Below are 144179 nucleotides of genomic sequence, written 5' to 3'. Positions count from 1 at the left end.
TTAAATCGTAGGTCCCTTAGAAAGTAGTTTCTTCAAAATGCACCAAGTGGAGGTCTTTTAAAGGGTTTTTCTCTTAACGCTCAGGCTATATTAAAGAGCAGCTCCCTAAAGCACAGCTCCGTCTAAGGCATTACTCAAATAAGCAGTTTTCAAAAGGACAGTGCTTACAATGACTTCTTCCCAAAATTACAGTTACTAAAATCTGCTGTTTTGGTAATCTAGATCACGATTCACAAAAAGGCCAGACATCACCCTTAGTTGCATCGTACCTATTCACACCGCTCTTAGTTGCATCGTACCTATTGACATCATACCTATTCACACCACCCTTAGTTGCATCGTACCTATTGACATCGTACCTATTGACATCATACCTATTCACACCACCCTTAGTTGCATCGTACCTATTGACATCACTCTTAGATGCTTCTTTCCTATTCACACCTTATGACTCTTAGGAGCTTTCTCCTTAGTGTTATTCTAAATTATGACATTCCCCTTCTTCAAATCGAAATTAGTTATAAAGCAAATAGTTACTTCCTACTTACAAGTTAGTTACATCTTACCTAGTGACATCATAGCTAGTGACGTTCACCCAAATTACAGCCCTCTTTTGGCATCATTTCTAAAAACATCTCGTTTAATGATATCCGGATAGTGATATCGTAATAAGTGGCATCTTGCCTCCACCTTAGTAGCGACATCTTCGTTAGTTACATGGTACATAGCGACATCCTGTTTAGTGACAACGTACCTACTTAAATTCCCCTTAGTGACCTAATAACCAGCGACACCCAACTTATTGGTAATATTAATTAGCTTGTTGGTTCTACTACAGCTACTTCATCAATTCAACAAAGCTATTATATTTTATGGTTAGTTAGTTAGTGCAAAGATCGAGGTGTCTTCGAAATCAAATTTTCCGAGATGTAAATAGAACGGTACAATTAAGTACCACCCGGTAAATTCAAACGTGCTTCACAATGTCACCTATCCTAATTTCCTAAATTGCCTTCGCTTCGTCAAAGTAACTATTAAGTGTGAAAAAAATATTTTAAATTGGAACCATATTAAAATTGCTTTTTCGGGTACTAAGAAATCCACTTAGGATTAATATTAGTTTTGTTTGTTGAAACCTTTTTAGCGGAGGCAGAGTTCTGATAACCCTAATTAATAGTTTAAAAATCCCAAACATGAGCCAAATATTGACTAAAACATTATTTGTTAAATTTGCGGAGAAAGTTCTGAGAGACTGGTATTATACATTCACTGTGTTTTACCTTAAGTTTTAAAATAATCATAAAATTATTTATATATAAATTTCATAATTATAATAAAAGTTTCTTAATAATAATAAGTTTCAACGTACTCCGCACAGAGGAGTTTCGAACCTACACTTTCAGATAGAAGGATGAATTTTCCACATTTCGGTGATCGATCAAGGCTTAGCTAAAACAAATTATTGCATGATGGCGCCACTTTATTTTTTATTGATAGAGCTAAATCAGTGACGTTAAAATATGTGTACGTGATAGCGGTATCGCCACCTGGTTTCCTATTTCAACCTCGCCTGAAAATCATACATTTTTTCTCCTTAGTGTGATTAAATCGTTGTGATGTTAAATATTCTATTTGTCCAACTCTAAATACAAAAATTGATTCGACTAGTCTTTTCTCAGGATATAAGAGCGTCTTATGAACATTCCCTATGGTCAACACTCTGCCTGCCGTGTTTTAAATTTCGGTCAGCGAAACTAATTGATAATTATTTGTAAAGCGGCCCGCGTTGAACTATTTGACATTTTGAATTCCAATTTCGAAATGTAGCGCGTATTATGTTTGTTCTTATTGTCTTCGAGAAAACAACAGCATCGTAACCTTGAATTTTCGCTCTTGATAATTAAAAAAAAATCTTATTTCTCGCCCTGTTTTTTAAGCTTATGCATCGTTAATTCGTCATTCATCATTTGTTTCGCGTCGTCTGCTACTCTTTAAGTTACTATGTTAATTGAAGTGAAGAGAAGCACATTGTGAAAAACTAAATGAAAAGAGACTTAAAACGGTTTTAAAATTCACAATATATTTATTTAAAAATCCAACGTTTCGGAGGAACTGTTCCTCCTTCTTCAGCTGGATTTTTACAAGGAGGAACAGTTCCTCCGAAACGTTGGATTTTTAAATAAATATATTGTGAATTTTAAAACCGTTTTAAGTCTCTTTTCATTTACTATGTTAATGTTATATTCGCGGTATAGTACCGTACGCGAAACATTTATCGTTCGTTGGAGGAACAAGGATTTTCACAATTGCCTTCTTCATCCCGAAAAGGAAGAATGGTGATGAAAATCCTACTTAAGAAACAATTTAAATTTTTTAGCTCGTGGCCTGAGGAATATTTCGAATTTGGACCTTGAGCCGAAATGGTTGGCCACCTCTGGGCCCAGCCCCAAAGTTTCGCTGACGTTATTCAAATTAATTTTTCTGATATCACTAATATACACGCCTTCCATAAATTTTGTTTTAAAATAAATTATAATAATTTTATAATAGTTTTAAGTTTTCGGTTCTTAGCATTTGAAAACGCGGATAATGGTTTTCCACCCCATCCTAAACATAAACTTAATAATGAGAGCGCATGGTTACAAAAACCCCAGAATAGTTCGGAATTGGTATACAGCTCTGAAAATTTATATACAGGTGCCTTGAACTATACTCTCAACTACGTAAGTTTTATTTTTCAAAAAAAAACTACTGGAAAAAGTTTGTAAGCAAAATACCCGCTTGTTACCAAGGGCGCGCGCATCTTCGTTTGTTGGTGTTTTGAAACTAAAATATTCTACATTGCACAACATCTTCGCAACTTATCGAATTAAAAATGGTATATCACGTGTAGCTCGGGTGGTATAGGTGGTGAACTATTTTATGGTTATACGTGTCATAGTACTAAGGTTTTAAGGTTTTATTGTTGCCGTCTTCGACACCCTTTTGTAACAGGGCGGCTCACAAAGAGCACAGCAAAAACAAATTTAACAAGTTGGCAATCCAAAATATACCTTTCCTCGGAAGAATTGTCGCTAGCGGTATTAATTTTTCGAGATTACTTTTAAAGATATATCTCCGCAATTCTGAGTTATTTACTAAAATCCCGCCCAGTATAAAATTTTAATTATAATCCAAATAATTGAGACGAAACAACCGAGTATAATTTATTCAGAATATTATAAATTAAGTAGTTACAACAGCGAGTTAGACGTACTAAAACAATGCACAATTGAATTTGACCCTATTTACGGTACAAGATTATCAGTTAAATATAACACGAAGCCAATTTTAATGAAATAAATATCTACAGAGGGTATTTGTATTTTTCTCGCTTACGAAATACTTGCCGCATCTTTAATTTCAAATTAAACATCTTAATCAGTCGAGAAAACGTTTAAAATAAATAACGAAGTAATGACGACCCAGTTAAAAACCAGACCAACATAAGTGTAAGCGCACCATGTATACAACTCGATAAAAATATACGACTGAAAAAACGAAATAAAATACAAATAAAACGAAAGATATTTAAAATTAAAAAAACTGATCCTAATAAAACGTAAAAATACCCTCCACATCAAGCACATTCGAAATACGCAGAAGTAACATTATACTATATCCAGTTTAAAATATTAGAGTAACAAAAAATAAAAATAACGAATAAAAAAATACACAATAACAACCCAATCAATCAGACTTCAGAAACAAAACTCATAGAAAAATATTATAACGCAGTCAAGCAATCAGACTTCAGAATCAAAATAATTCATAGAAAAATATCATAACGCAGTCAAGCAATAAATTAGTTAAAATATTTAGAAATCAAGCAATAGAAAATATAATATCAAGAAGCGCAACACCTTACCATTCACAAGTACGATTTTTCACGTTATTATAATGAAACCGGATAAGCTTTTGGGCATGACTTATGCTTTGAAAGGTTCCTCTAAGAATGGACGATTTTGCGGGAAAAGGAAATAAACTTAAAAAATAGTAGATACAAATATAAGACAGAAAAAACCAACAATACCAAAGATTAGACAAAAAAGAACGTAATCGGAATCAGTTAAAAAACACAACAAAAAAGCGTATCCGAAACAAGATTTCACCTTTAAAATTGCATACGTAAAAAATGTAGACTTTAAAAACCATTAATATACTCTTCCGATAAGCTGAGTTTATAATTTTCATAAAATAGTAACATGTATCGGTGGTTCTGTGGTAGAACAATCGCCTGTCACGCAGGAGGGCTCGGGTTCGAAACCTGGGCGGCGCTTTCGTTTTTAATCAACAGAGAATACGCTACATTATAATTACTTCGATGCAATAATTTAAATGGAACACGAAATTTCGTTCCATTTAGTAACAACCAAAATTTAATACTCTGTTAATTTGTAATAAACGCTTCCGATAAAGCTGAGGGTCTAATTTTCGATTAAGGGTAATAAGTGTCGGTAAACAGGAGGTCTCGGGTTCAAATCCCGCCTGATGCGATCGCAAATTGATACTAAGACGAATACCGTAAACAATTGGTGGAAACCCTGCCATTTGGACGTTGAGACGTTTATTGTAACCCTCGGCACTCGGTCCGTCCCAAAAAGTCAATAAGAAGAAGTCGGAGAGCAAAGACGCATATGCAAATTCAACACTCACAACCGCCATTACACAAACTCAACATTCACAACCGCCATAACAAAGAAACTCAACATTCCTACACTACACATAAACATTGCAACAAATTCCCATTACAACTGAGCTGAAACCGAAACGACGGCGAGTGTTAACGAAAAAAACCACTAAACCGCACCCTACGCAACCGCAACTTTTCCCGTTAACGCTCACCGTCGGACGGTGGTTTTGCCAACATTTAACAACAATTTCACGACTTTTGGACTTTGCCCCCGGTAACGCGTTTTGGACTTTGCCCCCGGTAACGCGTTCGCACAAACACACAGACACACAGACACACAGACACACAGACAGACACACACACAGACAGACACACATACAGACACGATGATTGTAAAACCCCTCCTAGGGGACTTTGTCCCCTCGGAGAGGTAAAAATACATGAAAGAGTATCATTAAAACATATTTGGTAAAAGTACAAAGGTCAACGAGGTTAAGTGCAAATGATGGGAAAGCTGATAGACCTTATATCCGCAAAATTATTTAGTAGGGAAATATAATGCAAAATAATAATCAAGTATAAAAATTAAGTATAATTATGGAATATAATAATGATGAGATGAAATAATAATGAGATGAAATACAATGCAATAATTGTAGGCAAGGAGATATCGAGTACAAAAACTAGTCAAATACTGAAATGCAACCGAATTAATCTCAAATATCACAGAATCAATCGCAGTATCACAGGGTGAAATGCAATATTACAGTTATTTGCTACATTACAGAGCAAATCTTAGTATCACCGGGTTAAATGCAATATTAAATATATTTACCATATCACAGAGGTAATCTTAATATCCCAGAGTAACCCGCAATATCACATAAATTAATTGCAGTATCAAAGAAATATTCGCAGTATCATAGAAACAATCGCAAAATCACAGATATTTTTTATAACAAGTTCGTATAGCCCCTTATGACAAGGTCATTTACAATTTGAGGGATTACTTTTGTAGTCGAAACTCTTTCTTTTTGGATTGCCAGAAGGTGAGAATTTCTATTATCACACCAGGTTCCCAACCGACCATTGGATTTAGCCCTAATAGGTCCTGCAGTGGCGTAGAAATGTTCTTTACTCTCTATTCTCTGAAGTCGTCTTTATATGTTCCCGGACATTCTAGTAGTACATGTCGTGTATCTTCCACACTAGCTACACACAAGCGACACTGAGGGGAGAAACCCACTAACTCAGACTCTCTAGCACTGGTCAGGAGATAGCCTGTCCTTGCTTGAAAGAGAAGACCTCCGTTCCATGTCCCTATGTAACAGTCTTCATACTTTGGCTTAGTTTTGTTTCTATAAAAACAGAGACTCTTTTTCTTTTTGACTTCGGCTATCCATTTGGCCTCAGCGTGGGTATTTGCCTCACTGGTAACCATTTTTGCCCAGTCTTTATAAGTAGTGTTTTTAGCTCTCTCCGTCTTAACGCCATACTCTCTATCCAATTGGGCAATTCTCTTGGTCCAAGCTGTATTATAACCATTCATACGGATATATTCAATGATCATTCTGGGTAGGCTTGTAGTAGGTAAAAATTTCAGTCGTCCCAGATAACATAACTTGCTACGTGCTTCTCTCTGGACCATTAGAGACCATCCTAACTCCCCCTGAACGGCCACCTTTGCTGCGAAGAGACCTGCATTTATGGCATTTTTGCCCACCTCGTATTGCGTCCTTTCCAATACCTCAAGGGTCTGTGACGAAAAGCTTAAAACCTCATTTAAAAAGGTGAATTCTGGGATAGCTGTAGATTTCCACAACAAGCGGCCAACTGAATATGAATTATATGACCCGTTAGCAAGGTTTCTTACTGCCCACCGTAGCTTATTGCACCGTTGGAGTACTAATGATTCCATGTCCAACAGATAATGCCCGGAAGAGGTAAATGTAACCCCTAAATATTTGACTAATGCCATGGGAGCTTGTTGGAGGGTCAGTGTAGTAGATGTCTCTCCGCCATTCAGTGTCATACGAACCGATTTTTCAGCACTAAATGATAGACCAGATTTTTTTGAATATGCTGTACATACATTTAACATCTTTTGCATATTGCGTTCAGTATTTGCAAACAGCGCGATATCATCTGCAAAACCTAATATGGAACTACATCGATATTTTTTTTTCACTTGACGATCTTACCTTTTCCTTATAGGGAAAAATGGTAAATCGCGTGTATCTCGGGTGGCAAAGGTGGTAAAGTTATGAATTTTATTTATGGTGATACGTGTCATAGTACTACTTAAAACTTGATATGGATCAACATCGATTTATTTTTTTAATTTACTTTTTTCTTAAATTTCTAGGTTTTTAAAAAATATTTCCAGAGTGTTATCGTCTACTGAATAAATAACAAAAACTTCAAATGCAACTGAAATGGTCTACGTTTATTAATTCAATATGATTTTTTTTAAATAAAACAATTACAATAATTTTAAATTTATAATTATAAAACATAAATATTAAAATAATGAAATAATTCTTTTGCATTAAGGGAAACTGCATTACTTGAAAATATTATACGGGTAAGACCTAGAATGTGAAATGTTCTTAACTATTAAAATGTCCTTCACACGCGCACACAATGGTTCATTTGAGGTTAGCCTTCGTGCATTTGCCGGTGGTGCAGTTAAATGTTTTGGAGTTGCATTTAACTAAATATGATAAAGTCGATGCCTCAGGCATCGTTGACCAAATTGCCTGCCATTTGTTTTCAGGGCTCAAAGACCAACCCCATTCTTTGGGATCAGCAAAGTCCGGTCTGGGTGATAAATCCCGCAAGTCGGAACGATGTGGTATAGACACGAAATCGTTTCCTATTGTTGCGTACACTATCTTTTCATCTATAATGTCTGGTTCAAGTACACTTCTCGAAAGATATTCAAAAAGTTGCGATTTGTTTTCATCAACGCTTAGAAAACTATTACCACCCAAGCTACACCCGATTTACCATTTTGCCCAATAGAGAAAAAGGTAAAATCGTAAAAAAACGTTAAGTAAAAAAAATTATCACTATGTGGTTCCATATCAGGTTTTGAGTAGTACTATGACACGTATCACCATAGTATAGTAATAAACCAATTCGCATATTTCATAAAGGGAAACAAACCTTTAGAAACCGTCATCGAGTATAAAATTTTAATTTCGTATTTCTACACTAGATGACACCAGCGTGGATATTTTGGCACAAAATTTTGAAAAAAAATTAAGTTATTATATCTATTATTTAATTTAAGTGCTATTTCAAGCTGAAAGTTTATATAAAATATTTCAGAAAATATAGTTATACAAAATTTCAGCTTTTAAATAACCACAATTTAAATTAGACTTTCGCGGGTTTTATCAGTTTTGTTATTTCGGATTGTAAACTGATGGTACCATCTAGTAACAAGTAGTTTATTAAAAATTTACACACAATGGCGGTACTCCTGTAAAATTGTCTTCTCCGTTCTTATATGCGTATTGGTGTATTCCGAAAAATTTGTCACCAGATATAACCTCTGTACGTTTGCAACGAAAGAAAGACCAAATTTCTACCCAGGCAAACGGGCGCTAATGTGGAAGACCCTAACAGAGAAAACCCTGTTTCTGGCTACGGAACTGTACACGTGACGTTATAGAAAAGATAACCGAAGAGTTTGAAGGCAGGCTGGACGAATGGTACGATCCGTGTTCTCAATTCTCGGACGATGGATATAGGTATCCCGATCGGCAAAAGGTGCGCGTCACGGGCGAAGCGAAAAAAGGGAAGATTTTCCATCCGACACCGCGAATATATAAGAAGCGGAGCACCAGCCAGCCAGAGCGAAACGCATCCCCGGGATTGTTTTGGAAAGAAAGAAGATGGGACAGTAGAGAGAAATGGACGCTTGGTTGAGCGTAAGAAAGCTAAAGGAACATTCGCTTCTTCCGAAGGAAAGGGTTCGGCCCCTCCAGCAGCCAGCGCAACAAAGCTTCCTCTACCATCCTCTACCATTAATCGCTGCTCAACTGCTTGGAATTTGAGGAGCTTAGGCAACTTTTCTCCAAGAAAAACAAAAATATAGAGAAACCCTACACTTTTCTTCCCTTACATATAGAGAGAGAGAGTATCTATACGACGCATTCTTTTTAACCTCGATACGCTTTTCTCGCGGACAAGAAAGAAAGGAAGTTTTTTCGACAAGAATCCGATCGAGCCAATCAAAATCGATAAAAATCAAGATCTTTTCTTTTTCGACTGATCTACGGAAAAGCGACGGTTGGTACATGGCGGGACTTAAGAATTGGATTCCATTATGTTAATGGCGAGTGTATCTTCGGAAATTGCCTCGTCCGATATGACCTACTTCCTGGAAGTGTCTTCAATTTCGCTGTCTAGTTCCAGAGTCAATATGAACGTTAGGTTAAAGAGATACGAGTAGTACGCGACAAACAAATTGAATCGTATAATTCGTCATTTTATTAAATTACGCTTAAGATCGATAAGTATTAAAAAATTAGTCAGTTCAAAAAGTAATTATCTTGTTTCATCCAAAGAGCAATATAATAAAGCGAACGATTATTTGACTTTTCGCCTGAACGACTTTGAATCTAAGTATCGCGTGCCGCTCCAAAGACCGTAACACGACAGTAGGGAGGATACCGCAACTCGGCGGTACGACAAATTTATTTCTGATAGAATCACCGTCTATTTCAAATAATACACCGGGTAAAAACGCGACTACATTTACCACCACCACGGTCTAGAGTAATTAGATACCACACAGAAAAAACTACGTTTCGAATCTAAACGGTTTCCTAAACGCCAAAATGCAACGGTTTTTTAAACACATCTGAAACCTAAACATGTTTAAGCCAACACTGTTAAATAAATAAACATGTTTAAAGTCAATATGTTGTAGTTTTAAACGTGTTAAGAACCCCTTAGGTTGAGGCTAAAAACATGTTTAAAATCGTGGTGTTTACATTGTATAAATGCTTACGTTTTTAAATGGTGTTGACGATTTAAACATGTTAAGTTTTATGTGTTTAGGTTACAAAAGAAATTTAATTATTTTTTTCTATTTTAAGGTATTAGTCCTCCGTAGATGTATGCAGCTCAGGATATTGCGGAGCACTACTTTTAATGCGTTTAGCTTTCATTACCATTTATAATTTCTCAGACACTAAGTTTGATTAAAAATATTTTAATTCAACTAAATAATATCACACTTTCATAACAAAATAGTCTTTTGAGAAGTTGCCATTAAATATAGTTTAAAAGTAACTCAGTCTGTGTACTCCTCTCAAACATTATCATGTGAGAGAAATTGAAAGCTCAAATTTCTATTATTTGATATTGTTCTAATTTCACTCACATCATGTTAGAGAGCTGTAATGACAGAAGGACAAGGCTTAAGAATTTATTCTCAATTATAGGAGACTAAGAGAGTTGGCTTTCATTACACATTTAACTTATGACGTTCGTGGGAATTGTTAATTAACCATCTTATAATATGATTAAATAACAAAATTTATACTAACAATAAAGTAGAGCTTCGAAGTCCAGAAGGCCACACCAACAGTCTCTTCTGCCAAGCTCGGTTGAAGTAAAATGGCACCTGTGACGAGACTTAGCTGGCGCGTAAATACGAAACGGTTCCGCCTAAACGTTTTGTTTAAAACCTAAGCAGTGTGTTTAGAAAAACGTTTACTTCCCGAAAACGTTCGCGAAATAAACACTTCCTAAGGCGTCGCAACGCGTAAGAAGTGTTTAAAATTTTGGCGTTTCTTTTAACAACACAAAGACGTTTAGGATTTGAACATCATTTTTTCCCGTTTAGGAAAAACACATGTTTAGATGTGAGAAATGTGTTTAAAAGCTAAGCGTTGTTTTTTCTGTGGTAGTTTTTAAGCGGTATTATTTAAATTTTCTACGATAAATGATAAAAACTGAAAAACACTGGCAATGTGAACTGGGTGGTTGACGCGCTGGGCGGAATGAACTATAGATCCAACGCCGTTAATAATCGATACGCTCTATATTTGGGCCTATCAATAAAGCCTCGCGAAAGCGATAAAAAGAATATACGGGGAAAAAATCGTAGCGCGGGAGACAAGCCGACGAAGCGTAGCTTTTAAATAGGTTATTCCGCTGGGTAATTTAATATCGCCTTACGAGACATTATAACCCCAAGGATTAATCACGAGAGACGGTAACAGTGTTCCCGGGCCATCTTTTTAATATTCTCCTTTTTCGGCGTTCGAGTCACGGAGACGCGCGAGTTAAGAGCTAATCATTAATATTTACTCGCCCGACGAGAAGAACAAGAGATCGTGGCAGCCAAAAAAACATCGAAATAATAGCCTTTTGGCCCACGAGCTCTCCCATGTAAAACCTCACAGACCTTTCTTCTTGATTAAACTTTTACTTCTTTTGGTCTAAAGATTAATTTATATAACAGCGCTTTAGCTCTATTGAGATTGAACGCCAAGTTTATATTTACGCGGTCTCGAAGAGATAATAAACCGTGTTCATTTGCGTTATTTTATTTACAAAAGGAGGATAAAAATCAGATTACTGATAACGGAAAAGTAATTAAAATTAAAATATGCCGTTTGGAGCTTACGTTAACAATAAAAGTAATAATATATTTAAAGAAGCATTAAGTACAAAAAGATGCAGTGCTAAATCGCTGCCTGACTTTTACGTCTATGCAACTAATAATATTTTACGATTCATTTATCCATTTGTGCTTAATAATTAAGGCATAAAAATGAATAGTAATTGATGTAGCAAACGCTTGGAAATCAACACCAGGCAACGAAAATTAATAATTGTTAGATAAATAAGAAATCTCGGCTCGCGTTGCATTGTAGTCGTATAATTCATCGTGGTTCCATAAATTTCGACAAGTTGAACAAATAATATCAGCGAAGGAAAACTGGTATCCGAATTTTTTTTTAAATGGACTGCCTTTGAAAAGTTTGATTCTAAACGAAAGAGCTGAACTCGGCAAAACGAAGGAACCTTTGAAACAACGATAAAACTATTTGAACTCCCGGACTGCGGAGCTAAACTTCAATGCCGCTGGATCCATTTTCCTATTTTTAGGCTTACGCCGAGGAGGGACTTCTCTCTTTTTGGAAAACTAATGATCCGAAGTTTCACCGTTTTGTTAAGATATTCCCCGACTGAAACTCCGTAGCGTAAAGATTTACAAATTTTAATTTTGTCACTGCCACCAGTTACTGGAGCGCCGCGCGTAAGATCCGAAGTTGCGAGTGGCGATCGTCTCCGGGTGGAAACTGCAAACGCATCTTTAGAAGACAGATGAGATAGAGGCAAAAATTTCAGAAACAATATTTCTAAATTTAAAGACTCTCTCCTCGTATACATGACGTAGTTTTTCCTTCTATTAAAGTTACGCGTACGCAATTTATGGTAAAAGCGTTTCCGAAATAGCCACCGAAACGGCGAAGAGAATAGCGATTTAAAGACGGCTAGATTCCCTCCGTTTCGTTTGATGATTTACATCGCAATCCGCAGTATTTAAAGGAGTCAATTTTAGGTTGTATTTTATTGTTAACTTTTTAAAAAGTACTTTGCAAAACAGTCGACGAACGTTCTCGAAATTCAGCTTTTCAGACAGTTGGGGAATTCTATTCGGATACAATATTACGAAATGTGTCGTCTCGGGTAAAATTAAACCGAAGGGGATCGCTCGTAAATTAAGAGCCGTTACCCTTTTCCCCAGTGGAAAATTCACTGTCCAACGAATTCACGCCGTTCGATATACCAAAAGTCTATAATAATAAGTGTGTCCATTAGTCAAAATCACTACTGAAAGTTACGTTTGAAAAAATTTAAAAATTACGTCATACTCGCAAGTAAAATACCTAATGGAAGACAAAGTTACCAAGCGGTTGCTCTACCTGGAACATAGTAAGGAAAAACCCATTTTGGTGCAGAGGTATCCTGGGGCCCGGGGCAAACTTACTAGCGGGCCCCTTCGATTTGCACCCCCCCCCCTTGAGCCCTGAAAACTTTATCTTGATTTGCACCCCCCCACTTGAGCTTCTTCGACGGGCCCTAAGCTACGGGCCCTCCTCGTAAGCCCCCCTGCCCCCTCTGCACGGCCCTGCTATTACCGCTAACCTCTATAAATATTTATGGAAAATCGAATCCGAAGACCTCGAGGGAAATCCCCTCTAGCCAGCGGGGAGCGAACTTGCGGAAGGAGTTTTCACTCAGTGTGACAAGTGGGAGGTGAAAGTGCTAACCACTCCGCCTCCCCACCTTGGGGATATTGCAAAAGAGCAGTAGGCTATTTAACCATGGTCCTACCCCTCACCATGACGACATGGCAAAGTCACTTGGTTAGTCCACCAAAAATGTGGTCGTTCCAGAAATGGTCCTCAGTAAAACACGCGGAAGATAGTCAACTTACTCACTTACGCGAACCATTATTATAAACGTATGGTCATAATGACATAAGGGTTAAGGCGAGCTAAGTTGCGATGACGCCTGTCTTTATAGTTTGGCATAGTGGTGGTGGAGAAGATACGTGTCGTAATATAGAGGTATCTTAGACGTTGCGAGAGTAAGCTTTATAATAATTATAGCATCCAGCTCTATCAGCAAATTGAAAATCCCCGGTCAAGGCAACTGCAGCCATAGCAGCATCGCGTCTTTGGCTTTAACGAGAGGTCAATTAAGCGGGAGAAGTATCTATAGCCAGACCCGCACGTTTGACACCGTTGCCAATATTGATTCTCCTACGCCGAAATGTCTGAGTCAAGTTCTGGTACCGGTTTAATTAATACGGAAGATGAGCGAGTTAGTTTACGTCTGCAAACTAATGATATACAGAGACATAAACCAATCCAACCAGTTGACCAAAAGTGAAAGCTAAAATAACAAATTAATCGTGGTAGAAAGCCGCTTTTTTTAAAATAACTGTACAAGAGTGTACTTTTAAAAAATCCTACGCAAACACGAAAGTGTAAGCGAGAAATAATTATTATACTTGAGGGACGCACTACCCCGAAGGTATCATTGGCGTTGTAGTTTAGATTTTAAAGTTCGCCAAGTTATAATAGGCGCCTAAAACTTAATTAAGGGATAAAGCCTAACAAAAGGCCACGAAGAAACGCCCATCGCTAATGAAGAGGAATTGTTTACAGGTCACGCAATCACGCCACTGGCCTACTCATAGCGACGCTCGCCTTAACCTCTGCCAGCCAAGATTTCCATTCCTTTGAAGCGCTCTAATTATTATCAAGAAGGCGGTCACTCGACTAAAAATTTTCTACAATAACGTTTGGAAGACGCGTCGGCTTACGACGTAAGATGATTATAATCTAAACGCTCTTCCGGCTTGGCGCCTACGATGAGTACCTAGCTGGGATCCTATTCCGGAATCCGCCCCTTTTAATGGTCTCAAACTTGGCCGACTAGGCTCGTCGGCTCCGTCGCTATCTAAACTCCGGATCTATTCGGGAAAACTTTAAAATGATCCCTCCGTAATATCATCGGAGTCTTTGGCCTCGCTTAAAAGAGCAATTCAGCGGGGACGCATTTTAGTAACGGCCCCGCGGATAGGCAAGGTCCGAGCGAGCTATAGCGCCCGCGGAACGTTACAGCCGACCTCGTAACTCAGCATCCTCGGAATCAGAGCCCGTAGCTATATTACGAGTCCCGGCTTAAAGCTAGCCGCCAACTGACACTCCGAAACGTCTACGTTATCCCTTCCGCGAGGTTTCTCTTCCTTTACGAGCGAAAAACGGGGAACCGTGGCCGAGTCGCTTCACCCGCCGTTTCCCAGGTAATACGAAACTCGTAAACTTTACGCCTCTCCACGCCTACTCTTCAAATGTAAGATGACTGAAAGACGTACGAAAGCGCCAAACATCCTGTCAACGAGGCTAGGTATATATATCAGCGCGTAGAAGACACTTTATAGCTGAACTATTATAGGGATAAATAGAGGAACTAGCTCGTCTGACGCCAGCGCCGCGCGTTCGTTCGTTATGGATCGGTGCCGAGAATCTTCGATTAAAATGGGGCCGTCTCTTCGCGGTTTCTTCGGGAGCCATTAGCCAAGGAAGAGGCTCCAACTGGCACTCGCGGTAGAAATGGCGCGGTCATCGTTCATAAGTGGGAAAAATTACTCGAGAGCGGAGGAGAGAGAGAGAGAGAGGGAGATTTCCAGCTAATCGACACGCCAAAAGACGGCCAGGATTGCCGCGGAGGTATCTATTAAAAGAATCCTGACAACTATCTTCGACCTCCCGCTCTCGGCGCACTTGACGTAAGAGGGAAAGCTTTCGGTAAAAAATGAGGCGAAGGAAGGACGCTTAATTTGGACCCGGACTGAGAACGAGAGAGGAACGCCAACTCGATCAATTCTTCCCATTTAGTCACACGACCTCTTCAAGTGCGATCATTTTCTTTTTAGCGCTTTTGATTAAAGACTACGACAGCTGAATTTTTATACGCCGGACCAAAGGCGCTCTCGGTTTTTCAGTCTCGATCCACTCTTTGGCACACGCCGCTCGGATGAAGATGGAAGAGAATACGACAAGCTTTAACAGAGATGAAGAGAGGAAAGATCTAATAAATGAAATCAAAAAATATCATTTCAACGTGGCGTGTTCAAAGTTCTGATTTGTGATGGATTTAAAACCGTCGGGTCATCAGTGACGAATCTTAAGAATAAAACGAAATAAATTTACAGAATGCACCGTTATTATTTTAAATTTATGGAATGCATCTTACCACTGTTCCTAATATTTTGAATTGTTGGAACGCACTGTACCGCTCTTCTCAATATTTTAAATTTACGGAATGCACCGTACCACTGTTCTTAGTATTTTAAATTTACGGAATGCAATGTACCACGGTTAATTCTTAATATATTAAATTTACGGAATTAACTGTACCACGGTTCTTAATATATTAAATTTATGGAATGCACTGTACCACGGTTCTTAATATATGAAATTTATGGAATGCACCGTACCACAGTTCTTAATATTTTAAATTTAATTAATGCACAGTACCACTGTTTTCAGTATTTTAAATTTATGGAATGCACCTTCCCACTGTTTTCAATATTTTAAATTTATGGAATGCACCTTACTAGCTCTTCTTAATATTTTAAATTTAATTAATGCACTGTACCAGCTCTTCTTAATATTATAAATTTAATTACTGCACCGCACCAGCTCTTCTTAATATTTTAAATTAATGGAATGCACCGTATTACTTTTCTACTTTAAAAAATATGAAAATGGCAGTTGATGCCAATACGAGCCAGTCCTAGATGCGAATATTCGTCGTAGAAAGAGATAATCAAATTGCCCCAACTTCAGTAGTTTTACAGTGGCTTTCGAGCAAGCAGATACCAATTATAACAATACGACTTTCACCCAAACTAAAGAGTCGCGTCGAGTGAGTGTGAATTATAATGAAGACGCGTAATTATAAGCGAGTCGTTTCCGTTCCTTCAACTTACATTCCCTGGCTAACTCACTTTCGGACGGACTTTGGAGAGCCGATCTTAATAAGGTTTTCAAAGCCGAGAATTCCAAATGGTGGATAGCTTTCCGAAATGATTACATTGTGTCATTTACATTCGCCGCGCCGTCCGGAACAACGGAAAGACATTCCTGAATGTTCCGGATACCAATTACAAGATTCTAAAAGCCATAATCTAGAAAACGTTCAAAATCTTAAAGTTCAACGACGCCTGAAATTAAAAAGGCTTTAATTCGCTCTATCTCGCGCGCCATGCCGCGGACGAAGCGCGAATGAGAGAATGAAGAAAGGAATTAAAGATTTCCGCGGAGAAAAGCCAAAGCCCGCGCTGTTAGCTGCCCCCCTTTTAAATAAATATTATCTTTCCATCAACCCCCGAGCTTTCTTCCATTAATAAATCTTGCGAGAACAAACGCGCTTACTTCTGGCGCGTGAATCATTAAGACGAATACGGCACGTCCCTGAACATTTTAGCCCGCTCGTGGCTATATAGCAACCTCGGCTTAAATCACTAATACGTATAGCCGACGGAGGGAGTTGGCAAACCATTAAAATCGCACGATGAAAAAATGAGGTAAAGGAAATGAGGGCGGACCGCGTTTTTAATGTTCTTCCTTCGCTCTCTTTTAATGAAAACGACGGCTTAAGAGGCGTAAATTAAAGCGTGCGCTACGTTTTCATACGCCACTAAATCTGAATGGTTTACGCTCACTGGGGACGCGGTTAGCGGACGCTGAATACGAACGCTAACAACATTTTACTTACATCCGCAAAAATATTCCAGGTGGTTTCATTTCGGTTTCCACTTTTTTTTTAAGTTGACAGTGTAAAATTGAAAAATAAATCTAAAATTAGAGAAAAAGCTATTAAAAACGAAATAAAATAATAATAATAATGAAGAATTAACGAAACATTTTAAATGTACTTCGTTTATTTGATTTTTGCTGTTGGGATTTTAAGAAAATAGAATAAATTACTTAATTACTATTTAAAATAAATATAAAGCATGAACTGGTGGTAGTTTTAAGAGCTTTACCGAGGTGTTGGCGAAACGTTCCTTTAAAGTAAATCTAGCTTGATTATAGCCAGAAAGATAATATACTAGAAAACAGATTCGTATATGAACTATTTTAGGTGCTTTTAGTGTTTAGCTGATAATGCATTTTCCTACTGCAGAGAGAAATTCGTTAAAATGATTTAAAGTACATTTACTATTCTAAGCTTATTATATCTAGAAATAATATAAAATAGATCTGTCGGACACACGGATTATTTTTAGGTGACATTAATGTTTAACTGATAATGGTTTGTCCTACTGCAGTGAGAAATTCATTAAAACTAAATTAAATACATTTACTATTCTAAACTTATTATATCTAGAAAGAACATATAATAGATATGTAGAAAAAATTGATTATTTTTAAGTGCCATTAATGTTTAGCTGATAATGGTTTGTCCTACTGCAGTGAGAAATTCGTTAATAATAAATTAAATACATTTACTATTCTAAGCTTATTATATCTAGAAATAACAGAAAATAGATATGTAGAAAAAATTGATTATTTTTAAGTGCCATTAAAGGGAATATAACCTCAGGTATTTGGTGTGGAACACCAACGTTTGCAGCTCTGACCGCTCTTGCCTTTGACTTTAGAAATGTTTGGCGCCACTATAGAGCGTAATTTGAAAAATTGAAGGGGTCTTCCATAAAGATTGCTTTGCAGGTTATATTCCCTTTAATGTTTAGCTGATAATGGTTTGTCCTACTGCAGTGAGAAATTCGTTAAAAATAAATTAAATACATTTACTATTCTAAGCTTATTATATCTAGAAATAACATAAAATAGATATGTAGAAAAAAATTATTATTTTTAAGTGCCAATAATGTTTAGCTGATAATGGTTTGTCCTACTGCAGTTTGAAATTCGATAAAAATAAATTAAATACATTTACTATTCTAAGCTTATTATATCTAGAAAGAACATAAAATAGATATGTAGAAAAATTTATTATTTTTAAGTGTCATTAATGTTAAGCTGATAATGGTTTGTCCTACTGCAGTGAGAAATTCGTTAAAAATAAATTAAATACATTTACTATTCTAAGCTTATTATATCTAGAAAGAACATAAAATAGATATGTAGAAAAAAAATTATTTTTAAGTGCCATTAATGTTTAGCTGATAATGGTTTGTCCTACTGCAGTGAGAAATTCATTAAAACTAAATTAAAGTACATATACTATTCTAAGCTTTTTTACCTAGAAATAATTTAAAATAGATCTGTCGGACACACGGATTATTTTTAGGTGCCATTAATGTTTAGCTGATAATGGCTGGTCCCACTACAGTGATAAGCCCGCGAAAATTAAATGATTCCATTAAAAATCTAGATCTACAAAATCTGTAGTGAAGTCTGAAAAAACCGTTAATATACTTTAGAGACGTGCACGTTCGGGGAGTTGAGATACTTTCACGGAAAAAAGAAAAGAAATGATCGGAAGTTTTATAGTGGGCGGATTCGAGGTTCTTCCTACTCATATCCATTAGCGCGCTGATGAAGCCAACATTAAGGGAAGCCCTAGCGGCGAAATACTCCTCCCCATCACCTAGCTGCTCGCTTTTTATAGCTCCAATTTGGAAAAAGAGCCGTTTCGATTTGCCCAAAACGAACGATTCTACGACCAAAGCTCGAGGCTAGCTGTTTCTCGCAAACCCTTATCCCTTCTAGCTCGATGGTAACCAACTGCAACTTGTAAGTTACGGAACTTTGGGGAACGGCTAGCTTCAAAATTCGCGACTGCGATGCTATAGGTAAGACCTAATGGTCAAATAATTATTATCGCTTTGATAACGGTGGTCTGACCGCGGAAAGACTTCTAATAGAACAGTTCGATTATCCCGATTAAACCATACAGGTTACTGAAAGAACCCTAAGGTTAAAAAGATTCCGAGATATATCTGTCGAAATTCAGATTTTCCTTAAAGATATATTATATCGATTTGACTTTTCGATATTTATATAGAAAACGTCTGGAAATTGATATCTATGCAAAATTGCCGCGTTTTGTTCAGCGGTGACATCTTGCGACGTGAATTTAAGATGAGATTTAAAATCTAAGCGAAATAAGCAAAAATCCGCTTTCATAAGTCTAAAGCGTCGCTGATTTTCTAAAGACGCGTCCCGACCCAAGAAATTGAATTCATTGATCAGCGCGCGATCTATGGTGAACCGAATTTTAAGCAAAATTCGGTCAATATTAGCGTAGATGTTCTTATATTTCCATATTTTTACATTTCGCTCTGCAAGCTCACAGATTGGTATCTAGTAACGCAATCAGAATTAACAAAGGGGCATGAAATACCATCTGAGTAAACGGCATTAGGTTTAACCAGAAGTATATAAATGAAACAAGAAGTGTACTACTTAACTTAATTTTTAGCCTTCCCTGTGCATTCCCTGAAATTTTTGAAGCAGACGGTAAAAATAGAGGTCACCAATGAGAATAGAGGTCACCAATGAGAATAGAGGTCACCAATGAGAATAGAGGTCACCAATGAGAATAGAGGTCACCAATGAGAATAGAGGTCACCAATGAGAATAGAGGTCACCAATGAGAATAGAGGTCACCAATGAGAATAGAGGTCACCAATGAGAATAGAGGTCACCAATGAGAATAGAGGTCACCAATGAGAATAGAGGTCACCAATGAGAATAGAGGTCACCAATGAGAATAGAGGTCACCAATGAGAATAGAGGTCACCAATGAGAATAGAGGTCACCAATGAGAATAGAGGTCACCAATGAGAATAGAGGTTAGAAAATGTTGTATTCCGAGGTCAGTAAACACGTATAATGACGTCACATGATACGAGTTTTCATGGTTTTCGGGTTTTAAACATTTTGTATTAATTTTAAAAGTCGTGTTACTTAATTTTAATTGCGATTTATATTTTAAAGATTTTTATTGTCATGGTGTTTTATTTTGAATTGAATTTTACCCGGTATTAAGTGTGTTTTCGAAGTAATCTCTAAATCGAGATCTAAGACTTGGTGGTACCGTGAACCGGTTGAAACTAGTTGTTAGTTATCATGCAAATTATGTACAATTTTAATTCTGCCATTAAACCTCGACGATTAAAAATGACACGTAAAAAATCCAATTAGCGATGCTATTTCTTTCGCCCGTTTTAATTTTTAATTTTCAATCGCCACCTTGCTCGCAATCCAATAAACTGTAAGGGCCACTTCTGTTTCACCGCAATCAAGGATCCCAAAATCTCCCCAAATGAGTATTCTTCTAACCATTTATTCGAAACGCAAGGAAAGTTCGTTTGTTCCCCCTTCTCAGCCTTGTGACTATCTTTCAGTGAAAAATATCTTTCACCTAGCAGATTGATTAAATCTTCTAACTTATTTTCAGCCTTTAACTTAGTTATTAAACCACGACAAAGACCATCGACATCACTTGTAAAAAATTCATCATTATAAATCTTCAGAAAATGTGGGGCCTAATTTAAGTTTGCCAACCAAATTTCCCTAATAATATACATAAAAATATTACTATTAATTTCATATCTTGACAAAATAACTATAAATAAGAAAAAATAACCTTCATACACCTTTTTCCAAGTTCTACAACATATCTCCAAGGCCAGGGGCGTAGGAACCGGGAGGGGCAGGGGGGGGCAATGCCCCTCCCTAGAATATTGCTGGGAGGGGCAACTTATGTTATTGCCCCATCCAACCTTTGGTCAGTTGAAATCTTCAAAAGAGTCAAATTATCATTTTAAAAGCATATACAGTTTATAAAACCTCAACTGTGTTTAAATTTCAGTCTTTTCCCGTCAATTTACATAGTTATGACAAGTACACATGCATTCGGAGAAGCTACATTCCATTTAAAATTAAAAACCATTCTCCAGACCACTTTTCTTTTATCTTTGCCCCCTCCAACTTCTAGAACGTTCCTACGCCCCTGTCCAAGGCCTACTACGACTTTTTTAAATTCCGGGGGTCTGCTAAAATAAAACGATCCACCGACCAATCGTCTTTCGTCAGAGGATTTTATTTTTGGCTCATCACCACTACTTTTCTTATATGCCTAGTTAAGTGGCCGGTAAAGCCACGTGATCGTTGTAGCCACGTTATCGAAATATTTCCATCCGCGGGAAAAGGGGAGGGCAAACGAAAATTTTAAATAGTACACTTCTTGTTTCATTTATGTACTTCTGGTTTAACTAAAGACTTACGACCAAAGTAACGTTTTTAAAAAAGAAAGTAGTCGAAAATTAAAATTTGAAACCTTTTTCCAAGATTAAAAAACGTGGCGTTTGATCTGACGAACTCGGTGGAACAGGGGCAATTTTACATAAAGGCACCCTTAGGACTTGCCCCACTCAAAGGGTAGCGTGCAAACGTATCACTGTAACATTTTGTATTAGTCCTCAAAGGCGTGCAAAGTAAGCTTCAAAATCACAATGTGCCTAGGGCCCTCAAGTGGTATAAACGCGCCCATGTATTGGAATCTATTTTAAACTCAATAATATTGACACGAAATAATGTCATTGAATCCGATCCAATCACATTCAACCGAAAATGTCCAGACACTTTTTCAAAATATAGTACAATGGAGGGTTTCGGTTAAGTTGAGTTGGGTTAGCCCTTCCAGTCTTGCCAATGGTGGTATTTTTGACGGGAGTCCTAAGGACTAGTGGGGGAGTGAAATGGGGGAGTTAATAGTTTACGATATTGTGAAAATTTCTAAAATGTTTTAAAAATTGTGGATCCAGATGACCCTCGACTGTTCTTTGAATGATTTATTTCGAGGGTTCCAGCATTTATTTTGAGAGTCAGTGATCCCCGGGCCGGACTGTTCCTAATTGCAAGTCTGACCCCTTCTATGTTTGTCGATTAAATTTTTATAATACATGATATTTATTGGGCCAAGGTTTTAATAGTTATATTTAATTAAATATGGTGAAATTATATGTGCAGGAAAAAGATTTGATTTGACGGAAGCATTTGAGTTAAATACGATTCGGGCGAATGGGACAGGAGCTTTACAACAACGTTTGCATCTATCAGTTTCGCATGATTTTTGCTAGTATGTATTTTGCAGCGACAGATTTTAAAAGAATATTTTTATAAACAAACAATATTCTTAGCATTATATTTAGGGCTGGTCGAATATCATTGTTTTAGTATTGGTCAAATATGAAATATTTCGGATTTTGAATACCAACAGTCAAATCGAATTTCGAAAATGACAAAATAATTCGACCAAATACCGCGAGGTTTGAAAATTTTAACCAAATATAAAATTTTAATGTGGTGGAGATTCTATCAACCAAGGGCAGTAAATTAAGAGGACAGGTTTTCGATACCCTTCCGCAGTGTATTTTATTTCTCCCTGCGTATCAATCAGCTCGAGAGACTCCGAGGGAGTCTTGCAAGGTCGTTTGTACCACGTGTTCTTAAAATTTCAAAATCTCAATCTAATGCGGTTGATATAGTTACGTAATTTTTGCGCTTTATATTTTAGTAATTTTTAATTTTGGTTTTTTAATTCAATAAAAACTATCAACTGATATTTAGTATATCATATTTAATCTATAAAAACGTGAAAAAATGCCTTTTGGCGTAAAAATGTACTTCGTGTTTATCTTTTTTCTTTTTTCGAACAGTATCGTCCACTCTTAGCGATACTTGTTTTTTTCAAATAACCTTGGACGACTCCCTTAGTGTGATTGGTTTACGGGGGCTAAAAACTAGGCTTTGTACCGATCCTCTAAAATCTACTATCCATGTATCAACTAAGAAAACGTGTTATCCAAAAGTCGCTTGATGACTTAGGCCTAGGGTGGTGCCTTGGGTATTAGCCTAGCTGATTATTATTTTTATTTTTTATTATTTAAAAATGTTGTTAAAAATATATCACATAATCGATAAAACATGTCGATTTTTTTTAATAAATAAAATCGTAAGGTTCCCTAAGCTAAGAGCACACACCCGTTACTAAGTGGTATTAATTTTTAACCAGCACCACCTAGTGGCTACGCCCTCAACTACATAATTCTGAAAAGTATTTCGCTAAATGCATTATGAATGCGCACAAGCCGTGTGTAAACGTGTTTACATCAAATTTCAATTGATTTGTGTGTATTGGTTTCACGTACAGTGTAGCGATACCACCATGTCGTACATAACTATTTACCAGTTAGGTTTATAAACTTCAACGATATCTAGTTCGACGCTACATTTACCGGCCTCGGTATCCCAATATATAATTTTTTTTTAATCTGAGGCCAAGAAGTTAATAAATAATAATTTTTCCATTTAAGTGGTTTTCCCGATTTTAGAAAAACGATTCATGACATTTCGCTCCACAATTACTTACATAAATGATTATGCAATAATTTTAGTTCATATTTTCAAATATAAATTTTAAACGATAATTAATGTTGTTAAACAATGTGATGGTTTTGACCCCGAGTAAACCTTTGCAATGGTTTTCACTCCCTATATCGGAGTTCGGCTTTCTGCTTTGGGCTAATCAATCTCCGTATTCGGTGTACTTTGACTTCACTAAAATGATTAGGGATTAGAATTACAAACGTCTTTATTCAGTGTGTAGGAGGAAGTGGTTAGTGGCTTGGTTTGCGTTTGAATGTAAATCACGTATCCTCAAGTCTTTCGTCCCTATTTCTAATGTTTTTGAAAAATTCCTTGGATAATTGGGAATTGCTGTGTTTATGCCTGTCTATTGATTACACTTTTGTTACCTTATTTTCTGAGAGAAAAAGGAATTTTGACAACTTGTCATCTATTGAAACCACTAACCAGGGACGTATTAGCCATTAGGCTAAGTAGGGATGTACGTAGGGCGCCATTTTTATAGGGGCGCCAAAACTCTGATAAAGCCCCACCGTACTAATTGGCTTGCCCCTACTCAAATTAACGCTGACAAGGTTTGGGGAAACTAAAATATATTTATTCATTATAAACCGATACGCCCCTCCTTAGCTGACGAATGCCAAGGGGCACCAAATTTTATGTGCCTAAAGGCGCCGAAAGGGTTAATCCGCCCCGGCCACTACCTAGTCAAACTCATTTCTTGGATATAAAAGAGTAGCATAGTTCAAATTGCAACCCAATTTAGAATAATAATTCAATTTCATCATTATTTAAGTTGGATTAGAGTTATGCGTGCTTTATTTCGGTACAACCTGTACCCAAATTTTCTAAAAATAACCTAAGAATTGTAAAGCCCGCATTTGCATTCGCATATGTATGGCTTTGTCCCTAACAGCCTTTCCCTTTCCTTCGGAAAGTTATCTCGTTGTTTTGGGCCATCGCTGCTGGGGGAGGTAGGGATGACTCATCCTCGTTCGCGTCTTCCACCTTTGGAATTTTCCGAAAGTGGCGACCTCTGACCCGAAAGGCTAAGAGCGGGGTATAGTTACCGGTGACGCTTACTATTGCACCACAGTGAGTCCGCAAAGATTTCTTGGCGGACTTTCTTCTCCAGCAGTCCAGCCTATTTGGTTGGAGACCGGTAGCGGCATCCGAGGGGACCACTATATAAGGGACACCGGGACCCTGGACGCTATCTCTTTGGTTCCTCAGTGCGAGGTAGCGGGTCAAATCTTTACTATTATCTCTTCTAGAGAAATTAACTTAACTTCCATGCCTTTTAACAATTTGTAAATATATGTTATTATAACTATAAAGAGTATTTTACCGTTCAATTTTCGTACATGGTTTAAACATAAGCCAACAATTTCCAGGCTTTAGAGAATACACCAAATCTATTTTGTAATTGTTTCTATAGACAATCTCTTAAAAAATCAATATAATACACTAAAGCTATTTCGTAGTTGTTTCTATAGAAAATCAATAGAATACCTTAAGAAACATGGGTAATTTTTAATTAGGTATTCGAATTGGTTTAGAATATCTTTAGAGCATTTGATATAGATTCTATATAAGTGTCTATAGAATTAATTTTGAACAATTTAATTTTTTATAGAAAGCCTTTAGGAAGCTTTACTGGTTTTCAATAGAATACCTTTAAAGATTTTCTTTAGAAGGTTTTACAGATTTTCTTTAGAAGGTTTTACAGATTTTCTTTAGAAGGTTTTACAGATTATCTTTAGAAGGTTTTACAGATTTTCTTTAGAAGGTTTTACAGATTTTCTTTAGAAGGTTTTACAGATTTTCTTTAGAAGGTTTTACAGATTATCTTTAGAAGGTTTTACAGATTATCTTTAGAAGGTTTTACAGATTATCTTTAGTAGGTTTTACAGATTATCTTTAGTAGGTTTTACAGATTTTCTTTAGAAGGTTTTACAGATTTTCTTTAGAAGGTTTTACAGATTTTCTTTAGAAGGTTTTACAGATTTTCTTTAGAAGGTTTTACAGATTTTCTTTAGAAGGTTTTACAGATTATCTTTAGAAGGTTTTACAGATTATCTTTAGAAGGTTTTACAGATTATCTTTAGAAGGTTTTACAGATTATCTTTAGAAGGTTTTACAGATTATCTTTAGAAGGTTTTACAGATTTTCTTTAGAAGGTTTTACAGATTTTCTTTAGAAGGTTTTACAGATTATCTTTAGAAGGTTTTACAGATTATCTTTAGAAGGTTTTACAGATTTTCTTTAGAAGGTTTTACAGATTGTTTTAGAAGTTTTATAAACTTTCTTTAGAGGTTTTACAGATTTTCTTTAGAAGGTTTTACAGATTTTCTTTATAAAGACTTACAGATTTTATAAAGAAGGTTTTACATATTTTCTTTAGAAGTTTTATAGATTATCTTTAGAAGGTTTTGCAGATTTTCTTTAGGAGATTTAACAGATTTTCTTTATTAATTTTATAAATTATCTAAAGAAGGTTTTTAAGATTTTCTTAAGAAAGTTTAATTTTTTTTCCAATGTTGCGTGTTTGAAATACATTTGGTTACATTGTTGTAACCGCTATCTTTATACTCGTATATTAACTATACGGCCGGGATTAGTCTGCGAACAGCTACCACACATTAATCTTGGCCGAAAGGCCGAAAAGCGGGTTCTTTGTCGTGACACAAATATTTTAAGAACGGACTTATAGTATCAAAACATTAGCAAGCAAAAGCTTTCCTCAATTTAGTCGAAACTGGTCAGCTCAGAGCAAAGTATATGTCCAAGAAACCTCATTTGCCGAATGAATTTTTTTTTACGAAAGAGCCAAGGCTTACTGAAAATCGAAAGGCTTTCCAAAAGAAAATTGAGGCTAGCTCTGGATAGCAAAATAATGAGGAATTATGGAAGAATTGCCGATATAAAAACCTGGAACGTGATCTCCGAGTGTACAATGGAGACCCGAAAACCGGAGACTCAATAGTTCAGTGGAGACTGGTACCCAGATATCAAATCTTATTCCACAGTATTATCAAATCTGCCATTGGAAACTTGGAGACAATAACTTTAAGTGAATTCTTGGCCTAGATATCAGACGAGAAGTCTGTAGACAAGTTATTTCAGTTTCGTTTGTAGGTGAAGTGGAGACCTGGAGAAAATACTTTCAGTGAAGATCAGGAGACCAGATATTTTATGGAGACTAGTAATCTCGGATCTAGATCTTTAAGTTAAGAGATCTTTATACCATTTCTTTAAGTTATGTCCTGGTAATAGAGAGCATAAATGGAGAACTATAGACCATATTTTTAAATTGAGACGTGGAATGATCTTTCAGTGGAGACCCAGAGAGCAAATATTCTACTGGAGACCCGGAGACCAGATCATTAAATTAAGACATCAATTCCTTTAAAAGGAGATCCGAAGTGCAGACTTTTCAATGGTGACATATTATTAAAATTCTTAAGTGGAGACCTGGACAGCAGACCTTTCAGTAGAGACCTTGAAATCAGATTTCCCATCGGGGTCCTTGAGACTAAATCTGGATGTGGAGACATGGAAACTATATCTTTAAATGGAGAGTTGGAGAGCAGATCTTTTAGTGTAGTCGAGGATAACAAATCTTCTAGTGGAGACTACAATATTGGTCTAAATTAAATCAGTTTATATACATCAAAACCTAAACATTCATTTAAAGGAACAATTTTACTGCGTAGCTATACAAATCTCATTTGGTGAAAGGAGTTTTCTCTAATTCTTTGCTTTCTCATTTCCATAAAAACTTGTTGAGGTTAAAGGCAATAAGCCTATATTTAAAGGTGGGTAAGAATATCGACCCACTCAGCGAAATTTGAATTAATATGAAAATGAGATTTCTTGTCTTGCGTAGTCTCAAAATCTTATTGGTCTTTCATATAAATTCAAATTTTGCTGGTTGGGTCGTAATTTTGGTATATGCCTATTAGCGCACTTCCCAAAATCGTGGTTTCCCAAAAGCGCAGTTCTCAAAAACGCAGTGTCCCAAAAGCGAGGTTTACAAAAGCGCAGTTCCCAAAAGCGCGGTTTCCCGAAAGGTTACGTTAGGTTAGGTTAGGTGCTTTCAACCCAGTTGTTGACATAGGGTTTACAAAAAATCAAATTTGTATAGAGGTTTTGACGTTTTGTAACATATTAAATAAGTATAGTATAGTCGGGAAACCGAGCCTTCGGGAAACCGCGCCTTCGGGAAACCGCGCTTTCGGGAACTGCGCTTTTGGGACACTGCGCTATTGCGAACTGTGCAAATGGGAAACCGCGTAAATGTGAACTGCGCAAATGGGCATAAACCGTAATTTTTATCCACATCTTTAATATATAGTGAGTGTAGGGAGCTGTTGGCTCACGTAGCATGATGGGCTTGCCACCACCCTCCTACGCTGTTTACACCACAGTCTAAATAGCTAGGTTATAATTTATGTAAAAATTTTATAATTAAATTTTAATTTTCTATTTAGAAACATCTTAAGGGTTTTCTTTCATAATGATTATAAAATACTCTAAAAGTTTTATAGCCATAGCTTTTGTTCAACTCTAAAGGATTAGGGCTATTTACGATTTCTATATAGATAATGTTTGTATGGTTAATATATTGAAGCCCTTCGTTGTAGGTCTTTCTTTAGAAATACTCTAAAGGTTATAGTCTCTAGAGATTTCTATAGAACTCTATAGGATTCTGTAAAATGAAAAGACATTTTTGTATGCGATATCTATAGACACCCTTTAGACTGACGATTGTTAAAACGTTTTTTTTTAGAAATATCTACAGAGCCTCTATAGACTTCTATGGAGTTCTTCAGAATTTCTTAAAAAAGTTTGGTTTGGGAATGATGTGATGGAAATAGTAACTTCAATGATTTCGCCTTGACCTGGGAACTTCTGGCGAAGAAAATCAGTGAACCGGATATTAGAAAGTTGTCATTGCCCTAACTTTAGGGACGAGACAAAAAATTTACACTAGAAAGAGATATAACCATGGAGAAAAGATAAGGAGAGTCAACTCGAGGTATGTAAGGTGATTTTTGAATTACGGCATTAAAGCCTTTCATCCGATTTTCGTAGCGCGTTTTGAAATTAACAAAATTTATTTATTTATTTCATTGTTTTTCAAAGTACTTCTTCTATGAAGAAATGCTGCCATTTCAGCTGAAACCATTTTATTTCCAAAACCATGTTTCGGTATAACACCCAAATTACACTACAAAACACCCTATATAAATTGATCTATGGCTAAATTATCGGATGAATCGAGCGTTGGTAATCGCGCTTCCAAAATCCATTACTTACACGCAGATGCGAAAACAAAATGGACTTCGAATCTTATATGCAAACTAAATGGAACCGGCCATAGCTAAAGACAAGATCAATCGACTAGGAGGTCTAAGCTTGCTGTCACAGAATGATTTACGACGATTGTCTTTTAAACCGAAACTAAGTTCTAGCAACTAGAAGTAGTAAATAAAAAATGGAGTTGTCACGAGCAGTTTATTATTTTTAAATAGTTATTCTAGTGGTTACATAGAAGTTTTCAGAAAAATTAATTTTCCATACTGGGTTTGATAGCTCTGCCGGGTGGATCTGGGGAAGTGTTCAGTTTCCTTGAACCAGCGCAATGGAAAAACTGACATATTAAGTTCTAGGGAAAGTGTGAATTTACCATAAACGTGAAACACAAAGTAACTAGTTCACACCCTGAATTATTAGTTAATATTCTTTGAAACCATCGTAAGAAAAGCACACGATAAAAAGAGTTATAACAAATTGCAAATGTACACACCTCCGAGAGAAGTGACTGATAGAATTACTACGATGGATTTGGGTTTATTTTGAAGTCTTATATACCACGTTTATTCATTCATCAATTGTTCTAATAATTATTGATCGAACCACAGATTACTTTCGTCTTAAAATCCAATACCTTGCCGTTTGCTTCTAATCTTTCCATTCGTTTGAGCGTTTGAGTTTTCCTTGAATTAGTCAACATAACCAGCTAATTAATACCTTTAAAATGTCGAAATAATAAGTAAATAAAAACATTGTTTATATTTGGTGGTTAGTATCAACTGAACTGGTAAACGAGGCACGAAACATTTATCCAAAGCGAAAACGAGGTTAACCGTTGAGTGCAGCGAAAAAAACGTGACTTCATATCTTTATTGAAATCGTCAAGTGGGAAGATGAGTTCAGAAAACTATACATTCGTTTCGTTCGCGTTCTCCTTAACAACGGAAAGTAATACAAAACACCGGATATAATCGTGTACAAACTTAACTACATTCCACCCTTCAACCGAACTAGTCGGTGATGTTAGTTCACGCTCTAATTTACGGAGGGGGTCATGAACGGCGTAAAAGAAACAAAAGAAAATAGCAGCGTAAAAATTTTACCGGGAGCACGCCCATCATTTATTTTCGCCGAAATTAAGTAATGCGTAGATGGCGGCGTAGAAGGGACGCCTTTGGGTCCTCGCTTAATGTTTCCACCGATTATTAGCCTCTCTCTCTCTCTCTCTCTCTATATATATATATATATATATATATATATATATATATATATACACACACACACACACACACACACACACACACACACACACACACACGTCAAATTAATCTTAATGCAGCTTGGCTTACACGGGCCGCAACGTCCGCCAGAGTCTAATTCGGACGCTGTTTAGTTGGTCTCGTAATAAACTCTCAGTTGGCGAACGCATTAAGACTACGCATCAGAGTTGCCAGGTATAAATTATGTCCCGCAACCAAAAGGGGAATTAAACTAGCCCACAAAACCGCCTATGGTTAAAAAGGGTTCTTCAAAAAGTAGCCCGTTTTCCAGCAATATTTTAACGAAATAGATTTTATAGGAAAGCGAATTTTTGATCAAATTCATACTAAACAGGGTGTTTCTAAAGGTTATGCAAAAAAATAAGGATTTGTAGGGGGTGAGTTGAGAAGTATGCTTGTTTTTCCCATTTTCCTACGATGAGTTAAAAGAGCGCCAGAGAGCTTCAAAGTGTGGCCTACTAGCCCCTGGAAGTACGCTGCAACAAGCGCAAAACCAAGCAGCAGGAAAATGCGAACATTAAGGTTTGGGTTCGTGTGATAGGTAAAACATGACTTTGTAAACAAATCGAGGTAACCAGCGTAAAAAAGTAAACTTAAACAGTATTTAAAGTTCCTGCTGCTTGGTTTTACGCTTGTTGCAGCCTACTTCCTGTGGCTAGTAGGCCACATTTTGGCGCTCTTTTAACTCATCGTACGAAAATGAGAAAATACAGGCAAACTTCTCAACTCATCCCGAGCAACTCCTTAAAATTTTTGCATAACATTTTAAACACCCTGTATGTAACCTATATTAAAACCCTAAGAAGTACTTTCCAACATAATTATATTTTTCTCCAATTATTAAACATTGTTATTCGTGTTTATGTCTTCTCAGTGTACAGCCGAAAATACGAAATCCGCCCAATCCTTTTCTCCTCCAAAGCGCTTTGAAAAGAAGCCCAAACGAGTGAGAAAATCGTCCAACTGGCAACTCTGCTACGCATTCCGATTGGTGCCGGATATAACGGAAAGGAGCGTATATTGAAAACACGTAATCGAAATGAAAGAATAAGCTAAAATATAAAGAGGGCGTCTGGAACGGAATAGATAGGCAGTCGCGGCGTTGAGTAACTGAAATATAAGGGGAGGAATTAGGCGCGGTCCAGTGCAATCCCATATACGGCCGTAAAAGAGGAAAAGTGCGCAATTTGTAAAAGCGGCAAATATAAAATTGTTCGTGTCGGAGGAAGCGGCGACGAGAAGCCAATACCGCCGCCGGACCCGTAAAAATCTCTTGGCCGGGTAAATGCCTTTTACTTATATACATTACACAAGCTAATCTCGTAAAGAGAAGAACCGTGGATAGAGACTATATTCCCGGGGTTACTCTCTCCGATTACACCGTGAAGAACTAACCTCGCAGCGCGGCGAAAACCTGCCAACGTAGTGACTCTGCGGGGAGGATAATCCGCGCTCGAGTGTCCGGTGGCGAACATTAGAGCGAGCTGGCAACTCCCTATCTTTTGGGGAAGTTAAGTCGGGCCGGATCTCTGGCGTGAAAGAAAGGATTAATTTTGAGCGCAGCAGCTCCGGGGATGAAATATGTAACACGCGGCCGAGATAATCCTCAGTCCCGAGTCAGTTTCCGCAGGCCGGAAGTTATGCCACCAGCGGAAGTAGAGAGAAAGAGGAAATGAAAAATCGAACTGCAGGCTCTCTGCGCGCGCTACCGGGCGTAGGAGGAGTTGTAAGCGGCGACAGGCCCCGCTAAGCGACTTGAGGAAAAAGGAATCGGAAATTTATCCCGCCATCCTCCCGTTTCCCCCTCCCAGTCAGCCTTGATTCTCTTCGAAAGGGCCTTCTCTGCCGAGCAAAAATCTTTACTATTTTTATTCCAATCCAACACCCCCCCCCCTCCCCACGCTGGTATAAATGCGCGTCGTATGTCCGTGGGAAAAAGGGGAAATAAAAATATATGGCGGAAGAGAATTTATTTATTTCTCTCACCGCCGATCCTCGGTTGTCCGATGAATGTAGCAGAATTACAAGATGCTCTCACGTCAGAGTAAACACAATCACGAGCCTAATATTATTTTTCCTGGTAAGCCCAAAAAATATATCTCGGTCTTCCACTTGGTAAGGCGGCTTTTTCATTTCGAGCAAAAGGACGAGCGTTGACGCAAATAAATTGTAATAGGCCTAGCAACGTTTTTTAAAATTGACCCCTGTCGTCGCGGTGCTTTTACCCTGGTAAAAAACTGTCTTTAGGTCTAACGGAGGTTTTAAAAGTTGGACCTTGCCGCCCTGACTTTTACCCCGTGTGAAACTTAGCTTATAAGGGCATAGTCAACGGTGCAGCCCGACATTTAGAGTGGGGCAAAGGCTGTGGAAGGCTCGTAAAATTTATGGCCTGAAGGAAACCCAGTAAAACTCAGCTTATAAGGGAGTAGTCAGTGGTGCATTCGAATATTTAGAATGGCCTTAAGGAAACCCGAGTTTTGACCCTGGAAATATACCCAAGAGAACCTCATTTGTTCCAGGGTTGGAAAGAAATACCCAGACTGGTTAAACAACCTCGGTTTAAACCATAGTTAAAGGCACTTTTTTTATTAAAAAAATATTGAGAAATGAAGTAGAAATATTGAACATTTTAAATACTATTTATTTCAAATAAAAAATGCAGAATATAATATTCTTTATTTTTTATTCCAAAGCGAAACTAAAACTTAACCTTACGCCGCCATGTTAGGGTATAAAAGCAGGTACATAAGCCTGTTATACCTCACAATGTAAAGGCACTGTCACGCTCAAAAACGTAATTTTGAAATGGGTCAATTTGAGCATTTTCGAAGTAATGAGGTCTAGATATAAGCAATTTGGACGCTTTTTTTATTAGAGGTTTTAACCGGATTAAGCCAATGGTTACAACCATACTGGATTTTTCAATTTAAAAAAGCAGGTTTTTTTCCCAACCCTGATTGGTTCAAACCCAGCCCCATTTGCTGCAGGGCCCCCAGAAATTTGTGCCATCTATTGCCTCTCTCTCACTCTCTCGCGGCGAGCTTGTAATCAGTGATAATCGAATCGAGAACCAACCAAACACTAAAACTCCGGTACTTACCACTAGACTACCCTAATGTTGTACACTATAGCAAATGAACACTTCACCAAAACGACCTTATCAACTACCATCCAGGAAATTAGAGCATGTACACATGACCAGCATAATATATTAAATTTAACACCGAGAAAAACTTTAACGTAGAAAAGACTTGAAAAAATAAAACTAGGGGCGTACGATTTCTATTTATAATGAAGCTTCATTTCACTTCGAACTTGAGAGAGGAAGGGTGGGCTAAAACCCGAAAATACCATCTGGAAAGCATTAACCCGGCCGGGAATGAAAAGCGTAAGCGAAAGCGGCAGGGTGTTCCCATTTGTTTTTCGAAAAATGTTCAACGCGGGCGTCTTAACAAAAAGCAAATGAGCTCGTTAAATTTAACGGCGACTGAAAATTGAGATCACCGCCGCGGATTAAAATTGGCTGGCCAGTCTTCTTGTATTACTATTTTAGCATATACAACCTATAACCGGGCCCGAAGTACACTATCATTGAAACGCCTGATGGCGAAAGCGTCCTTTTCTAAGATTGTTTCTTTATTTCCGTGAAAGGGTGGCCGCCATGATCCCGCCGATAGAGCAAACAGCCCGAGTCGCGCGTCTCGAATGCTTCCCAACTTTTCGACATAGTTTTAGGTAATGGCGTGTCGTTTGAACTTTAACGACAGTTCCGTAGCCGTTTTAAGCTTCTCCGGTTTCAAACTTCACCATTACTTCCGAAACTAACTATAGTGGAGCCAAGATTTTTACTCTTTACCGCGAAAGAACCGTGTCAGTAAGACCTTTATTCGCGCGTAGTAGAAGTTGCGGTATATTTACATCAGCCTTGATAAATAGAGATATTTCCGATTAGCGCGCGTAAAGAAAAATCCATTATGACGCGAGCTAGTGGAAACCAAGCTTTAGAGGCGGAGAATTTCAATTTGAATTACTTTTTGTCAGAAAACGGTGGTCCTCGTTTATACAGATTTAATAGTCGTTTCAAAAGTCGTTGTCATATATGAAAATTATTGAAAAAATATTATCTTAGAAACGATCTATATCTGTCAACTGCAATAATTGTTTATTTTTAAAGCTTAAAAATATGCTTGAAAATTAACTTTTTTGTCTTATATTATTCATATGAATGATTGTGAATAATACTTAATAAATTATTATGAATTATCCGCCAGTTTTATTTTGTCCATGGAAAATTAATATTAGTTGTTTAATTTCGTTGTTAATAAAATCAGAAGTATCTTACGAGTGAAACGTCCATCTATAGGAAATAAAAATGAAATATGTACCTTCTCAGAAACTCCAATGAGAGATATATTCCTAAGAAAATGTGGATACGCATCACGTAACGCCGGATAATATACAATCTTCTTCTACACGGAACTCTATATTTGTACCCGGAAATAACTTTAGAAAATGTAGGGTTGAAATGGCGCGCGAGTAGGGTCAATATTATTACATTTCCAACTTGTTGAAAGTGAGCTTAGAAGACGCATTTCGATCCTCTCTCCTTTGCAGAAAGGAACGAAAAGTTCTCTCTACCGTTTGAATGATAAAAGGCAAAAATATAATGTTACAAACGTTTTACAATAGGTATTTCAAGATAAAAGCGGGTTTCCCGTTACCGATGCGCGGGCCATTCTCTCCGAGAATTCTCGCATCGATCGAAGCGGCATTTCGGGATTGGAGCCCCGGACATAAGAGGAGAGCTTGAAGAAGAAAAAACCTAAAGAAAGAAGAGCCGGATCCGGAGGAAGAGGGAGGAGAGGAAGTTGAGCTAAATCCGTACAAAAGCGTACGGTAATTGCCGTTGTCACTCGCTTGCACCTGCTTTATAAGGACCAACCATTACTTTGATGGAAAACGGTTCAAGTTGTTTATCGTTAACAATGCATAAGCTGGCCGCGGTCCCGAGACAGATTGGCCCTAACTGCTGCGAATCGATTATTTTTGCCCAAGAAGAACTTTATAAGCCCACATCGAGAGACAACGACTAACAAATTAATTTGTCAACTCCATCCTCGGCCCACCACGGAACGAAATGCAAAAATGCTTTTTCGGTTTTACGGATTAGACTTTCGAGATAAGTTCAAGAAGATAATGCTCGGGGCCACGTCAGGATCATAAGTAACACGGAGGTCCAGGACAATCCAGAAGGAAACGCAACCGCTATCCATTAAGAATACTTGTTGCGAAGATAATATGATATACGGTGAACATCTTTTGTCCCAATCTCTTGGTGACCACCCACATTCGTGACCACCCGGTAAGGTAGTTAGGGAAGTACGGAGAATTTTCATGGGCTATTAAAAGACAAGAGATTTAAAACTATTTAACAAATTATATTCGGTTTTTAAACCCTTATTATGGATCTTGGAATACATTAACAAACTTGAATAAAGCTTGTAATTACGATATCAAGAATGTATTTAGGTGAACCGAGAATATGAAGACGCCAGCATAGACTCAATTTTAATTATCCACGGAAGATATTCTCCACGTATACACGTAGAGGCCTGCGCCGATCTGATATGGGTCGGCGGCGGCGGCTTACGTCGGCAATTAGGTCTACGGTGGCGGCGTCTTCGGCGTGGCCAAAATGACCGACGGCGGCGGCGTACGCCGGCGTTTGCATAAATTTTAGAGCTATTTTTTGTATCGACAGTTTAAAAAACACGCGACCAGAAGGGCAAGGGCAAATACCAACTCGTACTAGTCCTTCCATGGACTAATTAATGTACTTCACACAAGGACGCCCCGTTTCCGAATATTTGCTTCGGGCGATTGTTAAATGTGCGCTCTGGCGGCGGAGTTAGGAAATAACGGAAAACTAGGGTCAACCTGGGAAGAAGGAAAGGGGGGGGGGGGACATATCGATAAACCAAGCAACATTTAAATTTAAAGGGAATTAAAATGTGGATAAGCCTTGGTTATATTAGCGACTCTCTCTATAGCTAAGATAGCAATGCTGGAATCTATTGACGCTAAGTGAAAATGCTATTATCTGCGTCGACCGAAATCCGAAAACCAAAATTTTACATTCGACGTCGTGTTCAAATGTCGTTATTTTCGCGTAAATGAAAACCAAGCTTAATATACCAAAAAAAAGTGTATAAAGAAAAAAAAAGAAACGGCCGCGTGCCGATTTTCGAACAATCAGCGGCGGCGTGATCGGCGCGTTCAAAATTATCGGCGGTGGCGGCGTTTAGCGGCGGCGCAAGCCTCTATATACACGGGGGAGTGCCGGTTTTCACACAAAAAGCCTAAGAGATTTGTGTGTACTAACAATTTGATCACGTACCACGTAGCCACCACCGATGCCGCAGCCGAATCTTACATGTATCTTCATCAATTAGGTCTAAAAGGATCAATGATATGTCACTTGACAGAAAATATCAGATCCTCAATAGCTCAATTTTCATTTTGGTGTTAGGGAGCCCACAAGTTTGTCATTTGCCCATTTTAGTGATTTTTGGCGATTTTAAACTTAAAGCGTTGGTTGCACAAAAAATCGATAGTGATAAAAACGAATGAATGCGGGGTTGTTTTGAAGCCCAGGATGTTCTCTTTGGTATGGAAATTCGCCGAAAAACTCGATTTCCACCATTTCGACTTCTTTTTATAATAATTCAAAGACCACTTAACCGATTTTGAAGAAATTTTCTGTACTTGCTATAAAATGTTTGCTCTTTCTAATGAATCATTAATTAGCCATAGCTAAAATTTCGTGCAACCAACACTTCAAAAACTACATACATTTTTAAATTAAGACCGACTTGGTTGAAGATTACATTTTTAGTTAGTACTGATCATTTCTGATTGACGTTTTCGGTCGCATTAAGAAATTTTAATTTAAAGTGAGATTTCTCGCCAATATGTACTATTGTGATATTTGAATTTCGTACCACTAATTGATAAAGGTGCCATCTAACTCCAAAAAACCTTCGGCTTGGGTAAAAATTATTTCTAAAACCAGTTAAATCGAAAAATGTTGGTTTGTCTTAAAATTTATTTAAATTAACGTGTTTGCGTTTCGCTACCTTATTTCCAAAACCATATGTCCTCATTGGGTTTATCAAGTTAATGTACAAGATAATTGAAAATTTGTTCAAACTTAATTTTAATATTTTAAATTTATTTAATACATCGAGGGGCTTGTGTGTACTTAAAAGTCCGTTAAATATTTTTTAAACCCTTTTACTAACGATATCAAGGATGTATTCTGGTTAATAAAGAATATGAAGCATCAAGTAAAGACCCAGATTTCTTTATTCCCGGAAGATATTATCCACCTACACGGGGGAGAGCCGGTTTTTAAACTTTAATAATCTGGTATACATTAACAAACTTATAAAGCTTTTACTAACGATATCAAAAGTGTATTTAGGTTAACAGAGAATATAAATCCTCCAGTACAGACTCGGTTTTAATGATTCCCAGGAAGATATTTTCCGCTTACAAGAAGAGAGAAAGCCCGCGATCGTATCAAAGCGGTTTCCAGAGAGATTACACGAGGACAGGTGGAGGGTGTGGTTTTTCTTTCGGGAACCACGAAGCCCACATTTACTCCGGACGTATATGTCAACCTCGCCTTGGTAAAAAATAAATGGACCAGTGTTTGTACCAATTGGAAGTAAGGGCTAAGTAACGAGTGACTTGTAAGCCCTGGATCTTTAAAGTAAATACTCAAACGGTTTCGTTAAAAAAATTAAATTATTTTAAAGCTTGGACTCAAATATTAGCTTTGTCGATTTAACGACTAATAGAGAAGGCAATTTTACGTTGAAAGCATCGTTTATACGATCGATGGGTATCACTAAACATGTTTGTGGAAACGTTTCATCTAATATTATCAGACGAAAGAGCCTAAAAGACGCTGGCCAAAATGAAATACTATAGAAAAAGTTTTTATTTTGGTAATAACTTCAGGAAGCGCGGTCAATATAGGAGCTTTTAGCGTTTTGAGACAGGTCCTGGAAGCCAATCTCTCTGCTTCGTCTTTTTACTTCTCTTCGACCATCCATTTTCCACTTCTCTTAAAAGAAGCCTGTGGGACTCTTTTTGATACGGCGAAGCTTTGCACATGAAACTTTCATGAATCCATTAATGACAAACGCTAAGAGAAACTCCGTAACGCTTTTTTTCAGCCTTCTGCTGCGCTTTATCTACCATCAACAGATTCTTATCAAATGAGAAGATTTGGTCCAGAAGTTAAGACGCGGGCTTTCACTCGAACGACAGAATAAATCATCAAATAACAAAAAATTACTGCGTTTTATGACAAAGAACGAAAAATTCTAGAGGATTTCCGAAAAACGTGGACATAAGGCAGTGGTGTCGAAGTAGGGGTGACGTCATGACCGGGAATTGTTGACTGTATAGGATTTAAGTTGAATAGTAGCGCGGGACTTTTTCAATCTCGAGATGTATTAGATATACAGGACGCGGCTTCCCGAAGTCCCTTGGTCAATTTTAATCTATCCCGCAGACTCGCGGAAATTCTCAAGATGAAAATAAAATGACTATTTCCTGATTCTTCTCTTTGGTGCACTTACTGAATGAACTTGGAAGATAGGCTTCCTCCAAAATCGCGTATAAGAAGTGGCGAAATTTGGAACATGGTTTTAAGAACACTGCGATACCTTAATTTCAAAACCAGGTACCTCGACTTAAGCGAATTTCGACTAATTTGTATTTTTAGAAAGTTTATAGAACTAAAAAAAGTAAAAAATGCCGATAAAGTTTAAAAATCATCAATTTGTAACCATTTTATTAAGCATTATGAAATACTATTTTATTATTTTTTACTGAAATTTAATTTTTTGATACCTGGTTTTGAAAAACAGGTTTCTGGTAATTAATTGAACCGAGGGGTCGGACACTTGCCATTATTTTGTACGGGATTTCGGGATTTCGTAGAGATTTTATCATTACTTTTTGAAGTGATTTTGGGATTTCAATGTTAATTTACCATAGAGAGAGATAAAAGATTTTGCGATTTTAGACAAAGTGTACGGGATTTTGGTAAATGTCCGACCCCTCGAATTGAACGATAGCTAAATCTGCGTAGAAAATAACTAAATTAAATTTGGCAATTTTCAAAAACTAATCATAAAAATTCCAGTGAAAGAAAAACGAAGAAAATAATCGTCGGGTGGGTCGCTTCACCCAGAGCACCGGTGTGCTACCACTTGAACACTTCTACAGGCTAGATAGACCTACTGGTCTATTTTTCAGAAAACCAAGTAATGGTATTTTTTCCTAAATTTCAGAGTTATTAATTGATAACTCTTTTAAATTTACCGCTACTAAAAATAATTTTGGCGAATGGAAAAGCGATATTATTGAGAGAATCTTTAAAAAATTAAAACTATTTTTAAGTAAAATTTCAGAGTTGCTATTTTAAAACTCTTTTAAATTTATCGCTACTAACGTTTAAGAAAAATAAAATTGGCGAATGAAAAAGCGATATTTTCGAGAAAAATCCTTTAGAAAATTAAAACAATTTGTAAGGCAAATTTAACCGTTGATTTTTTAAAACTCTTTTAAATTTACCGCTACTAACGCAAATGAAAAAGCGATTTTATCGAGAAAAACACATATATTTTTAACTCGTAATTCCGCACAGTTTAATAATCAGAATTAATGCATAATAATCCCATTTCCAATAATAAAACATTTCTGACGAAGAAAATAAAATCTATAGCTGGGAAATAAAAAAGAATCCCTGGGGTTCGGATTCTTATTTTTCATCAGAGCATTCGGACAAAAACCGTGAAACGGGCAAGAACGACGCGAAAAGTATATGTAAGAGGGAGAGAGCGGCGAGGGGACGTTCCAATATCATTTTCTATTGAATCTCTAAGCTGACTTAAACCTTCTCGAGCCTTTTCTCTCTCTCTCACCGACCAGAGAAGAAAAAGAAAGCTTCTTCCTTCCATTTCCTTCAACTAGACCCACCAGATACAACTCCGTAACGTCTACGTAACGTTTTTATAAGACTACCACGACCCAAAGTGACGACGTCCGACGCGAAAGGAGGTAATCTACGTCCGAGAATTACGGCGCACGGGTAGACTTTTCGTACAGACAGGTAACACGGTAACAGAAAAACTTGGGAATCGAAGAGAAAAAAATCCTCGAGAAACGGGATGTGTGGGGGTGGAGTGGGGCTGGAGATTTTCTTGGTGGACAGGGATGAAAAAGGGGCGAAACGCGGCGGGGGTATAAAAAAGAGAGGAAGAAAAGAACGGGAGAAGTAGTCTGCTCGGAAAGAAACCATCGATCAGTAGAAAGGCAAGAAAACACGCGTTTAGCGACCGCGCGCGAAGACAACACGTGGTGGGACGTGCTCGACCGGGAGTTCCAAAGATTTCTCAGCGAGCGCTGCCGTGCAGCCAGCCACCGGCGTCCGCGCAGGCGCGTCCGAACCTCTACCGATCAGACTGCCAGAAGAAACCCTTTTTCCGAGCTGAACGTGCCCCCCCCCCCCCCTCCGGGTTTTCTCTTCTCTCAGATAAGGAAGGAATGGAAGTGAGCGCGCATTCCTGACGATGCCAGAGCTGGTGTTCGGCCAGGCAGAACTCGGCTGCCGAACGCGGCAGTAGTGAGGAGAAGCCTCTCTTGCCCGGCTGCAGCGAAAACAGCGCCGAGAGCTCCTTTTTAGAGAGGCAGATCGTTTTCTGCCCTTTTACGCGGTGTAAAAACCTCGTGCATTTATCTCATAGCCCCCTTTTTGGCGATCTCGTTTACCCCATCCTACGCGGGACCACGTTCCGAGAGCTTGTTTTTCTAAGTACGCGATATTTTACAGTACATACGCGTTCGTAGATAACAAAAATTTAACCTTTTCTATCAACTCGTAGCGAATCGTATTCCACGGGTTTTTGCTGTGTTGTCGGTCCAATGGATACGGAAACCTTTCTTATGGGATGTTTCTTATTAACTTTAAACGCAGGTAAGATATCGGCTTTGATGTTGCCCTATTAATATTTACATTTTTGCTTTATGTGGGAAATAATTTAACTGGGACTTCTAAAAGCGTTTGGTATTAAGCAAGGTAGTCAAATTTGTCTTTAGTAATTGCGCCTTATTAGACAAATTATGATTTTTCATATTGGGAATACGCAAAATATATAAAAGTTTGTAGTAATTGTCAATTTCCAGAAACGGAGCGGTTATCCTCTGTAATGTATTCCCTTTAGCGAGTTCGAGGCAGTCTACCGTAATACACTTTACATTCTCCGACACTTGAGTCTGCACCCGCTAATCTTATCATCCGAATTTGCAAAGCATTAAAGCCCATTTATAATTTAATTTAGCGTAGCCCGTTTGAATTATTGTCTATGTAAAGAAGGGCTCTATAGAGAAAGAGCTTTTAAGAAGAAAGCCAAGTTACCAAGTTTCGAGAACCACGATTACGTTATTCCGGAAAAGACAAAAAATAAACCCTCTACAAATACAATTACGAAAAAAAAAGTACGACAAGGCTATTAAAAAGACTATACTAAATTGCACTCCGTACGATCGTTTCATTTCGAGAAAGTTAGCCTAGCGTAACAAAAAAAGTTAAACCAAAGTAAGAATCCAGAATGGAAGAAAGTAAACTTGAGAAAAGGGGGTTTCTGTTGAGTCGGTTCCCTCCGTCTCGCCTTTTTATTGCCTACATTGTTTCAAACGTGTACGGGCAATTCTTTTAAGTAAACTCAGGACCACTATATACCAAGGGCCGTGTCTCTTACCCCGAGCTAAATTACTTGAACTTGCCATAAAATTTCGCTTTACGCGACTAAACCCAGACGATCCTCGCGACTTAGGCTCGTCAGAAACTAAACTTTAAGCCCTAAAAACTTGAGAAACGTTAGGGAGCGACGGTGCGCGCGGAGCCCTCGCGATGTACGACTCGCTCAAAACTTAACCCAATTACGAAGAAATTTCTATTTTGAAAAATAAAAAAGGGGTACAATTACAAGAGGGTTCGCGCCTGTGAAGGTCGCAGCTGGGAAATACGAAGACAACCCCTGGAGGAATTTTCCGCAAACTCAACCAATTTATAAAATCATGTATTATGTATGAAAGTTTAGAGAGTTACGTTACACATTAGGTTCATTATGAAAATTAGTTTGGGAGGCCGGAGGGGGGGGGGGGGTGACTCCCTGAATAGATATAAAACGTGCGTGTCCTAAATATAGAGAGAAACTCTTCACCGAAACAAATATGATTTCACTTTTGAATAATTAACGAAGAAATACTTCCATAGGAGGGGAAAGTCTCGAAACAGTATATTCGGCTATCTTGGGACATGATCGTTGGGCTAAAGCTACTTTAGATTTATCGTCATATGGTAATCTCAGAATGGAAGCGTAGTAAATCTCCATGAAATTGTTAGAGATAAATGTTAGTATGTGGTACAAAATAACTAGAGCGAGTCAAACATACTCTCATTGTTATATCATCCTTCGCAACCATTGTTAATAAAGGGTTCAGTGCTTTGGTTCAAAAAGGTAGCCGTTAAGTAACTCAAATCAAATCAAATTCAATTAAAAAATTTTATTTAAAATTTTAAGATTTCCAATTGTTGTTTCCACGTTATAATATTGTATTAGTATGTGATTGATATAATATTTTAAGTAACCTGTTGGGGTCCAAAAGGTGTCTTTGTTCTACCTTTTGCAGTGATCTTTAAACCATAACCGCAATTACTTTTACCATGAATGTATTCAATTCAACCAGAACTATATCATTACCCTTTCTACCATCTGGGACTAAGATGGGCGGTGCCTTTCTACGTTTTACGTCATCACTTCAGCCAATCAGGAGATAGCTTTTGCTTTTGATTCGATCCTCAAAATGTTTCCGGAATTGCGCCTATTAACCGTCTAAGAAAATTACTCGTAGTTCTTAGAAAAATATCGCTATTACTACAAAACAAGTTGATTATTATAAATAAAATTATTTGCAGTTATTATGTCAAAAGATGCCTATTAAAATTTTCGGAATAAATTTTCCGCTAAGCCTCAGTTATGTACACTAGCCAAGTTTCATTAAAATTATATTGAAATGGCGGCCCGAGACCAACGTCATAATAACGAAGCCCCTCCCATCCTAGCGACAGAGGGAGATAACCTAATACAGTTGGATATTCATGGTTGAAGTTAATACATATACATGTTAGACTGGAAAACGTTTTTTGAGGATTGCGCTGGAACACCCCTCTAGTCCTTAGATAAAGTAGGTTGTAGAATAAATTTTGATATAACGAATCATATTTTATTAACAATTGTGTAAAGACTAACAGTTCCTTAAACAGAGACCTTGGACCTGGCATCGAAACGCTTCTATGATAAAATTAAAATTAAAATTTAGACCCCTGATGATGGTAGGATGTTCTACCGAAACTATTCGGGCCGTGTAAATAATATTTTAAATAAATCTTGTGCACTAGAAAAATTCGTTGTTTATTTTTTCGTTTAACTAGTAAATTTTGCGCAAGTTGCTAAATCGTAATTTTAATCATAAATTTAGTTAATTTTTTACCATTTGAGATTTCGAATGTTTAGCTGTTGTTTTCAATGCTCTTTTAATGAATTCGTAACACTGTTTTTCTATAAAGAATATGGGTATAATTTATCTCGCTATTTTACTACCGGAAACTCCATCGAAAATTAATTTTAATCTACAGAGGAAAGAATTAAGGGATATTTGGGGATAATGAAGTTGTATATTTTTTTTTTCAAAGACGAAACATTATTAAGTGGAAAGAAGGAGACACGAGAAATAACTTATTTTTAAAATGTGTGGAACATGGAGGTGTTATGTCAATTCGAATCATAAAATTCCGTAAATATACAGATTATGTTGCTTAGAACATAGCGTTTTCCAAAGCGTTTTGAAAGGTCACCTTGAAAACCATTGTTGTACCTACGCAAATGCCCTAAATTCCTTGCGTACAAAGTTTTGGAATTGATACCGAATTTTCCATTAACGTATATCAGCATGTGTGATTGTGAAAGTGACTCCGACAGTCCATGCTCCATGCTATACAATCCACCCAGTATTCGTTTCTACATTTTAAATTCCGCTTGAGAAGCGCTCAATCATAAAGAAAAATTAGAAAATCTCCAACTGAAACGTCATTAATTTCGCCGATTTCTATAGACAAATTTAAAATTTGTACGTCATCCTTCCAAACAATATTAAAAATGGAAATTCCGAAATCGTCTAAATTAATCATTCGGGCAGTCTAGTTTTAAACTAAAGATACGGTATACGTATAATCAAACGGATAAATATATTAATATAAATACAGATGAAATCAATCGAAATCAATTAGAATGATTATTCGAAGCAATATCTATGACCAGGCATCGAGCCGCGAAGATAATTTCGATATTCCAATAGAGGTAACTCGGCTCTCAAATAATAAATAAGAGCGAAAGGAAAAAGCATTTAATCAAATTCAACGTACCACTAGTCCGTATCGCGATGATCCATTAATGTAATTAATTTGATCGGAGAGAGCATTTTTTTGTCAAGCTCTTTTACTATCAAGTAACGGGCAATTATAAGGGTACCTCGTCTTTTAATGGCGTTGCGTATAATTTGACTTCTAGATGGCATTATATTAGTTCACTAATGCTCCGATCGTTATGAACTCAGGCCGACTCGATATAGTTTACAGGCAACAATTTCCCCGCCTTCGTAAGCGCTTCGTCCGAGATGGGATGGACATTAATTTTATGGCTGTAATAACTAGTATTTTTATATACCTCGCTTCGCGCCAGATAGTATATAATACTCGCAAAGAGGCTGTTACGAAGAGAGCGATAATACTATTTTGAATAATAAAGTAAAGGAACACATTCGCGCCTCTGCTGATACAAAAAAATTTTATTTGCTAATTACATCATGAATACTTAGGACATTGGTGAAAACGATGATAGAGAGCGTCCTAGTTTGCTTCGTCAGGGTTTTTTTTACTAATCTATGAAAGACTGTAACCCTACATTTTCTGGGAAAGTAAAATTTTATTTTTTAAAATTTCCCAAATTTCGGTAAAAACATTTTTCTTTTACCGCTATAAAGTAGTATAATTTGATAAATTGAAGAGCACTATCGTTAACCATTTGCTCATTCGAAAACTTGTTATATTTTAAAAAACAACTTGGAAACATTTTCATTCTTTGAGAAAATTCCTTTCGATTTACCTTTTACTCTCACCTTTACACCGCTAAACCTTTGAAAATAAAACAAACTTAATAATTTTTAATGACGTACTACAAATTACGTGTTCACACTTTTTGTTTACCATCAGGCTGCGAACAAAATAACTTTTCATAAACTGATATTTAAAAAATAAAAACCTTTATGAATATTGAAAAACATATTCTGGTTTTAATTATTGTTCTAACTTTTTTATCTTCTATACTTTATTCAGATAAATGTCCTAACTTTAAACTATCACCATCTCACCTGAAGTTTTTTTCCCGCAATGATAGATTTATTTCTTAATTGTAATATATTTTTCTAATAGAATAATGCAGCAAAATTCACACATAAACCGTCATCAAAGCCTAACTCATTTAAATATATAATTAGCGTTCTTTTAATTTCTACCTCGCTAATACCCTAATAAAAAGCAGCTAGTCACTCTATTAATTAGCCATCTCAATCTCATTATGACCAAAGCATTCCAACTCCGAATAAGACAATTACTTTTCCAAGATATATTCCTCATATATACGCAGCCATAATTATTCGAGAAACGATTCCAGAGAGATTCTCTCCATCCGCTCATTTCTTTGTTCCCTAACTGATTCATGCCAACAAAGAGAGAAAGAAATTAGGCGAGAGTGACGGGCAAGGTACGTACAGCTCCGAGGAGGACCAATAAACGACGACCAGATACATATGGAAGCGACGCTAGAAGACCTTTGCAACTACGAAACAGTTGGAAAAAAGGCTACCGAAGTGATAGAGAAAAAATGTACGGGATACGATTAAGGTCTAGGGCCGGAAATTAGGACTCATAACAAAGAAATCGTCGCCAAAGAGAATTAATTCGCAATTACGACACATAGTTGTTTAGTTTCTTTCGTTCTCGCTTCAGCGCTAGTTGTCTCCTTCAAACTGAAACAGAGTCGTTTGGCGAGAGACCTAAAAGCAAGCGCGACGGAGCCACCATAACGCAATTATTCTTAATAAAGAATTCTGCGTTCGCGACGAAGCCCCCCAAGAGATAAACTAGGAAGAAAGATGGGCCATTTCCATAAATATATACAAGGACTCTCCCGAAGCGCGTACCGTCTCAAGTTTATACCAGTGCCGTTCCAACGAAGTATTTTCAAAAGTCTCAGGACCGATATAAAGTTACGTCGACCCGTCTTTTTCGCTGTGTCTCCGTGAGCGAGGTCAAAGAGCCAAATGAGCTTGCTGCCTGGGACTTCAATTACCAACTCCGATTGCAGTTAACATCAAAGAACGGAACAAAACTTAAAATTCAACACAATATATTTTTGTAAATAACGTCTCAACAATTAAATTGCATTTAAATATATTGTCGAACCAGAAGTGTATCGTTGTATTTTAGGAAGTAAATCATACCGCAAATTTGAGGGTACACTGAATTGGCGAAAGAAAAACAGGTTGAAACCCGATATTAAATGGTCAATTTTTAGGGTATTCAGGTACACTTAACCTAAAGACAGATCCCAGGCCAAATCCTTGACCTTATATAACCTTTTTTCCAACTGTCACGTGGGGCTTATTGTCGAAATGAAACAATTCTCGTTTAATTATGGGCTGGAAGCCTATAGTAAGTACGGAAATTTTACGATTTGAAGAGAGAGTTGGAGTCGGCTTTGTACAGGGAAAAATGAGCCTATTTGTCTTATATAAAAAGGAGTTGTTGACAAGGAGGCTGGAAATCGTTTCTTCTTGGGCCTATCACTTATGGCCTTTCGGATTCGAACCCTGGCCACCCGTCCCCCCGCCTAAGAATCCGTATCCTTAACAATGATAAATCGGACCTTTACTTCGTCCGTAGAATAAATTGTTATAGGATCGGTATAAAGATCGGCGTACAGACGAACGAACTCTATTCCGAAGCGCGGGGCCTTTCCCTTGGTCGTTCGTCCATCGTACCTTCGATAGAAGCGTCCACTAAACCCGGGTTCAACTATAGCTAGAAAGGCTGGCGACAGTACACACTCCTTTGGCTCGAGCTGTGATATTGATCGATGCCTCAATTTAGGATCAAGGTTTCATCTTCTGGCCTGCCTTCCCCCCGTTGCCCCCCTTTCGTCTCCCACCTCCCCTTCCTTCCTTTCCGTTATACGGGCTGAAATGCCAAACGCATCATCTTGCTTTAAGAGATTTGAAACTCCTCGGAAAATTTTACGACGAAACGAAAACCTTTTAGAAGTTTAATCTTATTCCCCGGTCATTTTTCGAGGGAAAATTTATGGATTATTCTAATTTTAAAGTATGATTCGTCTGGTTATTATAACCGTTGGATTTTTATACGTTAAATTCTAGCGAACGTGCAGGATGTACGACGTATTGAGAAATTGGAAAACTAAAACCCTCGTGATCTAAAATTATCGAGAAGTTCTCGATGTAAATAGAATTTCTACAGTCCCATTGACTTAAAAGAGTGTTGTCTAGAATAAACACCAGACTCTTACGTATTGACAGCGTATCCAGTCTTGTCCGATAAGCCAATAAACAAAAGGGGAGGCGAGACTGCGCTAAGGAGTGCAAAAGTAACGTTTCTTTTTCGTTTCTTTGTTACAGTGTGTTCCGGTAAGCCGCAACAAGGACCCAACTTCGTCCACGAGCCAGCGTCTCGCGTGGATTTCACGAACAGTTCCGGGGCTTCGGTAGTTTGTTCGGCCCGTGGCAACCCGTTGCCGGTAATCGCCTGGCAGAAGTCGGATGGTAGTGGCGTCGTCTCGGTGTCGGGACTCAGGGAATTAAAATCGGACGGTACCATGGTGTTCCCGCCCTTCAGACCCTTAAGATATCGACAAGACGTTCATACCGCAACCTATCGGTGTTTGGCCACGAATTCCGTAGGGACCATCCGGAGCAGGGACGTCTACGTCAGAGCCGGTAAATATTGGATAAACGCTGCCTTTAATAATAAGAGTCGCCGAGCGGAATCGGTCAACCCCCTCCGACCCCTTTGGATAATACGGTTGCTGTCCCTTCAAGGTTTCGGAGGCGTGCCAACTCCAGTTTATATACGTGGCCTAACGAGATTTTCCAATATAACAGAATCCATTACGCTCAGTCGCGATTGAAGCTCGCTTTACCATAAACCTCCGTGCAATTTAACAACATACCAACGCGGTAGGAGGGGGGAATAGCGAAAATTGAAGCTAAATGTTCAGGAAAATAAGTAAAAAAATAGATAAATAAACAAAACTTTTGTTACAAATCGTGGAAAAAAAATTGAAACTAGTCGTAATATTCGCTACCTATTTACTAAAGTGACGGTTTAAACAAATCGAGGAAGCCATTTCAAGAAGGGTCGTTCCGTTTCGAAATTCCACGTAATATAGGAAGAAAATTTCCCCGCACTCGAGTAACCTCGTTATAACGAACTAAACATTTAACAAAGATACCGCGTTACGGGGTAATTAGTGTCGGCGAGTTAACACTGACGAGCTGCGGCCGCTCTGATCAAAATCCAAGTACGCGCGTTTCTAGAATACAAGGCGGCGAAATGCTTAATTGTTCCAACGTCCGACTCAGGATGACGGCATCGTTAACAGGCCCCCGAAAAGTTGCTTTATTTTCTCACAAATAGCGGAAAGCCGGAGAACGGGCTAAAATTTAATTTCTCTCCAGGATTGTTTCGGGGGAACCCTCAACGTTTACAAATTGAAACTATGGATTTTTCAATTAGTGGAAACCGGAGAAGAAGGAACGCCACAGAGAGAGAGAGAGAGCAGGGTTCAAAATAAACCGCGGAGAAGAGGGTGTTAACGAAACGCGCGACTCTCGCGATATAAACCGACAGTTTCGATTTAAACGTGCAGGGTTTTAAAACTTCGCCGAAAGGTTTCCGTTACGTCTATATCGGAGGAAATCTCGAGAATTCGAATTAGCTGACCCTCCTCCTCACTCTCTAACGTATTATATCTGCGATGGAAACGGTTTCTTTGGTCTGGGGGCGTGGGAGGACGGCGAGCCCGGGTGGCGCGACCGAAGGAGATTCGTATTTTTTCCTCTTCCGGATCGCGCCTTATCGAATGCGATAGCGCCATTTATCATTAAGATTAACGAGGATAGCGCGTTTCTAACGTATACACTCCACTTTTGGAAGCCGCTGGCGCGAGATACGCCGTCTCGGCTAAGAGATCCCTCCTTCTAGAAGCGCGATGCGAATACATTTAAAAAGACGAGAAATTCGAATCCATTGTTACAATTAAAGCCAATTGTCCCAAACTTAATGATTCGGAATTGAAGATTAGTCCGTGATAACTTTCGCGAAAGGCGTCCTGCCTGATGACCGGACAGCGTGCCTCAAAAATGAAGGCGAGGGTGCAGTTTGTGGCTGCAAATCGTAAAATGGGACCTATACTCGGTTGATTAAGAACGCGCGGAGAGATTCGGCGTCGCACCTTATACGTATGAGATCAAAACACAGTGTGGGCCAAACGAGACACCCATTTCCTCTTTTGAAAGAGAGCCGTTATCCGTGAATAGTCGCTTTACCTTTTATCCCGGTCATTAGGTGGTCTGGAAAACGGAGCATTCTGTCCCAGTTACGGTAAACACGTCTCTTAGGAAAATCCATACCAAGAAATCCGGCCTTCGCGAGGGCTCTATACGGGACAATTTCACCCCGAGAAAATTAGTTCCGAAACTATAGAGCCGTTCACAATACCAAACCTTTATATAGGTCTCTAATAGGCTAATAAAGACGAGATGATGAGAGTTAACAAATGGAACGGCCATAAATAGTGTCTCTCTTCAAACTAGCCGCGTTTAGTCTCATATAAATATGATTTATTTATAATATAATTTTGGGTATCAAAGATAGAGGGGAAATTCCTTCTTATATATTTCTTGGGAGATAATTATTATATCCCTATTCTGAAAATGCTACTCTTTTTGTAACGCGTACTTCGCAGGTTGTTTAAAAAAACGTTCAGGGAAAATAATATCATATAGCGAGTTTTTAAAATTATTACTTCGATAAAATATAATTTATAATTTAGTACACATCGTGTAATTTTACATTTCTTATTGTTAAAATAAATAGTACACGAGGTTAGGCGAGAAATTCACGCTGATTGGAATTCATGTCGAGCCTGTGACGGTACTGTTACATTTTGATGACATAGTTGGATACTTAATTATCTCGCGAGATAATATTTTAATTTTCTGGTCACACTTGGGCAGGATTGGAAAACATATAACTTGTTAAGAAAATTAACAAAAAAAAACCCGCTTCACGAGTGTGTCGCACGTACTGCTTGCCTTTTAGTTTAATTAAGAGGGCAATGAACCATTAAATCAAACTCACGATTGCCTTTAAATTTTTGCAAACTAAAGTAAAGTTATCCAAGTAGAAGCTCTTTGCAAATTAATACAATTCCAAACCGACCAATACCCGAGATGAAAGAGGGGTGGATGGTGTAAATTCCATTAATTCAAAAAGCTAGATTTGAGAAATATCTCGCCAAACATGGAAAAAAAACAATTAGAGTAGGTGAATTTAAATTGGCAGCCAACTACGTTCGTTATAAGCACTTTTCACGTGACTTGATCACTAGCTGTTGAGGCAAATTTTTTGTTATTCGCGTGAACCAAACTTAAGAAAGATTTCTACAAATTCGTAATAAAATACAAATTTAAGCATTTGCGTTTATGTGTCTTTTAAATTGAGAGAACACTACGTTTATCTCAGGTAGTTTTCACGTGACGTCCTCACCGCCATTTTGTAAAAATTTCTCAGTAAGCGTCCCAAACTTAAGAAATAACAAAATCGAAAAGATTGGCTTGTCGATGTCTCTTAAACTGTGAATCTACTATAGGTAGTTTTCACGTGACGTCCTCACCGCCATTTTGTAAACATTTCTCAGTACGCGTCCCAAACTTAAGAAATAACAAAATAGAAAAGATTGTCTTGTCGATGTCTCTTAAACTGTGAATCTACTATAGGTAGTTGTCTAAATGTTTCGGTAAGCGTACGTTACAAACTTTGATTACGAACGGGTATATTCCTTTTCAAAGTAAACGAGAGAAGGCAACCTTGATACTAAATTAAATAAATGGATAAAATAAGACACGGAATTCTGTCTAGCGAGCCTCTCAATTCCGGTGCCCTTCTGAAAGTGTTTTCTACAAAATACATCTTCGAGGTATAGAGGATAATACGTTTAGCCAGGCGACCAAGCTCGACTTATTGCATTAGAGCGCCCCCTATCGCCCGATACTAACAGCATCAGAGCCAGGTGAAACCCCAACGTGATTTTTACTGATATCGCGCATTCGTTGCGTTCCGAAGAACCGCCACCCAAAGACGCGTTCTTTATTACACGCACGCTTAAATAAAAAAACGGAAATCCTGAGAGCAAACTTCACCCGCTTTCAGCCTTCGCTAGGCGCCATTTGGTCAACGGTAAAACAAAAGGCAGGTTGGAGAGGAAACGACAGAGCTGCAGAGAAGAAACTGATTTCATTCGAAGGCAACCCCAGGAGGTCCTCCGAAAATAAACGACGTTATTTTTCAGAGGGCCTTCGAGAGAAAGCCAAACTGAGGAAGAGTCGAACAAATCTTTGCCCCACTACGCACCATTCTTTCACATCCGCCGCCGTTCTAGAAAGAATGAGCTATAAAAGACATAGCGCACGATTTGATGAGAATAATACACCAAATTAGCATGACTTCGTAACTGTAGTAAAAAATGTCGGTATAGGGGAAAATTCCAACTTGGTTCTTCGAGAAAGTAACAGAAAAACACGTTTTATAGGAGTATCAAGACCAGCATACATAATAGTTTTTTTGCCCCGTTGACCACGTACCATTTTTATTGCTGCTTGTAAAAGAAATATTTAAGTTTAAATACATCTTAGTAGTCTTATGTTTTTCTAACATAAGTCAAAAACGCGTTATTTCGTCTTAAAATGAAGAAATTTGCATTTAAATTAGATATTATTTCAAATTATTTTCCTTAAACCCTTTACTAGTCGGGTTGCAGTGGTTAGCATTTTCGCCTCTCAGCAACAGTGGTCGGGGTCGATTCTAGCTTTTAGCAAAGGATTGAAACTCTGATTTGAGTTTGCCAGTTATCTCCTTACTAGCAAACGGAATTTCCCTCTAGTGCCTTGGTTTCTAATTTTCATAACACCTGTTGAGGTTAAAAGTCATAGTGAGTGTTGGGAGCTGTTAGTTCGCGTGGCATAAAGTAGTTGCCATCATTACGCAGTATAACAGTACACGGTGGTGTTTATACTTAACCAATAAATATTACAAATGGATCAATTGGGCTACTTTGAATATTATTTAGAAAATATTTTAAAAATCTATATTTTACAAAAAACCAACTGATTATTTGATATTTATTTATTATCATTTATTATAATACGCATATTTTTAAAAAATTATATGCACTAAAACGTAAAAAAATTTAAATGAAATTGTAATTATTTTCCATATATTCAAGTACAGTAATAATAAGGAGCTGACTTTATTTACACGATTAGAGATAATAAAAGCAAGAACACAGTGACGTAGCATAGCAAGGGGGGGGGGATTTTATCTGAATGAAAACATCGAGACAATTCAGCATTAAAGTGTAACTTATTAAGAGTAAAAGACGAGGAAGATTAAAAGTGCACCAAAATATTTATTTTCAAAAATTATAAAATTGAACCCGACTAGTTATATTTTTTTTAAATAGACATTTTTGTGCACTTTTAATCTTCTTTATATTTTACTCTTAATTATTTTGTAGCTAGAAATATTTTAAATTATTAAAGAGTAAAAAAAATCGTTTTATAGATTAAAAAAGATGCATTTTTGCAATATATTAAATAAAGGTTCTCTTAGAGAATTTTTAATGTGTTCGTCAAAATAAAGTCGCGGTCGGTGTGGGGCTATCCCATCGGGTTCGGGGATGGGTATGTATGTTTTAGATAACTGTGAATAATAAATGAAAACTATAGGTTTTTATTATAAATAAAAAAGAATACCACTGTTCTCTGAAGCCGAGACAAGAATTCTAAATCTAAAAAGGCAATAACCACGCCAGCGACCGTTTGTGACGCATTTCGAAGGTCATTCCATTATCGCCCACGAGAAAAGAGAGCGAAGGAACCAATCTTTTATTTTCAGTGGGAACAGCCGTTTAAAATTACCAAAAACCTTAACCCCGAAAAATGGCCAATCCCGACTTTTTTTATCGTCAGGGGTCAGGGACAAAAGTCAGTGATTCCTGACTTTCGGGGTCAGATTGGGGTCACTAATCCAGTATCTACTTCAAGTGTGGGTTGAACACTGAAATACCATATTTACGAATGAGACTGAAACAACTTTTATAAAAACGACTAATGATATAAAATGAAAATCAAGAAAAATTAATACGAAGTGATTAGAGGATAACGTTAGAGAGTCAACCAACAAAATTACAGCTCGTTTGACCTTATAATTGCATTGGAAATTTAACTAAATCATAGATAATTAATATTAACACCGAAATATTATCAGAGTGGTTCAAAATGCTTTTTTTTCCAAAATTAAAAATTCTTTCTCCATAATGCAAATATAAAATGGAAAAATACTTTCTCCATAACTCAAAATGCAAAAAAAAAATTTGAAAATTGGTTTTTCTAAATGCAAAATGTAAAATGTAAAATGTTTTTGCAGCTCAAAATAAAAACACAAAATGCATTTTGAAAGTGGTTTTTCAGTCATCCCACAGTGCTTTTCGCTTTAAAGTATGTTATTTTAAAATACGTTGATATTAAAACGAAGCCTTACTCATTTTACGGTTAAATTATAAAATTTATACTGTGATTAACGATATCTCATTGATTGAGATTTTACAAAATTAGCTATTCACATAAGTTACCTTGGCTTTATTCCAAAAATTAAAAAAAAAGAAAATACGGAATTAGCATTTTTTTGCCAAGTACAAAGAAAATATACGTCGTATAGTAACATATAAAATTTAAAGCAGTGTTACCGGTTATGGTGTGTTCAAAATGGCGCGAAACAAAATCTTTATTGTATAACTAGCAATAAAAACTTGTTGAGGTTAACGGTAATAGTTAGTGTAGGGAGCTGTTGGCTCGCGTGGCATGCAGGGCTTTCCACCACCCTCCTACGCATTGTAACCCGACCACCTGAATTAAAGGCTTCAAAAGTCGCTTGATGACTTAGGCCTAAGGTGGTGCTTTGGGTATTAGCCTAGCTGATTATTATATCTTATCGATTCAGAAAATATTATAGTTATAATAATTGCAATATTATGAAAAATATTGACCATATTGACTAGCAAATTAAATGGCTATATTTTTAGCGCTAAAACGAATATAATTTTCAATAATTTTGAAATTTAACCAAAATTGTTGTAGAAAATTAGTAAGTTCCCATGCTACGAATTTCAAAGCCGCTGATAATCAAACTTAGTTATATTTTACTACCGTATCATGGGGTAGTGAAAATTTACCATTGTCATAAAAATAAGTAACATAAAAATGCGTGTCAAATCTATGAAATTCAAAATCAAGGTAAAGTCATTTTTCGGTCGATCAGACTTTTCATCATCAGTTTAGAAATTCATTTCAACACAGTCATTACCGGCGATTAATTAATTTGTTGATCAGAATAAATTAAGAGATTTAAATTCAATAATAAATCAAGATATTTAAATTCAATAATAAATCAAGATATTTAAATTCAATAATAAATCCAGAGATTTAAATTCAATAATAAATCAAGAGATTTAAATTCAATAATAAATCAAGAGATTTAAATTCAATAATAAATCAAGAGATTTGCAAATAATAAATCAAGAGATTTAAATATAATAAATCAAGATATTTAAATATAATAAATCAAGAGATTTACATATAATAAATCAAGATATTTAAATATAATAAATCAAGAGATTTATATATAATAAATCAAGAGATTTAAATGTAATAAATCAAGAGATTTAAATGTAATAAATCAAGAGATTTAAATATAATAAATCAAGAGATTTAAATATAATAAATCAAGAGATTTAAATATAATAAATCAAGAGATTTAATTATAATAATAAATCAAGGGATTTAAATATAATAATAAATCAAGAGATTTAAATATAATAATAAATTAAGAGATTTAAATATAATAATAAATCAAGAGATTTAAGTATAATAATAAATCAAGAGATTTAAATATAATAATAAATCAAGAGATTTAAATATAATAATAAATCAAGGACTTTAGATATAAATGGGAGTTAGGCTAAATACGCGTAATAGGCTTTAAGCAAATTAGCAAGGGTTGATCAAATATTTCAGCTGCAATTAGAATTAATAGGCCCCAGTCACAATTATAGAATGGCTTGAAATGTGCAATTCGCGATTTATTTGACAATTTAAACTTAAAACTACGCTAATAACGTATTAGCAAATATCATTATATTAATTATAGTTCTCGGTAGCCGTGAAAGTGGCTGACGGTTTCGATTTCTGAAGCCATTTTATACATGTATAATTAGACGAACAGTCTGCTATCCGTTCGTATTACTGGCTTTAATTACTAATTCGGCGTTAAGTTAACGGTTTTGTAATAATATGCAAATATCACGGGTCGATTCAACACGCGCTAACGCGTTTTACTGGCCCTGGAAATCGGGGCTACGTTTGGCAATCAAAACAATGGAGATTTAATCGAAATTCCCTTCATTTTAATTCGATTAATCTAATCACGATCAGTATATGCGAATACAGAATAGCTTTAATATTCAATTTCGATGACGTAATATCCAGAGGCTAATCAATTTACTTTTTTTTCTGTGTACACCATTTGTTGTTCTAAAGGAAACAAAATGTCACGGACATTTAAGTACACACAATCCCCCGATGTATGAAATATATTTTAAATATTATATTTAAATTTCAATAATATTTCAATCATCTTTTACATTAACTTAGTACACCCAGTGAGGAAATATGGTTTTGGAAATAAGGTAGCGAAACGCAAACATCTTTATTTAAAAGAATTTTATGGAAAATTAATTTTTTGAGTTACCTGATTTTGGTAATAAGGTAGCGAAATGCGAACACCTTATTTTAAAATAATTTTTAGGCATACCGAATTTTTCGAGTTACTTGGTTTTAGAAATAATGTAGTGAAACGCAAATTATTTTGGCGTTAGATAGCGCCTGTATCAAATAGTACGAAATTAAAATATAGAAATAGCGCGTATTGGCCAGAAATCTCACTGAAAATTAAAATTTCTTAATGCGACCGAAAACGTCAATCAGAAATGATCAGTACTAACTAAGAATGTAATTTTCAACCAAGTCGGTCTTAAATTAAAAATGTTTGTTGATTTTAAGTCTAAAATCGCCAAAAATCATTAAAATGGGCAAATGACACTCTTGTGGGTTCCCCAACGCCAAAATGAATATTGAGTTATTGAGGATCTGATATTTTCTGTCGAGTGACATATCATTGATCCTTTTAGGATTCGGTGGCACACAAATCCCTTAGGGCTTCTGTGTAAAAACGGGCTCTCTCCCAGTCTATACGTGGAGAATATCTTGCAAGGATAATTAAAACTGAGTCTATACTTTCGTCTCTGTTCACCTAAGCATGTAGATTTAAAGTCGGATATCACCAAAAAGCACTTATATGGGCAAATGACCAACTTGTGGGCCCCTTGATCTCCCTAATTCATATCGGGCTACTGAGGGCATGGTATTTCCTTTCGATTAAGATATCCCCGGCCTTTCCAAACCTAATTCTATGAGAGTTATGTGGAAGAAGGTGGTATCGGCGGAATCAGTTTCACTGTACATATGCCCAGTAAAAAAATGACATTTGAAAGTGCAAAACATAATATTTAAATTATGAAAGTTAAATATTTAAATATCGTTGTCTTTTCCTTTAAAACATAATAATAATAATTATTAGCTAGGCTAATACCCAAGTCAGCTATAATGTTTAACTTAAAACACCAATTACTATACACTCCTGTAGAGAGTGATAACCGCTGTTACACCTGTACTATTATTTGGTGTAATATCACTTAATATTTTTAATTTAGGAAAAAACTCGATGCGCGTTATATACACCATTAAAAGTTTTACTTTAACTATTACATCGTCAAAAATTGTTTTTAAGTGAATATCTCGTGGCAGTATAAAGTTTACATTTTACATCGTCATACATGCGGTAAATTATTAGCCAGAAAATGATATTCTCTTCCACTTGTCGAGACTCTCGATCTTGCGAAGATACGTGTTTCATTTTTTGGTTGGGCTCTCTGGACTGATTAAATAATTCCGATAGATCAGATATCAGATTATCTGCCTTTACGTTGAGATGTTATCAGATCCATTAATATGGCTAAAAATGCACATCTGATACAAGGTGAGCGGATTTCAGATCCTCAGCTATAAATTATACATATACCCCGATTAAAATTATTTCGAAAATGTATTTATCAATATTTGTATACTGCTTTCGTAAAAGATATATTTTATATATGTATACTTTAGATGACAGTAATTGTAAAGTAAATGTTTATATTTGTGGGTCCACGTCAGTATCACCACGGTATCAGTCTACCTTTAACGACGGTTTTAAAAATAACATAGTGACAGTTTAAGTTTCCTCGCCCGTAAATATGTCATATTTAAGGTAAGAACACGAATAATTTCTGAATAGGTAGATTAAATTATCGTAGAAATCAAAAAGAAATATGCTTCAAAACATCAATATTTGAGTTATCTTTCCTTTTAATTACGCGTCAATGATGATCTATGAGTTTGGAGACCCCGAAAGCGTCCCATTCCGAAAAAAGAGCTCGAGACACTGCCAGAGAGGGAGCAGTTAATTGAACTAGAAGCAAATTTGGTTTTAATTATCTAGCCACCTGTTGGGAAATGAGAAACAGCCTTTGCCATTGACGTACGGAACTTCCCAGGCCTTGGAATATATGGAATCATACACTCACTATGCTGAATTATTAATACGTGTACGTGTAAATTATTATTTTTTTGAATCGACGTCTCAAAAACTAGGAATTCGAAAAATCTATTTCTGACTGAGAATAGTTACGTTTCCAATTTAAATATAATAAGTGTACTATGATTTTGGTCGACGTACGCTTAACTCAATTTCTTATATGAATAAAAGATAAAGTAATATTATACCATACAAAGCTAATGAACAAATAGGAAAAACAAATCTAATGGAAAGCATCTGATAAAAAATAAATTTATTCTTAATAAGGTTCATGACCGCATACACACGGAGATTACGTGATCCTTCTCGGAAACACGAAAGAGGTTTATCTAACAAGTATACGCCACGCGGAAGATATATTGTTGAAAACAAATCTAAAAACTGAGTAACAGTTCTACGAAAATGGTATAGGCGTATACCATGAACATTAGAAAATGCTCAGTTGATAATTAATATCCGTAACGTCAGTGCTATTTTCGTTCATGGAAATTTGTATGGAAAATAAATATATTTAGCCAGGAAACACGTGCTGCGGACGGTTTTAGGAAAAAGGGTCACGTAAAAGCGATGTTCAGGTCCAGGACTACAGTGAAAAATTCTCTATATCCGCTTTACGTGAAGTTTTCGGTTGAAATATTTTAATATATTTTCGCAACTCTGCCTCTATTTCGTTCGATGGAAATTCGGACCACGTCCAGGTTTCGAGAAACCTTTAAAATCTTTACACGCTGATTTCTACCCCGTGCCTATGTTGAGTTTATTTTGAATGTTTTTGGTTGGCCCGTATTCGTTTATAGACCAAATTCGGTTATTTTGTTTTACTAAAATAGGGTAACCATAGAGTAATAGGGTCACTTAAATGTAGGTCAGTTGTTACTAGGGGAATTTCAAATTTAAGAAAATGGTAAATAATGTTTAAATAATACTTTTTTTCTGACCCAAAGCCAGAATTTGAGAATAATTAATTTATACAAATAAATAAAAACACTTAAAAGTAGGAAATTTTATAGTCGAAAGAATCCAAAGAAGAACTTAGTTTTACGAGAGAAAAAGGGATTGTTATGCTAATAAGGCGTCCGCGCGCAGTTGAAAGCGGAGATAAAGAAATTTGATAAAAGCTTTAACGACGCAATATAAGAAAAGGGATTTCCGTACTTATTAAAGAACGAATTTCGTTCCCAAAATAGACCGCCACGTCCTTAAAAAGTAAATCCTTTAAAGGAATATTTCCCACTCTACGTCGAAATAAAACCTTAGGGAGTCGAATTCAATTTTACGTCGGGACATCAATTTCTTTAAATTATTCGGCTCCAACATATCATTTCTCAAACACATTCGGGATTATTTTTCTCTGACTCAGTTGTATTATTAGCTCTCTTCTCAATTTAATAAGCGCGCGAGAAAATCTCCGCTATTCCAATTTTAACATGGTAAAACATTTACGAAGAGGTTGTCGTTATCCTGTAACTCGATTGAAAAGGCACGTTGTTTAATGATAAAATCTATTTTCGGCTATTTCGCCAACCCCTCGAGGGCTTAACTAAGCTTCTTATTGGACATATCAAAGGCCTCACCAATTTTACCCAAACATGCTTACTGAAGCCTGATGATATTTAAGGATTTATGTAGGTGCACGATACAACGTTTTAACTTTGATTAAAAGGGTTCTAATTTTGGGTTTAGGTTAGAGTCTTTTTGACGGTTATTTTAAAATTTGGACGTTATTTAAGACTAATTTTGACACGTTCATGTAATTAATAATAATAATCAGCTAGGCTATTACCCAAGGCACCACCAAAGGCCGAAATCATCGAGTTACTTTTAATGCCTTTAAATTAGATAACCTTTTTTAAAATGCGTAGGAGAGTCGTGGAAAGCACTTTATGCCACGTGAGCCAACTCACATTTACCGTTAACCTCAACAAGTTTTTTTTTATGGAAACAGGAACCGAAGAGCTCCCCTTTAACCACTGCGGAGATAACTTGAAATTCAACGCAAAATAAGCTGTTCTGAGATTTCACCCAGTGCCTAATAAGTAATTGGAATTGGATTCAAGAGGTGGTTTAATATTTATATAGTATTTGAAATTTTTAATTGATCACGATAGCGCAATTAGTCCAAGAGCCCATGACAAAATAAGCATGTGATAAGGTACACGATGGGTCAAGGTATTTTTTAATTGGGTTAGTGATTTGTAACAAAGAACTGTTTGTCTTACGGTTCAAAGTGGCGGCTTTCCGTAAAAAGTAATTTTGTCTTATACATGTAAATTTGGGAGGGGCTCGAAATTAGTTTTTTAATCTTATACGCCTCTTGGCTCAGATTTGAAGGTTAATTTAGCGATATTTGGTAAGAGCACGTTGAGACCAATCGAATGATACCAATATCAGGTCATATCAATTTTAAGGTCACCGGAAGTGACGTCACGTTGTTCGTATTTCCGGAAAGACCCCATTAAACCCGTAAGACAAACATTTCATTGTTACAAATCACTAACCCAATTAAAAAATACCTGGACCCATCGTGTACCTTATCACATGCTTATTTTGTCATGGGCTCTTGGACTAAATTGTTTCCGGTATTTGGTAAGTGAGATTCTAAAGGATTAATCTACAATTCTAGCCTGGCCTGGATAACTTAAGCCTCTAGAAAACGTGTTGATAGGACGCGTAGAGAAAACAGTTAGCTAACATTCTTACCATTTAACTGCAAGCATTTTACTACCAATCTTCAGCAGTATATTTCAATCAACCTCATAATTTACCTCCGGTAGCTGACAACGTAGAAATGTTAATTAGGATAAAATAAAGTGATCAATCAGCCAAGTTGTTAAGTGGTTAATTGGGTAAATTTTAATATCGGTTATTTGTGAAGTGTAAAAAAATTAATTTGCGAGTATTCAAATCCTTCTCATTGTGGTATTATGTCGCGCCACATTATTGATTGGTGAGGGAAATTTATGATAGACGCCTTCGTTATTAATTCTGGTTAGAGAATAAGTGATCATTACGGGTTTCTTTGTACGTTTCCGGCGCGGTCCCGTACACTCTGATTAGCTTAAAGTGAGAAGCGAAAAGTGGATTGCAGAAAAAAAAGAGTAAAATGCACGCTGTCTGCATTCTGCGGGAAAAGATGATCCATCGATTTATGTTTCGTTTAAGCCTTGGCAAATAGCCAATAGTGCGCGGCAAATTATGATGCTGCTGGCTAGGCATTAACTCGCCCGTATAACCTCCTTTTTCTTTTTTTTCAGCTCTTTTCTTAAACTGCAATTTTTTTCTTCCATCCTACTATCTTTCCCTTTGGTCCTACAGAATTTTTTTTCGCTGCACTCCATCCTTTTGTTGAGCATTTTTTCTTCCGCTCGATACGGAGAGCTTTTACCGAACAATATTTTCTTTATCCGCATCAAAAAATAGTTCCTTTCCCCTTTTTTTCTTTTTCTCTCTCCTCTTTCAATTTTAAAGAATAAATTAAGTATAAATAAATCGATGTGCGGGCTGCGAGAGATTTTAACAATGTGTCAGAAATAAGAAAGAAAACGTGCCGCGCGTTTTTACACATAAATCTTAAATTGCCGTTTTTAAAAGGAAAGCGGAGCGGGACTCGGGATAAGAGAGGCAATATTTTAAACCGCACCCTTCGGACTGCTATTAAATCGAGTGAAACTTATGCCTTTATGCTTTTTAGTAATATACAAATCGGCACTTATCCGTCGCTCGCTACAGTCAATTTGCGATTAATGGTGCAACGGTAAATAATATCTCGACCGTCTTGTTATTTTCTTATATACACGCGGAAGCTTTTTATCTTTTGCTTTTCTCCCATTTTGAGTTCTCGCAGACTCTCTAAACCCCTTTGGTTCGCCGCGAGCTGAAATTTATGGATCAAACGCTTCTTATATATTTTCTTTAAAAATAACCGACCTGGGTTTTTACCTTTTCTGGCCACCTCCTCTCGCTCCTCGCCACTCTTACCAAAAAGAAATATACCCAAAGTTTTGGGGGCATTTTTCTTGAAGCCACCATATTGTAGAAGAGAGCGATGGATATAAAAACGCTCTAAGACTAAGCTTAACTCGGGATTTCCTAAAAATTAAATTTTCTCGAGCTGAGAATAGGGACATTTTTATTTTTCCTGGTGATGTTTGCAAACGCGCAAGATCACAAATGGTGGTAGGACACATAAATGTCAACGGATAAATTATATATCTTAATACAAATAGGCAATTATAACAGTGGCAACCAACTATATTGTAGCTTGGATATCCAACATCTAATATATAAAGATGAGTGTTTGTTTGTTTGTATTCATTATATATATATATGTTTGTCCGCTATAGGAATCTACAGTTTTCAACTTAGGTCGACCACATTTGGTATACTATCTCATGGTACACTAACTGTGGTTTTCAACGGTTACAATCCGCAAAACAACTTTAATTAATTGAATTTATTTAATAATTAGGTATATCCGCAGCTGTAGACGCTAGCATAAACTCTGTCTTATTCATCTTGTTAAAAAGTTCCACGTGCGTCTTGATATTTTAGCGTAAACGGGCTTGAGCGATTTCGCGCGTGCTCCCTGAAATAAAAAAAATGCATGAGCCTTTTACGCTAAAATATTAAAGAGCGCGTGGAACATTTTAACAAGTTGAACAAGACATGAATTAAAATTGACCGAGTTTCTTAGTTCTTTAGGCATACACACGAAAAAAGCTTAAATTATTGCAATTATTTTTAAAAAACCTTCTTATATAGACACTAGGCCGTATAATAAAGGAAAATTATATGTTTTCAACGTATAATTGTCTAATATTGTCATTAACCAGTTGGTTGTTTTGGGTCTGGTACCATGAGTGGAGACAGCTTTCTATTTTCGTTTCGAATGTATCGGAGTTTCTTCACTGGTGCATTTTCCTTGGTTATAGAAATAAGCATAATTTACCGGGTACCCCAGCTAGTATCTTATAATAGCGAAACAAACTTTGCTAAAATTACATAATATTAGTTATAAAAATAATAGAACGGAGGCCTAAAGTTTATCCTCAAAAGACTATCGTTACCTACAGCGATTCTTTTTGGAGCAATTTTAATAATACATTTTATCCGAAGAAAAGTCCTCATTTCTTTTCCATAATCCAATATTCGAAAGAAAAGCGTGATATTTCTTCCCAGTTCGCAGCAGGCGTCGTGCGGCGCGTTTACGACTCAGGGGCCGCTTGGAAGGAGTCTATTAACCTATTTCAATTTTCTTTTCACCAAAGCAAAAGTCTGGCTTTTAAAGTCTTCCTTTCAATTTGCATTCACTTTCGGCGTTTCAGCTTTTGTCCCTCGATCTCTCATTCTACATCTTTTGCCACCTACTTCTATATTCCTTTTCATTTGGCGGCGCGCAACCTGAGGGGTAGAAAAGAAAGTGAATGCCGCCGAGAAAGGAGAGGAAGAAGAAGTAGCCATCCCTGAATAACTACGTGAAACCCCCGCCACAAAAGAATTTCCGTAGACGTAAGGTTCCCATTCATGGAAGCCTTGGGAAAAATTCGTGGAAAAAATCTGCCCATATGGTATTCCCGACGATCTTCCAGAAAAGCCGGGCGTAACTTTACGAGATAGATAGGCGTATATAAACCAAATTCCTTTAGCCAGCGCCGCGCGGAATGAATAACGAAGTACACTTTTCCCTTCTAACGATTCTCTCTGTTTTTACTTCTCCGTTCCATGTGCTCTTTTCCGGGGATGGTGGTCTAGTTCTGCTGCAACCTTACGACATCAGGGTCTACGACCAGTTCGTGCCAAGGGGCAACACCGCCATAATGCGATGTCACGTGCCAGCTGTCGTCAGAGACTACGTCAACGTCGTTCTGTGGGTTCGGGATGACGGCACCACCATCGGCCCTCCAGGAATCTCCAGTAAGTTCTTTTATTCCTTTTCCTCCTCTTCTCCCCCACCCGAGTCTCTTTAGGATATATATTGTACGTGTATTTTCAATCTAGTCGACCTTTCGGACCACGATTCTTCGTTCTTCTCTAGTTTGGTAATGTTTACCTTCGTTGAAAATAGGCAAATTTCAATCTCGATGAACCTCTTTCTTTCTCGCACGACTTTCCTTCCTTGACGTAATTGAATTTTTTGTACTATTCGGATCGATAATTTTACTACACTAAAAAAAACCTCGGTATGAATCTTACGTAATATAGCGTGGTTAGATAGCCGGTAAGCCGGTGAAACTGTTAAACTTTAATTTTATTACGCGTACACCTATGTCGATTACTTTGCATAATTGTCAGCTGTCCTTTTTCATAGAGTTATCGATCGTTTTTAAAGGTTTTATTCGATACTTTTAAATTGAAAAGAAGGTGATGTATGGTTTGCCTTTGGATGGTGAATCACTTTAGCCTTGACACTCGCTTCGTGTGTTTTGAAAACGTAGTATAAAACAATGGCTAGTGTCAGGAATAGGGTTTAATTGAAGGGATTTTTTTTTAAATAATTGTTTAAATCACACAATGTATTTCAATAGAGGAATAGAACATGGCAAAAAATGGGTTTTGAAAAATTAAAATTGATAGAAAATCTGAGCAAAGTAAAATATTAAATAATAATAAAATTTAATTAGCTAATCTTGAATTAAAAGAACTCCTAACTAGTAAAAGTAAAATAACCGTTAAAGATAAAGGAAAAGAACCATTAATTGTTTAAAAATCAATAAATTCAATAAAATAAAAAAATCCGATTTAAATAAAAAAAATTGATTGTTCCAACCCTGGTCAGGAAATTAAATACGGGAACTATTTGAATGTCTAAGCTAAACTATAGGCGCCGATTCGAAGTTAAGCCTTCTCTGGAATAGAAGTTCATACATAAATACGAGATTTTATCCGGAACTAAATGTTGGTTTCAAGATAAATTTGCAAAGATCTTCAGTGTGTTTAATTTTTTAATGTTTGTCCTTCAAACTCGTCGTATTTTAAATAGCGTCTATTTCTCCAGACGCATTCGCAAACGTGATATTGCAACCTTAAATTTTCCAAGTATATACATACCGTACAAGTTTCCTGTTTATTCTGTATCTTAATCCTTTCAGCCAGACAAATTTCAGGTGTTGATACAATTTTGAAGCCATACATTTCGCTACTTCCTACGGCTACGTTACTTATTCGACAATGACCTTCCGAAAGGAAGCGTTACTTAGAACTTAGATGGTACCTTAACATTTTGTTGGTCGTACGTGTGAACGAGTAGCCAACGTATATCCATAAATCGTTTGACCAAACGTTCTGGTTCGTATAGCGTCCTCTTATATCCACCCAGTTTCATAAAGAGCGCGATGACCAATGGTCGAATTAAATATTTAGGCGTATATCTTCCGCTCTCTTTTAGGGTATTGGGAGCTTACAGTTTTCGCGGGAAGAGTGGAGTCGCTGTAAATCACACTTAGATCGAGAGACAGCGCGAGCGTGGTGAGAACCAATATTTGCGAATAATATAGACCCTCCGGGAATCTACACCTTTAAACGATTCTAGCGTGTGTACCTTTACAAAGTGGTCCCGGGAGGGCGCCGAAAATAGTCAGGATTACAGCGAGGAAAGCCCATAAATTAGATTAGCATCGAATTCCCGTCAATAACGGATAAAGAGGGAAAGGCCCGGTCTCGCTGTTGCGGGTCGAGTGAACGGAATCACGTTGGAGGTTATATCAGGGAAGAGGCGAGATCGTAAGCTCCTTCTCGATCTCCATTTCGGGAGCCCCGTTAGGCCGGATTAAGCTTCCCCTAGCCTTCCAAATGGACCCCGACAACGTCCAGGCTACAACGCGATTGATGATCGAGCCGAGTTCTTTAACCCGAAATATCACCTAAATCCCGAAGATACTTCCGAAGCCATAACCGGGAAGCGTAACTTCGAAACGAACGCGTCCCACTTTCGAAGTCGCGAGAGTAACTGGTCAAGTTAGGAAATCGCGACCAACGACTGCGGAAGGTTCGGAATAAGCGAGCGAAATAGTCGGGGTCAGATTTATGTTTTGGCCTAATGCGTATTTAACCCCCGCTCCTTTCGGATGGATGGGTCATCGCCTAGCAAATACTAATCCGAAATCTCTTAAGCATCTTCGGCGGCCTCCTCTTCTCGCAACCCGGTTGTCAAGTTGGCTTTGGCTCAATTCTCGTCATTATTAGGAAACTCTCTCACGCCGCGTTTCAGAAGTTCGACCGTCGGTAATTTACATTATTCGGAGCAACATCTCGTGTCACGGGCGCCAATATATAGAGCGAGATCTATCGAAGGGCTCGACGCGGGGATTAATTACAGGCGCATTAAACTAATTTCAGCCTATGAATTATAAATTAGGCCACTAGTGGCTTCGAAACGGGGCAACGTAAGAGCTTAGCCGCGTCGTTCCAACCGTCGAATGCCTTCTCGGGGATCCCCAAATTGCGCCCAAATTGGTCCGGCGCGCCGTCCTAGCGACGTTACCAAACTCAATTGAAATCCGTTTCTCCCGTTCTCCAATTTGACGACGACGACGCCCTGGATTCAATATTGTCTGGATTAACGACGTACCGTACCGTTTCTCCAAAACGCTCGACTCTGATTCAATTTCAACCTCTTCTCCAATAAGCTAAATAACTCTTCGCTTTGGATCCGGTTGAACTAAGGCGTTTGAAATATACTCCAAACTTTTTAGGATTCCCAGCTATTTTCCGTCAACTCGCCCACAATAATGGGGATTTGAAACTAATCGAGGCTTCCGCCTTTATTTGTTCGCGGGACTATCGGGAGAGATTCTAGAACTGCGCCGTGTTATTCTGAACTTGGCATTTCTAATCAGTCTAATGAGTTCGAGACTGCGTCCCCTAGCCTGATGGCTTTCCAATATTTTAAATTTCAATAAATGGACGAGCACCTTTTGGGGCCCTAGGAGGGCGAGTCTTAAATAAGGAATTTTAATTAATTTAGAACTCGAATTTATCTAGGTATTTTGAAGCGCGCTCAAAAATAGACGTTTTCCGAAAGACTTCGCCGGGTAGTAATCAAAGGCCAAATGGGGTTACGAAGGGATTTGCATTATAAGAGAGAGGATGGAATGCCCCAATTAGTAGCGCCCAGGAATGAAAGGCGCTACCCGATCTAACGTAGAAATTCCCTATAGAATTTTACGCGGCCGACTGATTTCAGCAAGAGAGCCTATAGTGTACAATATCATTGTCGCAGCCTAATTTCATTATAATTTCGGACAAACTAAATATATTCCTCGAATCCTAGCCAAATTCGAGTCGCGTAACCTGACGCTCATTGTCCCTAGGGCCTTACCAATACAGGTTCCTTTCTGGCCCGTGACTCTTTTATGCACCGAAGGCTATTCGAGTCTCCGTTTCGAGTAACGATGACCTTTGAATGACGTTCTAATACTTATTCCAATAGAATAATATTATATTGAATAGAACGAATTGGCTAATGCACTTATATCTACTCTGGTTTTAAAAATAAAAAAAAATTAGGTTTACACACTACCTTTGTAACCCGTCCTTTGTCCCAACTCCTGCTAGTCGAGGTCATCATAAGCCCCCAATTTCACACGGGAGGGGCCTATTCTCTTGCTCTGTCTCGTTGGATCTGGCATCATCTGGCATCCTCTGGCCTATTTTCTTTCTCTGTCTCGTTGGATCTGGCAACCTCAGGCCTAATCCCTTGCTCTGTCTCGTTGGATCTGGCATCCTCAGGCCTATTCTCTTGCTCTCTCTCATTCGATCTGGCATCCTCAGGCCTATTCTCTTGCTCTCTCTCATTGGATCTGGCATCCTCAGGCCTATTCTCTTGCTCTGTCTCGTTGGATCTGGCATCCTCAGGCCTATTCTCTTGCTCTGTCTCGTTGAATCTGGCATCCTCAGGCCTATTTTCTTGCGAAATAATGAGTTATTTTGAGCCCTAAAATTCCCGAATAGGACCGGTCCCAGGCAGAGTGGCCAGTATTTCCTTTTTATTCTTTCAGCGGCCCTTTTGTAAAACCCCTTTAACTATGGGTACAGTAAATAAAACCTATTATTGTGAAAAATTGATAAACCCTTCTACCGTGATGGGCATTTTTGTTAAAGAACCACTCGCGCTCGCAAAATTTTCAGTGGCGAAATTTTCTCGCATCTCAGATCTTTTCGTTAATTTTTAAATAGTGAAATTTTCGCTACTCTCAATTTCCTTTTGCGCCCTTTTAAAATGATATTTTGCCAGTCAATTTCACCCAAAACGAGAAAAGCGTGCCCATCACCGCCCTTCTAGCTCTGGGTAAGGTAACGCGGAAGACCCTGGCCCTTCCAGGGAAAGAAAACAATTCAAATGGAAATCAAAAACATTGGAATATCTAAAAGTAACTTACTTCGAACTTTGATATACAATATTTCAAAACTTAAATACAATCATGAAAATATATCAAAAACATTGGGGACCATCGACATCGGGCTAGACGATTGTGCATAAATAGAGCAATTGGCTACATTTGAACATTGATCCAAATTTGGCCGCTTCCAGAAAGACAAAATGCCAGGCAGACAAGCAAGCTTTCGGAAATACATACTAGATGTAAAAACCTTTGTTTATAAGACTTTACTACAACTTCGTAGAGCCCAGTAAACGATAAACCTCGACATATTAACTTAAGGGTACGTTCAATAACTAGTCAATGGCGTCAATGTAGTCCGCGTTGAACAATTGAAAGTTGAGCTTGATTTTTAATTGGGTTTTGTAGCGTGCCAAAGCGTCTAATCAATAAAAATGCCACAATAATAAAAAAATTAGGTGTCACGTTCAACAACTGATGACGTCACGATTCTCAACTGTGTAGCGTTGATTTATTTTTCGTTCAACGTTGATTTCACGTGTCAAAATTAAAGTTAATGTATGTAATGTGACAAGAATGAATTTATATATAATTAAGTCAAATTATTATGTTGATCCGCGGGCATTATGATCTACTTTTCCTCGGGCAACTGAGGGAGCAGAATCGAAAAACACAAGTTTTAGGAAACAAATTTGATTGATATTAAAGAGAATAAGCCTACTGAGGTGGTTTGGAAGAAAGTCTAAAAATTGTCTCAACTTAAACGACGAAGTATAATTAAATACGTTCTTGGTTGATACCGTTTTCCGCAATAAAGTAGAACTTTGATATAAATTGCTGAACTTTTATTTTTGATTAAATTTGTTAAACTAAAAACTATTTAGTTTAAATGATACGTGCACCTCGTATCACTTGATTTTGCTTATTAACTTTAATAAAACCTTGTCGTATCTGACAGTCAACATTTCAACCAATAAGTTGTTATATAAACGCCATAACACCATTCTTTTCGTCAAGATATCAAAGATTTTATCTAAATACGCTGCCTTTTTAATTTCCGAGAACATCAGCTGACAACTCAAATTCAAATTACTTTCAGTCATTAATTTTTCGTCTCGAGCAGGAAGCAAAAGGTGCTTTTACGAATTAGCCAGCTGTTACGACAATATGGTAGCGTCAAATATTCGGTCTTCTAATATAATTTATATACCCCCAAATTCTACAATTTAAAGAATATGACGCTTCGATCATTCGCGGAAAACTTTGGAAACAAAACCAACTTCGACTGCCTTTTCATGGAAATTGTCCTCTTTAATTAAATTTTTCAGAATTAAAATATTCGCGAGAGATTAACTTTTGGCGACAGAAACGACATATTTGCAAAAAGAGATAAAGATCGGAATGAATACAACAAAAAAACTTTTAATTTGCCAATGAATATTAAACCCGGGCATTTTGTTTCTACTTTCTCCCTTCGCTTTAATTTCCTGTTAATTCAAAAGAGCCGCTTTCTTCGCTTAGATTTAATTAGAATTTATAAGGGGGAATTTTCAATTACGAAAAAGAAGGTTACGATGGAAGAGGAACTGCCAGCAAAAATGACGTTGGCGAAGCCGAAAAGGCAATTCCCCGCGCTCTACGTCGTTCTAATATCGCTATCTTTACGCCCGTAAACACTTAAGAGGCTTAGCGAGGGATGGATACGAGCTGGGATAGCTTAAACGAATATGTAAATAATACATTATTCGGAGCAAACTCAAAGTATTTGGGGGAAAATTAATATACGTCTATATCCCTCTTATTAAGATTCCGCGAGCGACGCCGCTTTTAGAAAGGCGGACATTTTTTCGCCGCATCTCTGGTCAAACTACATCCGTAGCGCAACGAAAGCGCCCGCTTGATGTTTTGGCTTTCCGGATTGGTACATCGTGGTTTCACTAGATAGCGACTCGCTCTAAGGTTGACTTGTTAAAACGCTCTCAAAGTTGCCGTTTCAAAGCCTCAATTTCGCATACCTGGAATATTTCTGCGGCCTGCTGTGTTTGCGAGTAAGCCGACTCTTTGGCGTTCTTCCGCACACGCGCGAGCCCAAATGAGAAGCGTTATTGCCCCTGGTTGGAAATAGGTTTCTTTTTTCAGCCTCGCCGCCGCTTCTTCGGGAGATTTCCCTCGCGGCCGAACGCCGATGCAATTTCGTGACGTAGAGAAGAAGAAAACTATCAGCGCGTTGCGGAAGAGAGGAAACTGCGAGTTAGAAGTTTGCGCGGGCCAGATAGACTAACGTGGAGTAATGTCTGAAATTTCAGACAGTTTATGGAGGAATGCGAAGAACTTGCCAGGATGCGAGTCTTCCCGTTTAAAAGATGTTGGGAACGAGGTCTAGCCAAATCGAAAGGAGCGCCACCGAGCGGTAATAAAAAATTGGGAGAATAGAAACGATCCTAAAATTTCGCCAAAGGTTTCCCGAAATGCTTTATCGAGAAAAGTAAATTGAGCGTTAGATTTTTTATAGAAGTAATGGCTTTGGTTTATACCGAAATTGGTAGTACCACAAGTTTTTTTTGAAAACCACTATAAAATAAAATATATACATGTTCAGGTTGACTTTCTGGTAACCTAAATGACCAAAATTTGTACAGGGTGATACGGGAACCTCAACCACAATTACTTTTATCCCCTGCCAAGATTTTTGTTAAATAGAAGGAAACGTGTTCGACGGACTGATGGGGTCTGTCGTTTCAGTGCAGATTCTTTCAACTTTTTTGTGGTTTTATCATAGATGGAGGAACCGTTGTTAAAAGGGCAAAATTTTGTTCTCCGGTGCCATTCAAATAGGGTTGTGGCAAAACATTTACTAAATAACCATTTGGAATTTTGACACTGCTTATCACCCTATTTTGAGCGAGGGAATTTTTGAATGAAAGGCTGAGCGTTATAAGGATGGTTCCCCTCAAGTACAATCGTCAAAATCCAGAAAATTCGCATAGTTGCAACAATGGTCATACACGCAACACAAACCACACCAGTCGTATCTCTCCTCTAGTTATAATTTCCCGCAATAAACCATAGCAACGAAGTCTGTTGATCAAATAATCGTCCGTAGACGAAAATAATTAGTTCCGTTTTGCCTTTATTACTTGTAAATGTCAGTAAACTTGAAAGCATTATCCATAAAGATTTTTCTTTTTGTTTGGAGAATAGCGGGTCAGTTTTAGGTAGACTTTGTAAATTATATTTCTACATTTTAATGTTTTTTTTTTTTAATATTTAGCGATCCAAAATAAATAATTTGATCTAATTCAGTCAGTCTCTCGTATAATCAGATAAGAGTTAATATATAAAAAGAAAATAATTTGGGTTGTGTGGTTATTTGTTTGGAGAGTTATATCCTATTTGTTTTGTTTTTCATAAGCGCGCTCAATGGCCTCGGATGAAAATTTTCTTAATCCGGCCCTGGGTGCTGCAGAGCACGAGGTAGATTTACGAGAAACTTTTGTAATTTGCTACCGCGCGACACGCAAGCAAATCGCGCGTGGCAAGAATATTAAAATGAAAATATGCGCAGTTTGCTCACAGAAATCTGGAAAAAGAATGTTACACTGTAGTTCGTTGAGTAAATAGGAGGAGAACCATGCCCGTTTGTCGCGAACACATTGTTTTGACAAAAGCATTTTATGTACTCTGTTTATATATACCTTGTTAATAATAAAAGTACCGACGAGTGCCAATGCACTTAAAATTCTGAACTAAATTTCGGAAAACAAGTATGAACTTTTCATGGTCGAAATATCGTATTACGCCATTGCAGAACCCAAATTAAAATTACTTTTTTTCCCTTGGGGTACTATTGGAAGCCCCCTTCCCGACCTTCAGGGTCGCAGTAGAGTGTAACTAATGTATTCCGCAATAATTGCTAATTTTCGTTGTTATAAAGATATAATTACACAATGTCCTGGACACACTAAATAAGTTACTCTAGTCTATTTCTAGCCTATTAACGATTTTGGATTTTCTCATTAGTGTTCTGATCATGAAAAAGTCGACATTTAGGAGTCTAGTCTGGGGTGTACATGGTACAGTGGGTAAATTTTAGCGAACGTTGAGTTCCTCACAACAAGAAGATAGAAGCGAGGATGACGGGTGGAGAGTAACGCGAAGTCTGTTAGATTTATATCGGATTATCTGGACCTCTGGCGTTGTTCGGGTCGACAAACAAAACAAAAGAAGTTCGCAGAACGCGACTACCAGTAGCGGATCCCATTAATTTCGTTCCAGCCTAATTAACTTTGGGGAGCGCTTCATACGCCGCTCAACGGAAAAATCAAAGTTGAAAACGAACAAAGGCCGACTTACAACGTATACACTTCTCGACCGAAATGGCCTCGTACCTAATTAGTGGAAAAAGTAAGTTTTCTGCCTTTTGCAGCGAACCGGCTGATGCCAGCGAGGAATCATCTTGGCCGGAGTACATAGGCACGACGAGAATCCTCTTTCGAATCGAGTCTAGGGGTTCGTTTCTTCATCTCTTAGGAGTTGATGCTCACACGAACTGTTCAACCGTCTCAAAGGACGACCAGGACTGCAGTCGCGGAGAGAAAGGAGTCGCGTCTTTCACCACCGACTCTTTTAGACATCACGCGCCGGTTAATAAGTTTCCCGACCGAAAAATGGTATTAAAGAAAAGCCATCGATTACTCGGGAATGATTAGGGCTTGTTAAAAATATCTTCTTGGAAACTTTCTCTTCGAACCCGCCCATATACTTAAATACTCGAGCTAACGCCGGCCACAAAAGCCAACAATACCCATCAAGCCCGAAGAAAAAGTCAGCTTCGGTAAAGGCAGGGTGGTGGGAGTATACGCGTACACGGCGAAATGTCTGGTGATTATGGTTGGTTTATGATCCTCCTGATCTTGACAGCGGCCCGATGGTTTGGGCAAGACGACTTAAGTACAAAAGAGGCTACGCCGTGATTCTCATTTTTATTCAGAATCTTCCACGCTGGCCCCGAAGCGTGGGGAGAAATACCTTACAGTCTCGATTATCACCGGCCAGTTACTTAAGGTAATGACTGAACCCGAAGCCCGGTATTAGCTAAAGCGTTCGGTGAGTTCGAGAGTTCGACTCGGACACTATTTAGAGCGCGGCTGTTAAAGGTTGGGTGTTGTAGAAGAATTGACCTCTCCTCGGCGGACATAATTTAGCTTCGGCCAATTAGGCTTAACCTGTTACGTACTTAAAAGATTAGTAAACCTGTCTCGAAATTACTTTCAGATCTTTATTTTTCGACGGAGAACCATTACCGGTACGAGGACTTTACGAAGGGAAGTCGGCCGGCGATTAAGCTCGTTAGCACGGACTCTTCCCCCTCCTTCCTCTTAAGCGTCCCTGATTTCCATTGTTCCGTAAGCCCTTCTCCTTAATAACGACCGAATGTTTGAATAAGCTTTCTCCTAAAAACCTCTCACTTTCACCATTCAAGCTTCAACTCGTTTCCGTCCGTAAGACAAGTTCTGTTGTTTCAGCTAATACCCGGAATTTTGTTTACCATTTGAAATAATTACGGGCTTTTTCAGTTTATTAAAGTTAAGCCTAGTTTTTTCAGACTAGTAAGGTTTATAATTTTGAATTGCTGAAAGTCTAATTAGGGATAGTAATTATGACCAAAGGAAGAAACAACTTATTATAATTTATATTTCAACATTAATTTTGTTCCAACAATTTCTAACTTCATCTAGTTTCAAAATATTGGATCTCCCAAACGTTTATTTATAAATTTGGTGATCCATTTCCTTACTGTTTGTGTATTTTTACAACTCAAACTTTCTTAATCACCTTTTTTCCGACCATATTGGAAGTGTCAAGGTCTCCAAAAAAACCTTCCGATTGGCCGCCGAGCCGCTCGAAGACTAGAATAAGGTAAAGCGCGGAAAGCTACCGCCACGGTTGACGGCGCAACGCAAAGAAACAAAATTTCAGAGCCTTCAGACCTAATGAAAACCAGGTTTTAGCCCTGAAAACTGTTTTGAATGTAGCAATTTAATTGAAGAAGAAAATCGATCCAGAATCTTCCTTATCAGCGTGTTAAAGAAGTCTTAGGCGTCCTACTCTAAAGCTAAAGATCGAAGCCGCAGCGAGTAATGTCAGCTCGCAATTTAGAGTCTAGGCCAAGAGCTTTGTTTTAATAACCCTCGTCGTTCTTTCTTCCCGAGAGGATTTCGTCCCAGAGATTCTCGTCGATGCCAAGTGGAAGCCGTTAGCCAATCGATAATATTTACGAAGGCGTAAAATGGAATCCCTAATTGATTCCCAGCCGAAAAGAGAGGAATATTTTCTTTACCCAATATAGCCTCCGTGCTTTGTTTAAAATGCTTAAATCCCTAGAATTCGTTACTAAAACCGGCGCTAGCGACGCTAGTGCCTGTTTCCTTATTTACCCGCAATTTGCATTTTATTTTTAACCGTCCGCCGATAAACGAAAAGAAAATTTCCCAGATATCGTTCCTTCGCTGTAGATATCTAACTTTACGAACTTTCGGCACTTGGCGATTATTGTAAATGTCGATATTTTTGGCGAAGGTAAGCAAACGTTGGGCTATCCGGAATGTACGTATTTTTCTTTCAAAGGTGCCCATTAGGAAATCCGCGTCTAGACGTGATAGACAGAACCCTTAATTACGTAGAACTTGCAAAACTTTTCCTGGTAAAAGAAAAGCCACGAAGGATTTGTATATTGTAAGGAAAAAGCGGAGGGATACTAAACTTCATTTGGAATAAAGTTTTCCAAGAGGGTCTATAACAAAGTTAGAGCTAGCCGCGAATAGCGAAATCTCGGGATATCCTTTTCCCACTTTATTAGTTCAAAAACCAGAGAAATAGAGAGCGATAACTGCGGGCTGAAAAAGGATGAGGAAAACTAATAATATCTATGCGGGAAAGGAAGGCGTGAACGAACTGCGAAAGGAAACTGTTTTGAAAGAAGACGAAGAAAAGAGGGTGTGAGGAAGTGGGCGCGAAGGGGAGAAATAATATCATCTGGCTCGGTTTTACGCCCTCTTAAACGCTCCATTTTGTAAAACCGCGCCTTCCCCTTCCGCGTCTGCCGTCTCTTTCTAACTCATTCCTATCCGAAGAGATCGGATGAAAGTGCGTATAACGAAGGCGTAACGGCAAGAGCTTTTCTATGCAAATTCCGACGGAGAGAGAGAGAGAGAGAGAGGAAGATTCTTCGATGGAGAATAATTCGCTTCGTGTTTTCTGGACGTGATGTTTGACTGTAATTCCAAGTTCTCCTTCTCTTCTCCCCGCCACTCTTCCGAAGAGTCGGTGACTAGCTGACGGTTTTCTCGAAGGCGAGCGGAAAGCTCGGTCTGCGTTGTACTTCCACTTTAAAGTGGGGAACTGTCAGTTTTAAGCCCGATTTGGAGAAGCATAGACTCGATTATTCCGCTTCTCCGACTGTTCGTGTCCGCTTCAAAACGTTGGAAATGGATGCAAAGCGTCGGCCTTTAAAACCATTGCGAGCCGCCTCTTTCCGCGGAACTGGAATTTGCGAAGAGAGAGATTTGGTAACGATAGTTACGACGAGGTGCCGCACGCTTGAGTGTTCCCAGAGGGGCACGAATCGGCGCATAATACCGTGAAGATTTTAATGAGGGCTATTTTGTTTCTTGTCTCGACCCTCGGTTTATAGCGCGCTACCCCACGTACGCATTCGGAATGTCCCGGAATCGGATGTCGTAAAAATCCCGCCCACTCGCACAGACCGCCCGAATAATAAATATATACCGTAACGTGTCCCCCCCCTATTCCGTTCTTCGATACCTTGATTCCAACTACTTTCAACTCAAAACGGGGTGTCTCTCTCTTCGCTTTTAAACTGTCCGCCCTTCGTACTGTCCTTCAAAAGGGCGTTACCTCGTTACCAAAAAACAGACCGTCTGGAGCAGAAATGTTTCAATAGGGTGTTCCAGAGATACAGTTGTCTTGGGGCAAGTTTTTTCCCAAACCGTGTTCCGTTATTTTAACGTCGCGAGTCAGCGGGTGTAGGTAGGGTCTTCAAATGAGAAAGAAAAATAAGCAAAATCACCCGTTGGTTTGGAGATTGAAAACGATATGAAACTAAATTTGAGAGGAAAACTTTATACGGGAAAATAACACGGGCCTTCAGCCGAAAAAAAAACATTTTCTATTCCAATTGTTTGTTAAAATTTCCAGTCTTAAGTAGTTTTTTTTCACCTGAAGTAAACCGTTATTTCCCTCAATTAAGCGTTATTTATTGTCTTTTCTAAAGCCCCATTTTCATGCTCGCTGGTAGCGGGTAAAAATCGACAAAATCCGCTTCCGCTACACACTTTTTCACTTTCCGCGTCGATCTGTTTCAAACAGATATTTTAGCTTTATTTACACGCTTGCGAGTGGCGGATGCGAATATTGACAATTTTTATCCGCTACCAGCGAGCATGAAAATGGGCCTTTTGGCTCGGTGCGTTGCGCGGATTGTCTTCCACCAAACTGATTTAAATATTGAAAAAGATTTCAACTTGGAAAAATGAAATTTGAAATGAGGCATGTCAGTGTAGGAAATTTAAGCGGCAATTCATATTTGACCACTCCCGGAGTTTTAAGCATTCTCTTTTCTTAATCGCGAGAGATTTTTCTCTAAGCCGAAGATGCCTTTTTCGTCTATAAGTATAAATGGAACCGAGTCTATCTCTCGACTTCGATTAGTTTCACTCCGTCGCTTTTGAAAGACGGCTGAAGTTGTTAAGTGTTTCTTTAGTTTTTATTTAAAAGCGTCGCGTATGGCGGGTCAGCGCGCGAAGAGCGCAGTTTTAATTGAACCCTGCAGTTCTCCTCCTACGCCTCTCCTCTTCTTTTTCAATTGCACGGAGCGAATAAATGGATGTCAGCTTCTCTTACTCGCGATCCTTTTTCAACGCGACACCGCGCTCTGGATAAAGGAAAGAGACACATACACCAGGAAAGGAGAGGCTTACAAATCGTACACGCCAGCCACGCGATCGAGGCTGCAAAGCTAGCTGCCAAGGTAAGGCAGAGTTCAGACAAAGGCGGGGCTCGAGCCTTAAAGTTTGAGTCCTTGATCGAAGTGTCTCTTATATAGTGTCATCGCCCGCCGTTGGTAGGAAGGGCAAAGGTTCGTGCCAGGACCTTTTGACTTGAAAGCAACTCGGACGTTATCTCTCTTCATCTCCCTCTTCTTCGACTCTACACTTTTACATGTATTCCTTTAATATATTAGCTTACGGTTTAATCATAACCATAAGCCTACCATAAGCAAATGTCTAGGCCAAATTTTTAACAATCACATACCCGTTATTAAAAGGATGGTATTCAAAATCTGCACCTCCTAGTGGCTACGTCCTTAACTATGCATTTCTGAAATGAATTTCGCGAAATGCATTATGAATGCGCGCCAGCCGTTCGTTAACGTTTTTAAACTTAGAACCACGCGGGAGAAATTTCTGCCGCGAGCCCTTAGCACCGTAGCCAAGACTTATTCGCAATTTTATCACTTTAAAACTTAAAATTAACTTTTGTCTTTGCAAAATGATTCATCAGAACCTAAAACTAGCTATTAGAAATAAGAGTTGCGTTTCTGAAGGTATTTATTTTTCAAATATGAGATTTAGACGCACTTTGTGTGGCATTTATCAACCCGAGCGTGGCTGCTCTACCAAGTAAGATAATATTTTAGATGTAGCAATCTTACGTTAATTTTCTTCTCTTCAGGACAACGCCGTTACCATGGGCCCCTATGGTAGACCTTAATTATGTGGACCTTATGATAGGCTTATGTCATAACAAATAAAGACGTGCTAACGAACGCTACGCGCCTAATTTATATAGTTTACCATCTTTAGAATCGTTAATTTCTCCATATTGAAATGACTTTTGTTTAGACGAGTATTCTGCAAATAACTTGGTAAGATATTTTCATAGTTTATAATATTTAGTCTCGTTATTTTGACAATATTGAAATGACTACAAATACCTTCGTAAGCTAATAGCTTCAACCTTGCTAAGGATTAATAATTGGGTTGGGGTGTTTTAGCGAAAGTGGTATCTGTAAACGTAAATTTTTTATGAACTTCTATCTGTTGAACGTATATCATATCCAGAAATATTGTTTAAGATACGCCTTTCATTTCGTAAACAATAACAAAAGGCGGACATTCAGTTCAGCGCTAGGCTCGTTGATTTAGATCTCGGTGGAATGGCAACCGAGTGCCCCGACCCTAGTCGTTAAAAATAAAGCTATCATCCAAAACTTTGCGCATTAAAAAGTTGGTCCAATAAATTTTTCTTTTTTGCCGCTTCCGCTGTTTGCCGAGCGCCTAACATCGGGGGTTGGGTTGGAAGTGTCAAATAAATCGGACGAAATGTAGATAAAACTAGGGGCCAATATTTACTCTTTTGATTAGTTTTAGCAGTTAATGCCCACCTCACCATTCAATTTGTGTTTGTACAAGAGAAGCTTGTTCTAAAAAAAGACCATATACTTCTTACCACTCTGACGTACGTTTAGTCGCGGTACTAATTATTAGCAGACACTCAATTATAAAATTATATACGAAAGGTTTTAATCTCGCCCTAGGGCGGGAAAATTAATTAACTTCAAAGTTTGCGTTTACTAATATTTTCTTCAATCCTTCCAAATTTTGTATAACGGAAAAATAAAAAAGGATTATCTTTCCGTTTTATTATTTTCATCGTGAATAAAATAAAATGAAACTCTTCTTTGGATAAAATCGAAGTTCAAATATAGGAAAGAAAAGTTAATACCAATGGAAATCATTTGTAAGTCTTATTTTGTTGGGAATTTAATCCTGGCCTGAAAACATTAAAAGGATTATAAACCTTATAGTAAAGACTGTAGAAATAATAAAAAATAACTACTTGCCTTATAAAGGCCCGCAAAATAATATAACAATAAATTTTCCATTTTAACTTTTCTGAATATAAAGTTTTCAGCTAAGTTAAATTAATAAGCAAAGTAATAGAAATTTTATAGAAATGCTTTTTATTAGATTTTCGACTTTAAGCTCCTAAATGTTTTCTATTTCCTGAACACAGGTGTGTGGCTACTTCAATACTTCTACAGGCGGCTGTAGGCGATAAATAGACCAGATTGTTATTAGTAATTCTTCCGAATGGACAAGTGTATTAACCTTCCTATTTACTTACTAGAAACTTTGGGTAGAGTAAAAAATTTGTAAACATTTATTTTTTATTTTGCACTCCAATATTAACTTACCGATAAATTCCAAGATATCTTCAGAATGTTAGATAAAATGCAGGCCGTACCTTTCAAATCTTAGTGATACACGTTATCCTTCAACGCTTAACTATACGCCGAACTTGCCGAGATGGAATATAATTAAAAGATGTTAATTTATCAAAGTAATTAAGCTCCTAATTTGTTCCTCGTCATTATTAAGCGCGCGTATTTTATAGGAAGAAGGTAAGGGAAACTCGTTGGTAAGGTATATGGTATTCCGCGGGATGAAGGTACCGCCGAAAAGGGCGAGAAAAAATTAGAAACGGCTCAAACACAATCCATCTGGGAATTTTCCGCGCGCCCCCTCCACCCTTTTAATATTAATAGCACTTTAGGCTTGGCAGCGGCTACAGCTTAAGGCGCAATCTTCGACGCGTGAGTAAAGCGAAAAAATATGGCTTCTAGCAAAAAAAGGTAGCAAATTAAGGAAAAATTGAGCCTTAGACTCTTAGAAAAGCCTTTTCGTCGGCTGCTATGCCTTTACTCTTTCGGAAGTCATTCGGCAGTTGATACGAACGTGGGGAAAAGGGTTTAGTGTGCTATTGCGTGAGGCAGATGGTAATTTTTTGGAAGCGCCTTTCTGGCCGGGCTTTTCTCATATCGATTCGTTTTCTTCCGCGTTGCGCTCTCTAAAAAGAAAAATTGCCCTCCCAAGAAAGTTTTTATTAAACAATCTCGAAATAATTAAGATTCTTCTTAATACATTTCTTTCCGCTTTATATAAATATATCACTTTTCTCCATGTCACACGCTCGAAAGAAGCCCATCTTTCTTTAAAATATTTATATTTTTTTATCAGATAATGTAATTTATATTTCTGCTTACGCATTTTGAATTCAAGCAGCTCAAGAATTTTTTATTTCTGCATTAGTATATGAAAACAAGTTGGCAAGCCAAAATATACCTCTCCTCGGAAGAGTTTTAAATTTTCAGTGAAGCGTAACTGTATCCGTGGTTCTGCGGTAGAACGCTCACCTGTCATGCAAGAGGACTCGGGTTCGAATCCCAGCCGATTAAACAATTATACTACACCCAATGACAAAAAGAGGGCGCTTTTGGAAAAACCTTTTCGATGATTCTAAGAAACTGGGTACGCAGTGATTACCCTTTGCCCCAAAAATGCGACAGACCCACAGACAGACAGACAGACAGACACGGTGGTTGTATAACCCCTCCTAGGTTACAAAGTCCCCTCGGAGAGGTGAAAATCGTCTTAACGCTGAAGTTTAAATTTATTGAATATTTATCTATAGGGCCGAACGTAACTCTATTGAATTCAATAAAACCTCGTGCAACTGCGACAGACTTATAACTCTATTTCAGCATTTATAGATCGGAATATTACCTATTAAGTTGGTAGACAGGGAACATCCATATTTATTAAATTTCGGAGACAAAGCCGAAAATATACGGAGTCCCTGAGAAACAAAAATGTCGTCTTTCAAACTGAGATTAGATATTCGTAAAATATAAAAATATACCGGTATAAACAAAGGCGCGTTGAAACCTTTCTTTTTTTGATGCGGGAAAAACTAGGCTGTAGACGGTACACGATACTCCGTAACGTGATAGAGTCCACGACTGAATAGCCGCTCGCGCGTTTGAATTTAGTAGCATATGTAGTGTCGCGAGCGTATACGACTATGAACGTTGTATAGTCGTCAGCCCTCCTAGCGATCGTGGCAGGCAATTATATAAACATTTTCCATGAATATGCTAATTCGTTTATCTTTAGAAAATACCGAAGAAATTTTACTTGATACAAGAAATATGCCCGCGTTCTCCTTTCTGAAATGGATTTAGCTAATATTCAAATTTTTTTAAAGGCCCGCCGCGCGAACGTAGAACTGGTATTACCGCCTTTTATCTTTAAAAAATATTCAAAGGAAGGCTATTTTTCGTTCTTTCGCTGTTAAGTTTATCTTTATCGACCAACTGTAAATCCCGCAGTGAGAACGAAGCGCGCTTGAGGGCAGGACACGGTACGTTTCGAAGCTGCAATAACCGCCTATCTTATGAATGATTTATAAGTTTCGTCTAGACACATGAGGTTTTTGGTAGATGGCAATTTTTAAAAACGCGGCGAAGCGCGAAAAAAATCGAGGGATTGTGGTGGAAGTGAAAAAAAAATGCAGGAACGATGTCGGATTGCCGGGGACAATCGATTGAAGATATGGCTGGCTGGCCTATAATAATGGGGACACTGTCTTATCACCACAAATAGCGGAATAAATCCACTTTTGTTAACAATCTCGCGCGTCTCACTTAGAAATATATAACGTCAAATCCTTAACGTCGTAAAACACGCCTCGATATAAATAAATATGATAATCATTCAGCGTAAAATTTCTTTAAAAAACCAAAGCCTAAAACGTAAATATTAATTTTTTAGCCGTGGAATTACGTTTATATTAAAGAAGTAAATCCAGCGCGGATTAGGCTTCAACGCTCTTTACAAAACACAAACAAACGGTAAAACGCTAGAGGCAAAAAGGGACCAATATAGGCTCTCTTTCGACGGTTCTTTATACGAGCCAAGTCCTCCCAAAAGCATAAAAATTGAAAGTTTTTCGGGCAGGCAAGACTAATGCGATTTTAAAAGAGCTAACCTTAACGAAAACTTTCGAGATTCTTATCGATGCGAAACGATGGCTTTAACATTATCGGGACAGCCAACCTCCCTTCAAATATGAAAAGGGCCCAGGGACCCCATCCGAAAATGCGTGTGTGGGATCGTAACGAAAGAGCCTATTTAATATGCGGATTTTCGGGGAAAAAGAAACGATTTTTCGCCGCGAAAAAAGAAGAGGAAGGGGGACACATCCAAAAGGGAGATGAGAATATATTTTAACATCAATTTGAAATTCAGATTTCTCTCTTCTTTTGCGACGACGGTCGGGACTTACATTCGCGGCTTGTTTTCGGCGTGATAAATGAAAGTTTATGTCAGTTTCCGTGTTCCGTTTCGAGCCAGCAAATACCGGCACTATTAAGCCAACAATGATATGAAATACCGAGTCGGAGTTATTCTGGGATTACTTCATCCTAGTTCTCCCTCTCTCTCTTTCTCTCTCAAAGGGAGTCCCCCTTTTCCGACTGAAATTTTTAACAAGATGGGCGAGCTATGCAATATATTAACACGTCAGTTATTAAAAAAATTGTACAAATCTTTTAATCGAATATTTAGTTTCTTGTCGATATAATTATTTACTATTAACTACCGCATTGAATAGATCCTGAATTTTTTATGATTCTTAAATTTTAATTAATTTATTTTTAAAGGGCACTTAACGTAAATGTAATAAAAGAGTGTAAAGTTACGACTAATTTCTCACTACTGCCACCTAGTGACCTAGGAGCAACAAACACAGCACCCCACACAAGGAGAACGCCACCTGTCAAAAGTCGTGCATTTTCTTGTGTACATTTTTCATTGGTTAGACGCTTTAGCGCCTGCTGCCGTCGGAAGGGGAATATTCTTAAATTGTCTTCCCCCTTTCCGTAAAACGTTCAGCGTAAAGGTTCGTCCAATGAAATTTGTACACAACTCTGCGTTCGCGTGTTTAAAGGCTAGCTGCGTTCTCCTTGTGTTTTTGCCCTTAACTGCCACAGTGCCACAAGCTTTAACAGACTTTTGGCTTAATTGCCACTAGTTAAAAACCAGCTCCACCTCTTATTATCCGTCAATTTTTGTATGATAATAAACCTTCTTGAGGGGTTCTAGCTGAACAACGGCGACGGCGTACTATGAATTTAATTCCTTTACATTTCCTCCTATGGTTTGAAGCGTAGATAAAAATTGAGAGAGAGAGCTACTGCAATATAAATCTAGTGCCCAGACTAAGGTTAACGTAAAGCTGGAATAGAACAAAGTTTGCACCACGTCTGGTTGGTCCGGGCTTTCAGCTAACCCAATAGAGTAGCTTAGGGTTGATATCAAGCGAGGCGCTTTGACTGGGGTGTACCGCCCTTTGTCAGACGTATAGTTGGTCGCCGTTGGGGTTCGCATCGAAAATTGTGATGGATGGTTGAAAAGAGTTTTAAGTGTATGCGGTTCCGTGATACCGACTCCGGTTTGAACTATTCCTAGTCGCAAACAACATACTCTGTCTAAAGAATGTGTTTGTAAGTTATGGGCGTAAGTCACGCGTGATCAAAAATTATTTTAATTTAATTGTACGATAAAATAAAACCATTGTTGGTTTAACAAAGAACTTATCTGTGTATTGTAATTTATCTACGAATCTAATTTTGAACTCTGCGGCTTTAGATTCAAGTGCCTTCCAGTAATTCAAATAATTTACAAAAATAAACAGCTTAAACAAAACAGGCTACGCACAAAGAAACTACTTGTATTATACACAAAGGGGGTTTAACCTGTCTAATAATTTTTTCCTGTTTTGAAATAATTATATCACCGATTTTTTAATAATTTTCTATTAATGGTATAAAATCGATAAAATAGATGTCACGAATGAGGTTATAGTTCAATGAGAACTAACTAATCACTGAAATTTAAATAAGTAGATAGTAAAAGCAACGATACTATATCTATGTTCCAATTTTATTCGTCTATATTTAATGAAGGGTTCTACTTTCCAAGTGGTTTTAATTTTTGAGAGCTAACGATTTTTTGTCAAAATAAATTAGGTTTTCCCCTTCAAGGATTCAACCCCCTTCGGTACACCACTGGTGATATAAACCTTCGAACGTTATCTGCCAAAAACACTATTGTGTTAAGATGATTTGTTTCACTAACAAACGACAAGATTTCCTGTAAGATACAGCGGTGTTCTCGCACGAGCACGATTAAATCCAGACCACCATTAGGGTTATTCCATAATGACTGGCTCTCGGGTTTACGCTAAAGGTTTCAACCAGCGAATACGGTACCACGTTTACTAACCCAGCCATAAAAATAATGACACATCTTCATTATCGTCACGAAACTCGAGACCGTGTCCCCAAAAAAGGAAGTATATCGGGAAATGAAGTTATCTTTCGCTAATTACTTCCTAGCTTCGAAAAAACCAAGCTCCGTTAAAAAGGGACGGAGATAGAAGACAACGTGTTTATAAACCTAGAACTTGTTCTTTTTTTTAACAAATATTACCGTTCTCTTAAAAATAAAAAATAAAAAGTAGGGTAGAGAGAGAAAAGACAAAATTACTTTATCTCCGCGGGCAAAAAAAAGTTTGTTTCGGGCGGCTATTATATACAAAGTCGGCAGGGCGTAGAGACGAGGGTTGGGTTGCCACGGAGGAGGGTGCAACGAGAGAAGGGAAATGATCGAGGGAGTAAGGGCCGGGTGCTCGGATGGGCCTCAAAACTGATGACCATTCTCTTCCGTCTCTCGTTGATAAAAAGTGTGTCAGTTTTTCCTATCGTTTTATCATCCCGGTGGAAAAAGGTTTTCATCTCCTCCCGCTATTCTTCTCCGCTCATCTCTCTCGCTATTTCGGCGCGTTGAAAATCCGCCGGCCCAAACGCGCGCATTCAAGGCCCGGCAATCTCCGTTTCCTTTTTAGAAATCGCCTCATGAACGCCAGCGGGATAAAAATAGCGGGAAGGACTTGGACAGCGGTGAAGGGCGGACAGAGTGAGGCGCGGGTCGGTTAGGTGAGGAACCCCTTTCTTTCGAACCACAATCTCAATCCATCTAGTTGACAGTTGACGATATCGGCGTTCCGTGCTCTGATGGCATATGTTTTCTTATATCTCTCTAAGTCCGAAATATAAATATCTAACAAGGCAACCACGAGGATGGTGAACGGTTTCACTTCGCTTCAGTCCATACCATACTATTTTCTATCGTAACTTCAAGCGTTTGTCTGCTAACGGGAAATTAGTACAAATTCTTCTTTTAGAGTGAGAAAGAGGTAATATGATACAGTTACTGTAACTCCGTACTGTAGTCATTGATCGGAAACTTCCTAAACTAGTTGTGCAATTAACTGATCATCGATATATGGTAATATTGCGAGTGCCTGCTTAAGGCGCGAGGAACCTCGGATTTTCCCTTGCAGATTGCGCGTGTCAAAACTATTCTGATAAAGCTATGACATCGTTACCAGGGCTGGACATAAGGGTAAAAATGGGGGTTTAAAAACAATAAGGACATCCAACTTTTTGCTTTACCCGTCAGAATTAAAATAGGAGTATATTATCACTTGAGTTACATGATGTGATTTTTTTTTAATAAAATGGGATTGTGAATGATGAATTTGTGATACGCCATATTCGCCATTATTTATGAATAATTTTAGTATAGTCAAATGCCGTGTTTAGTGCCTTATGTCCAACCCTGATCGTGACGTAAGAGAAACATAAAAACAAGTTCGGCAAACGTATCTGAATTTATAAAAATAACTATTTTATTTCTTTCGGCATCTATTTTGCAACCAACTCAAAGAAATTTAAATTCGCCTAATCAATTTATAGAGGCCTTCCAAATTTGGCTAGTTATTTTATCAGGAATTTGTCTAGTGTGAGAAAACCTTGAAAAGTGACATCCAACTTCAGAACGATCAAAGTATTAGTTTCCTACTTTGCTCCCCTTCATATAGGATCAAGCTTAAAAAGTTGGTGCAGGGTTTGGCTTCTTTCATACATTTCCCAGCGTAATCTTTCTCGCGCTCTCCTCCTCCCTCGTGTAAACTTTTGCTTCCCCTTATCCCGACGAGGCCTAGAAGATACATATTATATAAGCTTTAACATATATATATCTATCTCTTTGTTCCCTTCCTCTCTCCCTTAGGTGACAAATACGCGGTACTTCATAGCGGTGAATTATTGATACGGAACACCGAACCCACTGACGCCTTCCGACGTTACAAATGCCAAACGCGTCATCGCCTGACAAATGAATTGATCACCAGCTCGTCCGCCGGACAACTTATAGTCACAGGTAAGAAGCGAAGAAGAGTTTCCTCCACCTCATCCACTGTCCAATCTCGGAGTTTTGACCGCGGACCCTCAACGAGGGGAGAATTGATAATCCAAGCAAGAGTGCGCTCGTATAGGAAAGAAAGATTAAACGACAACCGCGCCAAGAAAATGAAAACGAAGAGCGGCTTTTCGTTTCTCCTTACCACTGATTTTCGGGGGGCGGCTCTGATTATCTGTTTTCTGCTTTTCTCCAATCTATTTTTAGTACCGTAGACCATTATTGATCTCTGATACACACCGTCTCTTTTTTTTTGTAGGTATCGATCCGTGTTAAGAAATTGTGGGCGTGATATTTATGGTAGCGTGTTTGCGCGGACCGTCGTGAGGGAACGTATTACGGGTTAAATAACCGACCATGCAAATTATTCGACTCGTATTAAAACATATTTCGTACTTGGTAACAGTTAAGGTATTATGGTATGTTGTTCTTTGATCACCGTAAGCAACGTTCCAATACACCTTTCAAAGACATTTCCCACACTGTAAAAAGTAAATTATTTTCGACATTTCCCCCACTGTAAAAAGTAAATTATTTTCGACATTTCCCCCACTGTAAAAAGTAAAACACTGCTTTGAGTTTTGAAATTTTTACCCTATTGGTTCAAAGTAGTTTTCCCTTCCAAAAAACCTACCGAGGTTTATGGTAATTCCGCAAATAAGAAAAATAAAAAAATTAAACATCAATTACTTTTTAATTACTTAGTTTTACTTTTGGATTCGACAAAATGAGGTGAAAATGCCGTGAAATTTAAATTTGCGAACAATATTATCATGGAATGAAAACTTTTTTCAAAAAAAATATGTAAAATTTTCCTGAAAAATGGCCACGGTAGTTTACCGAAAGATTTTCCGATTTACAATGCACCTCAAATACCACCTATTTTAAATTTTATACTTACTGATAATAACTTCATTTAATAGTTATAAGTTTCGCCCATAAAATTTCGGCAATGCACAATTAATTAATTAATAGTTAATACGTTAATATATTCTTGGATTGATTCAAACTAAAGTCCCGGTAAAGGTATATCTAATTAAGGTTTAAAAGGTCCCCGTCAGTAAATTCCATTCGTGGACTTAAACGTTTTAAAATCCCTTCACCAGAATATTTTTTTTCTAATAAGGCAGTGGTACACAAAAAGAAGGATTTTAATGGCCTCCGAAAGGTCACTCTCAATTAAGCTGATTTTACACTTCGAGAGAACGTTCTTCGACGGGGCCCCGCGGACACCCTCGCTTAAATTAAGTTCCAAAGATTAAACACTAGGTCCGTTGCCCCTCCTTTCGTTCACCCATAATTAGTTAGTAAGCCTCTCTGCCGTTGGTTTTTTGCCCTCTCTCGGCCACTATTCGAAAGCGTATTGCCGTCTCCATTCTTTTCCCATCTTAAAAAAATTAAGCTGACTCGAAGAAGAACTTTCGAAAGGACATTATCGATTATTACTTAAAGGGGATAAGCCGACGGTTCGTTTCGCCGACAGACTTTACCCTACCCCGTCCTAAGTTTAACTGCCTAATTACGTTTATTATTGAAAACGGTACTCGGCAAGGGCGCCGCAAAGGATGTCTAAAATCGCGAAGAGACAAACTGGAACGTACGACTTACAAAGTAGCGAGATGTAGCGGCGGATTTTCGAACGGACGGAAACCCTATCTATGGGAGGGTGTACGTGACCAAGATGTCGTATAGTTCATTTTCAGTTAAGCCCGGCTTTGAGGTTCGCCCACCTTTCATTAAATTTTCCCTAATAAACCATTTACGTCTTTCGGAGTGGAAAGGCATCAATTATTCTTGGACCACCTCGTTCTTTTTTTTTGAAAGCGGCCCGTTCCGGGACCGAAGAGAAAAGGGGCTTTCGACTCAAAACCGGGTTTCGTCACGACTCTTATAATGACCACTTAGAAGACAGTCAGGGAATTCCGCTTGAATTTTCGTTAACGACAATGCGAACCCTATCAGCTTTGTTGGCAATTTACAGTCCCTTTTTCCAAATGACGGAAAATTGAAGCGAAGACATTAAGAATACGTTGCTCGTATCGTCGCGTTGTATATTCGTTCGTGACGTTGTTCCTTCCCCAATTTGCCACAATTTACTGCTTTTTTTTTACCCCTGAAACGGCGGAATGAAAGTTCCATTTCAATTTAGATTTGCCGTTGTATAAAAGGTCGTGTTGTATACTAAATGGGCGCGAATGGAAAAGGAATACTAATTGGAAATATTTTCGGATTGCGCCCTAATTGAGCCGCGGCTCAATGACTAGTTTCCTATTGTTGAAATTTATACGGCGAGGAAATAATTAGACGATCTCCAATAGGCCTTTCTATAAAGTGACATTGGCCTTCTTTTTAAGATGTAGGGGCGCGTCACTCGTGACGTAGATGTGAGCAATAACTGATGGCTTTACCGGGGAGTCGGAGTCCGGCTCTTGTAACCCGTAAGGGCGGTGGCGCCCTGGGAGATGTTAGCTCTGTTCAAACGGTCCTATCTCCACCTCCAACTTCGGTCAGGTATGGGCTGGAATCTGAGCTTCGGCTCAGGCTAACGGAGAGGGTCCTGGCAAACTGGCCGCCTCGGAGGATTGGGTAGCCGGCTGTGGGGCAGCGGGTCTCCGTATGAGACGCGGTGGTCCTGTTTCCCGGCCTTCCGGTGCCAGCTGTGCCGGGTTACGTGGACCACTGTGTGCCCGTCGTTCCCCTTCAGGAGCTCTTCCTGGAGGGTATGACTCTCTACCTACGTAGGTAGGGTGTCGGCTGGAGTTGCTATAGCATCCGCTCTATTCCCACTGCTGTGTGCAAAGTGAGGGGTTGGTCTTCCCATTGTTGCACCTTCTGCTGGATTGAGTGGCTGGATTTGTCACCTGTCCGGGCTGTGGACGCTGGCGTGAGGCACTATGATGATAGACCTCCGGTGATGTGGTTTTAATCTTACAGGTACACCGGGCTATAAATTCTGACACACTGACGTAGAAGTGACGTTTTTCTATGATAACCAATAGACACTAGCATAAACTCTATTATGTCTTATTCAACTTGTTAAAAAGTTCCACACGCGTCTTGATAGTTTAGCGTGAATGGGCTCGAGCGATTTCGCGCGTGCTCCCTGAAAGAAAAAAAAATGCGCGAGCCTTTTACGCTAAAATGTTATAGAGCGCGTGGAACATTTTAACAATTTGAACAAGACACCAATTAAAAATTCAACGAGTCACCCTTTTTACAAAGATCTAACATTCAAAACTGAACTAAACTCCTACGTATCACGTGATGACAGCGATACATTAAAACAAGTTCATTATGACTTTATAGAAATGGAATATTACAGATTTCTAACGTAAACCCAGTAGCTTGTTCTGCCTAAAGACACGCTTTCTTGCGACGAGAAGTTTGCCAAGATAATGTAAATATTAAAAAAAATCACCTTAACCATAGGCCGAAAGTGAGCTAGCGATTTTTAATTCCATTAATTCGGGTGGTCAGGTTACACCGCGTAGGAGGTTGCCACGCGTGCCAACAGCTCCCTACACTCATACTTACGAATACGTTGCTAGAAAGATGGTATCCAATTTCTATTTAAATATCGAAATTCAAAAGAGTTCCAGTTGGAAAAACTCAAAAAGATGAAACATTTTTGAACGTTTCGACATAGAAAACATGGCATAAGTAGGTTTGACGAATAGCCTTATTTTGAAGGTTTTGCCAGTAAATATAATACTGCCACTATAGGCAATAAACGGGGAAGAGCGATAAAATGGTATATACCTCGAGTGATATTCTTTAGCAATAGTCTTTTACGTAAGCCTCGGAGAAAACAGCGGGCCGTCCCGGAAGAAAGCCACCTTTAGGCATCGAAAAGAATTGGGCAATATTTTTTCAGCCTAATGGCCAGAATCGTTTTTATGAAATTCCGTTTTTATCAACCCTTGCCGGGTTTCCTCTCCCCGAGAGCTGTTTGCGGGAGCCGAAATAACTCACGACGCGGGACGCAATAAAGCGGTAAAGACTCTTAATCGGCTCGTAACAATTTTTTATAGCCGCCGAAAGAGAGACGTAACTTATATTTCACCGCGCCCGCATTCAAAATTGGAACGATTTGGAATCAAAAGCGTCACCTTCCCGTTGACTAACATTCCGTAACGTATCGAATCCCTATTTTGTTCTACCATTTAACGGACGCGTTTGGCGGTTGCGGTGGTCTTCTAACTTAACGATCCTTGGAAAAAGAGCCGCGATTCTTCAACGACATTTTCTATTTTGAGGCAATACAGTATCTCTCATCTGCCTCCACTCTTACTCCATAGGATTTACCTCAGGACTTTCTTCGAATTACGTCTGGTACCGGCGTTTGTATAAAGATCAAAAAAAGTCCCTCAATGGATCGTAGAGAAAATATCCGATAAGTAAAGAATAAAACTCGACTAGTACTTTTTAGCAGAAACGCAAACCGAATAGCTTAAACGTAATTGATATTTTTCTCGTCTTATTACGTTCCGGGTTGTAAAAGCGCCATTTATTTATGGAAATTTCTTCCGTAAGGGGGCGTATATGTCCAGGAAGGGACGGATGATTAGCTACGAAATTTAAGGCAATAATGTGAAATTTACGTAGGAATTTTCTTTCTTTCCCGTCTATCTGGAACGCAGAGCCTCACAGTTCCTTGTCTCCGAAAGTGATAGAAAACCGTTCTCCCAGACGGTCCAAGGTGGGAGACACCGTATACTTGCCTTGCGTTGGACAGGGAGTCCCCAAGCCCCAATCGTTCTGGTACCGAAAACAGGGCAATACTCTCAGGTCCTTGAGCGAAAATCACCGAGGAAATCACGAACTTTTAACTTTTCGAAAAGTCACCGTTCAAGACGGAGGGAGCTACATCTGCGTCGTCAACAACACCGTCGGAAGAGAAGAGTTCTCCATCGAACTTATCGTTACGGGTGAGTGAACGGGTGACACAGTGTCCTAGTCCAATACCTCCCGTTCCAAATTAGAAAATTCCTTTAACATATAACTATGCCTACTATGCCAAAAAATTAAGGCGTTTGATGTCATTAATTGCGCTCAAATATTCAATGGTATTACATAATTCTTTTTTAGAGAACTTGGCTGAAGACAACTTGACTTAAGAATTAGAGACTGCTTAAATTTTATCAAACTGCCCATTTATTATTAAATCAACTTCCTATTCGTGAATATCAATAAATTAATTAATATATGTTTTAACATAAGTAACATAATAACAGTAAGACTAACACTTTCTATTGATTTAACGCTAGGGGCTCTGTGCCTAGAACTAAAAGTTGTCTGAGAAATATCTCTGAATATCGGCTCGTTGAAATTTTTTCAAATTGACATACTTATTTTATTATGTTACTTATTGTTTTAGTCATCCCATATTCTATAAAGTAATAGAGTATTTTACTGAGCAAACCATTAAATTTACAAAACACTTTTTAAATACGAATAATAATATTTAATTACCTCGTTATCATATACAAAACACCTATCTATTATGGAAATCAGAAAATATAGCAAATGTGGAATATTAAATTAAGATAATGTGGCTTAAAATTGTTATTAATTTGGCAAGTAACGTTGTTGTTGTTGTTTGCGCTCGGTTTTGGCGGCGATGCGAGGTTTTAAAGCCTCAGCGAACAAACTCTAAGGCTTTCAAAGTTCCAGAGGCATAATTTCGGAAAGAGCTTCGAGTTCCAAGAAGCAACCCAAGGCCTAATTATTAATAACAGTGGAAAATTATCGATTTTTCAAGCCCCGTGCTCCAATTAAGTTTATATAGTCGGTGGCTTAAAGCTATATAGAAAAGCTAGACATTCTTATTTCAAACTCGCAGCGAAGTTTGTACGAAAACGAAGGGACGGGCCATTCCGATGCGAGAGAAAAAGCTCATTAGAAAGGAATTAACAGCGAACGAGCGCGAAGAAAACTCTCCTAAAATATAAGGAGTCTTAAGTAGTTTATAGACCTGAACATCTCTTCGAAAGACGTAAAGGCCAACCTCGCGGACCTCACTTTTTAAAACAACGATATTAATTCGCTAGGGTGGCGTTTAATGATGTTAATTAAAAGCGGAAACTTTAATATTCCCGCGCTTTACTTGGCTCGCATGCTGGGGATCGATAACTCTTCTCCACTAGCCCCGGTAGCCTGTATGACCTCTACGAGTAATTAAAGTTAGTACCTCAGTGCGTGATTGATCCACCATAAATTTACAAGAAGTGCAAATAAATGTACGCGAATAGTGGCACGATTTTAGATCAAAATAACCTCTCATGAACTTTTAAACGATTTTCTTTGTAGATCAGTTATTAAATCCTTTGGGAAAAGTTCTCCATATATTAAGTTGAAGAGACATACAGTCTGTTAAGGACCAAGGTCCCCAGGAATAGCTGTTTGGATGTTGTTAGTTACTCGACTAAAGACAGTGTTCTAGAGCTCGGCGTTTGGATAAGAAATACTCACTTTATTTATTTTTATCCACAAACGAAAATTATCCGGGAAAAAACAATTATTTTACATGTTAAATTGCTATATAGCCGTGGATAATATCCATGGATAAACAGTTAATCGTAATTTTTATGGTTAATCAAAACTTTAGCGGTTAATTTATCCGTTTCGCCGAGCTCTACAGTGTTCGGCCTTTCATCTCTTCAGTAACGGAAAAGGAAGGCAAGATAGTCCCGGGTAGACCAGCATTAAATGGTTCGGAAATAAGACGGAGCAAAGGGAAACGTCACGCGAAATTTCTCATTAATTACCTTTGCAATTCTCTCCGCCATTTCTCAGGCTAGAAATAAAACTAATCTAAAAAGACTCCGGGAGAACCACTCGGACTTATGAAGGTCATTTTTCCCGTGGAGAGATTTATTTCGCGATGCCCGGCTTCGGAGGGACCGTAAAAAAGGGGACCCGGGGAGGAGAAATGAAAAAGGAAATAAAAGAAATAAACTCCGAAGGGGCGCCGGCTCATTTGATGCCCGGAATTTTTGTGGATAAAGTGCAAAAAATGAAATATGGGATTTTTTTACGCTGCCGAATTTCTTTCTTTTATTTGGCGAGCGCTATCGCCATCGGACCAACACCAGTTTGCTCTTTTTCCTAGACGCCCTGTCACGTCTCTACAACGCTTCAATAAAATAGCTCAATAGAAACGGCGGCTTCGCGGAGGGGCTTTCAAAATCCAGAAGCGAATAAACGTTTCGGCAGGAACTGCATGGTGTAAAAGTGTTCCCCGGACCATTGCAACTTTCCAACCGCGTCGTCCCTCCGCCCTTGCCGAATGATAAGATAATACGATTAAGAAGTTGCGTTTAACCTATAACCATATAGTCCTCTCTCGTATTACATTCCGCGGTGTGGAGAAGAGTGGGTGGGGTTGAGGACCTAAGCGACGCTTTTCGTGTTTAAGCATCATCGTAAGCGGAGTGACTTGTGAGGGTTATATAAGCGAAGGAAATATCAAACGCTTCCGAATGAAACCCCGGCGCGCAGGCTCCCGCCCTTTTAATATCCTGGAGCGCCGATATTCCAGAGCTTTAAAACACAAACAAAAAAGATTCGATTAGAAAAGTTAGGAACGCCGCGGTTAATAGTTGATTCCGTTTCAAAGTTTTTTTTATGATTTAGAAAGAAAATAAATGCTTTTATTTAACTTTATAAATACGAAAAGAACTCAAAACAAAACACATGAATTCATGGCAACTTTCCGACGTACTCTCAAAGTTTGTTAAGCGCGTCTTTAATTTCGAGGGCGCACGCGAAATCTCACGATCCACAATGCACCAAAATGTTAAGAGCGCGCTGGCAAAGAATGAACTCTTCCCTACATTTGCCTTTATGATATTATAGAAACATTATATCAAAATGGAATTAGAAATGATCACGGAATGACGATAGAATGAGCAATAAAGTATTCAAACTTGGGTGAAGAGCGAAAATATTTCCATGGAGAAAGCCGGTACTAGACTCTTAATTACAAGCTTAGACACTTTGGTTCGTCTCCTCTAATTGCGAGGGGGCACGCTGTTGCGGTTCGCCTGGGATCTCTCGTCCTTTATTTTTATCTTCCCAGCGAGTATATTCGCTCATTCTCTGATACTGTGGCGTTTTCTCTCTTTCCCTGGTCGTGGGCAGCTCCTCTCTCGGCTCATATTCAACCGGTCACGCAGCTCGCCGACGTGGGTCGTCGGGCCTCATTAACCTGCCGGGTCTCGGGTCACCCATTACCCGGCGTCGCCTGGTACAAAGATGGACGCCCGCTTTCTTTCAGCAGCAGAGTCACTTCGGTCAGCAGGGACGTTGTTCAAATATTTACCGTTCAACGAGAGGACAAGGGAATGTACCAATGCTTGGCCACCAACGAATTAGAATCCTTTCAAGCCACCGCCGAGATCAACATAGGAGGTATTATACCGCCTACTAAGACAGCTCGCGCTAGAAAGCCATACTTTCAAGTTTGTTCATTTTAAAATCTGTTTACGCGGTGGTGTTCAGGAGGTAAGCCCAGTAATTAGGGCCACTATTTTTATTTTTATCGCTTTGAAGACTTTTTCACCCCATCTTGTTTTTATAAAGTCAGCAAAATATGCCGATTAACCATAATGATAAAAAAATAAGGGTTTATGTTTAATACTTCCTTAAAATTGTACTTATTTTTATTTATTTTGCCTTACCTTAGAGGAATATTTGGACTCATTATTAAACACCAGGTGTTTCAAAAGGTTATGCAAAATGTTTAAGGAATTGTAGGGGGTGAGTTTAGAAGTATGACTGTTTTCCCCCATTTCAATTCAATTCAATACAATTTTATTTAATAATTTTGTTTTACATAGGTTTATTGGGGCTAAGTCATGGTTGACTTGTGACTACGATGAGTGAAAAGAGCGCCCGTGAGCTTCAAATTGTGGCCTACTAGCCCCTGGAAGTAGGCTGCGACAAGCGGAAAACCAAGCAGCAGGGACTTAAAATACTGTTTAAGTTTTCTTTTTTACGCTGGTTACCTCGATTTATTTACAAATTCCTTTTTTACCAATCACACAAACCCAAACCTTAATGTTGGCATTTCCCTGCTGCTTGGTTTGGTGCTTGTTGCAGCCTAATTCTAGGGGCTAGTACGCCACATTTCGAAGCTCTCTGGTGCTCTTTTAACTGATCGTAGGGAAATGGGGAAACAACAGGCATACATCTCAACTCACTCCCTACAACTCCTTCAAACTTTAGCATAACCTTTTTAAACAGCCTGTATAATATTGTGCATCTTCCTGTACTGGCATTGACTTAACTATAGTTTATTTCTTAATAAATGATAAGCCATGGAATATCTGGACTGCCCTTAGAACCGTCACTGGGTTTGTGACGAAACCTAAATCGAATGAAAACTCAAAAACCCGTCTTTGTTTTCCCTTTAAACCATTATTCAATGTAGAAGTAACAATGGCGAAAACAAATAGTAAAATGTTTCGGGGGACATCTGTCAAAGAGAAGAGAATAATCATTCTAAATATTTCTTATTTTTTCAAAACAAATCGCGGAAAAAGGGGTTCCAAAACTTTGAATTTAGAGCCTTGTTTAATATACGAAACTAGGAGGATAAATGCGCCGGCACTACTGAAAAATGATTGACCTCTATCGCGAAATACATTACGGAAATAGGGCCATCTGGAACCTCTCCTGAAGTCGACGTCCTAGTAGTTTAACTTCGGTAGAAAGTGTCAGGTATAAGAAACAGAAACGCCCTTCAGTACCGAATGGCAAAAAAACGGGTCGGAGATTTTGGAAGGAAAAAATTAATCACTCGTATTCAGTATTGACCTTCCTGGCAGCCCTTTCCGCGTCTGGCTCCGGCTTCTCTGTTCGACGATGAACAAAAGTCATAAGTCATAACCCCGGCCATGCAAACGCATCGGAATGAGGCCCTTTTCTCTCTTTCTTTTAAGCTTTTATCACCGTGATCGCGACTACGGAACGCGTACTTTCTAGTATCTTTAAAACGTACGTACGAGTTTGAAATTTCTGCTAAGAAGTCGCGCCGAACGGCCAGACTTTTCCCCATTGAGTTCAATCTATAAACAATACTGATTTTTTCCCCGTCCTCTCGGCGAGCAGCTGTTTCCCTACGTTCCGGGAAAAACCAAGAAATAACCATTAATTTTGGACTCCTATCGCGAAATAGACGCTATGGTCTTCGGGGTCAGAAAAAATGAAAGAATATCGTCCCTTTAAAAAAAAGAAAGTAAGGACAGCTTGCTAAAAAATAAAATCGCGGGAAATATCTATAAGTATAACGCGGATTTTCCAGCACCGACAAAAATGTAACACGGATTTCTCCTTTCTTGTTTTGCTTTTATTATCCTTTGGCACGCTACGACGATGTACTCGTGGTCGTGTTTCGCGGGCTCTGCTCGAGACGAAGACGTGTTTTTATTGCGGTACAAAATCAAACGAGACCTTTTATGGGTTTTGGAACCAACCTAAAAAAGAAATTATTAGAAGGCAATATGTTAGGCTGATTTTCTTTTTCTTAGAATCGCGTTTTAACGTTGGGGGCCATTTAGATTGGAAAACTTCAATTTGAAAAAATTATTAAATCAGGGTATTTAGATTAGCTTAAACGGAATATAACCTCAAGTCTTTTTTAAGGTTTTTTATGTTAACAATTTAGGCGGGAAATCACTAACCAGCGCCAAAAATATCTGAAGTCATAGGAGGGAGCGGGAAATGGTCCACACCAAAAAACCTGAGGTTATATTACCTTTAAACAAACACACAATAGCTTTAACTAGATAAGGCAATTTTAATTTAAAAAAATGACCTTCTAAAACAAATGGTGTGGGCAGTCTGTATATATTTCAAACATGGTAAAATGATAAAATACTGATATATTTCAGTAGAATGATACTTGAAGTGTGGTATGAGCTCTACGTCAACAGTCAAACGTCGCGGTCAATTTCGAGTTCGAAATCTGATAAAATGAAGAAGTATTACTATATTTACGTAAAATGATAGTCGTATGTCAAACACGTTATAAGTTTTCAAGCAAGCCAATAGCAACCAGCGCCAAAAATATCTGAAGCCATAGGAGGGAGCGGGAAATGGTCGAAGTGTTGGTGTTCCACACCAAAAAACCTGAGGTTATATTACCTTTAAACAAACACACAATAGCTTTAACTAGATAAGGCAATTTTAATTTATAAAAATGACCTTCTAAAACAAATGGTGTGGGCAGTCTGTATATATTTCAAACTTGGTAAAATGATAAAATACTGATATATTTCAGTAGAATGATACTTGTAGCGTGGTATGAGCTCTACGTCAACAGTCAAACGTCGCGGTCAATTTCAAGTACGAAATCTGATAAAATGTAGAAATATTACTATATTTACGTAGAATGATAGTCGTATGTCAAACACATAATAAGTTTTAAAGCAAGCCAATAGCAAATATCCAAAATATGTCAAAACCTTAATCTCAGTTTCCCTTTTTAAATTACGGGTGAAATATTATACATTGGCATTTTAGGATTTTTAAGGGTAGATGGGAATTGGGAGGAGAGAAACCCTCGAGAAGGTATCGCGTGGAATCTGGGTTTAATTTCCGCCCGTATTTTGTTTGCTCAGAGGACGCGCCGGTTTTTACATCGACCTTTCCGGAAGTGACTACTCGACCGGGCACTCCGCTCTCGCTCAAGTGCTCGGCGTCGGGGAAGCCGCTTCCTCAGATCACCTGGGCCTTGGACGGAATGGCCGTACCGGAAGCCTACCACATCCGCATAGGAGATTACGTTAGCACCGAATACACCGTCAACAGCTACGTCAACATCAGTAGCGCGTCGGTGGAAGACGGTGGCCTGTACCACTGCAGCGCCCAGAACGACGTCGGACGAGTGACGCATTCCGCCCGCGTCAACATCCACGGACCGCCTTACATTCGACCCATGAAGAACGTCTCCGCTTTGGCCGGGAAGGAGGTCACTCTGCACTGTCCCGTCGCGGGATTCCCCATCGAGAAAATCGCGTGGGAAAGAGGTAAGGAAGGCGAACACCTCTCTCTTAGGCACTGCCGCCAGACGAGTTAGATCGCCTGGACACGTACCACTCCATTCGAAAAACAAATAGACCTTGTAAAATCGGCCTCTTTTAGCTTGCGAAGCAAAATCATCTTCCGTTTATAGCGCGACTTTCAACGCAGAAAAACCGAGCAAACTGATTCGACTAATTACGTCACATTACTTTAATTACATTTTGAAACAAAAAATAGTGTTATATATTTGTCCTGTATCATTTAGAAAAATGTTTTCTGTGTGGCTCTTGATTGGAAACTTCCCACTGTACACCGTCGTGAAATTCATTCCATAATACGAAATGGTTTAGACAGTTCTTAAGTGGTTTTCGTTTATTTTTCTACTACCTTTATAACAAGAATGGATTGTTTTTTATTTCCGGCACCATGGTCTTGTTTTCTCCCAACACTCGAGTGTGTTTCAATCGCGTTGAAGTTTTAAGGAGCCACTGAAATACTTGGGTGATTTGATTGACTTTTAAGGGGTAACAGACCATGAGGTTGATTGTGAGAAACGCTAAAAATCGTTGCGTTATATCCACACTCTCTAAGAGTAAATAAGTTCTTGGTAATATTTACAAGCTACACTTACATCATAAGTCTAAAGTTACCATTAATTTCTTTATTACTGCTAAATTACAATATTCTATATTATAACAACGTGTAGGACGAGGTGGTAACAAGGTTTTCGTATCATATTACCATTATCGTGAAGTTTTTACGGACAGTGAAATCCGAATAACTCCACTACACCCCGACCCACATTTAGGCAAAGTTAAAATTAATTTTGAAAACACCTGGATTAACTATCAATTTTAGACTTTTAAGACTTTTTGGTTTGTAAATATGACAAAAGCCTATTTTAATAAGAAACTTGAACTTAGTTCAATCATCCATTGTCCGGCCGTCAAAAAGGGCTTTGTGTCAAAAATTTAAATTAAAAAGGAGCATCAAAACCATTTAGTAAAAATACGAGTTTCGTCAGGAGTCATCAGTGAAAAAAACGCGCAGATCGGGGAATAGAATTAATTGTGGGATAAACAGAGGGGGTTACAGACGCCACCCTTTTGGGAGCCGTCAAAGATTTACGCTTCGTCGGCTTCCTAAATTATTCCCAACAAGCCTAAATAATAGATGGCGTTGTTAGTCCACCCTTCCTCCCCACTCTTTCGAGACAGCTAAGCTTTCCGCCGTGTCTCTTAGAATCACTTTAGTCGGATTGCATTATTTATTCATTCACTCCTCCCCTTGTTAAGAAAAAATGCTTGTTAGTTGTCGAGAAAAACCAATGCAAAGGGACACCACGCAACTACATCATTGTGGTGAAATGTAGCTGTATTAATTAAAGGATAAGTAAAATAATAACAATTAAAAAAGCTACCAACGAGCAGATTTTCAAAGCTTTTTCTCAATCAAGAGCCCCCTAGTGTCTAAATATGCCCAAGGTGAAATACTGGTACTTCAGTTCGAGTGCAAGTCCGAGTCCGCGCTTGCTGAGAATGTCAGTATCTAAAAAAGGTTCGGTCAGAAAATTAGATTTAAAACCATAGTGTCATACTGATCTTTATTGTGTTAGTTATGAATAAAAGCATTTACGAATTTTAAAGTTAAATTTCGTATTGAAGAGTTAACGCGGCAGCGATAATTTATCGTTCGTATTTCTCCAAATCAAATACTTTCGTACCAATGCGATCTTTAGGTCGTATTGGAGTGAAGTCGATCTTTAACCCGTTTAATGGTCTATATCCTCCGACCAGAGAGTCGTCGCCTTCCTCAAAGCCATCGGCAGCACGTTTTTGCGAACGGAACTTTACTGCTTAAGCAAGTACTTCGATCGGCGGACAGTGGAAGCTACACGTGTTTCGCCGCGGACAACCAGGGAAGAACCGCCCGAAGAGATGTCCACGTCAGCGTTTTAAGTGAGTTACTATTTTCCCTGCCTCGAAAAAGCCATACCATCTATCCATCTCTTCCGTCTCCGTCGGCGGATGGAACCTTTAAACTTTTAGTAGCGCAGAGGGCGGACGCGGGACATAGTCACCCCTCAAAGGAAAGAATCGCCTCCGATGGGAGAGTGAAAATAAAGTTGGAAATCTTGGGGCAAAAGAATTTAATTTCTTACTCGAGTGAGCACGTTGTATGTTAAGGGATTCACCCCCTCGTTTTTTTGTTTGGTTATATATAGGAAAGCTCTCTTCGGGGGTGGGGGGTGAAGAGAAGAGTAGGAGCGGGGGAAAATGCCAATATCATACTAGCCATGTGTGACTTTGATCAAGTAGGGTGGGGAAGAGGCGGGGGAAAAGGAGATTGAGATTATTGAGGAAAACGTTATTTTCAATTCGAGCCTTTTCTGGAGATGGCGAGAGGGAAGTATTTCAGTTATTTTATCTCTTTTACGCGGACATCTGGGCTTTACTTGAAAGAAAAAAAGCCAGCATTCTGGACCCACATACTCGCAGTTTGAGAATGAAATTTTATCTCTTTGGACCCTGTGTTCTTATATTAGGCAGTCGGGGGTGTAACTTTGAGGAAGATAGGGACAGCCTCCCACCCAATAATTTTGGTCAGTTGGCAATATGAAGACCAAATGGCAAAATTACATTTATGACACGATATTAAATCCAGTTGGCAAAATGACATTTTTGACACGATATGAAGTTCAGTTGGCAAAATAACGTTTTGGACGATATGAAGTCCAGTTGGTAAAATTAAGTTTTGGACGATATGAAGTCCAGTTGGTAAAATTAAGTCTTGGACGATATGAAGTTCAGTTGGCAAAATTAAGATTTAGACGATATAAAGTACAGTTGGTAAAATTAAGATTAAGACGATATGAAGTACAATTGGCAAAATTAAGATTTAGACGATATAAAGTACAGTTGGTAAAATTAAGATTAAGACGATATGAAGTCCAGTTGGTAAAATTAAGATTAAGACGATATGAAGTCCAGTTGGCAAAATATGTTTTTGACGACATTTTTTAGGAAGGTTTTGGTTTTTATAATAAAAATTTGAAGAAAAATTAATAAGCTAGGCTAATACACAAGTCATCTAGCGAATTTAATGCCTTTTAATTCAGGGGACTGTGTTAAATTGCGAAGGAAGGTGGTAACCAGCCCATCATGCCACGCGAGCCAACAGCCCCCTACCCTTACAATTACCTTTTTTTTTAATTTCGCCAAATGACTCGTCAAAATAAGGATAGATTAGGCAAAATCAAGGTTAACCCTCTCCTCCGACTTTTATTTTTTCGGTACGCCCCTGTATTTTAACCGGTTTAATTCGAGTTAGAAATTTAAAAAATTATTATTTGAAAGAAGCTGTAGATTTTTGAGCTACGTCTATTGATTATTACTTAAACTTAATTGAATATTTGATTTTTTCAATTGTAGAGAGTGGATGGGTTTACAATATACTGAGTCTGCCAACAATCATGGGGGGTAAATCGTATTACTTTTTCGCGGGAAGGGGAGAGCTCTGAATATCGCGAAAGAAATATTAGATTCAACGCTGTCTTTTTCTCGCTCAGCTTTACGGAAAGTTATAGCGAGTTAGAATAGGAAGTGGCAGAAATCCCGAAGGATCCCTGGTCTGTCTTGTTTCTTAATGATCCGAGTTGCTCGCAGCTCTGTATGGCCTGTCGCTCAACTATAGATACTCCCACGTATAAAGAAGAAGAACGGGAGAATGAATCATTTGAGGGTTACGCTTCTCCATAGTCATACACTCCGAATCTGGCCGGCATTGGGGTATCGCGCCGAGCGAGATAAAGCTGGGGGTATTCGTGATGAAAAGAGCAGTAATAGTCGGGCTTATAGGAAAAAAAAGGGTTTCCCTAAGAATGTTGTTATCTTCTTTTATTTCCATTATTCGCCCGGTCATCCTTCGGTCAAACTTCGCCGCGATCTTTACTCTCGTGGATTGTCCGGTTAGTCCCTCCGGCCGTCGAGCCATTCGCCTTTCCGAAGGACCTAACGGAAGGGAAGCGAGCGGGCGTAGCGTGCGTTGTCTCGGCGGGGGATCTGCCCATCAGCATCCGTTGGTTAAAAGACGGACAAACATTACCGAACGAATTGAAAGCATCCATCAGCAACGCCAACGACTTCACCTCCTTTCTGTCCTTCTCGAGCGTGCAACAGTCCCACAACGGCCGTTACACTTGCGTCGCCAGCAACCCCGTGGCGTCCGCCAACTACACCGCCACCATGACCGTTCACGGTGAGTTACGTATTCTCGCGCCACACGATATCGCCGTTATAGAGTGATAAATACGGAAGGATTCGGCCTATACAGTTTCGACTCATTTAACGAGAGAGAGAAGAATGTGTATAGACGCGACACCGCCCTTAAGAGGCGCGATACGAGGATAATGCCTTCGCGGAAGGACCTAGCGAAACGATGAAAGGTTTTGTACGACTTTCGGAAGCGTGTAAAGGAGAAGAAAACCACGTCCGAGGTTTTTGTATTAGGCGCAGATTTATAGCGGGCCTTCTTCCAGCGCCATCGCGATGAAGGACGTTTTTAAAATAATGACCCCAACGAGCTCCCCATCATCAATTCAACTTGTAGTCAATTTCCCTTCCCATCGCCTTCGCAATCTCGCCTCGCGACGTAGATTAAAAATATAAAGATACCGCTCCTTATCGTCGGCTCTATTTTTCAAATACTAACAATATAGCGACCGCCATTGCCCGCTAGGGGAAGTTAAGGAAATTAAAAAAATAACATTCTAGGTCCTGTTTACGACTAACAAGGAGAGTACCCGAGGTGTTTATTGCCAATTTTGTTCAAAGTCGGGCGTGTTGTAGACCGTCCTATATGAGATATGAAATTTCCCAAAAGGAGACGTTGCATTACCCATTCATTTGCCATGGCAACCGAAAATGTTTTTGACCACTTAAAACAAAAAAGCTCCATTTAAAAAACATCGAATTTAAAAAAAAATTAAAATCACGAAATGGGTAATTAAGACCACATTTAGGTAAATTTCATCAAGTTTGGGTAAATTTGATCATTTTGGGGTAAAGTTGTAACCATTTTGGGGTAAAATAAGGAAAAAAAAGATTTTTGTTTTAAGTGGTCAAAAACATTTTCGGTTGCCATACGAAGTTTTCCACAAAATAGTGTCACACTAATTTGTTACTTTTGGCCTTACGACGTTTTCCGCAAAATAGTGTCACACTTATTTGTTACTTTTGGTCATATGTTGAAAGTGTCACGCTTATATGTTAGTACATGTACATGAAGACAATACAAAGAAATCCATATAGGATTGTGTGTAAAACATGTTCTAAGGGGAACGATCTCCTAGCTATTGGAACGAATCTATTCTATTGTGTAGTTTACAAACCTTCCTCCAGAGGGCGAAAGAGCATTCGTTCTTATTTGAACGAAATATAATATCTTGAACACTCCGTTCTCTGTTACATACCTTTAGAACGCTATCGTTCATTTTTGAACAGACTGTTCTAAGTTGAACGACTTCTGAACGAATTTTTTTAACAGTGTAAGGGTAGTGTGTTTATTAAGATGAACATTGGCTTACGTGTGTGTATAAACAGTAAACACGGTATCTACCGTAGCGTGGGTAAACTGTTCCCTTACATAAACGTTTCACTAATTATGTGCACTGAATTGGGAATTCGCGTGGATATTTGGCTTCCCATGATCGATCAACAACCCAAAGCCGCGGGAAATCGAGTTGGAAGCGGATGGAAAAGAAGGAAACACGCGGTGCAAGCTTTTTCAATGAATATAAAAAAGCACGCATTATGTAGGCACACGCTTAATTAAAACGACGTTTTTAGAAATTAAAAAGGAAATATAACAGCGGCCACTCCGGCAGAACACCGTAGATGGAGTTGGTAATTACTTACAAACTATCATCGCCATCTTAAAAAGGCTTTTTTACCGTACGACGATCGAACCTTCGAAGCAGTCAGGAAATAGAGGTTAAGGATTTCCGTAAAACGCCGCGAGGCGAAAGCGTTTTAAGTCTAGCTCATCTTCCCCGGCGTATATAACAAACTTTCTATTAGAGCGAAAGTATGTTTTAGCCGAGATTCGATTAACGAAATGGAATTCTTAATTGGGTAATGGCATCGATTACCGGCGCGCTTTGTTGCAAAAACGTTCTTTATAGCCGCAGGCGACTGGCTGAGAGGCCCGACCGTTAGAAGGATGTCAGACGGGGGGTTGTTAGCCGTAGAAGGGACTAAGTTTATGTACGAAAAAGCTTTCTTCACTCGATTCTTTTCTCTTTTTCACTCTCACCTTCTTCAGTACCTCCGAAATGGCGGGTTGAACCCAACGATAAATCAGCGGTTTTGGGTGAGTCCGTGACGTTTGACTGCCAAGCGGACGGCTTCCCTGCCCCCGTAATTAGGTGGAAACGCGCGACAGGTAATTAATTTTTTACTCTTCGTCCTCTCTATCTCCAGCGCCCACCTTTTTTTTAATACCCTGAGCGCTTGATTAACCGTTGATGATAGGCCCTAGTACCCCTCGAAGGTTAAGAGTACATCCTCAAAGTAATGGTTTAGAAAGTAGTATACCGGGGACTCTCATTGTCTTTAAAATTAAGCGTATAGCTCATAACTTGAAAATCGATTTATACTTCGGCTCCTGACGTCTTTCGCGATGTACCAACTTCGAGAATATGTACTCTTACTCGACTAGGGCTGCCGTATCGATCTACACCAGGCCACACTTATTAATCGATAGACGTCACTAGATCGTCAAAAGCTGTAATTAATGGTGCGGTACTCGATACTGGCCAACAACAGTCAAACTAATAAGTTGCATCGATTTCGTCATGATGACTGTTATTTGTACATTTACATATTGAACTTTTAGTCAGTTGAAAGTCATTTTTTAGAAGATAATGAGGATTTCAGTTTATATCAGCGTAACTAAATGTCCGTAAGCTCTAATAGACCTACAAGGCTTTTCTTCACTTCACCCCAAGGTAGTGATCAGGGTAACTTTGAAGTCATCATAAGTAGCGCCAACATTCAGATCCGGGAAAATGGTTCCTTGACTATCCGAGAAGTCAGTAAAGAAGACTCGGGGTCGTACATGTGCCAAGCAACGAACGGAGTCGGCCCCGGACTCAGCACGGTAGTGCACTTGAAAGTACACGGTAAAAGAAACGTACGGTTGCCAGCCCGATTCAGAGTAGTGCAGTGGAATTTATATTTCAGTGGCGGCTCATTTTGGAAAGCGATTCGAAGCACAGAGCATCAGGAAAGGCGAAGCCCTGACGTTGGCCTGCGAAGCGAAAGGAGAGAAGCCAATTACGATAGTGTGGACTAAAGATAGGCATAGCTTTGATCCTCATATGGATTCCAGGTAATTTTTCTTTTCTTCCACTCTCTTTCCCCTTTGAAGTTAGCGCTTCCGCCAGAGGGCTGGCTCTGCGTTTATTGTATAAGACCGGCTTTCAAAAACGCTTTTAGAAGACGTCGTTTGAAGTTGGTCAAAATGATTTTTCGTTTTAATTAAATTGTCCTTTGGTTGAGAATGCGCGTAAACAATGGTCGTTAAGGCGATATTAAGAAAAATGCGTTAAAAGCGCGCTTAGGAAATTTAATTAACATTCCTTCGATGTTTGGCGCTTACCGCGGAACCGCCGAATTGGATAAAACCCTTTTAACGGCGAGTAATTAACTTTGCAAACCATATTTACATTTCGATGTGAATTATGTAATTGATAAACAAAACTTTAATCGGTGACAACGGAGCGAAACGAGCTTTCAGCGGACTTCGAGTTTACTTAATAGAAAGAGGTTATATTAAATTAACAAAGTTAAATATAGGACCCTAAATTACGACATATTCTTCGCGTCGCATCCACTTTAACCCGCCCTCTAGCATTGTAATTAGTAAATGATGAAATACCTTTGTATGAAATTTACCCTAAGGAGGGATTTATCTTATACATGTAAAAGAACAGTTTATAATTCTGGAAAAGAAGTGAATTACGCCTTTATTCTTTCGTATCCTCGAAAACATTTGCCTTAATTCGTATTTAAGGTAAAGTATTTACTTCTTCCGCTCATTAGGGTAAAGCGCTTGCCTTTTTGTTTGTTTTTTTGTACTTCGACAATATAATATAATATAAACGCGCGCAATAAGGGGTATTTTGGCACCCTAAGGGCTTAAAAGCGAGCCGTTCTTCAGCGAGGCTATAACTGAATTTGGTGGTCTTTGCATGTTTACCTCTGCTCAAATTAAAATTCCGAAGCACGTGCGTTACGCGTTTGGTGGTCTGAATTCTCCCGGAGCTTCCGGGCACGAAATTTCGAACGTAATTAACATCCCTCTTGCGGGGTTAAACGTAGACGCCCACCGCCTTTCCATAACCCATCCGCCCCGGTATTCAACAACGGCTTTTGCCTTCGGGGGACAAGAACACGAAGCTGAGGCCGCTGCGATATTGAATCGCGTCCGGCCCCGTTTGCTCGTACAGCCTTTTGCGTGTGACTCCGCGGCTATTTGAGGAATCTACCGGCTTTTATCGTTGTTATGGTACCTCTTATTATTGTTGGTAAAAATGTTCGCTAGAATTTCTCGGTTCGTATTAATAATTACGAGACCCGAAAACTTTAAATTATTTAATTTGTTACCCTTTCCATTTTAAATATTTTCAACGCTCTACTTTAATACTTTCAAGAACTAATTTAGGTTACTGAGAATGTGCGAGTCGATCCGTTGACAGTTCGCAGCGATAACAAATATCTAGAGTAACGCCATCTGACGGCGACACGCTTTATAATATTCTTTTTTGAACATAGTAATTGAGAATATACCTAGTATTTACCTATATATGTTTAATTTAATAAATTGAATAAAAAATTTCAGCTTTTACGAAAGGCTTACGAATTAAATTAAGAGTTAAATAAAATTATGCTCGGTTTCCCGAAATATAAAAGAAATGCATTGTTACGACTTATACGAGATGGCGCTTTACGATCGGGAAAATATTAGGTTTTCCGGAGCGGTAGTAAATAACGCTAGCCCGACGGAAAAATTGACTTTCTTATTAACCTAAATAGGTTCTTGTTTCTTTTTATATATTAATTGCGTAGATTAACGATAATTTCGTAGAACAATATCGGCAAACTTTAGCGTATTTTTTTCAAAAACTTGACGTTTAACTAATAGCCATAGATAAACATTTTCCTTTAAAAAATACGTGCATTTATATTTCTCTAAAATCCTTTTAGGCTAAAGTCTTCGAGATCGAGGTAAACATGAACGAAAAATTGGGAAACTCCGTTATAATTTTCCCGCTATATCATTACAAAACTTATGAGGTTTTCTATGAAAATTTTACGCTTAAATGAACTTCTAGGTAAATTCCAAACTATACGTTGGAAAGCGTTCTGATTTGGGGAACATTTCAAAAAGGGGGCGTATGGGTGGGGACCAACTTTATCGTCGTCTAAGCAAATTACCCTACGGTAATTTTAACGCGGGACCTAGAGACGGACACGGTTGGAACAAAACTGGGCGCATTAGGCTAAAATTTATGGGCCAGGGGTTTATCGTGTGAATGACTATTTTCAATTAGCTACAGGTGAAGCGAGAGTGAGCCAGCGACGGGGCTCTCTATCGATCGAGTATTACCTCACGGACCGACAATTAATCAGAGCACCCAGCAGTGTCGCGAACGATCCAGGGACGAACCCGGCCTATAACCCTTCGACCACGCGCCCCGAAAATTGCCACCTATAAACGTTCCCTTTCGACTCGGCGACGCTCGCTCTCCGAATTTTCAACTGTAGTTCTGAGTGTACGATCACGATACGTATCGGAGTTTTCCGTAGCCTCAAACATAAGTGGGCATGGTAGTTAAGTGCTTATTAAGCCCGCGCTCTAGCCGTGTACGTCGGACGAAACGCTTCCAGAGTCCGGAAATGGACTTGAGAGGAATAGAAGTGAGAGAGAGACGTATATATAATTTCATTGCTGGGAAACGAAATTAATTGAAAGGCGACTTCGAAACATCATTTATTGTTAAATTTAATAGTCGTAAGTTTCGGTGTCGCTCCAATGTTTTCCCATTAGCCATTGTATAGCCTAGTTTATTTAATTACAATCTCTAGCTCGGCGGGCTCATTGCCGCGACCGTACGCTGTCGCGCGGTGCGTGTGAGGGAATTCTTATTACCGAAGATTGGTGAGAGCGCTTTGTCCGACAGTTGGAGCAGGACTGTCGCTTATAGCGTTGGGCGTGTTCCGGTGACGCCTGCTTCCGGCTTAGCCACGTACACTGATTGCAATTACGACTGTCCCCGCGAGGGTATCTTATCCCTCCGCGATTCGAGGCGCGATGGTCCGATGTAATTAGAAAGGTAACGCGTTTCGTTACGTATCAGCTATAGGGTAATCTAAAAATCATTCTATAGAATGTGAAACATCTTATTCCAAAGATAAATTAGTTTAGCAGTTTCGTTGTTGACTATATTCGAAGTTGTTACGTCTATTTTGGAAGACGCTGTAAATCGGAAATTTAATAGCGGGTTTTCTCCCGTTACGGCGAAAGCAATAATTTCGAGGATGGATTTATTCTCTTAACAGATACATCTTGGAAGAGGAAGACATGGTTGAAGCCATCAAATCAGTCATCAGAGTACCATCGGCAGACCGCAGGGATTCGGCGCTGTTTACTTGCGTTGCCGAAAATACTTACGGAAAAGACGAGATCACCTATCAGGTCATCGTGCAAGGTGAGCCTCAATCAAAATACGGTTTCCCAAAAAAATAAAATCTGGCAATTCGGCAACTTTCAAATCCTTCCCATACTCGTAAAAAGTTGGTGAAAAAAAGGAGGGAAGAAATATTTAAATCTTCAACAAGCGGCGCCGAAACATTTTCCAACAAAACTGTCAATCTCTTCAAAAAACCGGAAACCCCCATTTATATTCGCGGGAAGCCTTTGACGTTAAGCCCGCCAACGTATCGTTTAACTGAGAATTAATCTGGCCAGCCTGTCTCTGGTTGGCGAGGCGCGAGGCTTACCGCTCTCATCCATCCAGCCCTCAATATACGGAAAAAAGCGAGGAGGAAACGAATTCTACGGAATGGCTACGAAAATGCAAACAGAAAAAGAAATCTCGTGTATAAACATTTCACCGTGTTGTCCGAGGGGAATAGAGCTTAAAGCGGGCTTCCCCCGAAAGGGTTACCACCGAGAAAGAGCCGAATACGCGGGGGGGATGAAGGGGTGGAGAAAACGGTATAAAAAGGGAGAGCTGACAAGGCCCTTCAATGTCAGTCAGGGCATCCTTTTTAAGCCGGGAGGAAAGAAGATTACATTGTCATGAAAAGTTACACGACAAACACGGTTCTTCCTTTTGCTTACACACGAAAAAAATATTTCGTCGCAGAGCCGCCCGACAAGCCGAGAAATCCGACTATTTTGGCCAAAGGAAGTCGGAGCTTCTCCGTCTCGTGGTCTCATCCCTACAGTGGAAACAGCCCTTTATCCGCCTACATCCTCGAGTTCACCAGAAATACAGGTAACAACGCCTTTCATACCCTACACGCCCACCTCCAACATCCAACACTGTACGCTGTTAAATCAAGAGTTATTCCATAATAAAATTTACTTTTTCGACTTTAAAGCGTTTTAAAGAGGGCTATAAGTTGCTCGAAGACTTGACCCTCTTAAGAAATTCTTAGACCTGTTAAGATTTTATTTGATTTAAATGAGTGTTAGCGATTAGTCTAACCTACCCCGCGATAACAAACTCAATTAGCGGCTACGATTGGTACTTATACTTAATGCTAATCTAAATTTCTTATAGAGCGGAGGTGTAATGTTGAAATAAAATAAAACATTATTGTTAATAAGCCTTTGACCAAGGCTAAAAAAAAGGCTTACTTATTTTTTTAAATAATATCTTTTTTTGTCAAGTTGTCGCTATTTTAATTTAAAGGCGATTTTGCCATTTAGTTTTATTCTTGAACAACGATTAACTCCAGAAAAATAATCCCAAAACACTTCTTCAACTTAACTGTCTGAAAAAACATTTTTATATTCTATCCTTAATCTCAGCGTAATCTTATTATAAGACTGTTTTTTAAATATCATTTATAAAGGTGTCGTTTTAAAAAAGCTTAATTAACTTAGAGATTAGACACTAGGGTAAAATAATTTATATTTCTCATAAACTTACGATATTAACGAAAGCCTATATATTAGCTTTTTGACGTCAAATTTTAGGATGTATTAGATGGAGAGATCAACCCAATTTCTACACGGTCTAGGAGCTGGAAAAAATAACTTCCTTGTTAGAGATCCATATAATTCCGGGGTTCTAATAAAAACCTTCTCTATCAAGCCTCAACACCCACCTAAAATTGCTTTTTTTCTCCTCTTCTCTCTTATCGCCTATCTCTCTGGTTGGTCTTTTTACCTTGGCGGGGCATGGACTGCGGGGGCCGTGAAAACGTCTTCACCACCGCAGACCCTTGGGAGCAATCAAAGAAAGTGAACGTCGAAGGTTCCGTAAACGAATTCACTGTGCAAAATCTGATCCCGCAGACCACGTACCGGGTCCGTTTGTTTGCGGAGAACGCCTTGGGGATCGGAGAGCCCAGCGAACTGATGACAGTTACCACCGAAGAAGAGGGTAAGTCACTGGTTTCTTTAGTCTTTATGATTGCTCCCTGGTCGATGGTCGTTTCCTGGTTGAGGCCACGGCTCTAGCGCGTGTAAACCGTACCTTCGACTTGCCTATGATCACGCTGCCGGCTCACGTCGAGTGTACTACGTACGGTATAGCTTTCCGGACGTCCTTATTTAATCTCCTCCTATCCGCCGTATAACGAAATCAGTAAAAAGTATTCTTGTCGTCCGCTAAGACGACATCCCAATTCGTAAGACTCGGTTAGGAACGAGGGAGAAGCGAGTGGTTGAGCAATATCGTAAAAAGGGAAGGATCAGAAAGGCTCTTTAGTGCCTTGCTAAGAAGTTCAAGAGCGGAAAAGCTCCGTAGGAAAGAACGAGTTTGGGAAATGAGTCGGTTCAGTCATTCAACTTTAATGGTTTCGCGAAAGTTTGATGAAGAAAACTTAATTAGAATTTTTTACTCCGCTCTCGAGAGCCAATCCTCGGGATCGTTTTGGGACGGATTAAATGTTTCCATTAGCGATTTTTAATTTTTTTCTTACCGTTGCGTCATTTTTCATTCTTCGCCGAATTCACGAAGAAAATTTGATTCCCGCGAGGAAAATTCAAATCACGTAATCAAAAGATCGGATTTGAGCCAACATCGCCACCAAATTTGGCTAATTTCAAGTCGGGATTTAATTTACTAAAGTACGAGATTTACTGGATTGTCTTTCAAATTGGTTGCGCTTCTTTAAGCGCGTTGCAAATTTAATGAAACTACGCTGTGTATGTAAGCAAATGAAGACTCGTACACCCCTTTAAGCATAGAAAATCTTACCAAAATTCAATCCCCTCCCTGGCCTCTTCTCAAATTAAGCCAACCTTATTTGGTTTTCTCTCCTCTCCATGATACGCCTAGAAATGATAAAATTAAAATCTACGTGGAAACTGGGTGTCTGGAACGAGTTAACATTGTTACAGCAACGCCTCCCATGGAAACACCGAAATTGCAAAATAAAAGTCGTCTATGTACTCGAGACTGGCTGCGAGGAATAAAACGAATTAGTTCTGATCTACAGAGGCAGGTGCTTAAAATGTGATAAATTTGACGCGCAATATTAATACGTACCTTATCTCTATATATTCCAATTTCCAAATATAATTCTTTACTTCCTGGGTGTAATAGTTCTCGGCTCGTTAATGGTATATTCACCGCCGTAGATGACAGGCCGTGAAATGTTCAATTTTGAGCCGATAAGAAAAATCCGCAACGAAACGCGGATTATAGCAGGCATTGAAAGAGGTGAAAGAGGAAGAACCGAAAAAAAAAAGAGTATCGTAAGCTGGGTGAGAATGGACTAACGCAATTTAAGGAGCGTCTGCTTATCAGGCAACGCTTAATTACCATAAGCGTCTCTCCCCATCTTTTTTTTTGCACGCCGGGTTGGGGGGTGACGAGGCGGGAAGGGGGAGTGACGAGGTGAGGGGGGGGGGGTTGTGACGAGCCGGGATGGTTGGGTAAAGAATCCCCACTATCAGGAACCGGAGTGAAAACAGTCCGTCCGCTTAAAGTGTTTATAAGTATCTGTTAGATATTTTGTGGCCAGAGATAGCCATCTAAATGAGGAAAAACTGTTAATGCGTCGAAACAGGGCGAAAGAAAAATTCTTGATTTATCAGGAGCGAATCATTTAGCGAAGCCGAGTCTTTAAACAACTAAATTGGTCTAAAACGCTGCGAGGATCTTGTTGCGGGGAGAGGATATCTCGCTCGTTAGATAATTCAATCAACGATCGGGCTGTCTGACAGACTGGAACTGACTCGCCACCTTCGCGCTCGCCGCCAGCTGACCTTTCTCATTAGCTTTAGATTCTAGAAGGTATAATTTTCTCCATCTCTGGTTGCTTTTGCTGCGGCGGCTGGCGGATAGCGAAGAGAGAGTTGAGGCGCGGGTTCGCGTAACGAATGGTTTAATCTAGTCGGCAAGCCCGCCGATACAATCTCATTCAATTAACTCCCTGGCCGGTCCGGCAAAGAGCCCTTCGATCTTTCGCGCGCTCAACTCCATTAAAACCTTATCGAGACTTAGCAGTGAAATTCGCTGGCCCCCTTTTCTCACTGCGTCTCTCTCGGAGGTCCACCCCCGGTTCGATAGAGTGAAAAGTCCCCGGCAATCGGTTTGTCGATAAGAGTTCTGGGTGTTTTCCCGGAGTCGGCCGTGACTTTTCGTCCGTTTTCTCTCGGGCCTCTTATCGGTTTCCCTTAGATACGTTTCTCTCGATCCTATTTCCAGAAGGCTCCAGCCTCGGACCAAAGAGAAGCTAAAAGCGGCGACGAAAAGGAGCGACTTTTTCATTTAGTAACGGCGAAAGGTTTCCGAATCAGCGGGGATAAATGTTAGGAGTCAAAGAGAAGACGACGAACGCGTCCAACGTCCCGAAGACGTTCGCCGAAAATCCTTTAAACTTTTTCGACACCCAAATACGCGCTCGCCTTTTTATATAAGGCTTCTTTGGTTTCGAAAAGACTCTTTCTTTTTCGGGGAAATCGTATTGGCGGCAATCTTTTTGGGCGCTCGGTTGGCGAAATATTGAGGACATTTATCGCGGTCTTTCAAAAAGACTTCAAAGCAAATCCCCGAAGCTTAAATGACTGAAATCGACGCGTAGAAGACCCGCCAATTGATAAAAATCTTTAGTGTCAAAACGAGAGACGTTTGATGTTTGGATTAATCCGATATGGCCTTTAGATGAGAATTTAATCCAGATTCTGGGAAAAGATGAAACGTCGTTTGGAAGTTGGAGCAGATGGAACTATTTAGGTGTACAGCATTATTAATTTCACTGGAATCTTTCCCTTTTCTTTTAGTTTCATATTTCATTTCATAAAAAGCATTGTTTCCAATTAGTCAACGGCCAATAGAAATTAATCAAAACTAGTTTTTACTGGGATTTCTTACTGTACTCTATTTCGCGTTTCCGATTTGACGTCACGAAGCTCATCGGTTCCTCATTGATGTCATCAGCTGGAGAAGTCCAATGAGAGACCGTTGTGTGAAGTGTCATAATGATGTTTTGTTGAATGAACTGACCTAGGCCTAGCAGTATTTTCACCATGATTTTGTCTGCTTTTTCAAATGAATACTGTTTAATTACAGAAAAGCATCATAAGAAAGTTCATTCATAATTTAAAGCATAATTATAAGTAACATATTAAACATAAGTATGGCACAGAACGAATTCGGTTAATGATAGTCTGTCGTGGAGTGATTGCAAAATAAGAAGTTTCCGAACAGGAAACTCGTCCCTTCCTACTCTTTCCGTTGGAAAAATAGTTGGTTAGTTTCATAGCGGGAAATACGAGCGTACACGCTTTTAGGTTTGAAATTCGAAAAAAACTAACTTCTGAAATGGAGCCATTGCTTATAATAATTATTTTTATCTTCCGATTCAATTATTCATCATTATTTTCCGAAAGTAAGCGTTATTTACACTTTTGAAAGCATTTTAATTTTCAATAGGCCTTGGCTGGTCTGTCGAAAAGGCTGCCGGCGGACTGTCGGTGATTTTCCGGGCATCCTCAATATAGGGGCAGCTCGTGGAGAGTTGTCAGTCCGTCGGTACGTAATGGTTTATGTTGTCATTGGCGAAACAAACTATCATTAAAAAATTTACATTGGGTGAATAGGAAGTGTCATACTTATGCTTAAAGTAAACATTATTTTTCTGTAGTTTTATGTCCAAGAAAGAAATCTTCGCACCAAGTCGTACAATACCTTTATACGTCACGTAGCTCATCGGATTTTTAGAAGCCGGAATCTATGATTCTAACTGAACGCAGCCGCTAACGCAAAAAAAATCCGTTGGCCTAGGTTTCCACTATAGCGCGCGTACCGGCGAATCACTCTACTTTGGGACGAACAAATGTTTGGACGCGCGTAAAGGAAAATACCTTATGGTAAGCGTTAGTGGAAATTAAGCATTAGCCTTGATTTCCACTAGCGCGTGTACTGGCGAGTCACTCAATTTTGGGACGTACAAATGTTTGGACGCGCGTAAAAGAAAATGCCTTATGGTACGCGTTAGTGGAAATTAAGCATTAGCCTTAATTTCCACCAACGCGGTAACTGGCACGTCACTCAACTTAGAGACGTACAAATGTTTGGACGTGCGTAAAGGAAAATGCCTTATGGTACGCGTTAGTGGAAATTAAGCATTAGCCTTGATTTCCACTAGCGCGCGTACTGGCGTGTCACTCAACTTTGGGAGGTACAAATGTTTGGAAGTGCGTAAAGGAAAATGACTTATGGTACGCGTTAGTGGAAATTAAGCATTAGCCTTGATTTCCACTAGCGCGCGTACTGGCGTGTCACTCAATTTGGGACGTACGAATGTTTGGACCCACGTAAAGGAAAATGCCTTATGGTACGCGTTAGTGGAAATTAAGCATTAGCCTTGATTTCCACCAACGCACGTACTGGCGCGTCACTCAACTTCGGGAGGTACAAATGTTTGGATGTGCGTAAAGAGAAATTCATTATAATGCGCGTCAAGTCGAAACCAAGCATAAGCCTTGATTTCCACTAGCGCTCGTGACGGCGTATCACTCAACTTTGGGAGGTACACGTGTTTTAACGCGCGTAAAGGGAAATTCATTATGATGCGCGTTAGTGGAAACCAAGCATTAGCCTTTATTTCCACTAGCCCGCTTACTGGGGTGTTACTCAACTTTGGAAAGTAGAAACGTTTTAACGCGCGTAAAGAAAAACGCATTATGACGCGCGCTAGTGGAAACAAAGCGTAAGGCTTATATTTTTTTCGGCGTTGATGCTCTACCGTTACAGCGTTTTTGCTCTATTGAAAACCATCCTTAAGTCCCATATTTCATTTCCACGCAAAAACTCTTACAACCAAATTTATCGTATCTTTTTCAAAGGCGAGGTAATATAAAATCTAGAAAATAAATCGTTTAAAAATTTTGGAAAAACTTCATTAGGACGAAAAAAAAACTCTCGAGATAAAAGTCAGTATAAGAAAAAGATAAATGTGCGCAGAACCCCGTTGAATATCTACCCTCATCGGAAAGAAAGTTAAGTTCGCGGTTGTAGTTAAGGAAAAATAAAAAGAGCAAAACTAGGCGCATCACGAAATGGACAAGTGCCAGGAAGGATATTTCCCTTATAGATCTTTCTGTATAGGCCGGTGGCGTAACTAGAGAGTGGGCCAAAAATCCCGAGACAAGGTACTGGTACGTCCGACGCGGCGTAGGAGAAAAGGGACTCTTCCCTTTCGGACGAAACGAAGAGAAGACTCTGGCTGCGCTTATCAGTCCAAAACACACCTTCCTTTTGGTGCTCTCAGTTCGTGCGTGTTGAATGACTCCCTCGAGGGTCCTCCTATGACAAGTTTCGCGCGCGCCCCGCTTTCTGCCTGGCTGATGCGGAGACGTTGCTCCAAAGGGTTTTCCGAGTGTGTGCAGTTGGCCGACTTCTTTTCTTTCGCGATAGACTAAAGATGGCCCGGCCGCATCTCGCTTTCCCAGAGAATCGACTTTCCATTTCGTCGCAGTTATAATGCCAACGACGCCGGAGAATCCTTGGCCGCCGAATCGTTTTCGTTGCGTTTTTAGTGTTTTCTCAAATTTACGTCGTTTTAAAAACGTCTTAACCTCGTTTAATTACGATACCTTTCCTCTATCGCCTTTTATCACCGAGAGCCGTCCGAGTTGTCCGATTTAGTGGCGTCTACCATCCAACCTCTTTCCACGAAACTCCTCGTACCTATAAGTATCCGGAAGTAAAACCGTTTGAGCGTCACTCTAGACTAAATTTAAAAGCCTTTTGATTAAAGAGCTATCATTAGCAATTAAACTTTCTCCGAAACTCGTTATTGCGCCTCCATGGATCGCGTTATAAATAGATATAGCCCGAACCCTAACGACGGAAGGAGTATGAGAAGGTGGTTTATAGGAACCGTTCCGCGAAGCGGTTCCTATATTCCAATCTTCTTAAAACGAAATCCCGAGATAAATAAATTAAACCATTCAAATGTCCTTAATACCACGGTATAGGAATAACGGTCTTTAAAGGAGGATACTTAATTCCTAAGTGGTTTATAACTGCGGGTACGCGTTGCTATTGCAACTCTCATTTCCAGTAAGGTCAAACGTTGTTCTTAAGAAGACCCATAATATTCGCGCGAAGACTTTATCCGCTTAAAACGCGACCTTGGACCATCTTTAGGTCTTGTTTACGCCTGAAGTGAGAAATAGCTCATACGTAGGTAACAAAATTAACTTTTCAGTATACGATTAAAGCAACTAGTACGAACATTACCAGGCAATGATAGCCACCAGATTCGAGAAACAATAGTCGATAAAAATTCGCGGTTTCTGGAGAAAATAATTATTAGCTCCATTTGAAGCGACATTATCCAGAGTTTTGGCGAATGTGGACGCGTCTGAGAGAGGTAGCTCCTCGCGGAACGAAAGTGGAAATTGCGAAGAGGGAGAAAAGGGGGGAAGCGATGTTGAGTTGGGAAGGCGTCAACTGGTCGAAACGCGCCGTTGATGGATTAGAGGACTGGCGCGCGGTGTCCGCCGTTACGTTGCCCTCTATCTCTTCTCTAATAGGCTTAGTCTACGCAGCGCGGGTTAGATTAGATTCGGAATTGAGTTTTGAAAGGTTCAAGCGTTGGCCGAATGTCGTCTTCGCCGAAGAGAGACCGATTTCTGCCCATCCGAGACAGTCTTCTTCTTCCTATTCCCGGACGATTTATAGCGAACGAATTCCGGCGAAACGAATCCGAAGAGACCCGACCGTGGCGCTCGCGGGTGTCGCTAAATACGAGGTACGCCTATAACTCAATTGGATTCACCTCCGGTGCTCTAGGACAAACACCGAGAAACTAGAGCTATACTGAGGCTTCGAAGTTCTATTTCTGTCTCCGGTTCTAATCGAGTTAACTCGCGTAAGCCACTGTGAAGTAGGACCCAGAAATCCGTATTTTGACTCTCACTGACGAGTTTTTCCAAAAAAACGCTAGCTACATTTTTTCTGTTTTTCACGCTTGATAATTAAATATTTAGGAACGAAACGAAGCCCCACACTCGGTAAAAGCATTGCCACAAAAACCTCTCATTTCCGTCCTATTTCTCTCCTCTAAATAATCTCGCTGGTCTGTAGGCACGAAGAATTTCACGAATTTACAACTTTAACACGTTTTCCGTATTGAAGAGAAATTGCGGAGTAATAAATGAATCTTGTAACGCGTCGGCTGTGTTTTATTTTTGAAAAGCGATAATTTAGTTGCGAGGCTTCAGATGGAAATAGTTCATTTGAAGAAAATATTATTCTATCCGGTCTGATTCGAAATTCTGAAAGAATTCATCGCTACGTGGTGCTAAAAAATTTCAAAAAGCACTGATTCATAATTGAATTTTGCTATACGTAGGAGACTTCAATAGATGGGTTAAAATCGCCCTAGATAATGTAGGAGGCAGACTCCTTACTCTACACTTTCCACGTAGGCGTTTTCTAGCGCGGTCTTATCTTCTCTCTTAGAATTTTAGTTAATAGAGAAACCTTTCCCATTTATGAAAAACATCAAAGCACTAACTGACGCGTATCGAACCTCGATAGGAATTCAATTTCATTAACAGTCGTCATCAGTGAATATATGCTAGACGATTCGGCTATAAAACACCGTGAAATAATAGCGTCACTCGTTTATTTCTAAATAATGGGTGGATTATGCCATAATCGATAGCGTACGATCTCGTTGTTATTAACGTCGGTCAATTTATTTTTAGCATAATGCAAATTTAATGGAAACTAAAGACAGATCCGAGCTGTCTGGCAACCTCCTTCTATAAATCGCCTTTGACAGACTTAATCTCGAGGACTTTTTAAGCTGTCCGGCTCTCGCCTTATTGAAATCGGTCAGCGCGATTGAAATGAGCGTTCTCTAATATTGAAGGCGATATATTAAAGAGATATTGGGAACGGCGGCCGTAACGTTGGAGACGCCTTTAAATAGAGCTTAAAGGCGACCTACGCTTAGTAATTACTGAATTCCTGATCGGTATAGGGAATAATTAATTAGGATGAATTGTTTAATTGAGAGATCATCGGCAAGCGGCGCGTGCTAAGAACAGATCTGGGAAACGGATTATATTAAATTTTGATATTCGAGTTTGCGTGATCAATTACCAAAGCAGCTTGCCGCTCTCGTTCTGATCGATTCGCCAACCATCTCTGACCCCGTATTAAACCGCTATAAGGCTCCGTGCCGATATCTAAATTTTGATTACAGCCGCCGTTCTCAATGCGTTCTCCGCTGTATCGGTCGGAACAATCAATTCCACGGATTTCCTCCCACTCTTCAACACAAATCACGATTACTTTGAGAAACGCATCGCCTTATTTACAAGCCGTTTATTTACACTAATCGCTTCGCTGCAAATTCCTAGCGTAAACTCGTAAGGCTGCTCTTTGCGCGGACTTATTGAGTTGAGAAATGAACCTTTGTCAGTACCGTGCGGAATATTGATTTGTTGAACACGCGTACCGTGGCAATGTCATCTCCATTGACCTTAAGTAAATTCTAACGGTGGCAGAGTGTACGTATCATGATGTATAAAAAAACGCTCGGATTCACTGTTTTTTTTTACCACGTATTTTCCCGAAGTAGGAAAGTGTCATATTTCAATTCTTTCTCGCTTTCCCCTCGTTTTGACTGCTAAAAATGGGGACAATATGAAAGAAATATAACAATCGATAAAGTATACTTGCTATCAAAAACGCGTTCACCCATCAGTTAGATATGAAAGCAATTCATACTCGATACACTAGTCATTAGAGATCAAATCACTAAGTGAATTCTTATTTCAACTGTAAGATATCCCGCTATTGTAATATCTCCTATTGGCTGGTCCGTTTAGCAACATAGATAGTTTCGTATGTATACCCCGAATATAAAATAACCGTGGCTTGCCGAGTTTGAACGGAATAGCTTAGATAAAATTGATTAGATTTGAGAATTTAATAAGATAATATGAAACAAAAAAATAACCACGTAGACATAACGGCAAAAATATCCCAATAAACTGATTTCGAGTACAAAAACATTTTAGTAATTTCCTTATGACACACACGTAGACCAGCAAAATGAGGACTAAATGAAATTGCTGTTTTCGGCGAGGTAGTTAGCGACGCTAAAAATAACCGTATAAGCATCATTAACTAACAACCGAATGCCTCTGTAATAGGACTGCACGCTCAGGAAATAGCCCCGGTAGAAACGGACTACTCGTTAGTCAAAATAAATACCGTAAAGGAGCGAGCTCTTTCACATACGTGAAAGTGCCCACTGCGTTCTCGTAACCCCCTTTTCGTATCTAAAATAATAATTACGAAGTAAGGGACCATAACTCATCCGCCAAAAAACGAAATTAATCCGCGGAACGAGCATAATTTCATACGAGTGGGGGGGGGGGATGAAATACGCTGGAGGAAAAACAAGATTCACGTGGGTTTTTTTTTATTTCCAAGACTTCTCTTTCTATTATATCGTCCGTTGGGCAAAATCAATTTCATTTCCCAGCAAAACCGGGGCCCGGAAATGAAACTACAACATACAACGCCTCTTTCCAAGCCGGATATATATTCATTCGAATTTTCGCAAACGCGAATGCAAATATTCTAATTCTAGTTTCTCCTCTGTTTCTCTTTCTCTCTTCTTATATTGCGAATTGTCTTTTTATTGGTCCGCCACCCACGCAGCTCCCAATGGACCCCCTCAAGAAATCAGAGTGACAGCTACGAGTTCAAAATCTTTGCAAGTCTCTTGGAAGGTAAATATCATTAGATTACGTTCCATTTTTCATATTTTTTCCCCGACCAGAACGGTCGTGGTCTATACGAAAGTTGACGCTATATTAGCGTCGTTTATTTTCGTACTTTTGACGCGATGTTACTCCGAGGATTTGTATAGAACTAAAATATATACTTCTTTATACGATGCAAATTGATTTAACTCAACTTATTCGAAGCATACTGCCGATATAACTTGACAAACTCGATCCCATATTGACAATTTAAAAATTGAACAGTTCTTATTTTTCGTTGCTCTTATGAGAAGAGACGAAGCGAAAGTAAAACGGGAAAAGTGCACTTTAATAAAAACTCTTGATATTTTTTCGTGAGACGGTCTTTCCAGTTTATACTTACTTTTGGTTCCAAAAACATAGTGAATATTTGATCTTTTTGCCCTCGTACGATGTGGAATTTTAATTCTACTTTTTTATTTGGGGAAATATAAGAAATATCCCCAGTGAAAAGTTCACTGAGCGCAAATATATATATATATATATATATATATTAGTGTGTGTAACGTCCCGATATTTTTTGCACTTAACCAAACAGAACGAAAAAACCTTCTTCCAAAACTTCATAAAATTCTTGATTTTTTTTTAGAATTTTATAATCAAATTTGAAATATACCGCTCCTAGGTATAAAACTACTGGAATATTGATATAAAAGTTTTAATTTATTTAAAAATATCACCAAAAGCATCAATTAAATTCCTATAGATGTTTGCCAATGTTTGTCATCGACATTAACTAGACATATGAAAATGTTTCGCCAGGAATTTACCACGGTTCCCAGAACTCGAAATGTCGTGTTTACGTTAAACCTCTATTATGATAGTTTCGCGTATGGTAATACGTTTTAGATGCGTTCAACAATATAGGTCTAAATCTATTCAAAACAACGTTATAAAATTACAACATATCAGTATTTACGCAAACAGTATCTCACGCGTCGTGTTTATTCCTCGTAGGCTCCCTCTCAAAAGGATTGGCAAGGGAGCGTGCAAGGCTATTACGTAGGCGTGAAACCATTCGCCGGCAACGAACCATTTTCGTACAAGACCGTCGAAGTACGCGATTCGGGCACCCAGGAATGCGAAATAAACAACTTGGAACGGCACACCAAGTACGTCGTGGTCGTCCAGGCATTCAACGCCAAAGGGGCCGGACCAACGTCGGCCGAGGTCCTCGAGGAAACCTTGGAGTTTGGTAAGAGACAACAAACGCCACTTATCTTAAAAGCTCGTAAAAGGCAAACATCATATAACGAAGAACGGCGTGGGGGGGATGTCTATGTACGGGCTAGGCCCAAAGGGAAAAGGGGACTTAAGATATACATTATTAATGGCCGCTTTTTGTCTGCATGGGGAAAAAATAAAATTAAGCCTTGTCCGAAGCTGGATTTTTCCTGGGGGGAGGGCAGTGAAACTTACCGGGTAAACTAGGGATACAACGATCGCTATTGACGCTTCTCTTTGTCCAGAAACTAAAAGTCCACTTTCTTTATTTATTGTTTGGTTATTTCGCGTTCTAAGCCGAAAGGGAATCATTACAAATTCTTAAGCGGATGTTATGCCACCGGTATTTACCCTTTCGTACGTTTCATATATTCCACGTTCAAAGAGCTATACGTGAAAACCTTTCGAAATCTTTACTTAGGTACGCGTTTAATACATTTAACTTCAGTGTTTTTAAGCCGTTCTAGAATAAATTCTGTTTACCGTATACAGGGTGTTTCAAAAGGTTATGCAAAAATTTTATGGAGTTGTAGGGGGTGAGTTGAGAATGCCTGTTTTTTCCCCATTTTCCTACGACGAGTTAAAAGTGCGCCAGAGAGCTTCAAAGTGTGGCCTACTAGCCCCAGGAAGTAGGCTGCCACAAGCGCAACACCAAGCAGCAGGAAAATTCAAACATTAAGGTTTGGGTTCGTGTGATAGGTAAAAAACGACTTTGTAAACAAATCGAGGTAACCAGCGTAAAAAGTAAACTTAAACTTATTTATAGTCCTGCTGCTTGGTTTTGCGCTTGTTGCAGCCTAATTCCAGGTGCTAGTAGGCCACACTTTGAAGCTCTCCGGTGCTCTTTTAACTAATCGTAGTGAAATGGGGAAAAAACAGGCATACTTCTCAACTCGCCCCCTACAAATCCTTAATTTTTTAACCACCCTGTATATCTTTAAAAATTAATTGAATGAAAGCCTTTATAATAGCTTATCAAGTAGAGCCCGGAATCAATACTTAGAATGAATTGAGTCAGCCTCTTTGACGGCATCTCTACGGCTCGGAAATGATCCCAGTGAGACTAGATTATTGGCTTTTTGGACTCGTTCGAATTTAGCACGCAATTGTATCGGAGAACGAGGCATCAGGTAATAGGAAAAAGCCCTCGGCTGACGCGGCTAATGGTTAATATTTGAAACGCGCGTTCGATTGTATGGCGGAGGAGAAACGACGCGACCCTCGGGCCAAATGGATTTCATTTACGTCGAACCTATAGCCTCTAAACATTTAATCAAACTGAGTACACGAACATATTTGGCTGATCAATAGAAAGAGGTAGTCGGAGAAGAGGAAAGACTTTTAATCAAAACTTTCAACTGGGCAAAAGTCGAAAATCAATCTTGTTAATATCGGGGTCCGCGCGATGAAAGCCTTCCATTGAAGAAAAACAAAAATCAGTTTCCCAGGAAGGATCAAACGACACAGCCAGTAGTATATCGTGTCTCCTGTATTTGTACAGATCCGCCACCAGCGCCACACCTGGCCATAGTGTCGACCACTTCTACCTCCATTCACGTATCTTGGGACAATTTGGAGGAAAGGGGCGAGCCCATCAGTGGTAAGTGACCGATTTCAGTCTTCGGAATAGATACACGTTAGTACACGCAAAAACGTAAATAATTTTGATTTACTATTTTTACAATTTACCGCTTTTACTTTCAACGAATACATTTCACGCCACTCTTTTTATTGGGCTGCGCTTTAGCTAACAATTTTTTAAACTGTGAATTTATTTCTTTGATATCCAACTGTATAGGCTACATTTTATTCCACAAAGCCGAGAGTGAGAGTTCGGATTGGGACGAGGTAGCGATACCGGCGGAGAGGACGTCTTTTTACGCCCATAATTTGCAATGCGGGAAACGGTATCAGCTGTACATTGTGGCTTACAACGCGGCGGGCAGGGGTCAACCGAGCGAGGTCGTCAGCGCCCAGACGGAAGGTTCCAGTAAGTCAACATCGATTCTTCCTTTATATTCGGGGCTCGCTCACGAACCCTCCCCCTTAAAAGCGCTCCAAACTGAATAAGTATATCCTCTCTCTCTCTCTTTTCTTTTTTGTTTCATTTCTATCGCCGCGTGGCAGAGCCTTTGGCCCCGGAGAAAAAGGACCTGCTATCGACTAACTCGAGCGCCGTGACCTTACACCTGACCGCTTGGGAGAGCTCGACATGTCCGATTAGCTACTTCGTCGTGCAGTACAAACCGCGTGACCAGAGGGAATGGATTCTGCTGTCCAATAATATATTGCCGGCCCAAAAGGTCGTCGTCATCGGCGATTTGAGCCCGGCGACGTGGTACGCGCTGCTCATGATCGCTCACAATGACGCCGGACAAACCGAGGCGGAATTCCTCTTCGCCACGCTAACTTTAACCGGAGGTGAACGTCGTTCAATTATTTAACAGGCCGCCACTCTCCCTCCCCAACCGACCAGACGGTCATTTATTCACTCGCTTTCCCTCAACGGGAAAGAAATGATGATATAATCGCGTTATTTCGTAGGCACAGTCCCTCCGTTGGCCATTTCGCCCGATCCGGGAAGGGAGCTGGTCCAACAACTCAAAATAATTATCCCCATCGTCTGCACCACCGTCGTTCTCGTTCTCATTGTCACCGTTTCTTGCGTCGTTTTGATTAAAAGGAGGAATCATAACTACGCCAACGCCAATAATTATCAACAAGGTAATTCCCTATTTAGAACTTTTCGTAGTTTAATAATAATTTATTAAGATTTTCTATTTGAGACAATGAAGAAATAATTGAATAGAGATACGCGGATTTTTCTACAAATGTCGATATTTTGATTTCCAGTCAAAGTACTATGTTAGAAATTTTTCCCAGTTTTCTCAATAAATTACGATAGTTCGAGTTCGAGTTAAAGTACTAACAAATATTTCTACAAATTTTACGCTGACCAATATTTCTACAAACCGACTTATTTTAAGTATCTCCGGTCTAACGTGTAATTTAACGTTTACTTTTGTTAGCTGAAGAAGTCCGCGACCAAGAGGTCAGCAAGAATCTGGACACGGTTCCGATGACCGTCTGGGAGAAGAGGCCACGGACGACGGCGGATGGGCGCCTTCTTAACCAAAGTAGGGAGCAGCTTTACTTCCCTTCGCCTTACGCCACGAGCCGCGTATCCATGTACTCCGAGTACGAGACTGGTGGTGAGCGAGTGACGGCCCCGGCCAACCCGCACAGCTGGAAACCGCCATCCGCGGCGAACCACCCGACGCACGAAAGGATAGAACACACGTACGACGTCCCCTTTTTAAGACGTCAACACCACGTGCCTTCAGAAACAAGTGAGGTGGCTAGAGCGGGTTATCTTCTCTCTGTCGTGTGCAGGTTGGATTAGCAAAGATCTTTTAGAGCCCAATATGGAAAACACGCCAGCGGATGCTCCCTTTTCAAACTAGGCCACAACGCCATCTGTTAGACGCGTACCTTTTTATCGCTTTAATCGCTTCAATAGGATTTTTCGGTCCTAAAGAGAAACTATGAAAATTATACGTCCAAGTCAATGGAAAATGATCTCTGTTGCCAATTTGAAACGGAGCATCCGACTTAAATATGTAAGTAACTTTGACATTTGTTTAGAATGTATAAAGGCGACTGCTCCGTTTGCTTATTGAAAGCTAAAAGATCTTAGTTGTCGGCCTAGTAGCTGTTGCATGATTTCTCTTTTTCATTCGTTGGCGTCACGTTGAAACAAATTATCCATTTACAAGTTTTTCCACTCCGTCGCGTTTTTCGGACGCTACGATCCGAAAATAAAACACTCCTATATGAATAAGTACTCGTAGCTATAGATACTCTAAGCGAAACGTAACGGAAACGGGCTAGTGATGTAAATTCCATTTTTGGGGACAAAAAAAATTGAAAAATGGTTTTTTTATATAATAACGTAGGCAGGGTCTTTTCAAGTTTTTGAAGGACAAGAAAAAAGTCGGAGAGAAATTTTTTCTCTCTCTCTTTCGTTATTTTGCGAAAATAGTATTCTCGCATTTGCAATAATACGGGGAAAAGGGTTCAAAAAAAGTGACAAACATATAAATATCAACATTCCCGATTCGCCGTTCCCTCTCTTTCTCTTTTCGTTGGCATTTTGAAAAGGAATGAATCATATTTCCATCTATTAGATTACGCTGGGAACTTCCATCCTTTCGTAAACAGTGGCGGGGGTAAGGTTGCTAGCTTATGAAATTTCGGCTCGTTGCCTCTCAGCTATGTTTGGAGAACATATTTCGGCCGATATTCCGATGGAAGGAAATGTATATTGTATACGCCTTCTACGCCGAAAACTCCGCAAATAGCGGCGGCCGAGAGTCTTAAGAAGGTCTCGAAGCTCCGCGCTCAGTTGACCGTTCCGCTAAAACCGGACCGTATTTTAAAATCCCGAATCTCAAGGTGTCAGGTAACGTTTTGACTCGGCGCCATTCTCAGGAATTAAGAGGAGACTGGAAAATTTAGCAAAGGCTTTAACACAAAGTATATATTTTTATGGGGCGAGTCGCGGAGGCCTCTGACGCGAGGACGGGGAATTATCCGAAACACGAAGAGAATGTCTAGGACCGGAATTTAATTTCGCAAAGTTTTCATCTATAATAAACCTGTTTAATTCGTGCGGAAATCCAGCGGAATCTCCTCGCCCGGCTTTTGATAGATAGGACCTTATAGTTTCCTTGGCGCGTTTTCCAGCTCGTAAAGGAAACGGCAGGAACATTTCCGGGGGCTACAAACTGGGTCCTGCCTCCGTACGACATTTCAATGTTTAGATGTAAATATGAAAGGTATTCTTCGATTCTAAAATGAATAAAACTTTTCTTTTCTTTTTCCCTTTTTCCCCAACCGGTATGTCATCTCTCCAGGCTAGCATATCGAATAGAATGTTAGACAAGAAATATTTCATTACAGATAGCCTGTGCCTTCAAGGTAAGCTAATACAACATACGTTATATAATATAAAATGATTTTACTTGTTTTAATGAGTTTTCTCATGCGCTCGGTTTACCTTGGTTCTATTTTAGTTTTTACTTTAAAGTTAATTTAAATCCTATCAAACTTAAAATTTTTAAATCATTTAAAGTCCCTAAAAACTTCTTTAACACGAAAAAATATTATTAACTTGATTACGTAGTTCACACATTCCCCGCCAGGGAATTTTGTGTTCCACGGGGAATCTCCTTCACAAGCGAACTTTTCGTCTGAAAATAAAAACGCTTCCATAAGATACAAATTTCGCTGGCTTCGGGCTAAATAATGAAACAAAATTGAATTTGGAATTGACTTATAAACACTAGCTGAGTTTCTGAAGGAACCATTTTAAAATTTATATCAATGTGTTTTCAGTCGTATTTACGCAGTGGCAGATTAATTAATAGACTGAGTGTGCTTAAGCCTAGAGATTCGGAGCTTGCCCTTGACGAGGCTATAATGGAGGCCCTGATAAAACTCAAGCGTGGTATTTAATCAGCGCCATCTGATACTCAATCTACCAACAAAAGACAATAAACTATTAGCTTGTCTTCAGCAGCTGAAGTGTAGTATTTTGTCTATGTGGCGAAGTTTATAAGGCCTTTAAGACGTACATTTTATAAAGTATCTGACGAATAAGACAGATTATCGGATTCGAATGTAAAACTATGATTTCGATTCAAATAACGAGACTGTTTATCTAGTATTATTTTAAAAGCTTGCTTTAAACAATGTAACGACGCGTATATTAGTTTACGGTGGTCATTCTGTTAACACGGTTTTAAACAAGGAATGTTAAGGCTTAAGAAAACAAATGACGTCGTGTAGAGTGTAAATGCGTGTTTGTTTTGCGGTGTTTGCAGCTGTTGTCGACCTGCCGCCTGAGCATAACGACCGTCCTCTATCTGCAGTCATCCCATCTACAGCCATTGGAGCATTCGTCAGCCCGGAACAACATTTCGGCTTCAAGCCCAGCAGCAGAGCTCATCAGAGAAGGGCGCGTCACAGGAGCGAACCCAGGCTGCGGCCGCTCACCCATCGACCACAGAGACCTCGGTAAGAATATATCCTTCGCTACGTACGCTGTAGATTGCTTACTCAAACCCACCTGGACGTACGTTGAAACTTAAAAGGAAACACACCCATCGCTCTCGCTTTTCTCCGCGCTATAAAAGAAGTTTATTGAAACTTTGAAAAATTCTGTCAGTTTTTACATCAGCGCCTTTTACGACGGTTTTTCGCGTAAAATCTTAAGTTTCTCTTCACTTCGTTTTATTTTTTCACCTAAATAATGCGGTATAAATTCTAGGGTAGGTACGCTTCAAATTAAGTGTCCAATAAAACGCGTTCTCCCTATTGCCAAACACAGCCGCAACGCCTATCGACGGTCAGTATAGCGATGAACCAAGCCGCCTTTAACCCTCATTCCATTAAGCTTAGAAGGAATAAAATGTTTCAGTGTTTTTCCGATTTAAAAGCGACTACATTCTTTATTACGGTGGATGCTTTTAGCATTGCCTTTTTCGCGGTTTATGAAATTTAGATGGAAGATAAACTCGAGCTTACGAAAAATCTATGTAAGCTACTCTATTACTCCGTAGGTCTAAACTCAAACGCTTTTATTTACTATATTACGAAGTCGTTTACTGTAGGATGGAACCATCCACGGATAAAATCTAACTAATATTTCGGAGCTGTGAATCTGAATAGACGAAGACGTTCACCTTCGTATACAACCAATGATTTATCCCAATACAAAATTAATTATTTTTTGATTAGGGGAAAGCAACACAGTCATAATAAACAAAGCTCTCGTTGAAAGAAAGTATTTTGTTTGTTAAAGTATAAAACCCAATAGAAAAATACTTTATTGGAATAAGGTTTTTTATTATTTTATTAGTTTTACACCAAAACCAGAGTGAAAGTTAGAAATCCCAGAAGAGCGATAACGACTAAGCAGTTTTAGGATTGCGCTGCAAGAACACACGCAACATTCGATATCTTTGTAGAACCGCGGCTGACGGTAGAAAACTTTCTTTTCTTTTTCCGTTATCACTCTTTTTTTTTGGCCACATCTTTTCCGTTGCGTTGTTTTATCGATGTTGGCCCGCGTAAGATGTTCCCTGACTAATGCTTTTATTTTGTCTTTTTTACCTTCAATAATATTGTTCTTCGGTATGCTTCTATTTCCACTTTTCCACGTTAGGCGGCGCAACATTCTTCTTTATTTTCAAAACCCAAAAAAAAAAAAACATTTTTCTACGTTTAAGATAAGAATAGTGGTGCAGCGCTCATTTTCTGACTATTGTTCCGCCATTTTTTTAAACCAAACCAGCTAAGTAAGACGCAAAATATTTGGCTAAGGATCTCCCTTTTAAGCCTTTCTCCCCGAGAAGGATTTTTTTATTGGTTAAGCCGCATGAATAAAATATGAAAATGGTTTTTATCGCTTCAAAATAGCCTGTTCCTCATTAATCTGCGTTGGGAATAATTTGTTCATTAATTTATGATACGGTTCGGAGACTGATGACAAAAGGGAGATGTTATTTTATAGTGACTCACTAGCGAAAAGATTAATTAAAGCTTTGGAATTAAGCGGAGGCTTGTGCTATTTTTAAAATAGACTGGAGGATAAATGAGCTATGCCTAAATACGTTGTTTCCTATACTGACTTAAACGAACATTGTGGTGGTTGTTTTCCAGATTTAGTTTATTACGATATTAAAATTCAATAAAATTTTTACAATTTTGGTATTACCAATTTTTTGAGAAAAGTGACAACTGTCGTAAATACTCTGAAATAAATTATTTGATCTCTACTATTTGAACATCTTCAACTCCTTAAGCTTCAGTAAGAACTAATTTGGAAAATTCTTGGTTAAGGTTTAGCGAAATAAATAAATAAACAACAAGCCGAATGATCTCCGAAGATTTCGCGTATCATAAATTATTTGAATTCTAGAGTTTCAAAATATTCAATTATCTTAGCTTAGCCGAGAAAGTGTTTAGAAATTCTTGGTGAAGGTATAGCGAAATAAATTAGCATCAAGCTGAATGATCTCCGAGGATCTCGCCTAACAAACCTGAATGGTTAATAAAGCCACTTATTCTTAAACAAGTTATCCACTCTGATTTACATTATGAACGTCGCGGAATAAATAATGAGTTTACTGACTTCGGAATAAAGAGGTTTTGATCGTATGCTGGCTAATATTTTAAGCCGAATTTACTTAAAACGATCGGGAAGTTGACCAGCCTTCTCGCGTTAATAGTTAATTGCGTCGTCTTAGACAATATATCTTCTCGGGTTAATATCGGCTAAATGATCGAACGGCGCGTTGCCGTAACTCGATCTCCGAGACGCGACACACTCCTAGAGAGGGCTAAATGAATCGCGAATTTGGTTAAATATTGAACTTTAAGAGGTCTCGATTAACCCTTCCGCAGGTACTCTGACGGGGAGAGCGACGAGAACGGCTACTCTTACAGCGACGTCGAAGAGAGTGGAGTCTTCCATAACTGCGACGAGCCCGAAATGTCAGAGACTGAAAGTGACAGGCATCTCAGGGCGCTCTATTACCAACGACGCAATCTGCAGTGAACGCGCCGATTCCTTCGGTACGGCTTTAAGCTTTACGAAGGATTTAAAAAACAACCGAAGCTAACGTGGGACCTTTGAAAAAACGATTCGTTATACGGATAACGCGTGGTAATTTTCGTTTCGTAACGGAACTTGTGGCCCAAGGAAACATTTAACTTCCTATAATCATATAGTTATTTTTTAATGTTTGAATAATACGCGTCTGTTGAATATATTACCGTTTTCTCGGACTTGAAACAAAAAAATATATATATATGCCGGTAAAAAAAAATACAGTTTCGGTTGGTTTTTTCGAACGGTTTCGTTTCGAAATTTTTAGAGTTCATAGTTGACGAACGGTAAAACTATATTGTGACAAAAAATGTTTTATTAATACGCCGCGATTGTTGTGGTAATCGAATATATTATATGTCGATATTTTTAAACAGTGATATTATTTATTTCTCAATTGCCAATAGATAGAAACGCCTTTGCAAATGCCGCGATTTAACTGTCAATAAGACCTTAAAGTCTTGGATAAGCCCGCGTCATTTACAGCTCGTATTATCTATCTTATAGTCGCGAGTTTAGCGAGGTATATCGAACTCGAAGCGCTTCTTTGAAGAATAGTAGGCGAGGAATTTCGGCGCACAATGCCTCCGCTGATTAGAGCGATTCGAAGGAGCAGATACAATAGAAAAGCCGTCGGATAAATGCCTAAATCCAGTTCGCCGGAACAATCAGTGTCTTAGGAGTTAGCTTTCAATTGCTCCTACAAAACTGATACGAATTTTCTCCTCAATCTAGGAACGCGTAATAATTAAGGGTAAAATTGCACGAGGAGGTCTCTTCACGTTGACGTCATTACCAATTTAAATTTAAGTCTAATTTGAAAAGCGGCGAGGTTATATATATATACATTTAACCGAGAAGGGAGAATTTGCCGGTAACGCACCGTGATTTCCAGAGGAAAAACTACGCCCCTTCTGTGGTAGTATTTCTCCCTTACCGGTATCATTGCTAGCACTGTGGACGTTGAATATTTTCCGGGAACCGTTAACCTATATAAATTATGTATTTATCATATGAAATAGAGAGTAACTTGGTGGCGAATAACTCTTTTCTATCGCAGATCCCAGGATCATCTAGCCGTTAGTTCATTTATATCCTTCGCGAAGTTATTCATCGAATATATATAATTCGATATAGTAGTCAAAAATGATGATCAAAACCAAATCCATATTTTCGTTTTAACACCGCAAGCGTTTGCCAAAAATTCAGTTTGGTCGGGATTAAATTAAATTTAAAAATAATTTTCCTTGCGAAATACTTATACCTTCGTGTTTTGACGAATTGAAAAGCAAAACGCAAAACGTAAAATGGGCGAAACGCGATTCTTTTAAAAAAGAAAGGGCTAAAATAACAAAACAAACCGAAGCGTGAAAATTCCGGTAATGGAACATCGGCATCTCCCCCAAATTTATACATCTTTTGGAATCGGATTCCCAAAACGATGTCGAATCAGCATTTACGTATCTGCCTGTTCCGTTCGTATCTTTGCCCATCGATACCGAAGGGAAAACGCTATTCTCGAAAGCAGTGAAGGGAAATATCGTATTCCGAGTACGTGATTTGCGGATGAGGGGAGGGATGGCAGCCCGGCAGGGGGGAAAACGATTTTCTTTCTCTTTTTCCTACCCCCTCCTCCCGCTACTTTCAACGCCAATGAAGCTGACAAATTCACTTTGCAAATTTTATCTATTTCTCTTTAAATTCATCCGCGCCTCTTTTCTTATACAGCTTTCTCTGAAAGTGTTAAACTGAATTGCTTGTAAAAGCAAAGGCTGGATATTTCCAAGTAAGCCAGGGCTATATAGGCGACCTTAAAGCGTGCCTTTTTTAACTCCTTTTTCCCGACGCTGTTACCTTACCCTTTCTGAGACGGAAACAGCCGAAAAGAGGACGCTACTGCAAATTCAAGAGGAGCTCAAATTTCTTCTATATAACCGCGTATTTTCAACTATACCCCACCTACCACGCACGCTCGTGTTTTATTCATCAGCATTTTTCGTTCAACACGCGTAACGATCGCTAACTCGTCACCTTACTATTCAAAAAAGTGCCAATCCTCCTTCGCCTCACTTCTATAGGGGTTTTTTTGCCTACATTTACGTAAGAAAATACCGGTAAGAAGAGATGATGAGATAGAAAAGGGGGAAAATACCAGACGACGGTGCGCACCCGTTTTAACTCCCATCTCCATGCATTACAAGTAGGCGGAATCCGATGGATAGTATCCCATCCCGCCGCCTACCGGCTACTTTTTCAACTAGAGCTAGCCGAGCGTCGCAACTATCCAGATGAAGGTTATTCTCGAAAGAAACGTCCTTCGGTGAGACGGGATTGATGTAGTTGCGGTAGCGCGGCGAAGTTGCGCGGTACGGCACGTTATATCTATTCCTTTCTATACGCTGAGATATCCCATCCCGCTCTGGGCCCCGGAAAGTTCAGAAGGAACGAGCGAAAGAAAAATTTTCGGGTCGAAAGAATTCGATCGATTTTATATCTTAGTAGACCACTTTGATTGAAAAGGACTTTTAGGGTGGCGCGGGTCGGGCCTATAAAAATGCATGAAATTCCATCCCAAAACATCAAGCCCCGCTGCAACCCCCTTGCCTCGATCCTTTCAAGGAAAGAATTTTTGTGAAAAATTGCTCTTGGGTAAATGAATATCTATTGTTCCATATAAGGCGCCGATACGCCTTGACAAGGAAACGTATTGCTTTTCCATATTATTTTTTTATCGTTTCTCTTTTGAAGGTAAACCAACATCCACAGTATTTTTAATAAGGTATCTTGATATTTGGAAGATAATGCTTTGCAAAAACATTTTATGTTTCTTAAAAATCAACAAAATCTTTTTGAAATACCGTAAAACATACAATAGCTAAGAAAGTCTTAGCATAAAATCGGTTTGATTCAGCTTTATTTCATTAGATAATCAAAGTCTAACTTTGACCAACTTCCCTTGTGAAGCGTTCCACACGCAGTACGCTGGAGTTCAGGGAGAGCTCATCGACCAAACGTTAACAACGATTTTCCAATAAAAATTTCAATACAGGTTACTAATAGCCACTTTAATTAGACAGAATTTTACTAACTTAAGTTGATAAATATCTTACACGAAGTATAAAAGTCTGTCACGTGTAGAAAATGACTGAAACCACTCGTTATTAAATATATCCGAAAATCTGGGAAAGAAGTTGGGTGCATAAAGAAAAGAAAAGATGAGGTGGAGGACAGACACCTTCTTTTTATCAACGTTCACCCTAATTAAGTTTTTGTCTACGGTTTCCCGAGCGTTGCCTATATAAGAGCCTATTCTATTATATAGCTGAATTATGGGTCCCGATAGAAGGAAACTCGGGACCCCGCCTCTATTGTAACCCATGTACGATCGAAAACCACCGGGTTTTTTCCGTTGGCGTCTATACCTATATTTCTTAAACAATAGGCTTAACGTATTGGGTTTATTGAGCCATGGGGAATTTTTATAATCCGAGCCAATTTTCTTCCCAAACTTTAACCGGGTCGCCTATTGGAGGCCGGCTAGTTTGCTCACGTCAGCTGTATCAATCGATTATCTATCCCATGATTAACAGCTTAACTAAAAAACGAGAGCGTGACTTTTTAGGAACAAAAAAAACGGTCGTCAACTAAATTGGCGCGGCTAAAAAGAGAGATAAAAGCTTCTCCGGCACGCTAGGCCTCGGCGGCTACTCGAGCAGCCCGTTTCGAGGCCTTCCTAGCAGCCAGGCACCCTGACACCAGTACTCTTACGCGTATCCGCACGCTATCTTTCTTTTATAGCCTCTCAAAAACTCGCTAGGCTTCTCTCTTTCTCTGGTTATCCTCCGTAACCAAAGCTGTTTTACATTATGCTCTTCAGCTCCTCTCCCCCATAACCGTAGCGAGCGTAAAAAGATAGTTTCGATTTTTACACCGCGAAGTCAATATAACCTCTGATGGAGAAAAACTCCGCTACATTAGAGGCGAGCTCGGCCTTTTCCGACTTTCGCTATACTTCGTTCAATGGCCTCTTCGAAATTCGCGCCAAGCCTACGGAACGCCATTCCTCCTGGTCCCTTTGTACTTTTCTCCAGGGTGGCGCGTTCGACTAAATCCGCTCGCGACTATAGAGGGGCACCTTATCGAAAATAGCCCGCACCCAACTCTATTCAGAATGGCCAGACTCCGGAAAAAAAGGGAAGAACAGTATTTATTGACGTTGCGGTATGGGCTTGGGGGGGAAAGACTACCCTGGCTAGCGAGCGGAAAAATAGAACGTGCGCGCGGTATATCGAACACGCTCTAATCAATGGGAGCCTTTTTACCCCAGCGAGCAAATATATTTATAAAAAGTTCGCTTTAAATAAAGCCACTCTTTCTAGTTTCCAGTCAACGAGTCATTGAAAAACTTTAAAGAAGAAAAATGATCGTTTCCTTTTTTACCACGAAAACCAATAACGCGTTTTTCTTTTTTTATCTGGCGAATTACGGTATAGCTAATTTGCGAGGGTGATGACGGGGAACTCGCGAAATATGCATATTGCTGACAGGGCGGAAAATCAATACGTCCTTTTTCCCCGATGGATATAGCTTAGCGAATATAACGAAGGCCTTTTCGCAGACTATTATGTAAAGCTGGAACTTTTAAAAAGACGATGTCTCGAGGAGAGGCAATCACTTTTTCGTAATGAAAGAGCAATACGGGTAGACCAAACAGGGCTATCTGCCGAGAGTTCTCCGAGCGCCGACGCTAATTCCGAACATCTGCTCGCGAAAGGGAAAAGCATTGTGCGATTCGTTTTCGAGCCCCCGACGTGCGCGAAAGAAATTACAGCGTCGAAATTATCCTTATTTTTTAGTTCACCATCTTGGCGAAGGAAATTAGGATGTTTTAGTAGCGGGGACTGCCTGATCTTAATAACGTTTTCATGGAGGTAGGAAATTCGTGTTTGGTGTAAACCAAATTTCGAAATCCGTGAGCACTACATTGCATGAAAACGCTTGTGTTAGAGATAACACGGGTAATGGACCCGTATTTTCTCAGAAAATCCGGTTTTTCTAAGCTTGAAAACGCACGAACACGGGTTTGACATGCTGGAGGTTTTTTTTAGTTGGAAATGTGGGGTTGTTTATTAAACGAAACGAAACGAAAACGTCTCGTTTTGATCCATTCCTTCACGGAATTTCCCAAACAATTCTCGGAATACACTAGAAAGGGTATTCGGTTACATTATTTCGAACTATCAACTAAATTACGATAGAAATAGATCTAGAGACGTTTTAAACAAGATCCTCGTATTAATTTCGGTCTTTCTGCACAAGGAGAGCCGGACGTCAGAGCCCAATAGATTTTGCAGAGAGCGAAGCTAGTATAAAATTCTAAATAGTGTTTTTATTTGGTAGGGCTAAACCCGTGTCAAGGTGGACGTCATGAAAACGGCTAAAAACGTGTTCCCACTAAGGCTCTCTCGTTCAGAGTGAAATCGGGATTTTCCGAACTCCGTGTTTCTTACCTTCATGAAAACGTAGTGTTCTCGCCCTTTTACGCTAAATGTGTTTGGTTCTTAGATGATAGAAAATAATTGTCGGGAAGAAGAAGAAAAATTGATTATTTGAAAAAAAAAGGAAAGTTTTGTGGTAATAATTAATTTTTTGAATATAGCTCACTTTTTTAAAGTTAAATGACGGCACTTGTACATATAAATATTGAAGAATTATTTAAAAATTAAAAACCACTGTATGTACAATAAAATTTAAGTTTTATTAAAAAACTAGACAACTAGTTTCGTTCCCGTTCGGGAGCTTCATCAGGGCTGATCGCTAGCGATCACGTTACACACCAATTTATACAAATTATAAAAAACAGTTTCGCTGGTAAAAAACCCTCCACATTTATACAGTCAAAAAAATATATATAAAAACGGTGTGTAACGGGATCGCTAGCGATCAGACCTGATGAAGCTCCCGAACGGGAACGAAACTAGTTGTTTAGTTTTTTAATAAAACTTAAATTTTATTGTACATACAGTGGTTTTTAATTTTTAAATAATTCTTCAATAAAGCTCACTATACCAGTTTCAAATCTATTTTGTTTCAATTTAACGCGCGATGAAAAATTCTTCGTTTAGAGCAGCGGTTCCCAATTTGTTTTTGCTATGGAACCCTAATTTTTCCACCTAATTCTGGCGGAACCCCAACTCATGACTCAAACAAAGATGGCCGCGCTGTGAATTCTCGGAACCCCTGTGACCCTTTTACGGAACCCCATGCAGGGTTCCATGGAACACCTTTTGGGAACCGCTGGTTTAGAGACTAGGATTTTTTTTTAAATATCCTAAGTATAATATATATCTGACCCGTTGATATCTAGATGATTTGTTCAAATACAGGTACGCGATAAAACGTTCAAGTACCTCAATGCTCAATGACCAGAAGACAAAACGACTTCTTAGGTCCGAGAAAGAAACGTTCTAAAAAGGGTTTCAACCGCATTATTGGTGCCAATTCGAAGTTGGGCAAAGTAAATCACGTCTTTTCATATCTTCGGCGGCAGTAAATTATTTTAAAGAGACTCGGCGGAGGAAGCGAGCAAAAAGAAGAACGAGGACAGCAAGAAGAGAAGCGAACTCGAAACAATTTTTCAATTTGACTCCCCTTTAGTTTCCGACTGACTTCACTGTCAAGTCCTCCCCCAAAAAAAACGAATGGATAAAAATGCTTCGGAGAACAACAGTCGTCGCGCAGGATGCGTACTCGGAGATAAAAATAGTATTGAAGTAGAAAAAGCAAAAAATCACTCGTCCACTTTATTTCGTAGTTGATTTTATTTTTTGACTTTAAACTCTGAGTATATTGTAAAGGGAGACTTAAAGGGTAAGGAGTCAAGGACCGAAGATTGCAGCTCCATCGACGGGAATTCCACTTTGAATCATACGATTTTAACTGACTCACCGATCTGTCCAGTGGTGGCCGAAAAGATCACACAGGGTAGGAATTTATACGTTACTTTAAGAAAGATGTCTGCGTGATTATGACACTTAAATTCTACTTTTTTAAACGTAATTCCATGACGTCATCAACCCAGTAAAATGGAAACTCATTCTTTAACGATTTCACAGTTGCATTAGCGCTTTAGTACGTATATTTAAAACAAGAACAAGTTAGGTCCTTGACTTTTACTGTTTTAATTTTTAAAAAGGTCACGCCCCAAAATCAGCAAGCAGGAAAATCTTGAGTTTTAAATTACAAAACCAATTTTGATATAAACGTTATTAGAACGTATTACACGAAGTTAAAAATTTGTGTAGTTACATTTCTTTAGATAAAATATTTTATAAACTTTTAATTAAAACTTTTTTAAAATTGTGTTGAAATTAAATTCTATTGAAATTAAATTATATTATGTTATTATGTTATTCGAAAACATACATAGTGGATCCGGGATTTTAACCTCGGATATTCAATAAAATCCTAGTTTTGCAACGTCCTAATGGCGTTACGTGTGAAATTTAGGGTGTGTCCATTCTGAAAAGTACGAGACCATGCCCAATATTGTCATTACATCATTGGAACGAATACAGCCCAGTTTTTCCCGTTTTTATTCTGAAATCTCGTCGAGCACATGCCCCTGGTAATATTCCTTACGGAAAACGATTTCTGTACGTCGGATATTAGTGACTTGATAAAGCTATTGAAACTCGTGATATCTAAAAATTTTGATCTATAGACAATCATTTGACCATGGTCTTGCACTACGTACTGTCTGAAGTTCTCTAGATGGTTGGCTTAGGGTAATTCGTTTTTCTTCAGGAGTGCGCAGACCTGTAATAAATTGCCTGCTGACATCTAGCTGGGATTATTATTATTATTATTATTATTAAAATTATTAATATTATTAAAGCTTTTTTGCTGATTGGATTATTCAAAATTCTTAATATAATTTATTTATATTTATATTTTTTTGGTTTATTATTATTTAAATCTTTTTCTCTTAACGTAACTTAATTTTACTTTTTATTGATATTCATTTAATATGTTTGTATATGTCCTTGTAACCACCTTCAACAAGCTTCGCCTCTGTGGTTGCCTGCAAAGTGTTTGCGAAATGAATATTATTATTATTATTATTATTATTATTATTATTATTTTCATAGTTCAAGGTTCTTATAGCTAAATACGTTCGTGACCAAACATAACGGAGCTCGAGTGTGATGGTATACTGATATCTTTGCGTATCTGAGCCGGTATGTCACGGAAAAGCTAAAGGAAGTTTTTATTCTAGTTTTTATGTTATTTTTTTCTCTCTTTCTTGATTCTGAGGAAGAGGAAGCGTCTAAGAAAGCTTCTTTGTCTTAGAAAGGAGCTTTCCTGGCCCCGCTCGCGGATCGTTGTCCCGGGGCAGCCATTCTTTATCTAAAAAAGGCACCTCTATTCTTCGCGCGTTGGGCAAGCATTAACCTAAATATGGAACCGTGCGTTAAGGCAACGCTCCTGACGATTGCCCTCCACCTAAACTCCTTAACGCGTCGTTCAACGCTACAACGGAATCTTCTCGCCTGTACCAGGGGGCAATCTGGAAGTATTCGTTGAGGAATGGCAAGGAACTCGACGGTATAGACTACGACGCTCCATCCCGGTTGCGTCCATTTGCTCCCGAAAGAAAGCGAGCAAAAAAGTAACGGGGAAAGAATCGTTGGATAAGAAAGCTAAGATAAAGAAGATGAAAGAAAAAAACACCGAGCTCTAACCGCTATAAAGCAAACACGAGTGTCTGAGTGCCTTCGGTGTAGTTCCCATTAACGAATCTACATTTTAATAACGAACGTGGATCTAGAAGCATTTTGGATAGAATAGCACGCGATGCGAAGAAATATAAATCATGTATCATCCGAAACTAGCCTACTGTCCTATATGAAGATAATGAATGTGGCTGGTTTTAATTTGATACAGACAGTAAAAAAGTCTTCCCCTATTTGGTCAGTTAAAGTAGGGAAAAGAGGTATTTCTTAAATTGTGGAGAACTACAAATTTAGCTAGGAATCATATTTCTTAAAACTTACATGACGCCTATCTAGATACATTTTCAATGGCAATGTTCTGTGTTTTGTTGAATTCATTTTTTAAAATTTTTAAATAAATAACTGAAAAATTATTTAACATGTTTTGTAAATTCATATTATTTTTCCCACAGTCTTAGGAGTCGAACAAGTTTAAATGATAAATTTACAGCTTTAGTGATAGGAAAGGTTAAGGTGACAGAATCACTTAGTTAAATTTTCGTTTTTTCTAGCATAGATTTTAATTCGCCAAAATTTGCTTCTACTGAGGAACCTCAAACGGAATAATCAGGTTTGAAATAGGTATAGTAGGGGGACTTATGAGCTACTCTGTAGATATGCTGCTTAGCCTTAAGTAGTAGTATCAGTTAAGGATAATTTTTTGTCCATACCATAGATGAATCATCTATAAAATAGGAAATTGATATTTAAATGGCATAAAACCTGTCGAGGAAGTTAATTTTTATTTTAGTTTTATAACTTCAAAATCTACATTTTATTTTAAAAAACTAAGCAGAGTTGACACTCTTTGCTTTTGAATATTGCATAAACATAATTTTGGAAAACATTATCTACAGATGGATTAATTTTTTTTACTTTTAAGTAGTTTTTATTCGTTTTATTTTAAAGAAACATCTATTATTTTAGATTGTAGGTTAAAAAATTGTAGGTTATTATTTTAGAACATGCATAAAATATTTAAAAAGAAATACGCGAAAGTAATGAAAAATATTTTTTTATTCTAAAACAGTTTTCATTATCTGATCCTTGGGATACCTACTTAAATTGAATTGAAAATCATTTTATAATAATATCTTCAAATTGAGTCATTACTATTTCTACCATGCTGTTCTATGTTGTGCGGTGCTTGTCTGTGTTTTGCATTATACCTGAAATAAATTAACTATGTTGCTTTCAATTATATTTTTTCTAATTCAAAGCTTAAAACAAAAAATGTATTGTTAACAAACTGTCATTAACGCCGTTTTCTCTTTGTATAACCGACAATAATTATAACTATGTGTATATTTCAACCATTTTTATATATTCTTTGTTATTTTTTATTGAATTTTACGTATAATTCTGGACGATGTTCGTCAGCTGGCTGGTATACCTTTTACTTTTTTGACGAAAAATAAGCAATTATTGTATTCTACAACTCTAAGAAAGAAATTGGTACTAGTACCAAGTCTCTAGGCCTACAAAATTATCCTTAAGCTGCGGCGTGCGACTAAATCTCGTCTCTCCAATCTCTAAGAGTCGCAGGGAATTCAGTTCGATATTCATGAGAGAAATGCAAACATTTTTGATATCGTTAAAACAAGATTAAAAATACCCATCAAAATCCCAGAAGAAGGAGGAAGAGTTCCTTCAAAACGTTGGATTTTTTTTTAAATAAATAAATTGTGAATTTTAAAACCGTTTTAAGTATCTTTTAATTTAATTTGGCTATTTAATGAATAAGAGGACACAAGAAGACCGTGAAGTCGACTTGTAGAAACGCTAAAATCCGTCTCAACATAATCATTCTCAAATTGTAAAACGTTATTAATAAGTACATTCTTGGTAACATTAAATTTATAATTACGACAATTGTAGCCTTTTTCCATGCTACAAATTATTAGAAGGATTAACAAATCAAGTCTTTGAATTTATTTTCCTATTGGTCATCCAAATTCAGTTTTTTTTTGACAAAGTAACTTAATTTAGCGTTAGATTTAATTATGAAAGCGTTTAAAATTTCGCTAAGTCTTGATCCTATAGTAAACAAGTGGCCGGATGTAATTACCTAGAGGGATGATGGAACGAACAAGGAGTGTAGGAGAACGAACGTAGACTTTGAGGTATGTAAGGAGATTTTTGAAAATCACTTTTGCAGATAAAGTTCCATCTTTACTGATTTTAATTGAAAGCTCATATCAACCTATTGACTGTTTATTGGAAAAGCTTACGTAAAGAAAGTAGCGCCATCTCGTTATCTTCCGAGTAAAATTGCATTAGGACTGCTTCAACTATTTTTTTTCTGTATTGTAACGTGAGGGACAATTCAGTCCGCTCGTCCACTTGATTAATCAGGGGCGAGATATGTGTAACGGCCACGTGGGGACAGGGGTTGGGGGATTGGTGGTCGTCCTCAAACGGCTATCCACAAACTCTGCCTCCCAAACGCTTGGGATTACAGGAGTGAGCCACTACTCCCGGCCTGCTTCAACTATCTTTAATGAATTTGGTTTTCATTTATGACATCCATAATGAATACTTCAAAAAATCAATGTTAATAAAAGAAATAGTAAAAACGTAATCCAACTGATATCATTATCGTTTTTATGTCACTTATGGTAATACATTTACAGGAAAAATCTGTCGGGCTAGATCTAGGTTTCATAGAATTTACATGGTCGCAGAAACATGCTGACACTATGCAAGTTAAAAATGGACCAACCAAGAAACTTCTCAAGTTTTATAATCTATGTGAAATGGCAATTTCAATAAAGGTAAACTTCTAGGTATTACAGTTTCACAATAACCCTGGGTGTAAAATATTTCGGTCCGAAACAATTCAACGGAAGAGTTTTTAAACAACAACCGACAAATTTAAGCTTGAACATCAACCTTCCTATTTATTATTAGTGCTTTAAATAATTTATTAAATATTTTACATGTTTGATTTACCAAGGGAAAACACAAAATAAATTAGACTTATTGTAAATAAATGAATATAACTGAATTCCCGTACTAAAAGTAAATCGGTAATTTACTCCTGTCGGTTCTAATATCTGTAACAAACTTACAAAAATATGCAAACTATAGGCCAAAATGTCTGTCCAAGTAAAGGAAATTTTAGAGGGGAAAAGAGAGATATGGCTTAATGTAGAACCAATTTCAAAATACTAATATAAAACTTAAAACCATAAATAGATTGCAATAAAATATTTGTAAAATAAGACAATAATAATAAGTAAAGTAAGATTTATTTCCAGTATTAAGTGTGCTTAAAAATGAAAAGTCAACTTTATCTTAAAGCTAGCAACAATTTTTTACCTGGCTTTGAATTTATAATTTTTTTGGTTGATACTTCGTTCTCTCCTTAAAAAAACTCTTCCCGGTAATGATCCAAATGTCCTAATTTATATTTCGTTATCTTATTCTTCCAATTCAATAGTAAAATATTACATTACAGAATTTCTTATCTTTATATTGTCGCCATGGCTACTTTCAGTAACGCAAATCTGGGAAAAATCGGTTTTTACTTGATGAGCGCTTGTCGTCATAGTGACGTAGGAAGTTACCGCACGGTGTTATTTCTAGTCAGTGCTGTTTTTAAAGGTGGCGGCTATAAATTTTACGGGGCCCGAAAATCAGAGGAAGTGAAAAATATTATTTTCAAAAATAAATGAGTTGGTAAATGACGAAATTGTTGACGACAGCCATTACAGTAGCTGATGCATTCCAATTAAATGATAGGCCTTTGACCAAACCAGTAGAATTGTTGATTAAATCTATAGTTGTATAATTTTAACTCCTCCGCCTGGTTAACTGTAAA

At 38.6% G+C, this 144179-nt stretch overlaps 1 protein-coding gene across 1 annotated transcript; it reads left to right on the top strand.

The window, feature by feature from the left end:
* Positions 1-41210: 41210 nt before the first annotated feature.
* Positions 41211-131904, top strand: LOC149936102 (cell adhesion molecule Dscam1-like). Its single transcript, XM_090154932.1, has 25 exons — positions 41211-41280; positions 48117-48434; positions 64279-64440; positions 86924-87073; positions 91753-92040; positions 95255-95524; positions 98737-99144; positions 100936-101097; positions 103112-103396; positions 105461-105580; positions 106146-106319; positions 106381-106528; positions 109762-109910; positions 110571-110702; positions 111654-111818; positions 121581-121651; positions 122642-122879; positions 124410-124508; positions 124707-124898; positions 125036-125329; positions 125453-125632; positions 125938-126263; positions 127825-127888; positions 128794-128986; positions 131378-131904. The coding sequence occupies exons 1-25, from the start codon at positions 41229-41231 to the stop codon at positions 131529-131531; spliced, it is 4794 nt and encodes a 1597-aa protein (XP_090011058.1). The 5' UTR covers positions 41211-41228; the 3' UTR covers positions 131532-131904.
* Positions 131905-144179: the final 12275 nt, after the last annotated feature.

Source organism: Leiobunum rupestre, chromosome 7 (assembly GCF_980474605.1).
Source record: "Leiobunum rupestre chromosome 7, qqLeiRupe1.1.hap1, whole genome shotgun sequence".
In the NCBI taxonomy this organism is placed as follows: domain Eukaryota; kingdom Metazoa; phylum Arthropoda; class Arachnida; order Opiliones; family Sclerosomatidae; genus Leiobunum; species Leiobunum rupestre.
Note: the sequence above shows the minus strand (reverse complement) of the source record. Positions and strands in the feature narration are given on the sequence as shown.

Excerpts from the sequence above, each read along its gene's own strand:
- LOC149936102 (XM_090154932.1), top strand. The coding sequence starts at position 41,229 with ATGGATACGGAAACCTTTCTTATGGGATGTTTCTTATTAACTTTAAAC. Across the intron at positions 95,525-98,736 it reads CGCCGAGATCAACATAGGAG|AGGACGCGCCGGTTTTTACA; the intron begins GTATTATACCGC and ends TTGTTTGCTCAG. Across the intron at positions 105,581-106,145 it reads TAGGTGGAAACGCGCGACAG|GTAGTGATCAGGGTAACTTT; the intron begins GTAATTAATTTT and ends CTTCACCCCAAG.